Source organism: Sinohyriopsis cumingii, chromosome 19 (assembly GCF_028554795.1).
Source record: "Sinohyriopsis cumingii isolate HCF-2022 chromosome 19, ASM2855479v2, whole genome shotgun sequence".
In the NCBI taxonomy this organism is placed as follows: domain Eukaryota; kingdom Metazoa; phylum Mollusca; class Bivalvia; order Unionida; family Unionidae; genus Sinohyriopsis; species Sinohyriopsis cumingii.
This window is the reverse complement of record NC_142979.1, coordinates 20,670,502-20,809,589: the sequence shown is the minus strand read 5'-3', so window position 1 is coordinate 20,809,589 and position 139,088 is coordinate 20,670,502. Positions and strand designations below refer to the sequence as shown.

The 139,088-nt window shown below is 37.4% G+C and overlaps 2 protein-coding genes across 2 annotated transcripts in view; both read left to right on the top strand.

Annotated features, from left to right (window-relative positions):
* LOC149775249 (uncharacterized) overlaps positions 1–6,395 on the top strand; it is a 10,133-nt gene extending 3,738 nt beyond the window's left edge. The window contains exons 2-3 of the mRNA XM_089943291.1: positions 1,015–1,490; positions 5,888–6,395. Of these exons, the coding sequence (XP_089799417.1) occupies positions 1,055–1,490; positions 5,888–6,345 (894 nt within the window). The 5' untranslated portion in view covers positions 1,015–1,054 and the 3' untranslated portion in view covers positions 6,346–6,395. The remainder of the gene's footprint in view (positions 1–1,014; positions 1,491–5,887) is intronic.
* A 13,817-nt stretch (positions 6,396–20,212) lies between these two features.
* Positions 20,213–85,641, top strand: LOC149775248 (uncharacterized). Its single transcript, XM_089943789.1, has 3 exons — positions 20,213–20,293; positions 83,315–84,238; positions 85,027–85,641. Exons 2-3 carry the CDS (start codon positions 83,341–83,343, stop codon positions 85,485–85,487), a joined length of 1,359 nt encoding a protein of 452 aa, XP_089799915.1. The 5' UTR covers positions 20,213–20,293; positions 83,315–83,340; the 3' UTR covers positions 85,488–85,641.
* The last annotated feature ends 53,447 nt before the right edge of the window (positions 85,642–139,088 follow it).

The window sequence follows — 139,088 nt, the reverse complement described above, 5'->3', positions numbered from 1 at the left end:
CCCTTGGAAAACATTCCCGTTCCACCACTCCCATAGTAGTCAATTCAATCATCAACATGGTAATCATAGCACCTCTCACATTCTTTAACACTGGACAAAAAGGAAAATTCAGAAACGCAAATATATTCTTTAATATCATTTGGCAGCCACCTAATAAAGTTAGCAGCCAATGACAAAGATGAATACTACTAATGGGAACATACATACATACATACATACATACATACATACATACATACATACGTACGTACGTACGTACACACATACATACATACATACATACATACATACATTGACATACATACATAAATACATACATGCAAACATACATATATACAGACAGACAGACAGACATGCAAGCATGCATGCATGCATGCAGACAGACAGACATATATGCATACAGACATATATACAGATAGACACGCACACGTACGTGCATGCGTGCGTGCGTGCGTACTTACATACATACATACATACGTAAATAAATATTTTACATACATGCCATCCCACTCATTTATCTGTACGATACCGCGCAAAACCATAACATGCCTTACATAGCATGAATTATCGAATGGGATAAAATATTATATATACAGTAGGAGTAAGTTTTTAATAAATAATTAAAATTACCCACGTATGCATATTTTACACTGGGTTCACATGTCCCAATTAGCAGAACGTGAACAATTTACAAGAGTGCTAATCTGCTTTTGAACTAGCTTCATATATGGTGCAGATTTACTCATCATGCAAATTTATAAACGGGTGGGATTTCAGTCACATAATGAACTCGAGACATGATCAAAGCTGATAAATTAGGACACGCATGTAAATATTGTTTTTAAGCGGGTATAATACCTGTTTCTGTGTTATTTTACTTTGAGATAATTATTTTCGTGTATATGACGCCATGCTCATTTTCTTTCAAAGAAATATATTTGTTTAAGCTTAATGAATACTAGTATTCCAAACAATGGAACAATAATAATGTATAGCTTTCTATTTCGTGTACAGAATTCCCAAAGCTGCGCCCTCTGGATCCATCACATCTACAATGTATCAAAAGAACAGCTCACGTAGTCTTTGGCTACTAGTCTTTTGCATATGTTTATTGTACCTGCAAATAGTGAGTGCACCGGCTGTGGAAGTCTCCACAATAGATCCTAGGACTACACCTGGTAACGAGACGGTGTATCCTTCGTCAACAATGACAAATTTTTCTGCAGCAAACATTGAACATATCACAACTAAAGCAAACCAAACGGCTACAAGCTTTTATGCACAAACGACATCATCCGTTAGCGAAGCACCATCTACCACATCGATGTCGATAAATGAATCTACTTCGGAGACAACGACAACCCTGGAAACATCATCCAGTACAGGGACAACTTCAACTACAGGGACAACTTCAACTATAGGGACAGCTACATCCACACAGTGCACCACAACAATGACCAAAAAGCTTAAGAAAGACTGCGTGATAGACGGTAAGAAAGTTACGTATCCTCTAAATAACGTATATGATTAGTTTCTGTATTTTGCATTGCTCTGCAGCTGTGAGGTTTAACTTGTATCCCTTTTCAGCTAGAGGTTAAAAGATTAGACAATTTTGAGCAAAATCTTTAATTGGTTCGTTCTTTATTTCATTGTTTTCTTTTTGTTTATATTGGAGTTTGCTTGTTCCATTTAAATTTACGTAGTATCACGTCCAAGGCGATTAAACAAAGTAACAAAAAATTCAATAAACCCAACAAGCCTTCTATAATCTAGTTTATAAATGTATTTCCCTAAGATACAAAGTCAAACGTAGTTAAACAATTAAAATACCTTACAGTATGGTATGAACTCCTAACATTTCCTAAATGTACTATGGAAACTCACCAAACGCTTTCTGAACGAAAGTTCTAATGTGCTTATATGAAAGCACTTCATTAGAATATCACTGTTCTAATATCCAAATGGTTTTAAGGTAAATCCAATGAAAGAAAACGTCAAGAATTTACTTGAACATTTCAGGGTAATGTAATGAAATTAATAAATATCAAAGTCATTAAGTGATTTCCCGGTAACCCAGTACGGTCCTGTATGTTTAGAATAAAGAGTTCGGCTATGCATTTTAAAAGATAAAATTATAAATAAATCTAGTTTCCTCTCTTAGCCCTCTCAAGGCTGGTACAACATTGAATAAGAACGCTGCGAATCTAATTCATTTATATAAACACTACATGCAAAGCAGATAAACAACTCGAAATCAATCGAATTTGATTACAGGGATATTTTTTAATTATTATATATTGCGGTGAGCCTTTTTGGTTTTTTTAAAATACTTTAACCAATCACCAGCTAAGTCAGTCATGACAACTCTACAGTACCAATGCATACCCTAACTCATGTGATGTTTTTCTGACTTCTATTCAACATTTATGGGCTATTTAGACCGAAATATAACGTTGACGTGAACTTGGCAGGTCGACCTGATTTATGAAGGGAATAATTCAACGTATTGTACATGCTCCCAACACACGTTACGTGACCTCACATATGAAGTGGATTCTACACTGTTAGAATGCAAATCATAAGAATAGTGTAATTAACACAAATGACTCAAATACAAAATATATATATATATATATATATATATATATATATATATATATATATATATATATATATATATATATATATATATATATATATATATATATATATATATATATATATATATATATATATATATATATATATATATATATATATATATGTATATCAGTAACATCAGTTTCTTCATTTTTATATATGTAAGTTCATAATAATAATAATAATAAGGACTTTGTATAGCGCCTAATCTTTAGAAGCTCTAAGCGCTTTACAACTTTAGACAACACCTATAAGATAAGAAACATAATAATTTTATTACAAAAACAAACAACATGAAATTAGAAAAACATTTAAAAAAATAAAAAACACGCTGAGAATATTTCAGGTTGGAAACATTATTAGGTCTAAGTTCAGTGGGCAATTCATTCCCCGTTGCTGGGCCCTGGTATGCAAAAGAACGCTGTCATAACAATTCAGGTGCCTATTTTTTCCTATATTTGGAAGACGAATTTTGTAACATTTCAGCTTAAAGGAATACCCGTTTTTAGATATTTACTTGCAAAATAAGTCAACTTTTCAGGCGTAAATTCACAAAGCAGTTCGTTCAGAGAGCAAATGGAGTAAGCTTACAAAAACATAAAACATTATATACAACAATAGTATAAAATACTTATCATATTAAATATATAAAATAAAAAACGTTCTTAAAGGAAGCGTTTCCTATCGCTTTATTTATGTTGTGCCATAGTCAGCGAAATAGACTCCAACATTTTAAAACACTGTTTGAATTATATTCCGCGAAACACGTGTTATATAGCTGTATTTTGTGACATATCGAATGCGATGCCAGAACGCTGTTGCACATATGAGATCAGTCATATCGCTACGATGTCTTCAGTGTGACAGTTTATAGAAATGTCTAGTATTATGGCATCGTGCCGCAGACATGTTGCATGATGTCCCACCCAGTCACATTATCCTGACACCAGGCCAACAAGTCCTAACACTAACCTCGTAATGCTGAGCGCCAAACGAGGCAGGTGTTAGTACCATTTTTAAAAATAGTCTTTGGCATGACTCGGCCGGGGATCGATTCCACGACCTACTGCATCCGATGTTGATGCTCTAACCACTAGGCCACTGGTGCGGTACAGATAGGGGGCGACTTCCGAAGACGGTGAAATATATCATAAGACATGATTAGAAAGTATTTACAGGTTACTGCATTTGTATGGGAAAATATGAACGTGTTTTTCGGATGGAAATAATGCACGACGTTGGGAGTACAGTATATCCATCCGACAAAAACGAGTTCATATTTCCCCATACAAATGCAGTTACCTTTTAATTATATGCTCATTTTCTTATTCAACCCAAGGCTTAATTATATTTTCAAAAATACACTACAAGAAACGAACTAACTAAATGTATTCTATATTCCAAACTAAATATACAAACGCAGATTCTTCAATACACATGAACATTATTCATTACGCATATAACTCCGCCTAGATAAATTTGAACTTAGTCGCACTCTAGCCATAACTTTCGAATGAAAATGCCGTTTCTGTCTACTTAAAATCGCACTTTGGAGTCATATTGTGAATTAATGAGGGTTTTTTTTTGCAACAGCTTTTCCATTTGATCTGGAATGATCAGATTTTGGTATTTTTGTTGATTCTACTGATTATGAACTGGATGTATCTGTGCCAATTCTACATGAAGTACATTTGATTTCAACAGCGTGTTGACATCTGCAGGTGTGTTTCTGTTTTGTCATTGAATGTTTGAAATCATACTGTGGGGAAAATATGAAGTCTTTCAATTGCAAGTATCAAAAGGACGCTATGGAATATCATGTTTATTTATTTTGAGTGCAGTAAGTAGGATGTAATTTCACTTCGAATATAGTCGAAATTACGGTACAATTTCGAAATATGTAATCAAGCTTGAAAACCAATGACATAGCTCATGTAATGCGGATTTGCAGAACTAAGAAAGTACATTTTTAGGAAATTAAGACTGTAAATTGTAAGCATATTTTTTTATTCTTATTACCAGCTAAAGAAGACAGTTCATGCCTTGTGACTTACATGTTGTTTTTTTTTTTGTTTTTTTTTTTAAGCCCCCTCTTTGGCGTCCATAGCTAGCCTAAATGCAAAACATTGTATCAAACAAGTTAACGCGGAATGTGGCAAAGCAGCTCGTATGTAGCAGTCCACGAAACAACTGAGCGTATAATATTTTACAGTTTTACACCTACTTATTCCTATATAGAATCGATAACACTGAAATCATACAAGAACCTAATATTTCTATCACGCTCACAGAATTATTAAGCCACCCGTGTCCAGGATAGTTCAACACTTAAAACAAAGTCTGTTTTCTCTGGAGCTAACACTCGAAGGTATAATTTGACATAAAGATTTGTACCAAGGTCTACCAAACCAGTAAACATTATTTCATAGAAATTGATATTCATTAGTGCAGCTCTACTATCGCGCTCTTTGAAATCTTATTAAGCTAGAGATTATAACATGATTTTACTGCGACACCAAAATTCATCAACCCTCAATGCTTGAACGGAATCATCACTAGCTGCGTAGTTTTGATTTAAGCGCAGCAAAAAGAATACCTAATGTTGAATAGACTACCCAAGTTTCCCAGCTTGTGCGCACACACTTACAAGAGGAATGAATATATATATATATATATATATATATATATATATATATATATATATATATATATATATATATATATATATATATATATATATATATATATATATTCCGTACCACACAAATTATTAATTAAAGATACACACATAAACTGACTGTTGTTGCCGTTTGCGTCATTTACTTATTATTACAGCTTTTCTGCGCACACATACTGCAATCAGTCATATCCCTTGTTTGTGTATATCTGGTGTATGTTTCCTTTATTCAGCTATTAAATGAGTGTTCCCGTGCGTTTGTCATATTTTTCTTCTTCAATAGTTCTCGATTAAATTCGTCGAACGGTTTTAGTTTTTTCCTCGCCAAGGACACCAAGGCTAGCCAAAGATAGAATGTATTCCACGAGTATCATAAATTTCATTTTAAAAGAGGAACTCGTGAAAGATTATATATCGTTTTAAACAATATCCAACCCAATGCGATTGGAACACAAACCTATTAGTCAATATTAAACGGAACAAAACTTTCAATGACCGTGTCTAAATTATGTATAAATATTAAACTGTGATGATGTAATCAATATCTTTTTTGTGTCCTTTGTATTACAGATGCTAATTTTTTGAATCAACTTCGAAAGGAACTTATAAATGATGAAGGATACAAAACGAAAATTTATAAAGACTCCGAAGGAAACCCTACGTTTGGAATTGGCCACAAAATCACGCCAGATGACCCAGAATACGGTAAGCCGTTGGGAACAAAGATCTCCAAGGAGAGGATCGAGAAAGCGTTCAAAGCCGACGTGAAGGCGGCTATAGAGAGTTGCTATCAACTTTTCAAGGATTTCCAGAATCTACCCAAAGAAGTCCAGCTGATCATCTTGAACATGAGGTTCAATCTAGGTCACGAGGGATTGGAGAAATTCAGGAAGTTTCGAGAGGCTGTTAATAATCGAGACTGGGATAAAGCTGCGGATGAAATGGTAGACAGTAAATGGTACAAACAAGAACCTAACAGAGCAAAAAGGCTCGTGGAAAGAATGAGGAAAGTAGAGAAAAAGTGTTGATAAGTGCATTTTCTTTTGAATTTGTTAGGTTTCGTTTTTCACGAGCTGTCAGAATGTAATCAGCTTAACTGTACTAAATATATGGTTGCATATTCAATGCTTATAATTTATATATATATATATATATATATATATATATACTTAAATCATAACTGAAATACAGAACATTACTTTGAAACTTTATAACTGATATAATAAATTATAGTATATATTAAAAAATTCAGTACTTGATTTGCACTTCGATATATTTCAAACATGATTATTTAATCTTTATAATTCCTATTTTGCAATCTTCTGTCTTCAAGTCAACGATTTCGATAATTAACTTAATTTACGCAGAAAACAGATTTCTTTCATCATCCTCTCCACTTGTCGTTAATATATCGTGCCCTATCGATCCACTTCGATCATCGTGGATATAAAACTAAGTGTATCAACGAAGCTTTTGTAGATACGATGATCTAATCCGGGCATGATAACATAACAAGAGTGCATGAGAGTCACAATTATTTTTTACTGAGGAAATATATTCCACATAGTTAACAATAATTGTGCTTGTTTCTACCTATACCAATACTTCAGAAACAAAAGTAATATTGAGATCCGCTGCTCTTTATGATGATGTAATTAAGTAAAAGCTGAATAAAGCATCTTGTCAAGGCGATATGCAATGAATGATAAAAAGAGTGGTCACAAAGCATGCAAAATGTACTTCAGTAACGGACCCGAGTTTCTCATATATGTGGTGCTAAACGTCTCTTTGGGTATCTAGTCTGAATTTGAAACTTTTGATGTTTAGTTATGACAACAGTATGAGCTTTGTCATATAGTGGGACGTTCGTAGGTGTTATTATTTTGTTATGAATAGTTTATGCAGAACAAGCTTCACATAAAGTTCACTTTATATCGACTGATAAATGAAATTTGTCCCCGTCATTTACTAATGTGTGCAAATCTTTTGACAAGTATTAAACGATAGTTGAGAGTCAGTGTCATGGAAGCAAATTATATTATTTTCATAAAACTTGGATGTAATTTGAAATCAATTTTTATATACTCATCGGAACCAAATATTTGCAGATCATCAAGACAGAAAATAATCGTAAACGTTATATAATAATTCCAAAAATTAGTGTGTTCTGAATGAATTCTCGGTCTAGAATGTGTTGATGTGCCACTAGTTTAGAATGTGCTAATGCACCAATAGTCTTGATGCATCACAACTGCATTGTCAAGAACTCCTTTGAATACATTCACAGTAATCCCAGAATAACAGTTTAGTCCAGAATCAATGATCACTTTGAAATTCCAATAAATAATCCAGACCAATGTTTCCTCTCAAAGTGTATCGAAGCACAACATTAAACACATATGGTGACAAATACTAAAACAAGATTATAGCACATAAGAATGAGGCAAATGTCCACGTTGTCGTCCATTTATATGCTATATCTCTATACATCGCAATATTATTTTACTCGATCTATGTCGCAATACTTCATGCGTGACTGGTGTCACGGTAATTCATGTCGCAACAGAACCCACCTGACTGAATTATCTAATGGGAAATCACCCCAAACGTTACACAGTTTCAGCGTTACGGTTAACTTTAAAACTAGTAAACATGTATTATAACTCGTATGCAATATACAGTCATGCACTAAACGTAGAAATACAGTATTGATATACATATGTCAAAAACATTTAGTAAGCAAGGATAAAAGAAAATTCTTCATATCCAAAATCGATGATTATTGCTTTTATTATGTTAGAGCGATGAAAATGGTTTTTTTATGTATGATTTCACTACAATAAACAAATTCATGACGGGGACAGGTGTAGTGTGCATCTGATTATAAACACAAAACTGCCAAGGTGATACGAAGGATGACGTAACGTTGCATGAAACTAGTGGCAGTCTCATGAAAGACGTGCATGATTTATCGCAGATGAATAAGAACTTTCCTTGACGTAACAAACATGGGCTGGCCAAACTCTTTCAATTTAAGACATAAAATGACGTAACGAACTTTGACAATGAAATATAGAAATGCGTTATCGAAGGAATGTACAATCTGAGTTGTTCGGAAATTATGTTTTTGAGGATAAAAACCTTACAAGGAAATGGATCTAATTTTTTAGTTCATACGATCACAATATTTTTAACATCAGAATTAATAATGTAATACTTATTTCGTACTTTGTGAAACGTATTTTATTGGATAACGTAAATGTAATGCTAAGGAATCAGATCCTAGGATGTGAGTTTGGATATCAATCATAAAGTGGGTGCTGGATATGAAGGCCTATCTTTGAACAGTAAAGAAAACATGAGTGCAGGATGAAGGGGGGGGGAATCTAATGCATTGATGTGTGTATTTTATTGCGTGTGTGTGTGTGTGTGTGCGTTGGATTGTAGATGCAAAATTTAACATTATCATTCTAGTTTGACCTCATTACCTTTTTCAACCCTATAAACAGGTTTAACCTTATGAAAATTTTAGACTACATAATACAATCCATAAGTTCAATATATGGACAATTTCATCAAAAGATTTCCCGCATAACTCCAAAGTGCCTTTCTCATGTTAGCCAATTTCGTTAATTTCCATATACCCTTATAAAACTACTGTTACACAATTATAGCAACAGCGCAGGAAAAATGAAACCTAAACAAAATATTTATTTCATGTCAGGGAATCGTAAAATATGATCATATCGACCTACTACTGAAATGCGAGAATATGTTTTTTGAAGCAAAATCAGCAATTGTCAGGATTTGAGATCGGATATCACTTTCATAGCATGATACAAAGTTATGTAGTCATGAACTAAATGCAACAACTTTAAATGTGATTATAGGTCACAGTTACCATTGTTGTATGAGCGGTATGGGTATAGCAATAAGATATATATATATACACTCATCTGGTCTAAGGATTTAAGCATGCATAGCTAAAACATAGACTTCAAAGAAAGTCGGTGAAAGGTGAAAGATGGGTCACAAAAACATATTTGTAAGATGAATTTGTAGCAACACCCCGATGCATCCTCTTGCAGTTTCATGATTGCTGGTTAAAGCGTGTTATAATGAACGATATATATATAAAAGCCAATGTGGTCATGAACTAAATTTAATAATTTACAATTATTCATTATTCATTGAGTTGTATCTTAAATGACCTTATTTTGATTTATAAGGTGGTACAAAGAGAACTCCATACAATCGTCAAATTTGATCATTCTTGCATAAACATGGCAATAGATTCAATCAAAGAGAATGGAGCGTGAAATATGGGTCACGGCGACTAATTTATGACGAAGGTTTCGTTTCATGATGCATCAAGATACATGCCTTCGCTATGTTTAGTCGTTCATAGTATAACAGCATACTGTGAAGCCCACTTCGATGTTCATGGTATAACAACATGGTACGAAGCCCACTCAAAACTGATTCCTATGACTTATAAAGAATATTTGACATTCATTACGGGTGTACATATGTATATGCTTCTATCTGCGTGGATGCTTACAACGACAGGACAACAGTTTACCTCTTGTACGAAGAGGTGAAAGGTCTCACAATATTCAAGGCAGTAGGCTTCTTTGACATATTATGAACATACATTTTGTGACTTTCTGTGGCATGAAACAATCATAATCATAAAATCGTATTCCTGTTGAAAATAACCTCTACTCGCTCTCCCACCTCGATATAGTTTACCTCATCACGTTTCACATGTTAGAAATCTACCAAAGCACCACAAGATATATATCAAAGTATCAAGTGATAAAATGTTATTTTTAAACTATAAATCATTTATTGTTAACTGTCCATGACCTATAACTTGAGACGGGACATTTAATTTTGTATTGGTGGTGGTTGTGTGTGTGTGTGTGTGTGTGTGTGTGTGTCTGTGTGTGAGAGAGAGAGAGAGAGAGAAATTTGCTTTCTTCAAAATATTTTTAGACACCACTTCAATCGAAATTGAAATAGTCGGTCCATTATATATGTACCATTAATTCTGTCACTTTCAGTCAGCTTTGTTTATCATCAATACTTCGATGAGAAGTGACACTTAATGCAGATACAAAAATGTCTACATTAAAGTTCAAATAAAAAAATATTTCCCTGTTCCAACGAAACTATGCTAAATATTGTAATCCGGATACTGCAAGTTGGCAAATATACAGTCAAGGTATGTACAGTTACGGTAAACAATCGACCGCAAAATATAACTAGTAATGATTAGGGAAACCGCATTCGATGCCTAATTGAATTACCTCCCTTAAAATGTATTTTGTAATATTAATACATCAATGTGCAAAACGATGGATGCAAATTGCAATGATACTATTCTAAAGTAATCTCTAATAATCTCTAATAATAATCTAAAGTAACCTCTAAAAACAACAACAAGTATTTATTAATACATTACGACTGAATATATTATGAATAAACTGCAAGAGAAAGATTTTAAGTCACTAGCTTGCTGATTTCAGTATATTTGCGAAGATTTGATTTTGCAAACATATTTTGATTTAATGAGATTTTCCTGTCGTTTTTTTCCTACATCCAAAGGGATATCTTGGTGGGGGGAATTGTTCTTTGGTGTCAAACAGTTTATAATTTATTTTACTAAAAACCCTATACTAATCGAATCAGATGTATTTTTATTGTTTTGGGTTATTGTTTTTGTTGTTGATTTGCTTTTTATCTGAATTTTCAATCACATTGCGCACAAAAATCAACCGTTATACTCCAAACGGTTCGTGGACCAACTGACGATGTAGTTCTCTGCTTGATGTTTTCCCAAACCGTGTAGAAGAGACATTCAGCTTTGCTTTATTTTCTAGGAAATTAGTTTTCAACAATTTCCGTGCAAATAGAATGATTGTCGCCATGTAAGAAATTTCTTTTCATGGCCATGTTCCATGTGCAACGTCTACATCCCCATTACTCACTGTCACTCGTACTTTCCTCTTCAACACATTTATGGCCATTTCTTCTCTTTCCTTCAAAGCCTAATTTTCAATATCGTTAACTCCGCATATCAAAACAGTTTGAGTGATGGAATATTGATCGACCTCTTACAATGTTTCTTTTTTAATATCCGCGTTTGGTTGTTTGCTTGTTGTTCTTGTATCTTCTTCGAGATTTCCTTGTTTTGATTTGCCAGCATTTCCATTTGTTTCCTCATCTTGTCTTTTGCAATTTGTCTTCAAATAATTATCAACTCAGCTGGTTTACTTTTTCATTGTTCAGTTCAATTTCTGAAACGATTCTTTTATTGAAATTTCTTCTTGACTCCTTTCAATGACCGTTTCAGGTCTTCCTTGATCAAGTTATATCTAGTTCTCTAGTCAGATAATGTACTTCCTAATTGAATCTAATCTTACAGATGAAACCATTCCGATCTTTATTTCTCATATATGTTATGTACTTATTCAGATTGTAGCAGTGATCTAAGAATGACGATTTGACATCTGTATACTACTCTCTACGTGATTTTTTTTCAAGATCCCTTTGTCTTCATTCTCTGCAAAGTACATTCCTTAGATATCAAAGTAGCTTACGTAGATATCAAAGTACCTTCCTTGGATATCAAAGTACCTTCCTCAGATATCAAAGTAACTTCCCTGGACATCAAAGTACATTCCTTGGATATCAAAGTACCTTCCTTAGATATCAAATTACCTTCCTTGGATATCAAAGTACCTTCCTAAGATATCAAAGTACCTTCCCTAGACATCAAAGTACCTTCCTTGAATATCAAAGTACCTTCCTTAGATATCAAAGTACCTTCCTTTGATATCAAAGTATCTTAGATATAAAAGTACCTTAGATATAAAAATATCTTCCTTTGATATCAAAGTACCTTCCTTCGATATCAATGTACCTTCCTTGGATATCACAGTACCTTCCTTAGATATCCATGTACCTTCCTTTGATATAAAAGTACCTCCTTAGATATCCAAGTACCTTCCTTGGATATCAAGTACCTTCCTTAGATATCAAAGTACCTTCCATTGATATCAAAGTACCTTCTGTAGATATCAAAGTACCTTCTTTAGATATCAAAGTACCTTCCTTGGATATCACAGTACCTTCCTTGGATATCAAAGTAACTTACTTGGATATCAAAGTACCTTCCTTAGATATCAAAGTACTTTCCTTAGATATCAAAATACCTTCGTTATATATCAAAGTATCTTCTTTGGATATCAAAGTACCTTCCTTGGATATCACAGTACCTTCCTTAGACATGAATATACCTTCCAATGATATCAAAGTACCTTCCTTAGATATCAAAGTACTTTCCTTGGATATCAAAGTAACTTACTTGGATGTCAAAGTAACTTCCTTAGATATCAAAGTATTTTCCTTATATATCAAAGTACCTTCCTTAGATATCAAAGTACCTTCCTTGGATATCAAAGTACCTTTCTTGGATATTAAGGTACCTTCTTTAGATATCAAAGTATCTTCGTTAGATATCAAAATACCTTCCTTAGATATCTAAGTACCTTCCTTAGATATCACAGTATCTTCATTGGATATTATATTAATTGCAATTATAATTATGTGGACCAAAAAAAGTCAAATGTAATCATCTCAAGTAATTATCTAATAAAAGGCCTTTAACATTAATAAATTCCTTACATCTGCAAAAGTAAACAAAATACACACTGTACCTTCACCTCAATGTCCCAGTAAAAATTCATACATGTATATATGTGTGTGTGCGTGAGAGAGAGAGGTATGTTATCTGCAACCGAAAGATGGATTCGGTCGCCCCAAGAGAGAGTTTGAAATGAAATAGAACGATAACGATAATAACTGTTACATTGAAACATAACAAAAATTGTTTTGAATCAGAAAACCACTCGAGCAGATAGGGTCATATCTGAGAAACAAACACAAAATAGATATACAAGTATGGAATCAGTTTGGATACTATTGCGACGATTAGCATGATATACATGTATGGAATCAATTAGGATACTATTGCGAGGATTAGCACATTCTCGCAGAAAATATTAAATATTTGATGCACTGTAAATTCACATAAGTATAATTTGATGAATTTAACAAATTTTAGACGAGTGGAAGAAATATTTAACTTGTTTAATATAAAAGTGGAAATCTAACATTCAGAAGACAATACGTATTAGCTTACAGGTTATCAATAGGATGCAAGTGTAGCCAAAGTTAGTTGTGTTACAAAAGCCCATTCAAGAGAATACAATTATTGATATGTCAAATAGCATCAACATTTCCTGCAATGTTTAAGAAATGATATTGATATGCAGGTTCAATTTAATGATCGTAACATTGAAATAACCGGCATCAACCCTATAAGACACGAGGGCAAAAGCGGGCAGTGTGAAGAATGAATAGATGATAAATGGCCAGTTGCAATGATTTGATGAAAACAAATATGATTAACGAACAATCGAGTTCGATTGAAAAAAGCAAATGTCATTCGGTATATGGAGCAGCTGTATTTGAGTAAAATGTTTATCTTCTTTTAGACCATTCCTATATTATAAAGGATTCAAGAGACCAAATTACTGGAAAAAGAATTTGCTTGAAGTGTTGTTTGGGTTGGCATGTTGATAACGCCTAAAAGTTGTAAAGAATTAGGCACTCTTTAGATGTTTTGATAAGGTTTTAAATGACTTACAGTCGATACGGTGTAGCCTCAAGTAAGTTCGAGTTTCTAGACATTTTAACTTAGACTCAGATTGTCTTGATGCTTGCGCGAATAGCAATCAAAGACTAGGGACACAATTTAACTAAACAAAAAGAACCAAGACACTGAAATTAAAGAATGGTTAAATGCACAGCTTTCGTGCGTGTTACAAACTGAAGCAAGTAAACGGTTCCCTACAGAAGATTGTATGATCTACAGATTATGTTGACATACATGCATTATGACAAATATAGCGATATATAAAATAACGTCTTGGCAGTGATAGACGTTTACTCTAACTAATCCCGAAGGCGAGAATGTACAAACGAAGACACGGAGATGATATGAATGATCCTTTCAGAGAATTCTTCAGACTGTAAAACTTTGGAAATATACATTTTGATTAAGAATATGAGTTTCGCTGATAAAGATAAAATATCTAATACTTTCCAATTTATTCACAAAAGCATATTCAGTGTAAAGGTTTAGCAGAGCCTTAAACCTACAAGTTGGACTTATCCTAAACGCAGCTAAGCCAAACAAGGCATATGATATCACTCATCACAGATCAATATGCATCACTCCAGTTGATGAGACTGAACAGACGTTTTGCATATTTCTTAAGAAACTCTTCATGTGGCGTTCTATAAAATGTACCATAATAAATGTGGCCAGATACTTCATCACCAGAATACGCTGCGCCCGCAAAGCATGTGTACGGTACACTTTTTATTTTGTTATCTACTATTGCAAATAATCTTCCATCGTCTATAGGAGCTACATCCAGAACATTACTATCGTATTAGTCATAGTCTTTGTAGTAATATCATACTTAGCTTCTACAAGTGAGCCAACGTGTCTAAATGGATTATTATGTCACGGTGCTCTTTTCATGCCATTTTCATACAACATCTTTCACAGGTTAGGTCGACACATGTAATATGAACTCCATGTTTGCTCGTTTGCTCTTGCGTGAAAACACATTTATAAGACGAGATGCATGTTTATATATTATGTTTATGATCTGAACATACATACATACATACATACATACATACATACATACATACATACATACTGGCATTGGAAAGGATGGACTGAATCCAAATAAAATATGGTCAAAATAAGTACTACCTGCTATGACATATGGATGCGAATTATGGTCCAACTTGAGCCAGTCACAGGTATATGATCTAGAAGTATGTCAAAGAAACGCTGCAAGAAGAATTATAGATCTTGATTAGCGCTCATCTACAGAAGCAACAATTAGCAGTCTTGGACTTTGATCAGTCGAGGGATATGTAGATAAAATCAAATTAGGTTTCTTCAATAAAATCTGCAGAGCTAATGGTTCACTAGCATAAAAAATTATATTCAACTTAACAATTCTTGACTTCCTGATACACGAGAGCGAGATCGTTGGTTTTGTTAAAGCTATATATCGTGTTCTTTTGAAATACCAGCTTGGCGGGTTTTTTTTTTCTCATTTATACGTGAACAGCCTATATTCTGTCCCGAAACCAATCTGGAGGAGGAATACTGAAACGGCAGTTCACTGCTGCGAAGAATCATTGTGGAGATCTGAGCTTGAAATGAAACCTGAACTTTTACATTATGCAAGTGTCCCTACTAATCTTCAACCACTTGCTGTCTCGAACCTTGGTAAATGCTTTCTAATAAAACTTGGACTTTCGCTAACATTGCCTATTTAACTATGTGTTCAGTTTCAACAGAGAATGAAAATAACTGTAAACTCTGCAATAGATTGACTACAGACAGATTCAAGCATATGCTAATATACTGCCAAGCCCTAAACGACGAACGTAATACTATGTTTGAAAACATAATAGATGCAATAGACATTCTAGGCTTGCACTGGCTTTTATGTCAGGACAATGACTCATTATTTCATATCCTTTTGGGGAAGAGAGTGGACATCTTTGATTCTATGGATGATCAATCATGGCAGGCATTCATGTGTGTGGCGGCGGAAGGAATATACACACCGTACAGAAGAACAAATGAACTTGAAACTGATATCTGATATTATGCTTGTTCAGTAAATTGGGGAAATTTATCTTATAAATTATTTACAGGTGTTCTAAGCGAGAGCCAATGTGATAATCCATTTAAATCCTTCCAGTCGAATGTAGATAATTCCGTTTTTTTTCCTGTCTTAATCTCTGTTCCTTATATATCTCGTTTGCAATGATTTCTCACTCGTGTTAGATATTGCGTTTTTTTCTTCTCTTATAGATTTATATATTACATGTTTAGTGTACTGTAAATCCATTAATGTCAAGCTATGTTCCTATCTCTGTTTTGTACTAATGAAACATTAACTGAATGAAATCTCATCTGAAGAGTAAATAAAGAAAGTCATACATACATACATACATACATACATACATACATACATACATACATACATACATACCAATAAACACATTGACATGCCTTTAGAATGAGGATATAGGACTCATCAAAGTGTGTCATATTAACTAACTTTTGTGAAGAGGACGTAACCTACAACAAGTTGCATCCATTCACTAAGTTTCATCAATCTTGATATAGCAAGATGCATACATTCTGCGAAAGACTTAGATAGACGTTAAAACAAAATTTAATCTTTAATATACAACTCCATGTGTGTTTGGGTTTTAAACGTAGCTTTAACAATTTTAATCATATTTATACAATGTCTGCAGTGTGCTAATTGATAATGATGTCTAGCAATGGCGCATCATTCCGCAGACTTGTAGCTTCGGGTCCCACCTAGTCACATTATCCTGACACCATGCCAACCAGTTCTAACATTAACCTCTTAATGCTGAGAGCCCAACGAGGCGGCTGCTAGTACAATTTTTATGTCTTTGGTACAACTTGGCCTGGGTTCGAACCCACGACCTCTCGGATCCGAGGCAGACGCTCAAACCCCTCAGGCAACCGGAGCAGTAATGTATACATTAATCCCCACAGTCCCACCCACAGGGAGTTGCTCCTTTGAACCTCATTCAAAACTGTTGACAACTACAAAGGAAGCAAATACAGTTTATTCAGTGATGGTTTATAAATGTTTTAAATGTTAGTACAATATCTCCTCGTGGAGGTGATTTAAAAATGAAACGGGTATCATTGTCATTTATTCGGCAATAAAACTGCATATGTGTCGTCTTGTCATACTTTATTTGTGAAAGCATGTTCATATTTAACATTATTCGACCTCTCCGGTGGCCTAGTGGTTAGAGCGTCTGCCATGGATGCCGTAGGTCGCGGGTTCGAACCCCAGCCTCATCAATATTATGATAATGTTACTAAAAGCTGCCTCGCTTTGCACCAAGCATTAAGAGGTTAGTTTTAGGACTACATTCAAATCACAGACACACACACTCAACATTATTCATTTTGTACTAATGCCAGATCACCTACGCAAAACATAACTTCGTCTGAAATTTCGCATCCCTTTCCTAACATGTCTATATTTCGATCACGTTGCATAATTTCAGAACAAACGCATTAAATGTTTTAGAAGTAACAGGAGGGAGAAGGCGAATGGGAACAAGCAAATATCTGGTATAATTTATTTCAATTTTCAATTTCGGCAAAAAGTATTTCTCTGATACATTTATAGCATAGTACAGAAACTGATGGTACTTCGTCAATAACATCCTCTGATATTTATGTCATTTATTTCTGAATTTTAATTTATATTAATAATTCATGTCGTATTAATAATCCCTGAAAATCAAATATCAAAAATCTCTATATATTCATAATGCGGCATGTGTCAGGTATTTGCTTCATCTATAATGCGTGGTACGACCCTATGGTCTTAAAACAAGCAAAAGAAAAGGGTGAGAAGTTAAACATTTTGAAAAATTTAACAAATATTTTATTTCCCTAGAACAAAGTGTACATGTTTAAAAGGTACTTACGGTATTGCGAATTAAATCCAAAATAATCCTTGAATTACAAACATAAAAACCAATGATGAAAAGTCTGAATAAACTTAAAAATGGAAATCCAAATTAAATCTAGTGCTGAATGTGTTGATATGCCTGTAGCGGTTGGTGTAGTGGTAATGTGTTGTCTTTTCTTGAATCACAATAATATAATCCTATAATGTATCCTTATTTGAATTGTCATTATTAATTCAAGTCTCTATTTCCAAGAATGTTATTTGTGATGAGCACCTTCTATTTCCAATGAATAAATAATTTGAAAATAATTTGAATAAATACAAATTCTAACCCAGTGAACTACTCGCCATACACAGCAATAATATAATTGATTCTACCACGATCTTAAAACACGAATGAATATTTTCTAGAAGAAAAAAAACAGATTTTATAGTCCTCTCCTTGAACTCAGGTCACATTGCAACATATATGAAATCTTAGTTATAGCTGGAATTCTGTTACTAAAATGATAATATAAAATGTAGTAAACTACAGGCAGGCCCGATACTTTATGTGGAATTTCCAAAGTTCTAGACCCAAATTGAGATAAGCATGTTTACAAAATCAAAATCAAAGATTCAGGTCAGGCTGAAAATGACCTTCATTTTGAACAAAGTCAAGTCTAACATAAAGCTTTCCATAGTATATAATGGATAAATAAATAAATAGATTAATAAATTAAAATATATATAACAGGTATATGTATTCTTCTTTTGTTTGCGGAAATTCTTTGTGACTGAATGTTCAATGTATCCTTTCGATATGACAAGAGGAAAATATGCTAGTTCATTCTTTGTTTTTAATCCTCTGGTCTTCTAAATATATTCAACTTTGCACGTGTCTTTGGATTTCCGTATGTGAATTTGTGGATGAATGAATGGATATATATATATATATATATATATATATATATATATATATATATATATATATATATATATATATATATATATATATATGTGTGTGTGTGTGTGTGTGTGTGTGTATGTGTGTGTGACTTTGAATGTGTATATGTGTGTGCTTGTGTGTATTTCTACCTCCTATTCTTAAATCATACCCACCCAATGTATTCTTTCTTTGAACCTTACAGATTCTAATCTACTACATTACCTAAAAGTACTTGTCTGATATGTACAACCTCTCCAAAACAGATAAAAGAGCAGGTCCTTATGTGTGTGTATATATATATATATATATATATATATATATATATATATATATATATATATATATATATATATATATATATATATATATATATACATGTGTGTGTGTGTGTGTGTGTGCTTGAGTGTATCTCTACCTCTTGTTCTCAAATCATACCAACCCAGATGTTCTCTCACTTTGAGCCATACAGATTCTAAACTACGATGTTATCTAAAATTACTTGTCTAATATGAAAAACTATCTCCAACACAGGAGAGCAGGTCCTTGTAAAGAGTGGAGGGTGTCTATTTTGAAATTCCAGCGGTCTCGTTTATAGTCATTCTTTATGTACTAGTTGTGACGTAACTAACCAAAATAATGATCCATTATTTTTTATCTGTTTTCTTCATTGTTCACTTTAATATAGATTCATGTGAGCTGTCGTTGTTACCATCATTTAGCTTTGATTAAATGCCGATCTATTTTATGATTTAAATTTGAATGCAATGCACACACAAACGCTCACGCACACACATACAGACATATATGTATGGAGTGTAATGGATTAAATAGTGACTATCTATATAATTACTGGGGTACATATGAATGTACGACTATCGAAACATATTGCACACATAATTATCATTAGGTCGGATTGACAGATGTTCATATAATTGTAAAAATATCTTTATTGCTAAATAGTGTATATTTATTTTTACATTATCTTTTAATTCTACTTTTAATCTCAAACTAAGTTTAAGAGATCATGAAATGTGAACAAAACTAGTTTGAACACGTCGATACAGTTCTTTATCCTGTGCCGGGCTTCGTCGTATCAAGTACAAAAACGAAGAAAGAATAACAAATTTGCGAAAATAGCTGTTCCTTTAATTAAACGTGATAACATCAAATTAAATCTGTTGTTTTAACTTCACTACGCCTTGATTTATGGAGAGTAATAAAATATGATCTTAACAGACAATGACACGGGAACATTGATATTTGTTTACCAACCATATTGCGACTTAACGTATGTGATGACCTTATTCTGTCAAAAATCATAAAACGCCTCGGTCATAAAAACCGGTGTAAGGTTTTATTTTCTGCATACAGAGTTTAGATGTAAAGCAGACTCTTTGGGTTCAGGTAAGGTTTGTTTATTTTCTTCAGTTTTAAATCATGCCCATTGAAAACGAAAATATGATAACAAAACAGATTCGAAGCTAAGTCTAAAACTGATCATTACAATAAATAGGCGAGATACAACTATAGACAAACAGGCAGACCCACAGGTAAACCTGTTTTATTATGATTATTTTATTTTATATGTTTATTTTCCACTTATATATTTCTTTTCTCAAACCGAAACACTCCAAGAAAAGTATATTTATGTCCGCTCGTTCCCGACATATATGTTGTACCTGACACACATCAGATGATTTTAAGACGATGGACCAAGAGGTACTAGAAAGCGCCAGGGAAATGCTCTGTCACAACGATTATTTCACATATCATATTGTGGCTCCGTTCTCATATACAAATGTATACACAATTTATATGTTGTTACATGTGTAAATTAACACAAGCACTTGTAAAAAAAAATTCAATTGGGATACGCAAATGTAACAGTTTTCGGACACAACCCATCATAGCGTAAAATGTTCTTATTATATAAACTTAGTTGGACCATTCTTCTTGGACTGCGTGAACACATTTATATTATTTTAATGGTATATGTCATCAAACCTTCTTTTAAACCAAACATTTATAAACTTCAAAAAAGTAGTTGATCTGAAAATATCATGGAATAAAAGGAAAAAGCATTTGAAAAACTTACAATTGCAATCGATGCTTAAAATGCGTACGTAGACTTCAATTTTGTCTATGGACAAGCCATTTTGAGCTAAACATGGCCCTAGTTTAGAAACAATGTGAAGTGGTTCGCATGAGGTACGCAATTCTAATTTTTTACAGAATATACAAGTATAAATGCTTAATCATGGAATATCATTTTGGTTGCCACGTGTAGACCATGTGGAAAAAAATATATGTTTGTCTGCGTTGATTGGAAGCTTACATCACTATAATGATCAAGCGTTACCTGCATCTAAACTGACGTTTCTGCTACGATGCACACAAAAATGATTCTAATTTAAAACAAAGATATTCCTATGAAATAAACAGTGTTATACATGAAGAATTTGTTATCATGGCATATTTAAAGATTGCATGGATACCACATCTGTTGTGTCGTTTACGTTTATGTCATCAAAATATAAATTTGTATTGACAATTGACTGTATGACAAAAATATAACAGCGAATAAGTATGTCCAAAAAATTTGGAGGGGGACGTTAATTGCACTATTATAAGATTTTCGTATGTCAGAGTCTGCATTGGTGATTGTTTGAATTCAAAAATGTTGTGTTGTGTTGTGTCTCCAGTCTGTCCATCCATTGTCGACTCATCTTCCTACGAAGATGTGCTCAAGATAAGCCAAGTTGAACGAAGCCTATGTGAATTTGCATAGGGTCATGACAAGTCTGATACCGAGACCTGAAGAGATAGACAATATCATAATGTTGAAAGTCACTGAAGACCTGAAAGAAGAGCTCTTCAAGGAGGAATTCAAGAAGGAGAAAGAAGAATGGACGGAGAAGTACAGACTTCATAAACAGCAGAGAGAGCAGCAACAGCAGCAGCAGCATGAACCTGGCAGAGGCTTTGTTAACAGTTTTATCGACACCAAAGAGTTCTTCTTCTCTTTCCGAAGAAGCAGACCTTATCCTGTGAGAAAGCCTGTCGTCACAGGAGGCCGTCATCTTATAACCTAAGCGATCGCCATAGCTTCAACTTCCCAAAAAAAAATTTCAGGGCTACCCCATACTCTCGAAAAGAAATCACATTCCATTGCCTATGATACGTTAGTCAGTTAGAAGAAAAAATACAGAAGTGAGTCTATCAGCACATGATTTCTTTATCTTGGTTAGAAAGTGTGACTCTAAGTTGTTCGTTTCCGTCGCTTATCAAAATTTTAAAAATAGTAATGTTCTGTAAAAAGTGAATGAGTGTTTCTTTTAGGTCTGTGCGTCTTGTTTTCTTTTGTTGCTGATAATATGGATAATGTAAGTTCGGGTACAACGAAATTTAAAGAATTAGGTCCAGAACTCGGTGTGGAGGGAAGAAATATACGCAACAGCAGCGGGAGCAAGAAATGCAGACCTAGCCAGTTAGCACTCCACCCACCTCGAGAATACAAATAACAGCTAGTCAACAGCCGACTATACCTAACAAACAACCCGTCCCGGAAAGAGTGGTGGCAAAACAAAGGTCCAATTATGTTACACAAACGGTATGGCAAACTCAAATATAATTATCGGAGGCACTACGTTCTTTTCTCACTCCGATACTACAGGCAATCTCAGCTGAAAGAACAACCACAACAACAATAACAGCGACAGACACCATAGCAGCGGATTTGAAACTATCTACCTCAACTGAAGAATTAGTATCAGAACCAGAAGAGGAAATTGAGGCGGTTGAGGAGGAGGGGGACGCTGACCCTCGTTGAGAAGTACACCGAAATGGGGCTAGATCAAGCATTGTATGACGTCAACATAGCAGGGCAGTTTATTACAGCCATACAATACGTTGCCTACAAATCTCTAGACACCTTTAAACCAAGACCTTCTCAATGGGGATTAGGGGTCAGAGTTCTTCCCCAATTCTACAGACAAGCCTACACTGGATACCCCCTCAGTCAACTGGTAGAAACCGCTGCTTACATTACCGCCCATCATGGCTACGCATTTCCTGATATCAAGAATCATGAGACTAGGAGTGCGGGAAAGAACGTGAAAGCAAAAGAGAGACGTGTTACCTTCTAACAGAAAAAACAGACTTTTTTTAGGGCTCCAAAAGATTGCTTTTTATTAAATAGGGAACCATATTTGGCTTGGTATCCCTCCTTGACTAAACTATTCTCGAAACAAACTTGACCCATTGGAACACCACAACAAACTTAATTTTTTAAACCTAACAGTGACCAAACTGGTATATGTCGCTTAGACATAATAATTTGAAATAAGATCAGTATGGCTATTTTTATGTACACTAAGTACTAATATTAGACAGATATGTTAGGAAGTAGGAAATTTAACAGACTCGTTAGATTTGAATTAATTGCACAGGTGGTTAACTAATTATTGGTACCTTTTATTGTCCATTAGCAAAAACGGGACTTGATTTGAAATAAGTACGGGCTAGCGTTTTGGTGAGTACTTAACATCCATGGCTGTCTTGCTGAGCACCTTTTTCCTCCTTTACCACGCTCGGACAGAAAAATGAGTGTGTGGTGAGACAATTCCCACTCATGTTTAAAGTCTTTCAGTCAGGTTGTTAAGGACTAGTTAGTCCTACACCTGATTGGCTAAATTTAAAAGTAGTCTGTGAGTACATAAAAGCCTGGGGGGATGAGGCTCTCTTTCCTTCCCCAGGAGTAATTAAAAATCACGCGGTGCGTTATTAAACCAGTGATACATGCTCCATTAGAGCGAAAATCACTTTAATTCAAGTAAGCAGGCAAGCAAGTTCGGGTACCGTCTCTAGCACTCTTGATGACACCAACTGTCTGGGTTATTTTCTTTCTTGCAAGCCCCTATGTTCCACTTCTGTTTGTGATAATAACTTGTGATACTTCACATTTTCTAAAGTAGAAATCTTTACAAGCCGTACAAAATACAAAACTTATATGACTTTGGCTTTTGACACTTGCACAGACTCTTCACTTTATAAGTGTCACGAGAAAATTGTATATCCAATTTTTACCATTTTCAAAAACACGCACACACTTGCAGCTTGACCAGAAATATGTATATCTTGTTTTGTGGATAAGTCACAGACAAGTCCAAGCATATATAGGTGGTTATGAACGTTAGGAATATCCCCTCCTTTTTTCAGAAATATCAAAGCTTGTATGTGCATTTTCCCTTTTCCACTTTATATTAGTGCTTAGATTTGTTCCAAAAAAAAAAAAAAAAAAAGAAAAAAGAAACGAAATAATTTTGAAGAAAAAGAAACAACTGAATTTTGAATTCAGGTTTCTCTCTGTTTATAATTTTTTTCAAGTTGACGGTGCATGACAGAGTACATTCGCCTACCTTTCCAAAGTGAGAGGCATTTCTTCACATGTTATTGCCTTTGTTAAATTCGGTTTCATTGGTTAGTTATCGTTAATCTTTAACTTTTTTCATGCATTTCTTTTTGATAGAAGATTTAAGGCTTTCTATTGTTGTAACGGTATTTATGTTGTTTGGTCTGTTGATGAAATTATCTATAGCAAAGTGCTTAAGATTTTTCAGTTTTTTTATTATTTCAAGCCCTACAAAAGGAGACCAAGTTTGTCTTCAAAGACGATTGAAACTCTAAATTACACGGGCGTGAAGGAAAACATCGTTGTGTTTAATCTAATCATGCTTGCCGTATCTCTTTGTGTTTTAGAGGTCATATTTCTTCTTAAGTAAATACACGCATCAATAGACATACATATTGGGTCATCATCCTTGAGTTTCACTGTACTTTCGGTTCTTTACTTCATACAAACCCCAAATTTATTAGTTTGAAAAAGAAAAGATAACATGCCCCTCAATACTGTAACACGTCTGTTCTGACTCTACCGATGTGAGTGTTTATGTCGAAATGTTTAAATGAGATATAAAAAATGGTCAGCTTGAAAACGCGAACCAATACTGTGACGCTCAGTATTTTGATGTGGTAAGAGGAAATGGTACAACACACACAAAGAGGGCTTGTAAGTTCACATTTCAGTCTGTCTGCACTGTAATGGTAACAACGCAAGAACATAGGGATTATTATGCCACACAGCCCTAGAACAAAACAATGCATCACCCGTTGTAAGCCATTTCATTGGCTATACTTATTTTCTTACCGCGTTCGCTTCGAATTGACTTAAGTAGCTATTCAGACAGTGACGAGAATGGCCATGCTTTACTGGGTCTATCCTATAGGCGATTTATATAAAAAAATATTTTTAAAAATTAAACTAATGCACGAACAATCGTGCCATGGGCGATCCCATGGAAATTGTGTCCGTCTTATTGCAAAATACATCAACATTTAATTTAACCGTGCAGATCGCTAGAACAAACCTCTGATAATATACATTTTGAAAAGTGTTGTGTGACACGGATCGCCATTGTCGCTTGGTGTCTGCTTTCTTGTTCGAAAAGAGATCGTTTCGACTTGACTATAAAAATCTAATTTGACTAAGTTTTACGCACTACTTAAACTCACACATTTACGTTGTAGGTGTAAGCCGTCGTGGTTTTGTGTCATAATTGGAGAGCATTGATTAAAGCTCAGTTATGTCGTCTTCGAAATCGCTGACACGGATTTGAACTAAAACTTCAGGTTTTGTGTGAGGCGATACGGTACATCATTGCTTTTTACTTCCTCAATGAAATCGTTTCATCTTATTGCAAAATTACATTTGACTAGGTTTCATACGCAGCAGGTCCATGTATATAAGGAGAGTGTCTTAGCGTCAGAGTATTCATTCCGCTCTCAAACGATCAAGAAGATGGAAGAGTCAGCACAGATCGACCTGCTGGTCAAATATTTGCTAAAAGTCATACGAAAGCATAATTCACATGCGAAAGTGGCAACAAAACTTACTCTTTTGGTCGTTGATTTGATGAGAGTCATACGAAAGTGTGTAAGTGCTAATGAAGTTTGCTATATCTGCAAAGGTAAATGGGTATTTGTCTCCAGAATACCTGCTTCGTCTAAGAAAGAGAGACAAAAGTCAAGATACCTAATATCGTTGTCAGGAGAAAGGACACTGGAATTCAGAGTGCCCTACGAGAAAAGAGAAGAAACAAAAACAAGACGAAACAGAGAAGAGGGATTCAGAAGAAGAAGAAATTGAAGATGATGAAGAACTTGTGCCAGTAAAAACATGGAAATGAAAAATTGACAATGTGAGCCGATGCGTTGGCCCTGATGTGAAATTTCATACTACCTTCTAAAAGAGAATAGACCAGAAAGAAAACGTAAGTGTCTCTTGGTCTTGACATTGTATAATAAGGATGGCGTGTTTTGTTTTTACTCACACTTTATGAAATTGTGCTCTTTCACCTCTCTCTATCCCTCTGGATCATGTTTTAGTTATAATTGAAATGGAAGGATGTTTTCTTTCACGCACGCTCTTTAGGCATGCAAGTCCGTAAACAATAGTCAGTCTATTCGTCCATCATTTTGTGTCTTGATGTTTCCTAAATCACACACTGATGCCATAAAATAACGGGTTAAATGGGTTTTGTAGTGTTGGGAGTGGGGGTGGGTGGGGTGTAGGTGTTTGGCAGAGTTGGTCATTGCAGGTGAGGGCTTAGGTGCTTTCAAAAAACTTTTTCTTCTTCACTCTGTGTTGATGGAATATAATGGGTTATTTTCTTCACTCTCTGTTGATAGTATATATAAAGGGTTATTTCTTCACTGCGTGTGGATAGTATATAATGGTTTTCTTCTTCTTCCCTCTGTGGTGTGCGTGTGTGTGTGTGTGTGTGTGTGTGTGTGTGTGTGTGTGTGTTCGCGTACGTTGTGTAGATCGCATATTTGGTTGTTTTTCTTCTTCTTCCTCCCGAGTGTGGATAGTATATTTGCGGTTTGTATGCGTTAGCGACGTTGTGTGGATAGTATATTTGGGGTTTGTATGCGTTCGCGTACGTTTGTGTGGATAGTTTATTTGGGGTTTGTATTATCTCCCTTCTGTGTTGATAATATATTTGAGGTTTGTATGCGTTCGCGTACATTTGTGTGGATAGTTTATTTCGGGATTGTATTATCTCCCTTCTGTGTTGATAGTGTATTTGGGGTTTGTATGCGTTCGCGTACGTTTGTGTGGATAGTCTATTTGGGGTTTGTATTATCTCCCTTCTGTGTTGATAGTATATTTGGGGTTTGTTTTTTCCTCTTCCCTCTGTGTGTGTGTGTGTGTGTGTGTGTGTGTGTTCGCGTACGTTGTGTAGATCGTATATTTGGTTGTTTTTTCTTCTTCCTCCCGAGTGTGGATAGCATATTTGGAGTTTGTATGCGTTAGCGACGTTGTGTGGATAGTATATTTTGGGTTTGTATGCGTTCGCGTACGTTTGTGTGGATAGTTTATTTGGGGTTTGTATTATCTCCTTCTGTGTTGATAGTATATTTGGGGTTTGTATGCGTTCGCTTGCGTTTGTGTGGATAGTTTATTTGGGGTTTGCATTATCTCCCTTCTGTGTTGATAGTATATTTGGGGTTTGTATGCGTTCGCGTACGTTTGTGTGGATAGTTTATTTGGGGTTTGTATTATCTCCCTTCTGTGTTGACAGTATATTTGGGGGTTTGTTTTTTCCTCTTCCCTCTGTGTGTGTGTGTGTGTGTATGTGTGTGTGTTCGCGTACGTTGTGTAGATCGTATATTTGTGTTTTTTTTTTTCTTCCTCCCGAGTGTGGATAGTATATTTCGGGTTTGTTTTTTCCTCTTCCCTCTGTGTGTGTGTGTGTGTGTGTGTGTGTGAGTGCGCGCGTATGTTGTGTGTGTGTGTGTGTGTGTGTGTGTATTGGTCTCTGTTTGTCCCTATAAAACTCACTTTATCCCTATCAGATACACTCTACCTACCTACCTACAGTTGCGCGTATTCAGGTCAGCCACTTGCAACACTGTTGACATTTATCCCCTAGTGTTCAGTACAGTGACGTCATTGACGCTGGAAATTTTGAGGAAATAAATATCGACTTGGGGATTTCCACATTTTGTAGCTATACATATATACTAGAATTCATAAACAGGAACGTCACTCAAGCTGAGGCTATAAAAAGATAGTGGGATTTTCCAAAGGAAAAACCCACAAGTTGGAGCTATAAATAGATAGTGGGATTTCATAGGAATTTCAGCTGATTATAGATACATACGTATTTATCCACGATCGTCACATAAGTTGATATTGTAAGTAGTTACTAATTTTATCCATTTTAGTCTAAACCATTGTAACTTAATTTTCGGGGATATGTTTATTTTCCTTTAAATTCTGGGACAATTTCGTCATTTTAGCGTTACTTTTAGTCAGATCCATTTTGTCGTTGAGCATTTCCTTGATTATAGCTATTTATAGCATCATTACAATTATGCAAATTTTTGAACACCCCAACAAGATTTCAGGTCTTGGTAATGCTTTATATATAAATCTCACGCTTGTACTAGTGTATGTATGTTTCTGTCTCTGTTGTGTTTGACCCTCTACCATCATTGTCCCTAGACAATCCCACCATGTTCAATTCCCCTTGACGCTACACAGACCCACCATGTTCAATTTCCATATGTTAAATTCCCCTTGACGCTAGACAGTCCCACGATTTTTCTCCATGTTCAATACGCCTTGACGCTAGACAGTCCCACGATTTATTCCCATGTTAAATTCCCCTTGACGCTAGATTGTCCCACGATTTTTCTCCATGTTAATTTCCCTTGACCCTAATCTGACCCACGATTTTTCTCCATGTTAAATTTCCCTTGACGCTAGAGTTGCCCAAGGGGTCTTGTAATGCTAATTCCCATTGACGGTAAAGTGGCCCACTTAACTACTACTGAGCGCCAAGCGAGGCAGTTGCTAGTACCATTTGTATAAGTCTTAGGTATGACTCGGCCGGGGATTGAACCCACGACCTCCAGCTTCCGAGGCGGTATATCATTCATATAGCGTATATATATATATATATATATATATATATATATATATATATATATATATATATATATGTTTAAGATCAAAATTTAACATTATCATTCCACTTTGATCTCATAAACCATTTTGACCCAAATAAAAATATTTGACCCGATGCAATTTTTCTGACCCCATACTATTTTAATCCTCATTTTAAATATATGGAAAATTTCAACATTACCCATAAAAGTACATATCGGATGCTGGACACAGGCGTTAAATTTCGTACAGCCTCATATAACTAACTGTTACACGATTCTAGCTTGAAGGGTGCATGTAAAATGAAAGATAAATAAAAGGTTTACCCCAAGTCAGTGACTCGTAAAATATGGACCGTAACGACTTACTACTAAAATGAGGGAGTAATGTTCTTATAGCAAAATCAGCCATTTTGAGAACTTAAGATAGGATAGTAATTTCATAGCATACTTAAAATGTTATGTAGTCCTCACCGAAAAAAAAAAACTATATCTAAGTCAGAAAAATGTGCTAATTGATCACACTGACCATATTTGGTAAGAGTGGTATAGTAATAACCGATATATATGCACGTATCTGGTTTAATGATTAAATGGTTAAAGTATGAATAGTCAAAATATAAAATTGAACCAAAATCGGTTGAATGTAAAAAAAATTGTCACATTTACCAGTTTGTAAGATGAAGTTGTAGTACACATCCATCCCGATCCATATTCTCACCAAGTTTCTTGATTCCGGATACATTCCGGATTCCGGATACAAGCGTGTTATAAAGTACAATAGATACAAAACCATTGTGGTCATGAGCTTAACCTAACAACTTACAACGATTCATAATGTGAAATGTATCTGACATGACCTTATTTTATTTGTAATGTTGTGACATAAACAGAGCTCCATAAAAGAGTCCAATTTTATAATTCTAGAATAAAAAGGGCTATAGATTAACACTGAATGCGTGGAGCATGAAATATGGGACACGGTGATTACATCTGAATAAGTGGAGTATGAAATATGGGCCACGATGATTAAATCTGATTGAATGGAGCATGAACTATGGGTTACGATGATTAAAACTGAATGAGTGGAGCATGAATTATGGGTTACGATGATTAAATGTGAATGAGTGGAGCATGAAATATGGGACACGGTGATTGAATGTGAATGAATGGAGTATGAAATATGGGCCACAGTGATTACATCTGAATGAGTGGAACATGAAATATGGGGCACGGTGATTGAATCTGAATGAGCGGAGCATGAAATATGGGACATGGTGATTACATCTGAATGATTGGGGCATGAAATATGGGCCACGGTGATTAAATCTGAATGAGTGGAGCATGAAATATGAGACACGGTGATTAAATCTGAATGAGAGGAGCATGAAATATGGGTTACGATGATTAAATCTGAATGAGTGGAGCATGAAATATGGGCCACGATGATTAAGTCTGTATGAGTGGAGCATGAAATATGGGTTACGATGATTGAATCTGAGTGAGAGGAGCATGAAATATGGGCCACGATGATTAAATCTGAATGAGTAGAGCATGAAATATGGGTTACGATGATTAAAGCTGAATGAGTGGAGCATGAATGATGGGAGACGATGATTAAATCTGAATTAGTGGAGCATGGAATATGGGCCACGATGATTAAATCTGAATGATTTGAGCATGAAATATGGGATATGGTGATTACATCTGAGTGAATGGAGCATAAAATATGGGCCACGGTGATTACATCTCAATGATTGGGGCATGAAATGTGGGTTACGATGATTAAATCTGAATGAGTGGAGCATGAAATATTGGCCACGATGATTAAATCTGAATGATTTGAGCATGAAATATGGGATATGGTGATTACATCTGAGTGAATGGAGCAGGAAATATGGGACACTGTGATTACATCTGAATGATTGGGGCATGAAATATGGACCACGGTGACTAACTTTAATAACAAAGGTGTAGGTTCACGATGCGTCAAGGTGCATGCCCTCACTAAGTTTCGTCGTTCATGGTATAACAGTTTGTTATGACACCCACTAAAAACTGTGTCCGATGACCTATAAAGAATACTTGATATTAATTACGGGTGTACATATTCATATCCTTCTGCCTTTGTGGACGCTTACGCTACGACAGTACAATGGTTTGCCTCTTTTACAAAGAGGTGGAAACACCCATGTGTGACTTTTTGTGACAAAGCACAATCAAAATCGCAAAATCGTATTTCAGTGGAAAATTTCTACCGCCATATTTAACCTCGACACGTTTCACATGTTAGAAATCTAGTTAAACATAACAAGAATCCTATTAAAGTATCAGTACGTAAACACTTTTTTATAAACCAAAAATCATTTATTTCAAAGTGTCCATTACCTATAACGCAATGGCTGGCCATTCATTTAACATTGGGGGAGGGTTGTTGTGTGTGTGCGTGTGTGTGTGTGTGTGTGTGAGAGAGAGAGAGAGAGAGCTGTCAAGCCATCGAGATCACGGAATTTGTTTTCATCACAATATTCTTAGACACACCTCCAATAGAAAATTAAATAGTCGGTCCATTAAAATCGTTTGTGAACTGTACACTTAATTCAGTCACTTTCAGTCAGCTTGTTTATCATCAAAACGGATTGCATCAATGAAAACTTACTTTTTATATTTTGTCTTACTTTAAAATTCAAATTAAAAAATATTTCCCTGTTCCAATGAAACTATGCATCATTGTAATCAGGATATTGCAGGTTAGCAAATATAGTGCCAACGGATGTAATGTTACGGAAAACAATCAAAGATTCGTAATCACTCGGGAATCCGCACACGAAGCCTAATTGAATTACCTCCCTTAAATGTAAGCTATAAAGTAATATTAAGAAATTAACGTACAAAAACGTCAGAAACAAATTTCAATAATAATAATCTACATCGTCATCGCAGTATCTGTATTACAGTACATTCTATCACAAAATTTTACAAAGCACGAAACTTTAGAGAATCTAATGTGAATGGTATATTCATTAAGATGGTTTTCGCAACAACAACAAATATTTATTAATAGATTATGATTGAATACGTTTAGAATAAACTACAAGAGAAAGTTTTTAAGTCCCTAGCTAGCTGATTTCAGTATATTTGCGAAGATTTCATTTTGCAAAAATATTTTGATTGAATGAGATTGTTCTGAATTATTTTTACCTACCTCCAAAGGGTTACCTTGGGGTGGGGGTGGGGGTAGTTACCGTTCTTTAGATCCAAACAGTTCATTCTTGATTTTACCAAAACCCTAAACTGATCGAATCATGTGCAGATTGATTGCTCTGAGTTGCTTTTCTTGTTGTTGTTTTGCTTTTTATTAATGAATTTTCAATCACATGGCGCACAAAAATGAACAGCTATGATACACATGGCAGCTCTGTTCGCTGAGCCACTGGCGATGAATGTATATGTTTGATATTTTCCTCAATTGTTGCAGAAGAGTCCTTCAGCTTTGCCCTGTTTCTTAGGAGCTAAGTTTTCAACAATCTTCCTGCGAATGTATTGAGTATCGGCCTGTACGCTGGTTCTTTTCATGGTCATGTTCCATGTGCAACGTCGTTATCCCCATCACTCACCGTCACTCGTACTTTCCTTTTCAACCAGCTTATGACAATTTATTCTCTTTCCTTCAAAACCTAATTTTCAATGTCGTGAACTCTGCACATCTATACAGTGTTAGTGCTGGAATATTGCGGGACCTATTCCAATGTTTTCTAATATACGCGTTTGGCTGTTTGTTTGTTGTTATTGCATCTTCTTCGAGTTTTCCTTCTTTTGATTTTCCAGCATTTCCATTTGATTCATCATCTTGTCTTGTGCAATTTGTGTCCAAATAAGTATCCCGTCAGCTGGTTTACTTTTTCATTGTTCAGTTCAATTTCTAAAACGATTCTTTTCTTGAACTGTCTTCTTGATTTCTTTCAATGACCGTTTTAGGTCGTCCTTGATCACAATTAGATATAGTTCTTTAGCCAGACAATGTTATTCCTAAATGAATCGAATGGTACAGCTGAAAACATTCCAATCTTTTTATTCTCATGTAGTTTTTCTAGTAATAACTCAGATTTGTGCCGTGATTTAAAAATGGAGACTTGACCTCCGTATACTATTCTATATGAGATTATTATTCGAGATCTCGCTGTCTTCATTCTGCACAAAGTACATTCCTTGGATATTGATTTATTATTGATTGCAATCATGACCATGTGGACCAAAATAAAAGTCAAATTTAATAATTTCAGATAATTATCTATGTCAGGGTATATGTATACATCACGCATATACATCTCGTGGCCTATACAAATAATACATTCCTTACGTCGGCAAAATGTAAACAAAACGCACACTGTACCTTCATCTCACTCTTGCAATGAAGAAAATCATATACTTCTTGCTTGACTTATATTATTCTCGCAGAAAAGTTAAACTTCTGGTAGAATATAAATAATGTCGCATAAGTGTAATTTGGTGAATTCAACAACCTTTAGAGGAGTGAAAGAAATATTTAACTCGTTTAATGTACCAGTGGAAATCTAACATTCAGGAGATGATATGTATTTGCTGAGAGGTTTTGTATAGGATTCAAGTGTGGACAAAGTTATGCATGTTACAAAAGCACATTCACGTAAATGGAACTCTTTACATGTCAAGCGTGATCAAAATATCCTGCAATGTTTAAGAAATGATACTGATATGCAGATTAAATTGAACGATCGTAACACTGAAATAAACAGCATCAACCATATAAGACACGTGGACAAAAGCTGGCAGTATGAATAACGAATAGATGATACATGGTCGGTTGAACCGATTTGATAAAAACAAATATGATTGATGAAAAGTCGAGTTCGATTAAAAACAGCAAATGTGATTCAGTAATTAAAGCAGCTCTGTTTTCGAGTCAAATTTTAAAACGTTGCAGACCATTCCTATATTGTAAAGGATTCAAGAAACCGTAGCAAATTACTGGGAAAAGAATTTTCTTCAAATGTAGTCTAGTTGGCATGTCGATAACGCCTAAGAGTTGTCCAGCATCAGGCACTATCTGGGTGTTTTCATTACGTTTTAAATGCCTTCGTTCGAGACGGTGAAACCTCACGTAAGTTGGACTTGCACAGAAAGACAAACAACAGTATTTCAGAAATCTTAATTAAGACTCAGATTGAGTTGATGCTTGTACAAATAACAATCAAAGTCTAGGAACACAATTTAACTAAACAAAAAGAAAAACGACACTGAAGTTAAAGAACGGTTTAATGCAGTTTTCATACTTGTTACAAATTGAAGCAAGTACGCTATTCCTATACAGAAGATTGGATAATGCGCGACAGACAGATTATACTGACATGCAAGCATTATCACACATACAACGATGGATACAAATACATTTTGGCAGTGATAGCCGTTTACTCTAATTAATCCTTAAGGCGAAAATGTACAAACGAAGAAACGAAGGTGATATGAATGATGCTTTCAGAGAATTCGTCAGACTGAAAAACTTTGATGAAAATATGTATTTTGATGAAGAGTGTGAGTTTTGCTGATAAAGATAAAACATCTAATACTTTACAATTTACTCACAAAAGCATATTTAGTGTAAAGGTTAGCAAAGCCTTAAACCTACAATGTGGAATTATCCCACGCACAACTAAGCCAAACAAGGCATACGATGATACTCATCACAGATCAATGTGCAGGACTCCAGTTGATGAGACTGAATAGACGTTTTGCATATTTCTTAAGAAACTCTTCACTTTGTGTCATATAAACTGAACCATGATAAATGTGCCCAGATATTTCAGCACCAGAATACGCTGCGCCTGCAAAGCATCTGTACGGTACACTTTTTTATTTTGTTATCGACTATTACAAACGCTAATTTGATCTCTACTAATAATTTTCCATCGTGTTCAGGAGCTACATCCAGAACATTGCTATCGTATTAGTCATAGTCTTTGTATTAATATCATACTTAGCTTCTACAAGGAAGTCAACGTGTCTAACTGGAATTTTAAGTCATGATGATCTTTTCTTCGTTATATTTCATGCCATTTTCATACAACATTTCAAACAGGTTAGGTCGACATCTGTAATATGAACGCCATGTTTGCTCCTTTGCTATTGCGTGAACACGCATTTATAAGGCGACATGCATGTTTATACATTATGGTTATGACCTAGACTGGTGCCTCTCTCTATACATTAACATTCTTAGTTGGAAACATGTCTCCTGCTACACGTTAACGTTTTTACCTTGTACCATATCTCTGGCTATATATTTACACTCGGATCCGAAACAACTTTTCAAGCCATATATTTACACTCTGATTTCTGTGTTTCACGCTGTACATTAACACTTTGATTCGGAACTATGTTTCACGCTATATATTAACACTTTGATCTGGAACTAGGTCTCACACTATATATTAATATTTTGATCTTTATATATGTCCCACACTATGCATTAACACGCTATTCTCCCTGGTCTATTAGTCCAATATCACCATATCCTGTTCGAGCAACAACAATATACTCTTTAACAACTATCAAAAGGTTAATACTAATGCTATTCTAAAAGTGTTTACGTATATCAAATTTGAGCATCCCCCTTACAGTGTCGATTATATGACATGTATTTTGAACGTTATTGACAATGAGGTTTTTCAGCTTCAGTCACGTATTCTACAACTCAGGATGAGGTTTGCGTATTAAACAATGTTAGCTTTAACATTCTGTCTGTACATTTTTTTCGCCAGTCCTTTGTTAACATAGTTTAGCAAACCAACTGACCAGACATCTACAAACTCAATATTTCCAAAGCGTGTGTGGCAAATATTTATGGCACACGTGTCCAAAGATTCAGATTTATCAAAGTCGATAATATGGCTTTTGTATATAAGCTGTATCGTACTAAATTACTTAATGTAAAACACATTTGTATTGTACTTAATTCCGTAGTGTAAGACAGTTGTTTTATACGTAATTAATGTAAGACACGATTGTATAATACTATATTACTGAACTTAAGACACATTTGTATTGTACTTAATTACTTAGTGTAAGATTCAGTTGTGTCATACTTAATTACCTAATGTGACACAGCTGTATCGTACTATATTCCTTAACTTGAAACACATTTGTATTGTACTTAATTACTTAATGTAAGACTCACTTATACTTGATTACCTAATGTAAGACTGTTGTATCGTACTATATTGCTTAACTTAAGACACAGTTTTATCGTACTAAATTATTTAATGTAAAACACTTATATTGTACTTAATTAATTAGTGTAAGACTCAGTTGTGTCATACTTAATTACCTAATGTAAGATATAGTTGTATCGTACTGTATTACTTAATGTAAAACACATTTGTATTGTACTTAATTACTTAGTGTAAACCACAGTTGTGTCATACTAAATTACTTAATGTAAGACACAGTTGTATCAAACTGAATTACTTAATGTAAGATACTTGTATTGTACTAATAACAACTTAATGTAAGAAACAGTTGCGACATACTTAATTACTTAATGTAAGACAACGTTGAATCGTTCCAAATTAATACAACTTAAGACACAATTGATTTAATCTTATTGTTCTACGTAATTATAAAATGCTGAACAACGCTGCTTTCTAGTTTTATCTGAGAGTTGACTTGAGGCAGGCTGTTTCGACATTATCTTCACGTGGACTTCAGTTCCAATTGTCAGAAATTTATTGTCAATTATATATTGTTGTTGTTGTTGTTCTAGGGTTTGACGCCATTTTTCAGCACAAGATAGGCTATACATGGCGGCCAGTATAACTGGTGGAGGAAGAACCCTAGAAAACCCAGGGAAGAACCACCGACCCACGAGAAGCTACTGGTTGGCTTTCCCATGTACCCACGCTAGCTGATTATATATAGTAAGCACCAACGCAAGAAATCATGCGGCATAAGTTCAAATGCCCCTGAGCATTCCATGGCTTCATAGTTCGAGCGTTGTGTGCTTACAATATAAAAGATATTCTATATGCTTCAGTACTTTGTCGATTAGAAGGTTATTTCGACCTGATTTACATATTGTATATGTTTAATGTCATACACAATAAGCATTAAAACTAACTGCTTTTCGGTGTCTTCCAGACGTATTTTACCTTATCCCATCTGTGTCTATGAAAGTGACATATTATTGAAATAGGTTCCGTTTCCTTGCAGAGTAAATCCAATCCCCGTGTATAAACTCCAAACAAGCAAACCAGTGTAATTCAAATAAATGAAGAGTCTTAATTGCTCATATAATATGTTTTTCGTTAGCTCTACATGACATGAAAATTATATTCCCCTTCGTAAGTACAAAAACGGACCATCGAATTTAATAGCTGGGTCATAGGATCATCACTGCAATATTTCTCCTGACTTATTATATTCTTCTTGTGAAAATTCGTGTGGAAGAAAATAAAATTACGAATAGAAGCGTTACTAAAGTAGGGTAAAACGAATACAATCACCAGATAGCGCTCTTTATTTTGATTTACAAGGATTCATTGGCACAGTATGTATATTCAGTAATATCGTTGTATATTCTACCAAATATTTTGCCTTCAGGAAATTTGGGAATAAATAGAATAATAATATTGGGTAGTCTGAGATAATAATTACTGTAAGTAGTTTCGCTCTGAGGAAATTTCGTGACGAAAATATAAGCAATACATTTTCGAATATTAAAATTGAACCATGAAAATAAAGTAAAATAACGTCATCAAATAAATATTACTCAGATGTCGGCCCCACGGCTTAAGGTTCATTCTTGACTAACATCAAGCAATTTGCCCGATGGTAACTTTTTTAAAGACTGAAAATGATTCTAGCACCTTTATTTAGTCTTTCTTCAAAGATCAAAGTTTGAGTGACGGTAGTATGTAATGGCATCCCTCCAGCAATAATCTTTGATAAAAATGCTACGAATTATTAAAACCTGTATGCACTTTACTCTCGCCTGTTGAAGACAATCATTAATAAGTTCTCAAGAATCGTGTATTGCGCCAAACGTTCAAGTGAATACCGAGCATATTGTGTTTAAAAAACAAAAGCTTGTTCCTTACTAATGAAGCAAATGCTTATTTTTAGATACACTGAACTACGGTTTCTTCCTCCCAAACAGAGAGTGCAGTCAACGATTACATATCTGCCTTTTCTAGTCTCCTGAAGCCATAGTAAACTTTATCATCCAGAAAATAAATTCAGACTAAAGCGATCTACACGAAGAAATTTTAGACCTTTCCTAACTAATTTATGGAGGCTATTTTTTTCATTACATTTGAACTTTAATTCTTTCTACAATGCAACACTTTGACTTTAAACGGGCTCAATATATTTAGTATTGTGCTGACATACTGTTAAATCATCTACCATCCTACCTAACTAACCATCTGTGCAACGACCTACTCACCCATGTACCAACTTACTGCCTCTTATGATAGACAGAAAAAAATACATAATACAATTATAAATTCATATTCTTTTATATGCAGTCGAAGTAGAGATAATATCAACAGTTGATACATAAACGAGATGAATGTTTTGGTATTTAATTTCTTCAACGTCTGTTTCAGTAGCTAGTATCATTCCCACCCCTAGAAACCAGAATATACTGGGTGAAGTCATGGACTTTGAGTAACTTTGAAGTGAAACATTGAAGTACAAGCATAGTGCATGCATCAATAATGACCTTCCGTCGCCACAACTGGAGCGGATTCACATGAAAAGCCTGCTGCATGCAATCCACTCCTCTAATTTCTGTACTCGGTCACATGAACAATTAACAATTAACCTGTTGCTGGTAACCTATAATACTTTACATTGTATGGCGATTCATATGAAAAGTATATCACTGAATAACCTCGTCCTGCCTTAGTCAGAAAGGGCCTTATAAGTAGGCTCCGATATATCAATGTATAACACGGACACATAATCACAAAAAATTAACCCTGTTAGTATAACATGCAAAGAAGCCCACAGCGACATATTTCGGTTGTGCAGGACACACGGTACTAATTATACGGAAGAACTGTGAACCAGTCTAGAAATGGGTGAAGAAATAATAGAGTATTTACAGGTTTGGTGGTCCATAATTGGTTAATAATGAAAATTAAAATTTTATGAAAAATATCTTTTAAGAGCTTATCCTATATGTAATGTAAAAAAAATATTGACAAATTTCTACTATGCAATTTTAGCATTTTTACAGGCTTGACTCAGGAGTACTCAATACTGAAAGTAGCACCTGATTCATTTGGTGCAGAATCAATAACACGTGTTTCATGCACATGCATGTAAACAAATTGCCGCGGGTCATATGGTGTTCTCCACACATTAGCTTGCACCAAGGTTAGATGTGCACGAAAAATTATAGGTGTCATTATCAGCACCCATAAATTTTAAGTTACTGAATTTTGAATATGATAGTGTTTCCATATGTTTACCATTGGAGTGGAATTAGTACCGTGAGTCCTATATGCGACCTATACCATAATAGGAGTTTGTTGTTTCCATGGTTACCACGTGCATACAGGGTATCAATTTGGTGGTTTTTACATATGACAATCATAATGGAGTCTTTTTATCATGGTTTGAATGTGGTTTTGGAGAAAAATTCTATACAAAAGACAGATGGGGATGGTTTTATACACTGGAGAGTAGAAGTAGATAGCTCAGGCCATAGGGAAAAGAGCATAGTATGGCCTGATGGCAGAATTTCATATGATGGTACCCATAGATTGGCCTATATGGTTAAATACCATTTAACACATGCAACAATTCCTCAAAAGGGTGTGGGGGTGGGGGAGATTTTATATGTAAGCCACTTATGTCACAATCACTTATGTATCAGTACTGATCATTTAACTTTAGAGACACACTCAGCAGATCAAAGCAGAGAACATTGTAAAAATAAGGACTGTGCACAAAACTGCACATGCTGTATTGCCTCAACCTGTAAATTGAATTATTATATGTCGAGTCACATTGAATATCAATTATACCGGTCTTATTTCTTATCCTAGAATTAAACTCCTTGACACCTATTCTATGTTCAGCATGTTTCTCATATTGGTACATTACATTGTTGGGTAAACAGTATTGGAACTTTTCTGCATTCCTTTTGTTGAGGGAGCAGGGAGGGATATTTTCACTTAAAATAATAGTTTTCAGGCCTTCATTCCAAATATAACTCTGCAAAAGTCCTATCTGTATTGCATTCTTTACACAGGCAGTTTTTCTTCCCCAACCTCTCTTCATACAGTTGAAACATTCTTGACGTATAACTGCATGGTGAATATACTGCTCTCTCCCACCAAACCAGATCTCTTTTTTCTTCATGTACCAAGTCTCATGATAGAAAACCTTCATACTCAGGGTGTTGCAACTTGTGGTCTCAGAACACATTATTCCAAATCTCAGCATTTGATTACTGCGTGCACTAAGCGATATGTGTTTTGTTCACCATATATGTTGTTGTGAATAAATGAAAACAAGCTTCATGTCAGAAATATGGTTTCATATTTGAAACAAAAGCTATTTATAAAACCTACATTGCTCTGTTCTTACCATCAAGTAATAGTAAGGAATCATTTAGCTGTAAATTAGAGCTTGCTATTTGGTTTGCCATCAAGTAATAGTAAGGAATCATTTAGCTGTAAATTAGAGCTTGCTATTTGGTTTGCCAAATCAAGGTGTATTACCTCCCCTTTGACTGTAATTGAGTGATTGCAATGTTTGCTTTGTTTCTCTTTTGTTCAATAATGTATGTATTTTTTCAGCTTTATATTAAAAAGTAAGTAATTTAACACTGCTTATAGTGGAAAGCAGCCACAGTAATGATTTTTAGACTTTTTCTTAACTTTTTATGAGCTTTGGGTAAATGTAGGTATATGTTTATGTATTAGACAACTTCAATATGCAATTCAATTCTATTACTTAAATTTAACAAGTAGTGTATTCAGTGACTATTTTTATCAGTGTCTGCATATTGCATAGAGACATGAACTTGTCTTGGCATAGCAAAGTTTTTCACACATTTCTCCACCTCCAGCATACTTAACAGCTTGAGTCATAACAGTTTGTGCATACACTTTCTGTCTCCAACATCAATGTCAGCATTATAGGAACTTTGGATAGCTTTTTCAAATTTGTCTCTTGATGTCCTTATGTAACATACCTCATGCTGATGTGTTATTTGGGTTGATACACATTCCCCCCCACCCCCTTTGTTGTGGGGAACATTACCAGGCTTGAAGAAATTACTCTGTCTATTCTTTGCTTATTCACCCTTCCCCATAGTTTTATACTAAAAAGTAGCACTATGTTATTTAATTATTCAGTATAATACAGCTTATGGAACTCTTCCTTGGCTTTTATACCTTTTTATTAACATTTGGGGGTCATGAATCACATGTGATGATAGTTTAAATAAGTTTGGAATATCAGCATCTCTTGATGCTTCATGGGTGTGTGTATTTGTTTTAGTCACAAAAGGGCAATGGCCTCGTATCATTTTGACCTGTCATGTGGCACACTTATTTGTTTTGTTTGATTTATGTGAATAGGGATGCACTGTATGTTATTTCTGTGGAGTCAGCAAGAAAAGAAATGCAATTTTGAAATTTAAAACATTTAAAACTTGTCTTATAGCCAGTGAGAGATGAAAATACAATGCGTCATGTAATTTGATACCCTGTGATGTCATACTTGCTGATGTCAGCATGCTTGTGTTTCTTTTGTGTAGCATGCATGCCATAGAAAGATAACATGAAGATACAAAGGCAGAAAACAATTATTTTAATAACAAGAATAAGCCATTAATAAGTACAATACAACACAGCAACATGTAATGCGGATGCAATTTAACTACAGATATTGGTATCACATAAAATGCTATTGCACTATTATCCATGCACAAGCATGGCCAATTCTTTCTTACAATTATGCTCTAATATCAAGGAGTAAAATACAACTTTTTCAAAAAAAATAAAATCTGGTTATAGGACACACGGTACTAATTATACGGAAGAACTGTGAACCAGTCTAGAAATGGGTGAAGAAATAATAGAGTATTTACAGGTTTGGTGGTCCATAATTGGTTAATAATGAAAATTAAAATTTTATGAAAAATATCTTTTGAGAGCTTATCCTATATGTAATGTAAAAAAAGTATTGACAAATTTCTACTATGCAATTTTAGCATTTTTACAGGCTTGACTCAGGAGTACTCAATACTGAAAGTAGCACCTGATTCATTTGGTGCAGAATCAATAACACGTGTTTCATGCACATGTATGTAAACAAATTGCCGCGGGTCATATGGTGTTCTCCACACATAAGCTTGCACCAAGGTTAGATGTGCACGAAAAATTATAGGTGTCATTATCAGCACCCAAAAATTTTAAGTTATTGAATTTTGAATATGATAGTGTTTCCATATGTTTACCATTGGAGTGGAATTAGTACAGTGAGTCCTGCAGGTGTAGTAGCAACTTAGAAGCATTCTGTTATTAAGTCTTGTGAATGGAGCATGATCGACACCTATTAAATGAATTTGTGCACAAAATTCCAGCAAAGTCAACGAAGCATGAAACATATTACAAAGCCTAATTTTGCACAAATATTGTAGTATTTAACAATAATGCATCCACGCACCACATTTTTTTATACTAATTACGACAGTATGAATTTAACATAAAATCACGAGCGGTTATGAGGTAAATGTAACAACTGATATCAAAGCCAATAAAAAATGAATAATTAGTCGGCATAAGCTTCTTTTGTTGTATGGGTAGCAAAGATTTTCAACAACCATTAATGAAGTTTAAACACGAAATTTTAACATCACTGAAGCATCAAACGTAGATTCCATGGACTCATTTCGCAAACATATTGTAGTACTTATCATGATGCATCGGTTCACCAGGTCTTGTGTTTCTAATTAGGACAGTATGCTTACAACATTCAAAATACCCGTGGTCGAGGGCTAAATGCAAAAACTTATTTAAGGTAGTAAATGATGAATAATAAGTTGTAATTAGCTTATTTTTCTGTAAATGTGTGGTAGTACAAGAAACTATAAAACATCATCACGTTCATGAATATAGCATAAACAGTTTATGAGAAGTTATTGAACAAAAAATTGAATATGGGCCATAATGATATTACAACTGAAACTAGACAGTAGTGCTTATGAAGATACATACACTCTACAATTTTCATAAGTCTAGTTATATCATTGATACAGGGTACATACTACACACACACACGCACACGCACACGCACACACACACACACACACCTGTATTCGGCATCATGTTCCAGTGCTAGACATCACTATAAACTTCCACACAGCAACCATCGTAGCAATATGACTGAACATTTTTTAAAGCTAAGTTAAAGATCCAAATCACACTAATACACACACACACACACACACACACACACACTCTTATTAATGAGAGGGGAGGGAGGAATGAAAAGCAGAAAAGATTGCGATGAAATTGTGCACCACATTAAATGTATCTACAATACGGGGATGATTGATACTTGTTATCGTTTTTTCATAAGGCATTAATAATTAATTAGTGGAAATTCATCACTGCGTCATGGGCTGATCTCAATTTGATATACTAATAGCATTGGTATATCCAATTGCTTGATACCATGTTATTTGTATACACAATACACAATACTAATTTTACTTCACGACCATACCATTTCTATACAAGATAAGCCAAACAAGAGTATTTTATAATACACAAGTTTTCTTGAATACCTTAAGAAACAACAATTTTAGCATAATTTATTTATAAACTAAATTTTATATAATGAATATGTTTAATACATCAAAGTATAATTCTATTGGTGATGAATTGTACTAACCCTGTTTATAGAAGCTCTATAAAATAAAACCTTCAAATGAAAATCTGGGCAATTCCGAATATTTAGACAAATCCGAAATTGGTATAAATCAAAATCTGGGCAAATCTGAATTTTGGACAAATCCTAAATTCGGATAACATAAAGTATGGACAAGTCCGAGTTTTGTATAAATCAAAATCCAGACAAATCCGAATTTTGGTATTGTAATAGCATAACAATTTCAGATATGGCTTTACCTGAATAAAATTAGTCATGACTGATACAACTATGGATTTAGAATTTTGAAAGTTGGATTCGAAACAGACGGTTCCGACTTCAATGCTGTCAGTCTCTCGCCTGCAATGTTGTTGGTCTCACGTCAGCAATGACTGGGCCTTATTTATGCTCTCTATACACTTGGAGAACCTCGGATGTTTACACAAACATAAACAACGGGGACACTCGAGGACCTCCGATTCGGGTTAGAAACGGGAACGCTACCACCACGCGCTCAGCAACACAGAGGGGGCAGAAACCAGTTTTTATGTACAAATTCAATACCGGAATCAGCTACCTAGTATAAAAAATCATAAAAAATCAAACACAAAACTAACGTCAAAAAGGTCCATATTTTTAGATACCTACATTAAAACAAAGCATAAGAATATTATTCACTTGACCATAGAAGTCAATGGCAGTTTATAGCAGAAGAAGTTTATGCACCCCAACTCCTATTTTATACATGCATTTTTCACATCATAAAGCCATTTTTGACAGCATGTGGTGCTCACAGTGCAAACGCAAGCTCCTTCCCTGGATGCAAATTTTGAAAAACATTGTCTACTAAATAGTTTGATGCAGTTCAAAATAGCTGTCATCCAAGCCGTTTTTTAGATACTCTAGTTGCCTTGAACCCACGTGTCTACTATGGGAGGCTAGCTCTTCTTCCTAGCCGACTATTGGTATTTCACTATCAACATTCTGCAGAGAAACTATGGAAGGTGTATATGCCTGATATCAATTTCACGAACAACACAAGCCCGAAACACCTAGTTCACAAATATATCCATATCTATAAACAGTAAACAATAATAGCTGAAAAAGTCACACCATAGCCTTAAGTTAAGAAATTTGCCAGGGGCCAATTAACGAAACGGGACCCTGCCACCTTAGAATGCCGAGAACACTGGCGACATTACCAACTTAGCGGAACACGTTCTGGGAGGCAATATTTGAATAAAATACACTGTAAACAAGCAAAGCAACATAAAAAAATCATCATCTAGTAATACAAAAGTATCTAACAGTTACTCGAAATATAATAACGAGTTGCAACAATCATCATAATGGATAAAATGACTGTCGGTCGCTCTCATGCAAAGACGACATGTACTTTCAACGAGGGACCGTCTCAAGGCAACGTAATGTAAAACATTAAAAGAAATTATGGCTAGGAACTCAAAAGTGTATATAGCATCATATCCCACCCAATCATATTATATTGACACCTGGTCTACCAGTCGTAACTGTAACTTCTTAATGCTAAGCGCAAAACGATGCAGCTGCTAATATCGTTTTTTATGTCTTTGGTGTGACTCAGCCGGGATTGGAACCGACGACCTCCCTCATTCGCGGCGGATGATCTCATCACTTAAGTCACCGGGGAAATATTTTAAAAATTAGTCCCAACAGTCCCACCCCCAGGGAGTGGGTCATATGAACCTATTTCAAAACTGTTGCCAAGGACAAAGTAGGCAAATACGGTTGATATGCTGTAATGGTTTACAAATGTTGTAACTTCGTTGGTAAAATGTTTCTTCGTGGAGGTGGGTTAAAATGAAAGTTTATGTATCATCACCAGTTATTCTGCAATAAAACTGCATATGCGTCGTTGTGTCATAGTTTAAGTTCACACGCATGTTTTTATTTAAAATTAATCGACCGCTCCGGTGGCTTAATGGTTAGAGCGTCAACCTCGGACGGGGGTGGTCGTGGGTTCGAACCTCGTCCTAGTCATACCAAAGACTTCTTAAAATTGTACTAACAGCTGACTCGTTAAAATCGCACACAAACACACACACACACACACACACACACACACCCACACATTTAACATTAATCATGCTGAACTAAGGCCAGATCACCAATGCAGAACCTAACTTCATCTGAAATAACGCAGCCCGATCTAGTTTCAAAAGAAAAGTAAATTGGTTCCATAATTTCATAACACACGCATCAAATATTTTAGTAGTACCAAGAGGGAGAAGGTGAATGGAAACAAATAACATCTGAATATGTGCTATTTTTTTATTTCGATGTTTCATTTCGGCAAAAGGTATTTCTCTGATACATTTATAGCATCGCGCAGCTACTGATTGTACTTCGTCACTGTTTTTTTCTTTAAAGTGCCATTTTTTTCTTTAAAGTGCCCATTATTCTCCTTCCGTTTTGTATTTTCAATCACACTGCTCGCAACATTCTACAGTCATCCTACACATTGCTGCTCTGTTCGCTGATCCACTGGCATGTATTTCAAATTATATTTTCCTCTCTTTCCTTTAAAACCTCATTTTCATATTTGCACTTATGCATATCAAAACAATATTAGCGCTGGAATATTGCTCGACGTCTCCCACTCTTGTTAATATCTAATTTTGGTATGTTTTGCTTCTTGTGTCTTCTCCTAGTTTTCCGTCTTTGATTTTCCAGCATTTCCCTTTGTTTCCTCGTCTTGTCTTTTGCAGTTTGTAGTTCAAATGATTATCTCCTCAGCTGCTTTACTTCTTTATTGTTCTGTTGCATTTGCAGCAAGATTCTTCTAATTAAACCTTTTCTTGAATTCTTTCAATGAGCTTTCCAGGTCTTCCTTGATGAGATTTAGATTTAGTTCTTTAGGCAGATACTATGCTTTCTAACTGAATCTAATCGAACAACCGAAACCATTCCGATCGTTTCTTTGCTCTTGTATTTTGTATTATTATCTAGTACTAATTCACATTGTAGCGGTGGGCTCAGAAGTGGCGAGTTGTCGTCTGTATACTCTCCTCCCCAGGATTAAAGTTCTCGTTGTCTTCATCTACTCAAATTACTTTACTCAAAATAAGTATTTATGTCAGAGGATATGAAAACATCACGCACGTGCAGGACAAGGGGATGCTTTTAACATTTGTAAACTCCTAACATCTGGCTAAATGTAAGCAGAATGAACACTACGCCTTGATCTAAATCTCTCAAGAAAATCATTTGACTTTTGTTTGATTTTATTAAGAATAGAGAACATGTAATAAAGTCTTACTATATTCAGGCGCTGAGTTGAAGTCTGATGCAAATATACATACATTAGGGAAGGTTCGGCCTCACTAAAGCCATTAAAATATCTCATATTTCAAGTGACTATGGAAGTCAATACTTAGCCAAAGAACTGAAATATATATATATATATATATATATATATATATATATATATATATATATATATATATATATATATATATATATATATATATATAAAGAAAATCGTTTTCAATTAGGAAACCAGTCCAGCAGATATGGTCATTTCTGAGAAAAATACATAAAATATTTGTCCATTTATGTGAACAGTTGTACAGCAGGATACTATGGCAACGATTACCACATTATAAATATGAAGTTCTTTGTCCTGAAAATGTTCTTTCTTTCATTATATTTCATGTCTTTTGCATACAAAAAGCCCAAACAGGTTAGGTCTACGCATGTAATTCGAACTTCACGTTAGGAGTGAAGGGGGGTAGTTTACGGACAATGGGAATTAGCATTAAAAACACCCTTGGGTCAGATTACGGACAATGGAAATTTAACATGGCGAAAAATCGTGGGTCAGATTACGGACAAGGGGAATTAACATGGCTAAAAATCGTGGGTCACTTTACGGACAAGGGGAATTTAACATGGCGATAAATCGTGGGTCACTCTACGGACAAGGGGAATTTAACATGGGATTTTTTTTTTTTAAATTTTTTTTTTAAAAAAGGGGTAGGCAATTCAAAGACTATCTCTTTTCGAGAAATATGGCTGGCCCTGAAAAGGGCCTTTGGTTTATGTTAATATACCCTTAACATAGAGGGCATTTGCGACATCTTCTTTTCCTCAAACTTCGTCTTACAGCAGGGCCATACATCAGAGTCCTCTTGAGGCAACCTTGTCTCTCTATATAGACTCTTCTTATCCACAGGCTGCTGTTGGTCCTGTGGACAACGGTCCACTTGGATCGGACATACATGAGCATGTCCGTCCTGAACATCATTGTTGACACAAGGGTTGAAGATTCAACGTCTGTCCACATGTTGAGGCTCCGAGAATAGGTGAATCAATGCAGTGAACGGCGCTTATTTATAGGGACAGGAAGGATTGAAACGGATTGAGTTCATTCACCAATCCAAACACGCGTTACAAAATTCAGTCAGCCCGCATCCAATCGTAAGAGTGCAGTCTGTGACGTCACGTAGTCTATATAGATTCGCTAGCGCTTGTGTGCAGTCAATCTATGCGACAGTGATTCAACATGACGGAAACTCAGAAAACGATCCATTGGGGTGCACCAGCAGGAGAGACTGCCCAAGGGAACTCGGACTTACTTTCAGAAGAGGTGAATTGGGATTTTGTGGATTTTCTCTCCTCGCAAGAATTTGTTCCGGAACCTTCGTTACCTTCTTCATTACCGCAAGTGGAGAATTTTAGACAGAGACAGAAAGAAGAATTGGAGAAATTTATACAACGACAAAAGGAAGCCGAACAAGTTTTTCTCCTACAGCAACAGCAGCAAGAAGAAGAGGTAAGAAAAAAACAACAGCAGCAACAGCAAGAAGAAGTAGTAGCAGCAAAGAAACAAGAGGGTGAAAATCAAACGGTCACGGTACTGTTGGACATTTTAGCGGAGTTAAGAAGTCTGAAACAAATGTATCAGACTTCTTTATCACGACCGAAGAGAATACGACCTTCCCGAGCCAAACATGTCAACCCTGTGACTAAGCCTACCGTACCACCCTTAGTGATTTCAACCCAATCATTATCATCATTACGCAGTCCAGAAGTAGGCCTTGGCCGTGGCAAAGGCTTAAGGCAGTTAAAATTGATTGCTTAAACTCACCCCTGCACCATAAAGAAAAAGGCCCTTTTCAGGGCCACCCACATTTCTCGAAAAGAAATACAATTTCAATTTGCCAATAACTCAAAAAAACTCACCCATGTTACCCTTATAGTACGTGTCTGTGTATGAGTGCGTGAGTGTAGCTTCTTATTTTAAAATCAAAACTCAAAGACTCTTACCTTATATCATTCATTTATTCTTTTCTCCATTTTTTACAATCCAATTCACAATTCACAACACAACACTTTAATAAAAAGTTCATTGATTTCTTCTTTTCTCCTTGTTTAGTCTCTCTGTTTTTTGAATTTCTTCACCGTCACACTCTTTTCCTCTTCTTCTTCCTCCTCGCTTTCTTCCCTTCTTCTTTTTTTCTCCTGTTTCTTTTTCTTCACCTGTCTTCTTTCTTCCTCAGAAGAATCCCTCTCTTCCTCTGAAGAATCCCTCTCTTCTTCTGAAGAATTCCTCTTTTCTTCTGACTCCTCTTGTTTCTTTTTTGGGCAATCTGGAGACCAATGTCCTTTTTCTTTACAATAATAACAGGTATCTTGACTTTTGTCTTTTTTATCCCCTGTTTTTTTTCTTTTTTGACGGTCTGGACACTCTGAAGACCAATGCCCTTTCTTCTGACAGATATAGCAAGTATCTTGACTTTTATCTCGAAAGGAAGGAGAGTAGTCCGTAGGCTGGTCTGAAGAGAATTTTCTAATGACCCCTCGCAAAGCTCTGACGAAACGTTCCATCTGGTCAGTCTCTTCCATCGTTGTGCTCGGCTTGAGAGTGAAATGAATAGTGAAAGGACAAGACACACACCCTTTTATATACGCTGGTCTGCTATGACTATAAAGTAGTTTATGGTGTTTGAACTTGAGTCATTTGACTTTTTGCTTTCAAGATGAAACGATCCCATTCATTCGAGAAGAAAGAAGAAGAAGAAAGAAGTAAGAGGCAGAAACGTGATCTATCGCCTCGTACCAGGGCTGAAATCTTGGCACAAATTCATGCCAGTGATTTTGAAGAGGACATGAGTGAACCAGAATCCAAACCCTCTAAACCAAGTCCACCACCCTTTGTCAACCCTGAAAAGTACTATTCCATTCGAGAGACGGAAAAGCGCTCCTCTAGAAAATTTAGAACCACGGCTTACAAATACACGGTGAAGTTTAAAGATTTCAAGGCTGAAGTACCGTTAGAGAAAGCAGAAGTGTTCATCACCGAGGTGTGGGATTCTTTGCTCACCTCACTCAAGCGACAATGTCAACCCAAAGAAGACGATCGCTTGAGACTTTCCATACAACACGACGGTTTGAAATCCCCTGTTTGGATCGAGTTTTGCACCCCTGCAGAATTGACTGCTTCCAAAGTCATGGACAAGATTCAACACGTACAACAATCTAATGATCAGTTTGACATCACCGATGGTAAAGCCACACTGGACATGACCCACGTCTCTCCTCCTCAAGGGACAGGACACAAAAAGATGTTATTGGTGGACGACCTTCGCAACACCAAAAAGAGTCTCGTCCGAATTGACAACCCTCATGACCAGATGTGCTTAGCCCGTGCCATCGTGGTGGGACGAACCTATGCCAACAAGAACGACACGGTAGAATGGAAAAGAACCTGGGACACTATTCAACGTTCCGACCGAGCCAAACAACGAAATGAAGCAGAACTCCTGTTACAACAAGCCGGACTGTCCAAAGACACACCCTGTGGCATTCCTGAGATGCAAAAATTGCAAGATGTCCTAGCTCCACGATACACCTTGAAAGTGCACCCTCAAGAAGTGCGCGGACCTCTATCGTTTCGAGGGCAAGACTTTAAGGATGGAAAATACATTCATGTCTATTATCACGATGACCATTTCGATACGATTACCACTATCACTGGATTCCTGGGATACAGTTATTACTGTGAGAAATGTGACCATGGTTATAACAATCGAGAGCAACACAAGCATTGCGGATCGAAATGCACAGGATGTTTGGCCTCTTCACCCTGTCTGAGCGAAGAACCAGTGCCTTGTTCAACTTGTCTGCGCACGTTTGTCAGCCCTACCTGTTACCAACAACATTTGAAGACGCAAGGTTCACAGAAGAAATGCGCTTGTCAACTGCTGAGGTTGTGCTCTACGTGTGAACAAGTCATACGTACCAATAATACCAAAGCACACGTATGTTCAGGAAAGAAAAAATGTCACATTTGTCACCACATCGTGGACTTGGAACACCAATGTTACGTGCAAAAATACCAACCCCCACCAGAGAAAGAGGACGGTCACAAGAAGAAAGGCAATTTCATCTTTTTCGATTTCGAATGCATGCAAGAGACCGGCATTCACATTCTTAATTTCTGCGTGGCTCATCGAGCGTGCGAGAAGTGCATTCAAGAACCTATCTTCAGTCATTGCCCTCACTGCAGCAAGATTCCCGGAGGGCGTGAAAAAATCTTTCGGGGGCCAAACACGTTAGCCGATTTTGCCCAATGGGTCTTAGACCCCGTCGACAAGACGTGGAGCCAAGAGGACATCGAACGTTACGGAGATTGTCATCGTCATGCCACGGTGATGGCTCACAATTTCTCCGGATACGATGGACAGTTTCTTCTCAGATACTATACGGAACAAGGCACCGAGCGTCCTAAAGTGACTTTGAACGGAGCCAAAATCATTTTCATGCAAGTGGGACAAGTACAGTTTAAAGATTCGATGAGCTATTTGGCCATGCCTTTGAGTCGAATGCCTAAAACGTTTGGAATGACAGAAATGGCTAAAGGGTACTTTCCACACTTTTTCAATACGGAAGCCAATCAACATGCCGTTCTACCCCATTTACCTGAGGCTCACTATTACGACCCCGACAACATGCGTACCGAACAACGAGAAGCTTTCTACGCTTGGTACCAGGCTCACGCCTCGGACCCTTTCGACTTTCAGGAAGAAATGTTAAAGTATTGTCGTTCCGACGTGGACATTTTACGGCGTTGCTGTGGAAAATTTCGAGAACTGTTCATGGAACACGGAGGGGTCGATCCTTTGAAAGAAGCTTGCACCATTGCCAAAGCGTGTTCCTTAGTGTATCGACAACGATTCATGCCTGAAAACACCGTGGCTGTCATTAGTCCTCAAACGACCCACTTTGTCAAACGTCAATACTCGGTCAAAGCCCTACGTTGGTTACATTACTTGTGCGACAAGGAAGACAAGTGGATTCAGCATGCCCGCAACGGAGGAGGCGAAAAGACCATCGGAACGTATTCGGTCGATGGCTGGGACTTAGAAAACCCCAAGATCGTGTACGAGTTTAACGGTTGCTTATTTCACGGATGTCCCGTCTGTTACCCTGACCGTGGCACTAAAAATCAGTTTTTGCAACGAACCATGGAAGACTTGTACCAGGACACTTGTCAGCGACGCCTAAGTTGGAACAGGAAGGATACCAAGTGGTGGAAATGTGGGAACACGAGTACGATCACCGTATGAAAACCGATCCCGAGTTTAAACGCCTCGTGGAAAGTTACCAGTTCATGGACCCGCTGAACCCGAGGGATAGTTTGTACGGAGGAAGGACCAATGCCACCTGTTTGCTGTACCAAGCCGACGAAGAGATAGGAGAAGAAATCAAATACTTGGACGTGTGTTCGCTGTATCCCTACGTGTGCAAATATTGTCGCTTTCCTGTAGGGCACCCGCAATTGTTAACGGAACACATCGACCTGAAAAACATTCGACAATACGAAGGCTTGATCAAGTGTAAAGTTTTGCCTCCCACGAACCTATACCATCCCGTCTTACCTCACCATTGTCAAGGCAAATTGATGTTTCCCTTGTGCCGTACTTGTGCCGAAACGTGCAACCAAGATCAACCTTGTCAGCACAGCCAGGAAGAACGGGCCTTGACGGGAACCTGGGTCAGCGTAGAATTGTTCAAAGCTCTGGACATGGGATACCAACTGTTAGAAGTGTACGAAATTTGCCACTTTCCCAAGACACAACAGTATTGCAAGGGTGATCCCAGTCAGAAAGGCATTTTCGCAGACTACGTGGATGCCTTTTTGAAACTGAAGCAAGAAGCCAGCGGCTATCCTTCCTGGTGTCACACTCCCGAAGACCAAATACAATTCAAAGAGAAATACTACGAACAAGAAGGCATCACTTTAGACCACATCGAGAAAAACGAAGGCAGGCGATCGTTTGCCAAAGTGATGTTAAATTGCTTGTGGGGTAAAATGGCACAACGACCGTGTTTACCCAAGACGGAATATTTGACAGAACCTTCCCGCTACTTCCAGATGATTCACGACAAAACCAAATACATGAAACACGTGGACGTCGTTCGAGAGAATTTGATCTTGGTCAATTACGAAGAAGATCTGGACTTTGTGCAAGACGACCCTTTTGGAAATGTCATCATTGCGGCTTACGTGACAGCCCATGCTCGCTTAAAATTGTACGAAGCTTTAGAACTGTTAGAAGAACGCGTCCTGTACTTTGACACGGACAGTTGCATTTACATCCATCACCCGATTCAACATCACCCTAACATCGAAGGAGACCGTTTAGGAGCCTGGACAGACGAGCATCCCGACGACAAGATTCTAAGTTTCGTCAGTGGCGGTCCCAAAAATTACGGCTACGAATACCGGGACAAACAAGGAGAAGTGCACACGACGTGCAAAGTGAAAGGACTGACTCTGAATTATCGTACCAGTCGAGTGGTCAACTTTGGGGTATTGAAAGAAGCCTTGCAATCGGGAGAGGATGGAAACTTTAAAGTGACCACTCACCAACCGAACAAGATTGTACGTTTACCCACTCACCACATCGTCAGTCGACCTTTGGAAAAAGTCTATCAAATCGTGTACCAGAAGCGAGTTCGACTTCCCAATCATTTCACCTTACCGTATGGACACGTTGGTATAAAACATTGGTTGTAAGGGGATAGCCACCCACCAGAAAGATGACTTCGCCACAGCAAGAATCGAGTGAGAAACCCGATGAGAACTCCAAGTTCAAACCCTACCATTTTCCAGTCTTCTTACCTGACTATTGTGATTGTGCCCGTCGATTGGACACGTTTCAGAAATGGCCTACGGATAGGGAAGGATTACCTTCTTCGCATGTTTTAGCTAGAACAGGATTTGTCTACTTGGGACCTGAGTCAGGATTGGGATACGAGGTACAGTGTTTCGCTTGCGGACTGAAGTTACGAATGGATCTATGTATCTATAAAGATTCAGCTATTCTGGAACATACTCGATGGTCTCCGCACTGCCCTTACCTTTCTATGGCCTTTCCACCCATTACACTACGGTACAATGTTGACGGTACCTTAGAGACGGTACCTTCCGAAACAAGACATAAAAAACGTAAAAAAGGAAAGATGTACAAGCTGGAGACTGCATTGCGACTAGTATAAAAAGGGGGCTATGGTCAAGATCGATAGTTCATTGTGACTACCAAGACCGAGCGAACAAGATGAATACTTTGAAAAAGACATCGTTTCAGTTTGGGATTGTAAAAAAGTTGTATCTTCCTCTAGTGTGACTAATATTGGATGGATAAGACCCAGGCATTGCGACGGAAAATGTCCGGAAGGAAACTGCGATTGTCCATGTGGTTACCATTGTAATTGCGTAACGGAGTTTGCAGACGAGTGCGATTGTGAGCCTTGCGATGGGACCGATGCTGTACGTTGTGACCTGAGCGATGCCGTAAAGCATCATGGGAACTTTGTTCTCACTGCCCCTGTCATGGAAAGTGATGCTGTGCGTGTCAAACCTGAGGGATGCGAAAGCGATGCTGCTCGTCCTCTTGGACATTTTACTGGGTTTCGTTTTAAAGGGGAATGTCGACCTTCACGTTTACCTCCCTACGGATGTCATCCAGCCCTGACCAAACTCCTGCCCATTTCACTCAACCCTCATCGAAACGAACCTGTGAAAAACGAATATTCGTTTCCTGTGCGTTTGTCGGAATACTGCGACTTTGAAAATCGTCTTCAATCGTTCAAAGGAAAATGGCCAAAGTATCTGGGAGGACCGACCCCCGAAGAATTAGCCAGAGCCGGATTTTTCTACTTGGGCGAAGGAGATAAAGTCAAGTGCTTCAGTTGCGGTGTGTCACTTCACCACTGGGAACCGCAAGATTCGGACTACGTTGAACATGCTCGATGGTCACCGAATTGTCATTACTTACCTTTAGTGGGACCGAGACATTGAAGTAATTTCTTACCATAATAATCTGTTCATGGATACTTTACAAGAGAACATTCGTGCTTTGCCTGTGGAGTTGAGAGAACGCATTTACCGAGAGCTGGTCAAAATACAAGTGAAACGTAAAGAACAATTGCATCCGTTACGTCACCGGTGTTTGAACCACTGGTACCTGAAGGCTATACAAGGACTGATTGAGTTGAAAGTGTTCCATTGGACAGACATTGATCAACGACCTCCTGGTTATAAAAAGGAATGGTTTGGTATTGACGATTCTATCTACTACATTGTAAACGTACTGCATCGAATTCCAGAGGAAGAGTTAACGAATTACCAACATCTTGAACACAATGTCAACTTGGTGAAAGAGGAAACTTCTGAACGAATTGTAATGTGTAGATTAGTGACTCAACGATTTAAATTCGACACTGAAGTGAAACCATGTTTGTGCAAAGAGTACATTTCTTGTGTCAGACCAAAGAGGATTTAGTATGACCTATTCATGGATACTTTACAAGAGAACATTCGTGCTTTGCCTGTGGAGTTGAGAGAACGCATTTACCGAGAGCTGGTGAAAATACAAGTGAAACGTAAAGAACACTTGCATCCGTTACGTCACCAGATCTTTAACCACTGGTACCTGAAGGGTATAAGAGAACTGATTCGTCAGAAATTGTTTCAGTGGTCAGACCTTGTTCAATACTTCCAGGCCCCCGATGATTCACGTGTTGATCATTTTGGTTACTTCGAGATTCACCTAGAGCAACCCATTGAGGAAGACGAGGTAAAGGATTACCAACATTTGTTACGTGGAATCTACTTAGCGGAAGAGGAAACTTCTAATCGAACTCTGACGTTTCGGTTACAGTATGCAAGATTTACATTCCCAACTGGAGAACGAAGATCACTGGCTAGAAAGTACGTGTATTCTTTTCGAAACAAAGAGACTATAAAAACAGGCAGTTATGCCACGACTTATGTCGTATGTCATCCAACAGATTCCGTGGAAGGAACTCAATGACCATATTCAAACCGTGGATCATTACCATCGGTTATTACAAGAACTGTATCCATTCAATTTGGGACGACAAGTGGTGTGTGTCTTAGTGACTTGTTTTCTGGGATTTCGTTTACCAGCCGATTTTTTGTGGACTCTTTACGATCAGTACTTACCACCTCCATGGCCTTAAATGGTCACGAAAAACTCCTTTTGCTCAAAGCCTTGCGTTTTCATCTGGATACTTCTCGACCTCTACGGGAAAAAAAGATTCGTCAACTTTTAGCTACCCAAGACGTGTATGACGATGTGTGTGTAGCTTGTGACTTACATCCCCACTGGACTGATGTCCGTGCCTGGAAAGAATGGGATTTTGAGGCTTGGACCCAAGAAGTGGCCCAGTATGCACGAGAGTTGTTCAAGGAAAAAAGTTACTTTTCAACCCGTGTTAGTGACGGTGCCAGAAGAAACCGTCACCCAGGACAGGACTGTCGTGGACAGACCTGAAAGACCCTTTCGGGAGGACACTTGTGTGACCTTACCCCCTGTTGAACTGGTTAGAACATTACCCAAAAGATGTGATTGTTGTACAGACACTTGTGTTTATTCCACGTTCATCGTTATCATGTGCCTTTTATCCTTGTACTTAAGCCTTTGGCTTTTATGTATTTTTGTCTTTCGTATTCATGTTTGAAAAAAAAAAACATTCAATAAACGTGTTCTGAAAAAGTATATAAACTCTTGTCTTGTTTGTTTTTTCGTGTCACAAGTGACATTTCTCACACCATGGCTACCTCTGCTGTCTCTGCTCCCTCTTCCTCTACTGTCAAAGTCATCGACGAACACTTAGATCGTGCCAGTTGGGAGGCTTTGTATCTTCGCCATCCCTTTAACATGCTCATTGCTGGACCTAGCGGTTCAGGCAAAACCGAATTCGTCAAACGTTTGATCGAACATAAACATCATTTGATCGATCGGCCCCCTCAACGGATCGTGTGGTGTTACAAAGAGTGGCAATCGGCGTACAGCCTCTTGCGAGAAAGTCAAGGCGATTCCATCGTGTTTGTGGAAGGCATTCCTAAAGAAGACGACGGCATCGTCTCTGACTCCCGTCTAACCCATTTGGTCATTTTCGACGACATGTTAGGAGAAGACGAAGAAGAAATTAAATTGTGGTTCACGCGCAAAGGGCATCACCGTAATGCCAGTGTCATTTACATCACCCAAAATTTGTTTCAACAAAGTAAAGCCCATCGCACCATCAGTCTCAATGCGCATTACGTGGTCTTGTTTAAAAGCCCTCGAGATAAATCGCAAGTGCAAGTCTTAGCCAAACAGTTAGGAACGCCTTGGCTGACTCAGGCGTACGACGATGCCACTCAAACGCCACACGCTTATTTACTCGTCGATTTGAAACCTACGACCCCCGAGGATTTGCGATTTCGTACCCACTTGTTTCACCACTGGTGCCAAGACGGAGGGCCTGTCCTGTACACGTCTCCGTCCTCGACTTCATTTCACTCCTCCCATGAAAAAAATCTATAAAAACCTCAGACCCTTTTTCGTCTGTCTCACACAGTGTGAACATGACGTCCCTTCAGTCGCATCTTCCCGTCAAATTGATTCGTGCCTTGTATGGCATCAGTCGAGAAAAAGATCCACAAACACGAGCCCGTGTCTTAGAAGCTAGTCTCAAAGAAGTCTTACGATGGTTCACGGTGACGGCACGTCAAATACTCCAAGGAATCATTCAGATTCCTCATCAAACCCAACGCTTTTTCGATCGAAACAAAGTCGCTTTGGTCCAACTGGCCGATCCCCGCATCGACACTCAAACCAAAAAACAAATCATTTTGAAACCTGGAGGGAGCGGTACTCTAGGAGGGGTCATCATTCGCTCACTCTTAAGATGGGATCCTAATGCCCCCAAAGTTATCCCCAAGACAAAGTTCAACGAAGCCCCAAGAAGAAAAAGAAAAAGACCAGGTCCCCAAGAAGAATAACTTCTCCAGTGGCAGGGCCCTCCTCTTACCAGACACCACCACCCCGGAAAAAGAAAAGAAGCCCCCAGAAAAAGAAACAGAGAAAAAGTCCTCAGAAAAAGAAAAGTCCACAGAAGAAAACTAGTCGCAAGAGAGGCACTTCGGCCAGGACGCAACCTTACACTCGCAAACCACGACCTGCCACAGCGGTGACTGCGTCTCCGGCAGCCTCACGTTTGTCCACTTCTCCGTTGATGTCACCAGGAACTGAAGAGTACTTGGAGACGTTGATTACACCAAGAACTTCTCCGTTGATGACCCCCAAAAGAACTTCCCCAGTGGCAGGACCTTCCAATTTAGCGGTAGTGGCTGCTGCTCACAAAGTACCTTCTCCCAAAATCAAAGTCCATGAAAGATCGGGCATGTTACAAAGTTTACTGGATTTGTCCAAGCAAGAACTGGCTCGATTTAGTCCGTTACGTACCCCTGCACGACGTGTCATGCCTGTCCTCAAACTGATACGCCATAAAGACAATCAGTGGCGACGCGTTCCAGTATAAAAAAGGCTTGTGACCGAGTAGAGTATCAGTGTTTTTAGGTGCTCCTAAAGACTCAAAGATGTCACCCTCCAGAAAACCCCAAGGAAAGAAAAGGAAAGGACTGCCACCACGTTTAGCCAAACATGGGGACCTGTTATCTGTCCTGTCCAAAGCTTCTCCACCCCTACGAAAAAAACTCATTCAAACGGCCTCCAAAGAGGTCATCGATACCGTGTGCGAATGTTGTTTGAACGTTTTGAAAGGCACGATCCCTTTGTCCAAACACCAGAAACAATGCTTAAGCAAACATCGTCACGTTCTTCGCCAAATGGTTCGAAAGAAAATTCCCATTCGTCAAAAAAAGAAGATGTTAGTGCAACGTGGAGGCATTTTGCCCCTCTTGTTAGGCCCCATACTGAAAGGAGTCTTGGGAACCATGTTGGGAGGAATGATGGGAGCAAGATAAAAAGGCCCTCGGAAGTCCCAAAATCTCAGAATTGACCCCTGACAACCCCATGGAAGGACGAAAACTAGCTTTAGTGCCTTACAAACGATGGATGGAATACCATCGTTGGCACGAACAACGCACCCCGCATTTACCTCCCAATCCCAATTTGAGCGAGATGTCCCAGTTACAACACGAACTGCAGTCCTTGATGGATCGCCAAGATTTGTCCGAAACAGAAAAATCGCAAAAGTACGGTCAACTCTTGCAACGACTGCAACTCTTTCACCAGAAAGCTTTAGACGAAACAGCTCTACCCACTTTGAAAGATTTTAAGACCTTGATGAAAAGTCCAGCACCATCACCAGTACCAGTACCGGTACCAGTGGTCAAGACAGAAAAAGGAAAAGAAGAAGAAGAGGAAGGGTTTCAAACTCCACCAGAAAAAGTACGCAAGTTAACAACACCACCTACCTCCAGAATTGGATGGATTAAAAAGATGATGGCCACCCCTTCTTCCTCACAAGAGAAAAAGAAAGTGAAGACAGAAGTGAAGACAGAAGTGAAACAAGAACCGATATCCCCCGCTCAGACATCCTCCTCCTCTTCGACACCTATTGCCGGTCGCACAGGCAAAGCCTTGCAATCCAAGAAAATACCCCAAGAGAAAAAGAGTAGCCTCTTCCAAGAGTGGGTGCCTTATTAACACACAAACACAAAAAATGGAAAAAGTCTTAGCCAGCATTTACTACGATCCCTCCCATCCTGCAGGTTACGCAGGAGTTCAAAAATTGTATCGTGCTGCCAAAACTCGACTGAAAAGTCTCCGTTTACCTCAAGTGCAACGATGGTTACAAGAACAAGCTACCTACACTTTACACAAACCCATTCGACGTAAGTTTGCCAGAAGTCGCACCCAAGTGGAAGGCATCGATCATCAATGGCAAGCCGATTTAGCCGATGTCTCTCATTTGGCCAGCTACAATCGCGGCTACAAATATTTGTTTTGTGTCATCGACGTCTTTTCCAAATTTGCCTGGGTTGTGCCCTTGACTTCCAAATCGAGCAGCGAGTTAGTGCGAGCCCTGCAACGGGTGCTGAAACAAAGCGGTCGTCACCCTCTTCGATGGCAAACGGACAAAGGCACCGAATTTCTGAACCAAGCTTTCCAAAAAGAATTAAAGAAACGTGACATTCATTTTTTTACCACCGAGAATCCCGAAACCAAAGCCAGCATCGTGGAACGTTTTCAACGCACTTTGAAAGAACGCATGTGGAAATATTTTACGCATCACCACACTCTGAAGTACATCGACATCTTACCGCACCTGGTGCAAGCGTACAACCAATCTTACCATCGAAGCATCGGACGTGCCCCGCAAGACGTGACTCCCGACAACGAAGTGCTGGTGTTTGAGCGCCTGTTCGGTACGTCCCCGACGAGGGCTGTCCCCAAGAAAAGTGAAGAGTTGGCCGTAGGAGATTGGGTGCGCATTGGCAAAACCAAACGCACTTTCGACAAAGGTTACTTACCTAACTGGACGACCGAACTGTTTCGCGTTACTGGACGAGTGCATGGCCGTCATCCTACCGTCTATAAATTGGAAGACATGAACGGAGAAGTACTCAAAGGAACGTTTTATTTGCCCGAGTTACAACGTGTCACCAAAAAAGAAGACGACGTGTACGACATCGAAAGCATTCTCGAACGCAGAACCCGTAAAGTGGGCAAACGACGTGTCAAAGAAGTCAAAGTACGTTGGAAAGGATATCCACCCAGTTTCGATTCTTGGATCGACGCTTCGCAAGTCATCGACTATAAAAAGAAGAAGTGACCATCATGCCCTTTCACACATCAGACGCAGCTACGTCGACCACTCCTTCTTCCCCTAGTTCTTCTGTGCAAGATTTACAAAAACAACCCTTGTGGGTGTGGTATGGAGAACGTGTGCCTGAAACGCAAATCGTCTTTTTCTGCCAAATCTTCGTGGTGTATTGTGTCATCGGGGCAGCCATCGCCAATTTGAGTTTGCAACAAGGAGACAAACAATTGTGGACCATTTTATTGAGCAGTTGCATCGGTTACCTGCTTCCCAATCCCTCCCTGAAATTCTCCTCGAACGGGAACGTTGTGTCCAGTGCCAGTGCCAGTCACCACTCCAACAACCACAACCAGAACCCCATTTTGGGCGGAGACACGTCTCTGACGTCCATTAATAACCCCTCGGACAGCCACAGAACTCTGGAATTATGAGTCACCAAAACCAATTTTACTTAACCTTACCCAGTGACAGTTCCATGGAGGTGTTTCCCCACAACACGTTGTGCTGTTACACGGCCAAATTACCTCAGGCCATCCCCTTAGATCACGAAGCCCATTGGGAAGTGGCTTTAGTGGAAATCATTCACCCGACCCAAGTCCTCAATGTCCTTCCCAATCAAAATTTTTTTCATGTGGAAGTTCATGACGAGTCATTGCAACAGGAGTTGAATAAGAAAGTCATATATGACAATAAAACCTATAATGAGAAAACTCAAAAGTGGACCTACCACTTTTTCATTCCCCCAGGTTATTATTTCAGTGGTCAACATTTGGTCAACATCATAGCTGCCAAGTTTAATGGCGTGTTTGGGAAAGCTTTGGAGCATATCAACAAAAGTGTCACCATGGAGTACCACAAAGTAGCTCGTCGCTTCTCGATGAAATTTGAGCGGAGTAAAATCATGTCCATTTTATTTTGTCCTGAATTGTTTGACATGTTGGGCGGAGACATGAATCTGAGAATGAGCATACTCAAGAACAACGAATTACCCATCGTTTACGACAACGAGTCTTTTAGCAAGTTATTTCGTACCCCAGTAGAACTGAACCAAGGACTGAATTTGATGTTCGTGTACTCCGATGTGGTGGAGTATAACGTGGTGGGACACACCTCCGTACCGTTACTGCGTGTCATTCCTTTCAAAGTGGATTCTGCCGCGAACGCTGACGAGGAAGGTGGAAACACTTACCACGTCCACCGCGAATTTGTCCATCCTCACTATTTGCCAGTCAACAAGTCGTATTTGGACACGGTCAACATTACTATAAAAGGAGATCTGGGACAAAATATTCCATTTACCAAAGGAAAAGTCACGGTGAAACTCCATTTTCGAAAACGGTTCTCTCACGATTCGTAAGTAAGTCATGTATCCAGTGTACCAAGGGGTTGCACGACAGCGAGGACACGGTTTAGGAGACATGTTAAAATCGGCCTTTCGTTCGGTGGCCCCGGTGTTGAAACCGATGGTGACACGCGGATTGCACGCCTTGAAAGATGCGGCACTGACGCAAGGCAAAGAATTTCTCCAAAATGTCATCATCGACAAACAAAACCCTAAAGAAGCCTTCATGAGGGCAGGCAAAAATGTCCTGCTGCAAACGGGTAAAGACATTTTAGGCCGACGAGACACACCTATAAATGCCCTGCACGCTACCGAGTCAGGCATTCAGCAAGGACAAGGCAGAAAGAGACGACGAAGAAAACACCCTTTCACCAGACTTCAAGCTAGAAAAGCCAAGAAAAGAAGAACCGTTCGAGACTTAGACGTTTTCGATTATTGAGACACAGAAAAAATGATGCACCGAGAGTCATGTGCTTGTTCCAAGACGGAACTGGATATGTTTGCCATGCCCCCCACCATGATGACGATGCAAGAATCCCAGTGGGTGGAATTTCATCCCGTCTCCTCTTTGACGGATTCCGCTCCCATCGAGTTCGAAATCAAAGGACAACCCGAAGATTACATCGATCTGAATAGCAGTTACCTGTATTTGAAAGTCAAAGTGATCAAAACTGACAACACCAATCCTGGAGCCAATGATAGGGTAGCGCCCGTCAACAATTTCATGCATTCCTTGTTCAGCGAAGTGGACTTGTACTTGAATAACAAACTGGTCAGCAGCAGCATGGATACTTACCCATATCGTGCCTACTTGGAAAATCTCTTGACGTACGGAAAAGAAGCCAAGAATACTCATCTGGATGCTTGCGTGGTATGGAAACCTGACACGGCAGGTGCAGGCACGTTTAGCGACACAGCCCTGACAGAAGATGACAATCCTCACAATGTGGGGTTTAACACACGTAGAACTAAAATTCTGCAAGGACGTAGTTTAGAACTGATGGATCGTTTGCATTTGGACATGTGGTTACAAGAAAAGTATTTACTGAACGGAGTTGATATTCGCCTGAGACTGAATCGTAGCACTGCCGCTTTCCATTTGATGGCCCATGCCAACGAATACAAAACTGTTATCCAAGAAGCCAGACTTTACGTACGCCGTGTGGAAGTGTTACCTAAAGTGGGAAACGACATCAGTCAGACGTTGAGCAGAACGACCGCCAAGTATCCCATACGACGTGTGGAAGTGAAAACGTTCACCATTCCTGTTGGACAGCGATCCATGATCGAAGATCATCTGTTCCAAGGACAGTTACCCAAGCGTTTGATCGTTGGTATCGTCAGGAATTCAGCTTTCAATGGACTTCACAACGAAAATCCTTTTGAGTTTCGACACTCTAGCGTGTCCAAAATCGAAATCAGTCGCGACGGCAAGACCTTGTGTACACGACCCTTTGAGCCTAACTTTGCCCAGAACAATTACTTGAGATCGTACTTGTCCCTGTACGAAGCCACCGGACAGTTAGGACCCAATACCAGTCACGGTATTACGTACGAGGATTATGCAGGAGGCTACGCTTTGTGGGCTTTCGATTTCACTCCAGACCAAGGCAGCGACGAGGGACATTTCCACCCTATAAAATCTGGCCAGATTCGTGTGGAAATTCAGTTTGCAAATCGAGACCCTGCTGATCCAACGTTGAACGTCATCCTGTATGCAGAATTTGACAATACGATAGAAATCAACAGTTTGAGAGAAGTCATTCTAGATTACTAGAAGCCATGGAAGACTGTTATCCCTCTTTACCTAGTGAAGAAACTTTGGACATGGAATGTGAGGAGACCGTGGAAGGAGAATCCCAAGACAAAGACGAAGAAATTGTCATGATGAAGTCGAGATGGCCAGAACAAGAAGCCCATTTAGTCTCCTGTTTTGCCAAACACTTGGTAGACAAAATGACGGAATTGATCAAGAAAAATTGTTATGGATGTCAAAACGATCATCCCAGTCAAATTCAACACGATAAATGCCTGATGTTGAGTCAAGAAGAAAAATTGGACGAGTATCTGGACGAAGCTTGGAGTCTCATCTCAAACAAAGACGTGTTGCACCAGTGGTATATAGACTTGCGTGAACATTCTTGTCCACCATTAACCACTCAAGAGATCCATCGTATCGAAGCTCTCCTGAATCAGAGTGAGGAAACAGAACAAATAACCGTTTATTCGTCAGACATTTTCAAGCAAAAAGTCAGGATCGAATTGACGACTTATTATTACCTGTGAAGAAAAAAAACACACAAATCAATGGATACCTGGGAACTTTATTACCTTTTGAACCACAGTTCGTATACGGCTTCTTGGAATCCTGTCGTCTGTGCTAAAGATGAACTCCCTCATCGCAAACCTAAAGACCATCAAGCTTACGTGATCAACACGGACGACAGTCATCTCCCAGGAACCCACTGGGTAGCCGTTTACTTTCCTCAAGAAGGATGTGTGGAATATTTCGATTCGTACGGATTGCCCCCTTTGGAAGACGATATCATCGACTTTATGAGAAGAAATGCTCAGACTACCCGATTCAATAACGTGAAATTACAAGGCACAGATTCCTTGGTGTGTGGACAGTACTGTGTGTATTTTCTGCATCATCGCAGCCTGGGCTATTCCTTAGAACATTTAGTGACTCATTTTGATCCTCGTTCTTCTGCTAGAAACGATGTGAAAGTAGATCGATGGTTTTGTGACCATTATGCTTATCTTTTGTCTCAAGCTAGGAAACGTAGTGTCCATCAATGGCCTAATGATTTCCAACAGTGGAAATCACGATTTCATTCACAACGTTGTCAGCCCTGTTTAAAGTAGATTGTCAATTGAGAAAAAAATGTTTGTGATTTGAAAAAAATGGTTTGATGTTATAGTGTTGGATTATTGTTAAAAATGTTAGAGTTGTTGTTTAGTGTTAAGTGATTTTTGAATAAAAAATGTTGTGTTTTGAAAAAATGCTTTTGTCTTTTGTTTAGCTATAAGAATGTTGAATTGATGTTCTTTCATTTCTTACTATCCCTCTCATGAACGTTGCGGCTCGAAAACCGTGTGGGGGATGTTTTCCTTCACGTCCGCGCTTTCACTATAATAACCGGGGTTGTTTCCAGTCTAACCATCCATTGTCGACTCATCCTCCTACGAAGATGTGCTCCAAACTAGCTAAGCTCAACGAAGCCTACGTGAATTTGCATAGGGTCAGACACAGTCTGATACCAAAGCCAGAAGAAATAGAGAACGTTAGAATGTTAAAAATCACTGAAGACCTAATAGAAGAGCTCTTCAGAGAAGAAGTGAACAGGGAAAAAGAAGAATGGACAGAGAAGTACAGACTTCAGAGACAGCAGCAACAGCAGCAACAACAGCAACAACAACAAGAGCAGCAGCAACCTGAAGCTGACAGAGGCTTTGTCGATTGCCGTATCGACACCAAAGAGTTCTTCTTCTCTTTCCGAAGAAGCAGACCTATCGCCAGAAAGTCTATCCTCAGAGGACATCGCATTCTTAGAAACTAAAAAAGAATGCCATAGCAAACAAAAAAACAGCCCTTTTCAGGGCTACCCAATACTCTAGAAAAGAAATAACTATTAATTTGCCAATGTGTGTAAGTAGAGTAGTGTGAAAATAAACACTAACTCTTGCTATTATTAAAAAAGTGAGGGTATGTGTTAGTGTGTTTGTGTTTGTAAGAGCTAACCTAAGTTGGTGAGGATAATAGATTAAAATTATGTCTTTTTTGGTGTTTGAGGTGTATATTTGGGGTTAGATTGGATTGCTTTGCTTATGTGGATAGTCTATTAAAGTGATTTATAAAAAATTTTACAATAGTGATGGGTAGCATAAAAAAGTGAGTGAGTGTTTCTTTTAGGTCCGCGCGTTGTTGTTGTTGTTTTTTGGTCATGATCTAGGTAAGATCAATTTTATGTTATTAGGGGGATGTTTTCCATCACGTCCGCGCTTTCACTATAAATTGAAACTCGTTCGGCAGTCCAGCTACCCTTGTTGATTGATCAACACAGCCAGAAGAATGAATAGCAGAATAGTGAAACTGTTAGAACTCCAGATGCACCTGGAATATGCCAGGCGCATAGTAAACGAACTATCAGCGGAGGCTATAGTAGAAGAAGCAAGAGTAAAGAAGGAAGAGGAGGAGAGAAGAGAGAGGGAAGAAGAGGAAAAGAAAAGAGAAGAGAGGATGTCGTTCAATATTCCCGAGACAGAGGATTGGGGTGTTGAAGCGAATCATCCTCCCTCTGCGCTCCCCAGAAGAAAGGTGAAAGAAGACTGGGGAAGAAGATGCGTGTGTGGCGCCAGGCCAGGACGGTGCAACCATTAGATAGGTGCATCAGGAGTTCAAAAAACAGCCCTTTTCAGGGCTACCCAATACTCTAGAAAAGAAATAACGATCAATTTGCCAGTGTGTGTAGGTAGAGTAGTGTGTATATAAACACTAACTCTTTTTTAAGATAGTGTGAGGGTATGCGTTTGTGTGTTTGTGTGTTTGTGTTTGTAAGAGGTAAGGTATGTTTGTGTGAATAGTAGATTATGGGTTTCTTAGCGTATCTGAAGATTATAGTTAGGGTTTGATTATATGAAATGAGAAAAGTGGGGATGTTTTCCTTTACGTCCGCGCGTTGTTGGGTCATGATCTAGGTAAGATCAATTTTATGTTCTAGGGGGATGTTTTCCTTCACGTCTGCGCTTTTCGTATAAGAACCCACAGTATTCTTCGTTCAAACCATTCTACGGAATAACAGATACAAGATGGAAGTGTCGGCGTTGTTCAATGACTTAAGAAATGTTTATTTTTGGATGATGGATGGAGAGTACACTATTGAAAGGATAGAAAGAGAATGGAGGTTGAGAAAAAGTCTTGACTATGTCAATGAACTACAATTAGCGAGGAAGATGATAGAGGAGATGATAGAGGAAGAAGTTAAGAGATTGAGAGGATTGATTAAACCAGAGTATGTAAGAGTGGGGACTATAAAAGAGTCTATGGACAAAGTAAAAGCAGTGAGATGCTATTTAGAAGAACTAGAGAAATGGTCAGAGTGGAAGTTCGTGAAAAGGGGCATTGAACAACTAAAGAAAGCGGAAGAAAAGATGAAAAAGATAATAGAGGAAGAAGTGCAGAAAATTAAGGACAGGTGGGCAAAAGATAGAAAAGAACAAGAGAATAGAAAGAAAAAAGAAGAATATGAGAGACTGAACAATAACTGGATAAAAATCCAACAGAAGTTCCGAGCCATGGGTCACCCGGACTGGATACCGGAAAATGAAAAGAAGAAGAAAAAAGGAATTTGGGGAAAGATTAGGGGCTGGATGAGAAGATGGAGGAAATAAAAGAAGAAAGCCAAAGGCCCTTTTCAGGGCCAGTCATATTTCTCGAAAAGAGATAGCCTTTCTATTGCCTACCCCTTTTTTTAAAAAAAATTTTAAAAAAAATCCCATGTTAAATTCCCCTTGTCCGTAGAGTGACCCACGATTTATCGCCATGTTAAATTCCCCTTGTCCGTAAAGTGACCCACGATTTTTTGCCATGTTAATTCCCCTTGTCCGTAATCTGACCCACGAGTTTTCGCCATGTTAAATTTCCATTGTCCGTAATCTGACCCAAGGGTGTTTTTAATGCTAATTCCCATTGTCCGTAAACTACCCCCCTTCACTACTCACGTTTGTTCGTTTGCTCCTATGTGAAATCGAACACCTTTAGAAGGCGAAATGCGCGTTCAACTCTCTGACCTTGACATATGCCTTACGCTGTATTTTAATATTCTTAATTGGAACAAAATATTAAGCTATACATTTACACTCTGGTCCCGAACCAGGTCCCACGCTAAAAATTTACACTTATTTTGATCCATGTTTCACGCTTTACATTCTCATCGACTTGGAACTAAGTTAAATTTTATAAATTAGCATTCTGATGCTAACACACGCATCCTACGGTCAGATGGTCGTAAAAGTGTTCACTTTCACGCAAGAGCAAACGAACAAACTAGGCGTTAGAATTACATGCGTAGACCTAAGATGCTGTATGAAAATGTTATGAAATATAATGAAACAAATAACATCGTCACTTTGTAATCCCATAAAGCACAGCCTACGACCTGGTTTTGTTAGTTATTTTATATCCCTCAGCAAGGCTTTAAAAAGGCACTCTCCAGCCCACGCCTCCAGCCCACGCCTTGTAGGACGTTACACATGCCTGTCGAGTTAACACTGATATGGAACTACGTATCGCTCTATGTATTGATACTCTGATAGATAACTACATATCACTATATATTTCAACATTCTGATCCAGAAATATGTTTCACACTATAAACGAAAACTCTTGATTTGCAACTACGTATTCCACTATATATTAACAATAACATGGAACCAGATCCCATGCTATGATTTGCATATTTGACATGGAACCACGTCTCACACTATACATTAGTATTTTAATTTGTAATCACGTCTCAACATATACCTTTGCCCCTTCTGTTTGGAAACATATCTAACACTGTACATGAACACTTTCATTTGGACCGTTCCGGTGGTTAGAGGGTTCGTCTCAGATGCGGGAGATTGCGTGGTCGAACCACGACTGAGATATACCAGAGACTTATACAAATCGTACAAACAGCTGCCTCGTTGGCACCCAGCATTAAGAGGTTTATTGTTATAGTGTTTAGTGTTAGGACTAGTCGGCTTGTTGTCAGGATAATGTGCCTCAGTCGGACATGATGCTACATGTTTGCGGCATGATGCCTTCACTAACTGGTGTTATTAATACCTCTCTCTCATCTGGGGAATTCCCATCATTTTTCAAAACTGCCATTGTAAAGCTTCTGCTGAAGAAACCAAGACTCGACCATAACGAATTAAAGAACAAAAATCTTAGAAAAGGTTGTTCTATCACAGCTTGTATCTCATATACATTCAAATAGTCCTTTTAGCAATGTACAATCTGCATATCGCCCTTGTCACAGTACTGAAACAACTCTTCTAAAAGTAGTTAATGACATTCTCTCTGCGTTGGATAGCGGAAAGATTACAGTCCTCACCCTCCTTGATTTGTCTGCAGCATTTGACACAATAGACCATGATATATTACTTCACCGTCTCCAGCATGTATTTGGCATTCATGATACAGCCGTACTGTGGTTCAAGTCCTACTTGGTCAACAGGACACAATATGTATCTGCAAATGGAATACACTCCAGCCCAATTGATCTATGTTGTGGTGTTCCACAGGGGTCTGTTCGTGGACCTGTTCTCCTCATTCTGTACACTCATTCGCTCTCAAGTGTCATAGATCATCATCCAGTGTCTCACCAATTGTACGCTGATGATGCAAGAGTTAGATGCAATAAAACCTCCTTTTAGCACAATAATTGATACATTTTCTGAAACGACGCTGATCTGAAAAATGCATGTCAGGAAAGGAATCAGGTTTCGAAAAAATAAACTTGCAAAAGAAGGTTAAAAAGATTTAAATATGACGTCATTGTCACCTGATCAGTGCTTCATATGTGTCATTGGAATAGCCATTTTGTGACAACATTGACCATATTTTAAACGTTTAAAGTGATGAAACAACCAATGCAGCTTTTTACTGAATATATATTATGCATGAACAACTTACTATTAAGATCTCGGTTGATTTGTCGAATGTAGAACATGTGAAAACAAAACAAAAAAAGTTCGTTAGCGCTCATCAGTAGCCTGCATCTCTATAAACTGACGTTTCTGCTATAATAAAAACGAACATCATTCTGATTTGTAATCCCAGTATATGTTAGGATTGCATGGATTCCACAGTTGTTGCATCGGTTGCATTGATGTCATCAAAGTAAATATATTTTATTGAGAATTGACTGCAGGACTTAAATATAACCTCGAATACGTATTTCTTTGGGGCTATAATTAGGTTATTATTAGATAGGCATTTAAAAAAGTTTCCATTGGTGACTGTACATGTATTAATGGTGAGGAAATCTGCTTCTGAAATACCTTCAGTTGTCGTGCAAACTTACAATTTACATCCGGGTAGGAGTTTATTCACAGAACGAAATTGAAACTCTTCCGTAAATTTAAATACTTTGGAACATGTGGAATCTCATGTAAACAATGTATTTAAGCGGGCTATAATACGTCAGTGACCGCCATTTTTATTCCTGAAGAATTTGAGGCAATTCTTTTCCTTAATATCTCGCCACAATCTTTTACTTTCAAAGAGATCTACTTGTGTAAACGTTGAGAACAATTATACTGCAAATAGCAGAACAAGAATAATATATTTCTTTCTATTTGGTTCAAAGGATTTACAAACCTGCGCCAACTGGCTGTATCGCATTAAAGCTTTGTATCTTAAGCTGATCTAGTTCCTGACCTTAATTCATGATTTTAAATAAACAACTTTTCTTTATAAAATATTTCTTAGTGTGAGATTCATATAGTCGAATCGAGGCTGTACGGGGATCACATGACATTGGACATGTAAATAGTTTCTGTATTGTTCTAGGAACATGTAGCAATTATTTCGAAGTTCTGGTTTTACCGGAAGGTTTTGCGCAGTAGCCACATTTAATAGTGATGTTATGGGAAAGAGCATCATTTGGGCTTTCAACACTTAGACTTTAAGGTGTTTTTGTTTATGTTGTGACCAGTTGGAGTTTAATTTTAAATTTTTCTTCAAATTATTTGGATTCTAAGAGATTATTTTTCCCTGGAAATACCTGTGCTCGGAATTAATTATTGGACAAAGATAGTGAAAAATTATGGAATTCAAACACCGGAAAAGTATTTTCTGTGGTTCAACAAAGAACTGTTGAAACTTCAGTACTATGCTGAATACAGTATACGTCATCGCCTTCCATTTTGGATTTTCGTCGGGACCCGAACTCAAATTCATTAGAAAATTTTGTTACGAGGACTTCTAACCTTTAATTACTGGATTATTTTTGGATTTGATTCTTATTGTTGTTGCTGTTGTTGGGTTCAACGCCATTTTTGAACACACGATAGGCTATACATGATGGCCATTATTAATGGTGGAGAAAGAACCTGGGTGAACCCAGGAAAAAACACTGATTCACGAGATTTTATTCTTAAAATCGTAAGTTGTTTTCCTCATTGTTACCTTGTTTTTTTAAGGAAAATAAATTATTTGTTAAATTTTTATAAAACTTGTTGTTTTCACTTTTTTATTGTTACTGTTTATGAGAGCCTAAACACGTAATAGTAGATACCATGATCTTACCTGTACGTAATCACAGCATAAGAGTGGATGAGAGTAACAACGATTTTTAATTAGGAAATATATTCCAAATATTTATTAATCTCAGCAAATCTTTTGAAAATTATCCCACGACAGTTGAGAGTCAGTGACATGGAAGCAAACATTTTTGGTTCTATAACATTTTTGGAATTACTTTGAAATAAATTTGTATATACTCCTCGAAATCAAATATTTGGATGTCATCAAAATAGAAAGTTATTGTAAACGTTATCTGACAAGTCCAAAAGAATAGAGTGTTCAAAATTAAGTCCTTGTCTCGTATCTGATGATGTGACACTGGTCTAGAACGTCATCATATGCCAACAGACTTGATGTATCACAACTGCATTGTCCAGAACTCCTTTGAATACGTTCACTATAATCCCAGAATAACAGTTTAGTCCAGAGTCACTGATTACTTTGAAATTCCAGCAAATAATCCAGACCAATGTTTCATCTCAAAGTGTATCGAAGCATAATATTAAACACATCTGCTGACAGATACTAAAACAAGATCATAGTACACAAGAATGAGGCAAACGTCCACGTCGTCGTGCATTTATATGCCATACCTCTATACATCGCAACATTAGTTTATTCGATCTATGTCGCAATACTTCATACCTGACTTATGTCACGATACCCACGTCGCAACAGAACCCATCTGACTGAATTATCCAATGGGAAATAATCCCAAAACTTGTACACAGCTTCGCCATTACGGTTAACTTTAAAACTTGTAAATATATATTTATAACCCTTATACAATATACAGTCATTCACTAAATGCAGAAACACAATATTGATATGCATATGTAAAAACAAAATATTTAGTAATCATGGATAAGAAGAAATTCATGTACAAAATCGACGATTATTGCTTTTATTATGTCAGAGCGATTGAAATATTTGACGAGTGAGTTCACTACAAGATAATTCATGACGGATACAAGTTTAGTTTGCATATAATTATAAACAAAAAACTGCCAAAGCGATATGAAGGATTTCGTAATGTTACATGAAACTAGTGACATTCTCGTGAAAGACGTGAATTGTTTATCGCAGATGAGTAAGAACTTTCCTTGAGTAACAACCATGAGCTGGTCAAACTCTTTCTATTTAAGACGTACAATGGCGAAACGATCTTTTATAATGGCATAAGGAAATTCTTTATCGAAGGAATGTACAATTTGAGCTATTCAACAATGGTATTTTTGAGAACAAATAAACACAAGGAAATGAATTTAAAAAATTGGTCACAATGACATATTTGTAAGATGAATTTGTAATATACCACCCCGACGCATCCTCTTGCGGAGTTTCATGATTTCTGGTAAAAGCGTAAACAATAAACAGTAGATATAAAACCCCATCTATTCATGAACTAAATTTAACAATGTACAACTTATTCATATGCATGTTAAATGACCTTATTTTATTTGTAAGGTGGTACAAACAGAGCTCCATACAATCATCAAATTTGTCATTCTGGCTTGAACAGGGCTGTATATTAAATCAAAGAGACTGGATCATGAAATATGGGTCACGGTGACTAATGTTTATTACGAAGGTTTAGTTTCATGATGTATCAAGCTGCAATGCTTACGTTTCGTCGTTCATGGTATAACATCATAATGTGAAGTCCACTTCGTCGTTCATGGTATAACAGTATGCTATGAAGCCCACTTCGATGTTCATGGTATAACAATATGTCACGAACTGATTTCTATAACCTATAAAGAATATCTGACATTCATTACGGACGTACATATGTATATGCTTCCCTCTATCTTGCTACTTACAACGACAAGACATTAGTTTATTTCTTGTACACAAAGGTGAAAGCTCCCACATTATTTAAGGCAATAGACGTCTTGAAAATTTAATAAACATAACTTTTGTGACCTTCTGTTGCAAGAAACAATCGAAATAAAAAATCGTGTTGTGGTTGAATATAACTCTACTCCCTGCCCCACCTCGATATATTTTACCTCATCACGATTTACATGTTAGAAATCTAGGAAAGCCCCACAAGAAATATATCAAGTCTCACGATATACAATGTTATTTTTAACTGTAAAACATTTATTCTTAACTATCCATCAGCTATAACTTAAGAACGGATTATTTTCTTTTTTATTGATAGTAGTTATGTGTGTGTGTGTGTGTGTGAGAGAGAGAGAGAGAGAGAGAGAGAGAGAGGGAGAGGGAGGGGAAGAGAGAGAGACCTATCATGAGGACGGCATTTGCTTTCTTTAAAACATTTTCAAAAACCACTTCAATCGAAAATTAAATAGTCGGTCCATTATATCTGTGAACTGTACAATTAATTCAGTCACTTTCAGTTAGCTTTGCTGATCATCAATACAGGCTGCTTCACTGAAAAGTGATACTTAATGCGAATAAAAAATATCTACATTAAAGTTCAAATTAAAAAATATTTCCCTGTTACAACGAAATTTATGCCAAATATCATTGTAATCCGGATATAGCAAGTTAGCAGATATAAATAAGGTCATGGTATGTACAGTTACGGTAAACAATCGACGGCAAAAAGATAATTAGTAATGTCTCGGGAATCCGCATACGATGCCTAACTGAATTACCGCCCTTAAAATGTATTTTGTAATTGAATACATTAATGTGCAAGACGGCGGATGCAAATTGCAATAATAATAATCTAAAGTAATCTCTCATAATCTCTAATAATAATCTAAAGTAATCTCTCATAATCTCTAATGATAATCTAAAGTAATCTCTCATAATCTCTAATAATAATCTAAAGTAATCTCCCATAATCTCTAATAATAATCTAAAGTAATCTCTCATAATCTCTAATAATAATCTAAAGTAATCTCTCATAATCACTAATAATAATCTAAAGTAATATCTCATAATCTCTAATAATAATCTAAAGTAATCTCTCATAATCTCTAATAATAACCTAAAGTAATCTCTCATAATCTCTAATAATAATCTAAAGTAATCTCTATTAGTATATAATAATGATCTAATGTACTCTCAATTGACTTCTAGTAATAATCTAAAGTGATCTCTAATAAACTCTAGTAATAATCTAAAGTAATCTCTAATAATCTCTAATGATAATTTAAAGTAATCTCTATTAATTTCTAATAACAACCTAACGTAATCTCTATATTACAGTGTATGGTGCATCACAAAATTTCATGAAGCTCAAAACCATAGCGAATCTAATGTGAATGGTATATTCATTAAGCTGGTTTTCGCAACAACAACAAATATTTATTAATAGATTATGAATCAATGTATTTTTTTAAAAACTTCAAGAGAAAGAGCTTGTCACTAAATTGCTGATTTCAGTACATTTCCAAAGATTTAATTACGCAAAAATATTTTGATTTAATAAGATTTTCCAGTCGTATTTTTGCTGCTACATCTAAAGATATATCTTGTGGGTGGAATAGTTATTTGGTCTCACAGTTTATACTTTATTTTACTTAAAACCCTATACTAATCGAATCATATGCATTTTTATTGGTTTGGATTGTTGTTCCATTTAACAAGTGCAAACTATGTATCTTTAGTGTGTGTGTGTGTGTGTGTGTGTGTGTGTGTGTGTGTGTATACTTGTATGTATCTCTACCCCTTGTTCTTAAATCATACCCACCCAAATAAGACTTTCTTCTTGAGCCCTACAGATTCTTAACTACTACTTTACCTAAAAATACCTCTCCAAAACAGATAGGAGAGCAGGTCATTGTAGACAGTGGTGTGTGTTTATTTTAGAATTCCAGCTTTCTCATTTACAGGCACTTCTTACGTAGTAGTTGTGACGTAATTAACCAATATACTGATCCATAATATTTTATCTGTTTTCTTCATTGTTCACTTTAATACAGATTGATGTGAGCTGTCGTTGTTACCATCATTCACCTTTGATTAAATGCCAGTCCATTTTATGATTTAAATTTGAGTGCAATGCACACACACATACGTTCAATAACACACATACACACATATATTGGTGGGGCGTACTAGAGTAAAAAATGACTGTATAATTACTGGTGTACAATCGTTTGTGCGACCATCGCAACATATTGGACACATAATTTGCATTTTGTCAGATCGAAACATGTTCATATAATTACATCCTTGCTGCTAAATAGTGTATATTTATTTTTACATTATATGTTCATTCTGCTTTTTATCTGAAATTACATTTTAGAAATCAAGAATTGTCAATAAAACTAGTTTGAACACGTCGATACAGTTGTTTATTCTGTGCAGAGCTTCGTCGCATCAAGTACAAAAAAAGAAGAAAGAAACAACAAGTTGAGACCACATTTAATTCAACGTGATAACATCCAATTAAATCAGTTGCTTTAACTTCACTACGCCTTGATTTATGGAGAGTAATAAAACTCTAAAATCTTGATAGACCATGACACGAAAACTTTGATATTTGCTTACCAACCATATTACGACTTAACGTAAGTGATGACCTTATTTTTTCAAAAATCATAAATCGCCTCAGTCATAAAAACTGGTGTAAGGTTTTATTTTCTACATACAGAGTTTAGATGTAAAGCAGGTTCTTTGGGTTCAGGTAAGGTATTTTTTTTTTTCAGTTTTGAATCGTGTCCGTTGAAAACATAAATTTGATATATAAAAACAGATTTGAATATAATTCTCAAACTATTAATTATAATTAATAGGCGAGATACATGTATAGACAGACAGACCCACCGGCAGCCCTGTTATATTGTGATTTTTATTTTATTTCTTTATTTTCCACTTATATAATCCTCTTTTTAACCTGAGACTCTCTAAAAAAAGCGTATTTCTGTCCGCTCTTTCCCGACATATGTGCTGTACCTGACACACGTCAAATGATTTAACATGATGGAACAAGAGATAACATAAAGCTCCAGGGAAGGCTTTGTTCTCATACACAAATGTGTACACAATGTGTATGTTGATACAAGTGAAAATGAACAGAAGCATTTATTAACAATTTTTTAAAATCATACACATATATATTTGTTGGGTGTACTGGAGTAAAAAGTGACTGTATAATTACTGGTGTACAATTGTCTGTGCGACCATAGCAACATATTAGACACATAATTTGCATTTTGTCGGATCAAAAAATGTTCATATAATTGTAAATACATCTTTGGTGCTAAATAGTGTATATTTATTTTTACATTTTCTTTTAATTCTACTTTTGATCTGAAATTAAGTTTAAGAGATCAAGAAGTGTGGACAAAACTAGTTTGAACACGTCGATACAGTTCTTTATCGTGTGCCTGGCTTCGTCGCATCAAGTACAAAAACGAGGAAAGAAACAACAATTTGAGACCACATTTAATTCAACGTGATAACATCCAATCAAATCAGTTGCTTTAACTTCACTACGCCTTGATTTATGGAGAGTAATAAAACTCTAAAATCTTGATAGACCATGACACGAAAACTTTGATATTTGCTTACCAACCATATTACGACTTAACGTATGTGATGACCTTATTTTTTCAAAAATCATAAATCGCCTCAGTTATAAAAACTGGTGTAAGGTTTTATTTTCTGCATATAGAGTTTAGATGTAAAGCAGGCTCTTTGGGTTCAGGTAAGGTATTTTATTTTATTTTTTTCTTTAATTTTGAATCTTATCCGTTGAAAACATAAATTTGATATAATATAAAACAAATTTGAAGATAATTCTGAAACAGATAATTACAATTAATAGGCGAGATACATGTATAGAGAGACAGACAGATCCACATTAACCCTGTTATATTGTGATTTTTATTTTATTTCTTTATTTTCCACTTATATATTCCTTTTTCTAACCTTAGACTCTTTAAGAAAAGCATCTTTCTGTCTGCTCTTCCCCGACATATGTATTGTACCTGACACACGTCAGATGATTTTAGCATGATGGAACAAGAGATACCATAAAGCGCCATGGAAATGCTGTCTCAAAACGATTATTTGACATTTTATGTCGTGCCTCTGTTCTCGTACACAAATGTGTTCACAATGTGTATGTTGATACATGTGAAAATTAACAGAAGCATTTATTAACAATTTTAAAAAAAAATTATAGTTCGGTAATGCAAATGTGGCATTTTTCGGACATCTTTTTGGGGGATAAAATAATCTTATTATAAAAACTTAGTTGGACCATTCTTGTATTGAGTGGAATAATTTATATTATTTTTAAGGGTATATACTATAAAACCGTCTTTTAACCGAAACATTTATAAACTTTAAAAAAAGTAGTTGATCCGAACATACCATGGACATAATGGATAAATAAGCATTTGAAAAACTTAAAATTGCAGTCGATGTTTAAAATGCGCACGTGTTCATGACTTTCATTTTGTCGACAGAAGAGCCATTTTATGCTAAAATTGGCCCTGTTTTAAAAAGTCTACGGGTATAAATGCTTAATCAGGAAATATCGTTTTGGTTGCCACATGTTGACCAGGTGAAGAAAATATAAGTTCATTTGTATTCCTTGGACGCTTTCCTCTCTATAATGATAAAGCGTTACTTGCATCTAAACTAACGTTACTGCTAAAATGAACACAAAAATGATTCTGATGTAAAGCAGATATATTCCTATGAAATAAACAGTGTTATACATGAAGAATTTGTTATCCCGGCATATGTAAAGATTGCATGGATACCATATTTGTTGCATCATTCACGTTTATGTCATCAATACATACATTTGTATTGACAATTGATTGTAGGACCAAAATATAGCATCGAGTAAGTATATCAACAGATTTTGGAGGGGGACTTTAATTGCACTATTATAAGATTTGCGTATATCAGAGTTTGCATTAGTGACTGTATGACGGAAATGACTTTAAAATTCAATTCCAAAACTGCTGGAAAATCACCTAAGAAAGCAATTTGGGTGATAAATAAATATTTATTTACATCTGTCTTGACATATCAAAAGAGGATGTATTTATTTTATCAATTCAATTAAGACAGACGCATTGCAATTCGACATTAATAAATGTCAAATCAGTCGTCCGCAGTCTTTCTTATTATGTTTTATGCACCGTCTTCAGAATGTATCTGAGTGTTTCATATAATCTGGTTGCCAGATATCATGGAACATATAAAAATCTATCAATGGAATGATTCGTGTGTATTGGTTGCCAGATATGATAAATATGACAATTTATCAATGGAACTAACTCTATATAAAAAATAGTTGAAATAAAACAAATTATTGCTGTATCATAGTTGTACGTTGACTATGGATAAGTAAGAAAGCAACAGAGTTATAGTGTTGTTCTGCTGTTAACGCCATTTTTTAGTACACGGTAGGCTAAACATATTTGGATTTTGGTAGAAACCGGAAAATCCAGAGAAGAACCACCTGCCCACGGGAACCTACTGGCAAATTTTCTCACATACCTACGTTGGTCTAGCCTGAGACTTGAACCCACGCGGACAGTGGTGCAATGTCTGTAATCTGTAAACGCGAGCGCCTTAGACCACTCGGCTACTAGTGACCCTATGCTATATTATCGGTGGTCGTGAGTGTAGAGATGTTTTATCGCACGGTGTGTGTTCGAGTCACATCCCCGCCTTTGTCATTTTCGTTTCCGCAAATATATTGTTTTCTTATTAAATGTCATTATTTGTTAAAACAATATCTCCAATAAAACATGCTTCGTGGTTTTTCTTTTATCCTCATTCGAAGGAAATGATCATCCTGCTTTTAAATGTTTAAATTGCTATTTTTCATTCCTTCTTTGAACGTGCGTGTGCATTTGTCATGGTGCACCTGATTTGTCTGCAATTAAGTAAGTAGACAACCTATACGGACGAAGAATATTTTGTCATACCAATATGAAAATTGATATTACTTCTAACTCAAGGATGAGATAAAGAGAGCAGGCGAATATTGATATTGTTCATCGCATGTTGGCATTCTCCTGTATAATATTAAAGTTCCAATGAAAATGTCCAATTTAGTTTACATTATCAATTTTTTAATGCGTGTACTTTATTACGTAATCATATTATTTACTAAAATTGAGTTTGCCCATAAATTACAGCTAGTTAGCAATTTAACTAATCTTCCAAAGGGCGTGAACCACAGACTAATGCAACTCAATCTGCAAGCTCTATATCTGGATTCAGCCTAGCAGACGACAACAAGGCAACACTGTTCCCTAAAGACTTATTGTTGTCAAAGTGAAAAAGGATAATATGAAACAGGCATTTCTTGAAGAACTGGGGAGGCAACTGGATACAATCGAAATAAACTTTGAGTGGAAACCTGTACATCCCTCAGAGACTATATGTACTCAACTGCACCTACGTGTTAACATTAAGATTAGTTTGATCATAATGATGCTGCCATATATAGACTTATGAAGGAGAACTATCGGCTACAGAAGCCCTGCTTAGAACACAACACTTTATCATCTACGAAGGTAGCCTTCAACAATATCAAGAGTAATGTCTCATGTAAGCTCATAGATTTGCAAGACTTCTTAATAAATAATAATAATAATAATAATTAATAATAATAATAATAATAATAATAATAACAATAATAAAATAATAATAATAATAATAATGTGGACTTAGTACAACGCCTAATCGTCAGAATCTCCATCACTTTACAATAGTAGATAACACATAAAACATGCAACAACAAGGTTATATAAACAAACAGCATGAATTATAAAACAACATGCTGACAACAATTAAGAAAATCCACATTTAGTCTTTTTGTACATTCTTGTAGTTGAAACGGTCGAGTTTTAAGAGTACATATGAATGAGATCACAGTGTCAATGTATATAAGATGATCGGGCAGTTTGCTTCACGTCACTGAGACGCTGGTACGCAAAAGAATGATATCTGTATGAATTCGTTTTAGCAGTTGGAACAATCAGAATACGCGTGTCTGAAGTTGATAGGTATATTGAATTGGAGCCATTCAACGAAATTTATAATAGGAAACATATTCTGGAACGAAAGCGGAACCAGTGCAGGCTAAAGACAGGTATAAAGTAGACAGGAATGACATGAAGAACTTCTGTGTCCTTGGATGACAATCTACTGATCACTGTCATCCGAAACATCTAAAATACTGTGTGCTGTCGTATGAACCATCCCCAGTCACCAATGGAGTCAAGCAGGACTGAAAGTTGGCCCCACCACTCTTCAGTGAAATGTTCTCTGTCGTGCTTACTGGTGCCTTCCGTGATCATGATACCGGGATTGACATTAGCCTGATGGCAAGCTCGTCAGTGTGAAATTACAGGTTAATTCAAAGTGACTGTACATTATTGCTCGTGATCTGCTATTTGCTGACGTCTGTTCCATGACTGCCAAATCTGAGTCTGACATTCAATACAGTACAGACCATTTCGTTTCAGCTTGCAATTTTTTTGGTATCATAATCAATATGAAGAAAACAGATGCACCAACCTGCACCATGAAAGCCTTACGTAGAGCCTACTGTCACTGTGAATAGCCAAGCCCTCGTAGCAGTGGACAAGCTCACATATCTCGGGAACGCACTGTCACGTACAGTCCACATCGACGATAAAAAGCCAACGCACATAATTGCTCAAGCAATTGATCTTTGGCAGATTATGTGCAAATGTGTGGGAGAGCAGATGGATGAGACTATAAACAAAACCTACCTAGTGTCAACAACGCCATTGTACCTCCGACTCTGCTGTATGCGTGCTAAACCTGGCCCGTGTGCAGCCGATATGCAAAGGAAATGACTAATTATCACATGGGCTGCCCTAGAAAACTGATTTAGAGAGGATGGTAGCTAGCTCAGGGTCTCAGACACTGCGATTCGTACACGGCTCAGCATTTAAAGCATACACAATCTACTACAGACATCACAGTTGAGATGGGCAGGCCACGTCATCAGGATGTCAGACGAGTGACTACCAAAGAAGATTTTCTACGGCAAGCTGCAGGAAGAAAGCAGTCTCAGGGTGGTCAATATAGACGCTTCAAAGATTCCCTAAAATCATCACTGAAACACTTTAACATTGACCCTGCGCCATGGAAAGATGGTACACAGGATCTCTCTACCTGGCGAAGTCTCATCCATACTGGTGCTGTACACTTTGCACGGAAAATAATTGTAGACGCAATATTCTGTTCATCACAATATGGTAAATACTGGTTCAAAGCTGTATTCAATTTATTTAATGTCATATTAGTACTGTAAATATTGTAGAGTATATTTCACTGCGGTGCATGTAATCGTGTGTATTAAAATAGTACCTTCTAATATACAATCTATTATCCGTACAGATAATGGACTTATTCTATATGTGTTATACGTGCGTACGGCTGAGTTCTGTCACAGACAATGGGCTAGGATCATTAAGCGTAATTGTATCGAAACCTGAACTCGGAATATTCTTATTCCCGGTGATGGTATAAGGTCTGTCGGTATTCAGCGAAGCAGTGACAGGTCGGCTTTCTTAGTTGTCATGCCAGTGTACGGTTTAACATTCTCTGATTATTGCTAGCGGAACACGCGGGGTATTTGATTTAGCGTCACTATGTCGTTTATGATGTGTCAGCATGTTAGCGGTGCCTTTAAAAGACTTGAGTCCATGCGTGATAGGACCACACTCCTTATTTGCATTGTAATCTTGTTATTATGAACCAATACACCCTAGAATCCCGGTAGGAAACATTCAATTAACTTTAATTCTCAGCATCATTCCATTGCCGCTCAACATACTTAGGATTCTTTGAACAACGTGGTGACCCATGCCTACCGTCGATCATATTTAGGACCCCGAATTCCGTTGAATATTCTCATTGTAGTCCAATTATGTCTATTATCAGAATTGTGATGGTAATCATAGGTCAACGTTCTTTCTTTCACACTAAACAAAATGAAAAGAAAACACAAAAACACAAATAGATTATTTAAGTTTATTTGGCAGCCACCTGATAAAGTTAGCAGCCAATGACTAAGCTGAATACTACTAATGTGAACATGCAGACATACAGACTTACGTGCATACATACATGCATACAAACATACAGCCATATAGACAGACACACAAACATACATACATACATACATACCATCCCAACCAGCTATCTGTACGATATTATACAACACTGTAACATACCTTACATACCATACACACTGGAACAATATCATCAACTGGCTGAATAGAGTCATACTGAATACCGAAAAGAAGTGAAATGTCACAAAGCAACTTGCATATGCATTAGCGATAGGTTTTACATGAATAATTAATAATATCTACTTGTGCATATCCTAAACTGCACTCACATGTCGAAATAATCACAGTGTGAAAAACGTTTCATGTATGCTAGTATGTTTTTGAACTACCTTCAAATATGATGCAAGCTTACATGCCATGCATATTTACACCCGATTGGGAATTCCTTCACATTACAAACTTCAAACTCTCCGGTAATTTTGAAAAAGTTGGTAAACTTGGACACATGTAAACAGTGCATGTTAGTGTGGTATAATACGTTAGTGACCAACGTGTTTTCGTTGTTCTTTTGCTTTAAGGTTAGCCTTTTCCTTGATATATCACCATGATTCTTTTCTTTCAAAGAGATATTCTTGTATTAAATTAAATGATACTGGTGTTCCAAACACTAGCAAAAAATAATATATTTGTTTCTATTTCGTACACAGAATTTACTGGATATATTACGTCTACAATGTATCAAAGGAACAACTCATATCTTTTGAGGCTACTAGTCTATTTCATGGGTGTAACACAGCTGCCAATAGTGAGTACATCACCTGTGAATGTCTCCACAACAGGTCCTACGACTATACCAGGAAACGAAACGGTCTATTCTTCGTCAACATTGACGAGTTCCGCTACAGAAAATACAGTTCTATTTGCATCCATATCGGCTTCTAATACAACGACGCAATTTGTAACTGCATATACAACAGATGTTCCGACTGTTTCTCAAGGAAATAATTCGTCCATGACAGGGATCTTCCACACATCTAGGTATGTACCTACATCGGCTGAAAATGCAACAGCACATATTGTGACTGCATACACAACCAAAGCTCCAACGACTTTACAAGGAAAAGAGACAGTGGATATTTCGTTCACAGTTGCAAGTTCCATCACTGAGAACACAACTCTGGACATCGCTAGATCGGCTTCTAATACAACACAGTTTGTGACTGCATATACAACCGCAACTCCGACGACTTCGCTGCAACGAGAGACTCTTTATGTTTCCTCTACTACTGCAAATTCTTCTGAGAGAATCTCAACATCAGCTCCCAACACTGCGTTGCTTACCATTGCTGACCATACCACAAGTACTGCAAGCGAAACGGCTACAAGCTTTGATGCAGAAAAGACATCATCCGTTAGCAAAACACCCTCTACCACATCAATATCGATAAATGAATCTCCCTCTGAGACAAAGACACTCCTGGAAGCATCATCCACTAGTTCAACTACAGGGAAAATGCCAACAGCAGAGGTAACTTCAGCTACAGGGACAACTTCAACTACAGGGACAGCTTCAACTACCCAGTGCTCCACAACAACGACCAAACAGCCAAATAACGAATGCGAGATAGTCGGTAAGAAAGCTATTCTTCAGCTCTGAGCTCTAACTTTTATCCCTTGTTTTGCAGCCATATGTTTAAAGATCAGATAATTTTATGGTATATCTTTAAATGACTCATCATTTTGTTTGATTTTTTCTTTTCTTTTTCTTTTTTTTTTGTTTTAATTTTGTTTTTATATTTACTTAGTGTCGTCTTTTTATATATGAAATTTCATAAAACACGCAAGACCCTAGTTCTTTATAAATTTGGAAGAAATATTTTTAACCTTCTAGCTGAATAAATACTCGTGTAGATATTTAGTTGGAAAGTACGTGAGACCTTCCATTATTTCAAGCGACCATCCACAAAGCAGATCAGAGATAAAAATGGTTTTAGCTTACAAAATACAAATATCGTATAAATTACATATATTAATTACATATTCTGGGAAATGTCTTAAGACAAACGTATTGTGTTGTTTCATAGTCAGTGAGATACATTTCAAATTCTAAAGCAGAATTTGGACTATATTCCACGAAATATGGGTAATATATTTGTTTTGTGGTCAAATCGATCTCGGAACAGTGATGCAGATAGGGAATGACCTAACAGGATGGTGGCATATCTCATGTAAGATACCAGTTACGCACTGTTCGTTGCCAGTTATTGGATTTATCCTAATCAATCCCTGACACGCGTGATCCTTGCTGGATCCAGAGCACGTCAAGGGATTGTTATTCGCCATATGATTGTATTCTTTATATATACAGGTTTCAAACCTAAACCGTGTAATCGAGATTTCTCTGTCTTTTGTGTTACAGATGCTGACCTTTTGAGACAGCTTCAAGAAGAACTTAGAAAACATGAAGGATACAGAGATGAAATCTACAAGGACAGTCGAAACTATTCTACCTTTGGAATTGGCCACAAAATCACGCCAGATGACCCAGAATACGGTAAGCCGTTGGGAACAAAGATCTCCGAGGAGAGGATCAAGGAAGCGTTCGAAGCCGACGTGAAGGCGGCTATAGAGAGTTGCTGTAAACTTTTCGATGATTTCCAGAATCTACCTAAAGAGGTCAAGCTGATTACACTGAACATGAGGTTTAATCTGGGTCATACAGGATTGTGGAAATTCAAGAAGTTTCGAGAGGCTGTTAATAATGGAGACTGGGATAAGGCGGCGGATGAAATGGTAGACAGTGAATGGTACACGCAAGTAAAGGACAGAGCGAAAGAGCTCGAGGAAAGAATGAGGAAAGTAGAGAAAAATTGTTCATAAGTGTACTTTCTTTACACGCTTTTTATGTTTAGTTTTCACGACTTGTTAAATGGATTCAGCTTATCTCTACTAAACATATGGTTGCATATTCAATGTTTCCACGTTTTGTTATATGTGTAACTATTGTATTAATAAATGAAAATTTGGCGTTGAATGAAGTATTTTAACGTGAGTAATATTGAGTTTTTTCCATAACAACTAACAGATTATAAAATAAATCATCGCTGGCAATATCTGAAACTTTGGTCGTGCACAATGTCATCTTAACATAACGACGAAGACAGGAACAGACCCAACAAAGATGTTGAGACTGTTGAACAAGGAGAATTGTATCCAATTGATACATAATAGCACAATGAACAGAGAAAAATAGATTATGCCCTTGAACATTTATTTGACATTTTGCATTCCAAAATAAGTGTACAAAGTACAAAAAACATGTTCGACAGGATTGAAAATTTAACACTGGACATACATAACTACCAGTCACTCAGGGCAAACTCGTGCATATATTTGCCTGAACAGGTTAGGAACAAGCTAATCCGTTTTAAACAATGCACAACTTAAAGAGTAGGTGTTTCTTTTTAACATTAAAATTAAACTATCATTGTTGGATACTCATCGAGGTATACATTTTGACACAATCACCGAATGTTTTTAAATACTCATGAAGACGATATCTTACACTTGTGAATGGTTAATGAAATGCACACTTCCGTAAATAATAACCATATTAATTTAATCTTTCTAATTAAATTGTTCCTATTTTATATCGTCATATCAGAGAATTCCATAATAAATTTGACTTTGGCCAGAGTAAATTTCTTTTGTTTTCCTTTTCACATGTTGATCTAAGGTCAATTCACCTCGATCATCGTTCATATCAAACTAACTGTATCTACTATACTTTCGTAGGTAAGATGACCTAACCTGTATACAATCACATCACAAAGGTTGCCGAATGTCATAACTATTTTTTCTTAGCAAATATTTTGTACATATTTTACATTTATTTAGCTGTCGTCTACGCATTTCAATACATGTTCTTCCAACAAAAATCGTGTCTATTTTTAGATGCATCTAAAGTATATGAATATGGCCTTAAATAACGCCTGATTAAAAGACCTGTACGAAGCGATATGCCGTGAAAGTAGCGTTGTTATTGAGCGCGAGGAACTATTCTGCTGCAATAAAGAAGGTGAGATCCTAAATCACATATTTCGTGCTGAACTTCCCGTTGGATATTTTGTACGGGGTCACAACTTTTCCTCGGAAGTTACGGCAGCAGTGGGAGCGGTGTGGCATCTTGGCGATTCTTGCGGCTGTAATTATTTTATGCTCTAAAAGGTTTAATATAAACAATACATGACCTAGAATACATTTGACACAGATTGACGAATGAAATTATATCAGGTATTGAAGCTGAAATCCATATCTCTATGTATGAACATTGCAGGTATAGACGTTGCAGCCAAGCGCCATTATTTGTACAAAGGACAATGACTTTCATGCTAATAGAAACTACATTAAACCAGTTTGCGGAACTGATAATGAGAAATTAAAACACATGGACATGCTGTGATATTCACTTGAACCAATATTTATAACAGATATAGCGATGGAAGATATAATTCGTGTCGTGCCTAATAAAAAAGGAAAACATTATGAAAGATATAGCTGAAAGCATGCTTATATTTTTCTATACACTGCATAAATTATGAAAACACAAAATTTCGCTACAGTGTAGAAAATTCAGTATATATAATGGCTAAAATGGGATCAGTTTGCACGAATCCTTTTAAAACACTCTCAACTTCACAGAAAAGTTATATACCTTGTTTATTGTGATTTAGAAAGTTTCATTGTACCACATTTTGCTATGTAGGTCAGATCCTCGGTGACACCAGTAAGGTGTTCCAGAGCAATGACAAAGCTTGCTGATCGAAATAACTAAGAACGTTCCATCAGTGATCTGTTAGTATCTAAAATGAAACGCATATATTTTAGAAATCAGTCTTTGAGAGCGTTACTAATTTCATTAAATTTCTACTACTCCTTTAGCTAGATCGGAAAAATAGCGTTGCAACAATTTTGGTATTCTCAGAGGATGGGGAAAACAAATTTACCTCAACATTTGTTTCGAAACAATAGAAGCTATCAAAGTTTCCGATCATGATCGTATAACTGGAATATTTAGAGGTCCTGCTCATAATAACTGTAACTTAATGTGTGTGTGTGTGTGTGTGTGTGTGTGTGTGTGTGTAGATAGTTATGATCAGAACTCGCATTATGATATAAAATTCCCATAATTTCCTGTTTGTATCTCCTGATCGGATAATGAGAGTAATGTTTTGAAACCATGCTAATATAGTTATGAGCCCCATTTGAATATCTTTTTATCCACGGGCCTGAGAGTGATTCCACACCGGTTTCACAATTCAGCGTTTCGAACTTTAAGGAACCGCTGCACTCACTAAAATGTAATATTTAATCTGGTTACATGAAAAGAGTCATTTGCAATAATTCATTAAAACTTATTTCATGGCGTGAAACGATAATTATTTATTTAATACTGAGCAAGTTTGGTTAACTGGGTTTCATATTTATGATGCTTCTTTTATTATCTCATGCATGTCTGTCAACTGTTCTGAGTTGGGGAACGCATTTGATACTGGATTTGTGACATTTTGTTCTGTGACATTTGATCCATTTTCAAAATAACATACTCATGTGATAGCGATAATTATATGGTGATTCCAAAAATATAATTAATTCTAATAACATAGTCTCACAAAAGTATGTTATAAAATGAATAAAGTCCCTCACTCCTCCTGTTGTAATGGACATGGGCCTTACAAATCCCTTTCACGTTCTCAAACAAATGCCCGTGATGATGTCAACACAATCCTGCATCAGGTCTCGACGCTGGTCAATCTCAATTGTCCGTATACCGAACTTTATAGCAGTTATTAGGATCTCACCTTGGTCCCAGGCTATCTTCACAAAGACTAAACTCGGTGAGTCAGCAACTACCTTGACACAATGTTGTCCTCTGTACACACACACACACACACATACACAGAGGGTACAAATGTTGTTGTCATAGGGTTCAACGGCATTTTCAGCTCAAGATAGACTATACATGGCGTCAGTATATGTAGTGGAGGAAGAACCCGGGAAAACGCCAGAAAGAACCACCGACCCAAGAGAAGCTACTGGTAAGCTTTTTCACATACCCTCATTGGCTGAATCCGAGACTCGAACCCACGTAGACAGAGGTGAGATGGCAGTGATCCGTAACGGTGTGCGCTTTAGATCACTCGATCAGTCGGGGGTTATCGTGAGTAATAATTTCACAGCTCTTATTTACTTATTTTCCTCAATCGTTCAGAAAAATGAAACCAATAAAATCGAAAGCAAAATAATGTAAATTTATGTTCTATAAAATAACACTCTTTGCACTAAATAACTCCTCTTCCCACTTTACATTATTTTGCGGAAATAAACTTATGGCCAGGTTTAGTTCTCTCCAAAGGTCACATAAAGTATAAGGTTTGAAAAAAAGCGTTTCATATTGTACAAATGACTAAATATATACGTCTCCACATACACGCGGTAAGTTCTAAAAGTATTTATTTAGGCAAAAATTATTCTTAAACCTCTCGTTTGGATAGCATTTGTGATTCAAATATTGAAATTTATTCAATTGATATATCATAAGTGAATGTATTTTGTTTGAACAGACAGTTGTCATCTGTCCCGCCTGACCGACAGCTGTCATGAAAAGATTGGAAAGTATTTATCAACACCGTGCAGGTGACAAAAGACCACAAACAAGTGAGGCTAAGAACATGGTGATCCCCAGTCAAATTCACCGTCACACAGGTCAAGTGGGATGCAATGTTACAGTGCTACTCCTCTAGCTGACATGGGCACAGGGGCCCCCAGGAAAATCCTCAAACTGATTTCAGGTCACAATCCAGAAGCAGATGTCTACAAAACAGCAGTATCCGAAGGCATTTGTAAAGGACACTTCTCCAGGAATCAGTCCTAACGGTTTCCACAGAAACTTCTTACAGAAGTTGACGTGAGACAAGATGAGACATTGTTTCTCCATGAAACAGTTAACAAACAATCAAGGTTTGGGGAAGGGATTCAGAAAATGCAACTGTGGAACAAACAAGCGCCATACCAATCGGTGCAAAAGATTGCAAGCAAAGTCAAAGTGTAACAGCGGCTGCTATGTTTTGCTGCCATGCCCTAAACAAGTCCAATAATTGGAATTTTGAAGTTGGATGCGCAAGTTGGTGTCATTAGTTTTCAATAAATAAATTCATAGTTCGAAACAATTGTCGTCATTAATTTGCACTATATTGCCAAGTTTGTTGAGCAAGTTCAAAAACCAATTCTTTATCATACACACAAATGTGCTTAACTCTAGCTGACATTCCTATTGGTAGAAAGTTGGTATGAGCGTCATTGATTTGATGAAATAAGTGGACTATGTGTTTAAGTAGTGATATTTCATGGACTCGTGAGTAAATCAGTGATTTCGCGAACTTATACGGAATTTCAGGAATTTCGCGAAACCACTGATTTCACATTTGGACTGTAATATATATATATATATATATATATATATATATATATATATATATATATATATATATATATATATATATATATGTGTGTGTGTGTGTGTGTGTGTGTGTGTGTGTGTGTGTGTGTATATATATATATATATATATATATAGATAGATAGATAGATAGATAGATACGCACGTTTCTAAACGTTTCTAACGTTTCTAAACGCATGTTTCTAAACATATGTATATATATATATATATATATATATATATATATATATATATATATATATATATATATATATATATATATATATACGCACGTTTCTAAACATGTTATATTTTGATAGTGTCGCTAGATTTGATAAAATATCTATACCATACATGGATGATGTACTTATCACTTACAAGTATAAAAATGATATGAAATTTCACTTCAGCATTCACACTTTAGGTGTACTGCACGACTATTACGCACAAACTATACAATAATGCTTTCACCTACGAATGTCCTTATGAAACTCTATAAACTTCACCCCGCTGACTATTATGGTTCACAAGAATTAGTACAGGATACCAACGTAAAGAAATCCGGTATTCAGTGGCAATTGTTTACGATTATGACATTTTGCAGATGATAGAATTATGAATATTGGGGGGGTTACTAAAATTTGATTTGGTAGACTAACATATACACACATATTTCTTTGTTTTCATTGGTAGAGGAACACATAAAAATATTTCTCTTTTTTGTATCATTTGGTAGAGGTACACATACAAACATAATTCTCTGTTTGATTTGGTAGAAGAACACATATACATATTTCTCTGTTTTATTTCGTAGAGGAACACATACACATATTTCTCTGTTTCATTTGGTAGAGGAATACATACACACATATTTCTATGTTTGTTTTAATTGGTAGAGGAACATATACACAAATATTTCTATTTGTTTTATTTGGTAGAGGAACACATACACACATTTCTCTCTTTCTTTGATTTGTGCGATGTACACACACACATATTTCTGTGTTTGTTTGAAGGCAGATGAACACATACACACATATTTCTCTGTTTGATTTGGTAGAGGAACACATACATATATTTCTCTGTTTCTTTGATTAGGTAGAGAAACACGCACACATATTTCTCTGTTTTATTTGGTAGAGGAACACTAACACATATTTCTGCACTGCACTGACTACACTGTAATCTAGCGATACATTATACAAATTGATGAATAAAATGCAAGGAATAAATGGATGGTATGAAAGATTTTGTCATCGTATTTGATGATATACAAATTGATGAATAAAATCAAGGAATAAATAAATGACATGAAAGATTATGGCATAATATTTGATAATATACAAATTGATGAATAAAATCAAGGAATAATTTTCACTGTCACGAAACAAGCACTGCAATGTAATATACTTAGAGCAGCCGTATTACGATCTTCCAAAATATATTTGACGCAACACGGGCTGCATTACTGCACGAGTGTATTGTCATAACCTAGACTGCTGAATTTAAAGAATGCTATTACAATATTAAAACGAGACAAGACTCATACGTTTCTAGTATTCAACTGAGATGTAGTAGAGGTTGCTCAAATATATCATTGTGGCTTGGACAAATTGTATTTGCCAGAATAAATCTTGTGACAAAGATCAGCGTGTGGGTCAGTGAAATTTATTAAAACATGCAGCACGATGTCATTTGTCTGCGTAGATCAGTAAAAAGAAAAGACTGAAGATATGAGAAAATACGTGGATAGAACGCAACAATTGCACATTTATGTTCTAGCAGTCAAACATTTGCGAGCGAGAATTTTTGCTCAAACGTTATGTTATCCAGTAACAACAGCAATAACTAAGGCAGCGTGTGTACACAAGATAATACAGGACAAACACATTAAGAACCAAAATGTTTCTGATTTGGCTTAGCAAAGCTGTTTCTTGTGCTAAATACCAAACAGAAAATCACGAACATGTATCAGAGCAACATCTTCAAAAACTACAAACATTAATAGAACAGACGTCACAAACGTAGGCACCGCATATGAATCAATTTTTTAGGTGGACATATCTAAGGCAGCATGTGATCATCATGATATTCCCTGGCTTGATGATCATACCGAAAAGAGATGCAAAGAAATGTATTTTCCTACATGATCTTTTGTTATGCTGGGAAATGGCCTTTAAAGAACCCAAGTGTGAACTCATGTAACTTAAGCGTATTTTGTCCAGACAGACCACAGGGAACGTTAAGCTCTTTGACGAGTCTCCTTTTGATGAACGTACTACATAAGATGAGTACATGGAGTACGTGTGTTTCGTTTCGCATTAAAATAATAAAGCTGGAACAATAATTATTGATACTAGAAATGAGTATGTCTGCTTCCTTGCTAAGCGTTTCTTGAAGGCAGACGATATTTACAAAGTACAGCTGCTTGAAGTCAGACGATATTTACAAAGTACAGTTGATCCTATTTGCTAATTTTGTTAACGCTGCAAATGTAGCTTTTACAGACAATGCTTGGAGCTCCATCAAGACTGCACTATGTCAGCTTATTAGAAGACATAAGCTGTATTATAGGACACGGAGAGTATCGGCTTACTCGTCTTTATCACTATGAGCAATACAGAGTGAAAAAAGCAGCCGTTATCATTGTCCTCAAGATATTGTTTTATCTCACCATGAGCTCAGGTTATGGACAAATCAAGTATATATCGTCTATATGTTTCCTCTGTAACATGTGAGTGAAACGTTGATTTGCCCTATCTGCATCTTGATACCAACGATGGTCATTATATCTGGATTTTAAAAAATTATGTTCTAATGAACCGCCAACTCAATAAAACAAAAGTGCATAGCGGAACGTTTCTACCCGGTTTTCGATGTTACGAATCTGGTCTTATAATAAGTAACAGAAAGTGTGATACACAACAAGCTTTGTAAAACTCAACCAGTAATTTATTTATCTGCGATACAAAGTTAAAATATTTATTAAAACGTTAAAGGAACTTCCGGTATTACGAATTTATTCCCACATAACCCTAGAATTACAGACACAAGTCATAATGATTAAAGTTCTGAATAAGATTTAGTGGAAACTCAAATTAAATCCAACGCTGGAAGTGTTTATTTGCCTGTGGTGAACCGTGTAGTGATGACGTACCAACAGTCTTTTGTTGAATCACAATAATATAATCGAAGAATACGGGAGGTCACGGGTTATAACCCCGGCCGAGTCATACGAAAGACTAAAATGGTACTACGTGTTGCCTCGCAAGGCGCTCAGCATTAAGAGGTTAGTGTTAGGACTGGTCGGCATGGTGTCAGAATAATGTGAATGGGTGGGGCATACTAATACATGTTTGCGGCATGATGCCCCAATGCCCCAGTGCTGGACACACATCACTTTAAACTGCCACACTGCAGACATCCTAACGATATGACTAAAATTGTTAAAACTAATATAAAACTCCAAATCACACACACTAACATAACTTGGAAGTATAAAGATTTTACCAAAGTAAAACTTTTCTCATGCATGTTTTGTTTTACTCCTGGCCCGTTTGACTCTAAACTTTCAAAGCGAAATACACAAATACGTTAGACGCCGAGAGACAATTATATGTTTCTTGTTTGTGCATGTTTGTGCTTATAGCTACGTAACTTCACACACACACACACACACACACACACAAACACTCAGATATATATATATATATATATATATATATATATATATATATATATATATATATATATATATATTCATTTATGTCAGTGGATAACTCCTCATTTTGTACACTTATTAATTTGCATTGAAATCAACGTCCATTTATACAGGTATAATGCATCATTGTTTTAAGCCAGGAAATTATTGTACATTCATCGGAAATTAAAGTTAACGGATCTACACGTATGAACAAAATAATTTAAAGCCATGGATACTATGATTTCTACTGTGCGTGGGTGGGATATGGTGGCTACTAAACTAAACAAAATACATATTGCGACTTTTTTAAATGTGATATTATCCAGTAATGCGGTTTATTTAAATTACGTTATTGGTTATTTATGGAGAGTAATAAAACATTATGATGCTTGTTGAGACGATCTTGATAAATCCTGAGGCGCAGTTTCAAAGTTTATTTAAGACGCATATTGCACGGTTGACAGACTTTAAAGCTTAATCTATCAAAAGATCTTAACCATTTGTGAACTTTATTAGCATCAGATAGGCTGTACTTTATAAAGACAGAGCTTAGGAAGAAAGAAGACTTCGGATTCTGCTAATGTATTTCATTACTTCTTCAGTTTTAATTATATAGATAAAATACAAAAAGGATTATGGAATTAATTTTGAAGACAAAGTCTGAAATAAAGAAAATTATTGATAGAGAATTGATGACAGACATAAAGACGATATGAAATCCCATCTTATGATTATTTGCAATTTCTTATCTACGTGTTAGATCCTAGTTTTCTTATTTTAATTTTAAAAAACTATCGCAAATATATGTTGTATAAATAGCATATGTAAGATGCTATTAACAGAAACAACCAAGATTAGCCAAAAAGCGCCACCATAATGTTACCACGAAATAATACTTTGAAAATTTTATCGTGACTCTGTTTCTAGTGTAGACACTTGCGCACGGTCAGTATTGTAAATGTGGAAATCAAGTCATGCATGTACTAACGCAATGTCGTGTTCAAATTTCTTAGTGGAATCATGAATGTGGTGCTTTGGGTAAAACTCTTTCTGACAGTCAGAAAGGGTTTCTATTGTGCAATCTCTTGTGTAACCTAGTATATCTGATCGTTTTGCAACAACTTAAAACTTGCGATGCAGAAAACAACAATAACAACAACAATAACAACATTACTAATGATCATTACCTCGTCGTCGGTATGATATTTCTATTTATTAAGTTATTTTAAGTCAGTCATGGATATATCTGAAAACATCTTCTATTTATGAAATATGTACAAGTTTTAAATTGCAATAGTGATGCACGAAATGACTCTAATTTAAATAAGATTCAACAGAATTCTCTCACTTACATATACACACATACACGGATACGCTCTCTGCGAAGGTATTAAATTGTACAAAAGGAAATATATTTATTGAAGCAATATGCTACTTCAATAGTTGTGCTGAATTTAAAACGAATATATTGACGATTAATTAGCTCCTAAATAAATCTTTCAGATACTTTATATTAAGAAGAATATGTTTGTGAAAGCACCACGATCATCATCATCATCGCTGTTTTTGTTGTTGTTGCTGCTGTTGTTATTCTTGTTGTTGATTGTCACATTCCAGTACAGCTAGTTATTACTGTTTTTATACACAGAATGCCAATCTGAGAAAAGTGAATAACCTCTTATGCATAACTTTTCCCAACATTACGGAAAATAAAATCTCACTTTTATCTCATAATATTTTTGCTGAGATATAATCCTGAAGTGGTCGCTAAAAGCGATACACATGAGCATTTTTGGATGAAGCTTGTAAATAACAAATACATTAAAATACATACATTGATTGTTGTGTGTGATGACTCTTAGGGACCCTGTTGTAGCATTCCGTATAGAGTACGTTTAATTTAGCTTTCCTGAATATATATATATATATATATATATATATATATATATATATATATATATATATATATATATATATATGAAGCCCAACATTCATAGCAAACGGTAACAAATGCATGGTTGTAATGTATAATTATTTATAAAGAATATGAGATGCATTCGAGAAGCCACATTTTACATAAATATTTTGAACTAATAATTAAAACTTAGGACCTGATAAGAACTGACTGAAACATGAAAACTGTAGACAGTGGGATATTGCCTTCAATATGGAATTACGTTATCCTTCACAATGACCTGAAGACAATGTTAGACATTGTTATGAACGGTTCGGACTCTTACACACACACACACACACACACACACACACACACACACACACATATATATATATATATATATATATATATATATATATATATATATATATATATATATATATATATATATATATATATATATATATATGTTTCTTCAGTCGGGACAGATGGTTCAACCCGTGTCAGTTATTAAGTGTTACGTTTTACATCATGGTGGCAGAAGATGGTTTCCGTACGTATACATTGAAGAACACGGAATTCTTAAATGATAGCATATTTTAAAACACATATTGTACTGTTTTTCACTTTAATAAAACTAAATCATACATGGAATTTGTCTAGCTAAAATATTATATACGATAACGTCTGTACGGTGTTTATTTACAGAGCATATGAGTAATGAAAACCATACTCATTGCTCATCACGTCCTCAAGCGGATATAACAAACTGATGCGCAAAAACTTCAACAACACAATGGATGTAGGAGTGTAATATCGTTCCAAAACGAAACGATCAAAGCATTGAAGTTGAACAAATAAACACGTACTGTTAAGTCGTATATGGGGTCGTCCATACACATCGATTCGACGGCGTTAGATCCAACCACATACGTAAGGATTTCCACCTAAGCATTTAGTCATCTGTAATGATACTCAGCTTTACTACGACGCCGTGTTATGTTTATTTAATTTTATCATTTGTTACTATTTTTATATCTACACAACGAATGACTGTGTAGATAGATGATAATTAATTACTAGGTCGCCAATAGAGCGTGTCTGCTAGGCACGAGTGCATATCCCAGCGACTATGTTGCATCATTTTTGCTGTCGTGTACTTAGTGGTGACGAAGTATGAACTGGTGTATTGCGCACAACGCAATGGGTGGGTGTACTGTACCCATAAAAATTATATAATATGTATGATCGCATTATTTCTATTTAATATTAATTCTGCCTAGTATTATCAAGCATTCTACGGTACAAACCAGGGATAGCACTTTCCGTTCTGTTCGGTGTATATTTGTAATTCTCGATAACTTATCCTGTATACCTTGATTTCTCTCGTAAGAATCAGGAATGACTTTACTCGTAAATAAGAATTAATTAGGTCGCCATACGAGCGTGTGTGCTAGGCACGAGTGCATATCCTAACGAATTCGTGACATCATTTATTGAAGATGGTTAGTCGTGATGGAATATAAACTGGTGAATACATGCAATGCGATGGGTGCCGTTTACCTGCGGTCCTATGATCGAATTTGCGTAGAGTACAAATTCGAAGCTCTGTAACCTGCATCATAGTATTATTTGTTTTAAATATTAATTCTAACTAGCAATACCAAGCATTCTTCTGTATAATCCAGGGATAGCACTGGTGTATATTTGTAACTCTCTCTGTCTCTCTCTCTCTCTCTCTCTCTCTCTCTCTCTGTATATATATATATATATATATATATATATATATATATATATATATATGGCTACGTTGTTTTGATTTAAGCGCAGCAAAAAAAAATACCTAATGTTGAATAGAAACCTAAGTTTCCCCGCTTGTGTGCACACACTTAAAGGAGGAATGAATGAATATATAAGTGATACCTGAAAAACTTTAGTTCCTTAGCGAGGACTTACTAAAGAATACTAGCTTATATATTCATTCATTCCTCATCTAAGTGTGTGCACGCAAGCGGGGAAACTTTAGGTATTCTTAACTAAAGCAGACGTTTCGTGGACTGCTACATAGGAGCTGCTTTGCCACATTCCGCGTTAACTTTTTTGATAGAATGTTTCGGATTTAGGCTAGCTATAGACGCTAAAGAGGGTCCTTAAAGAAACATGCAAGTGACAAGGCATGAACTGTCTTCTTTAGCTGGTAATAAGAATGGCAAAAATATGCTTTGAAGTTTACAGTCTGAATTTCCTAAAAATGCACTTTCTTGTTCTGCAAATCCGCATTACATGAGCCATGTCATTATCTTTCAAGTATGATTATATATTTCGAAATTGTACTGTAATTTCGCTATATTCAAAGTGAAATTGCATCCTCCTTAATGCACTCAAAATGAAATAAACATAATATTCCATAGCGCCCTTTTGATACTTGCAATTGAAAGACTTCACATTTTCCCCACAGTATGATTTCAAACATTCAATGACAAAACAGAAACACACCTTCAGATGTCAACACGCTGTTGAAATCAAATGTACTTCATGTAGAATATGGCACAGATACGTCCAGTCCATAATCAGTAGAATCGATAAAAATACCAAAATCTAATTATTCCAGATCAAATGGAAAAGTTGTTGCAATGCGCATTCTTTCGCACTATGACTCCAAATTGCAATTTTTAGTGGACCAAAACGCCATTTCCATTCGAACGTTATGGCTATTGTGCGACTAACTTCAAATTTATCTGGGCGGAGTTATGTGCGCATTAAGAATGTTGATGTGTATTGATGAATCTGCGCTTGTATATTTATTTTGGAATACGGCATACATTCAGTTACTTCGTTTTTTGTACTTGCATTATTTAAAAATATAATTAAGCCTTAGGCAGAATAAGAAAATGAACATATCTAAAAAGGTAACTGCATTTGTATGGGAAAACATGAACTCGTTTAGTCGGATTAATATACTGTACTCCCAATGTCGTGCAATATTTCCATCCGTAAAACACGTTCATATTTTCCCATACAAATGCAGTAACCTGTAAATACTTTCTAATCATGTCTTATGATATATGTCACCGTCTTCGGCAATCGTACCCTATCTGTACCGCTCCAGTGGCCTAGTGGTTAGAGCATTCGCCTCGGATGCAGTAGGTCGTGGATTCGATCGCCGGCCGAGTCATGCCAAAGGCTTTTAAAAAATGGTACTAATACCTGCCTCGCTTGGCGCTCAGTATTAAGAGGTTAGTGTTAGGACTTGTCGGCCTAGTGTCAAAATAATGTGACTGGGTGGGACATGATGCCACATGTCTGCAGCACGATGCCACAGTGCTAGACATCACGATAAACTGTCACACTGAAGAGATCGTAGCGATATGAATGCAATTTTTTTTAAAGCTACGTTAAAATTCCAGATCGCTCATCTTGTATGTGCAACAGCGTTCTGACATGACATTCATATGCCATAAAAGTTGAATGGAAGTCAGGAAAACATCACGTGAGCTAGGGTGTACATTGGTACTGTAGAGTTGCCATGACTGACTTAGAGGGTGATTGGTTAAAGTAATTTTTAAAAAAACTAAAATGCTGACCGCAATATATAATAATTAAAAAATATATCTGGAATCAAATTCGAGTGATTTCGAGCTGTTTATCTGCTTTGCATGTGGTGGTTATATAAATGAATTAGATTCGCAGCGTTCTTATCCAATGTTGTACCAGCCTTGAGAGGGTTATGACAGGAAACTAGATTGATTTATAATTTTATCTTTTAAAATGCATAGCTGAAATATCTATTCTAAACATACAGGACCGTACTGGGTTACCGGGAAATTAATTAATGACTTTGATATTTATTAATTTCGTTAGATTACCCTGAAACATTCCAGTAAATTGGTGAAGTTTTCTTTCATTGGATTTACCTTAAAAGGTAAAACCATTTGGATATTAGAACAGTAATATTCTACTGAAGTGCTATCACATAGGCACAGTAGAAATTTCGTTCAGAATGCGTTTGGTGCGTTTCCTTAGTACATTTAGGAAATGTTAGGAGTTCATACCATACTGTAAGGTATTTTAATTGTTTCACTACGTTTGACTTTGTATCTTAGGGAAATACATTTTTATTCTAGATAATAGAAGGCTTGATGGGTTTATTACATTTGTTTGTTACTAAGTTTAAGCGCCTTATACATAATACTACGTAAATTTAAATGGAACAAGCAAACTCCAATATGAACAAAACGAAAAAAGAAAACAATAAAGTAAAGAACGAACCAATTAAAGATTTTGCTCAAAATTGTCTAATCTTTTAACTTCTAGCTGAAAAGGGGTACATGTTAGACCTCAGAGCTGCAGAGTAATGCAAAATACAAATACTAATCATACACGTTATTTAGAGGATACGTAACTTTCTTTTCGTCTATCACGCAATATTTCTCAGGCTTTTTGGTCGTTGTTGTGGCGCACTGTGTGGTTGAAGCTGTCCCTATAGTTAAAGTTGTCCCTGTAGTTGAAGTTGTCAGTGTATTTGAAGTTATCTCTGTAGTTGAAGTTATCTCTGTAGTTGAAGTTGTCCCTGTAGTTGAAGCTGTCCCTATAGTTGAAGCTGTCCCTATATTTGAAGTTGTCCCTGTAGTTGAAGTTGTCAGTGTATTTGAAGTTATCTCTGTTGTTGAAGTTGTCCCTGTAGTTGAAGTTATCTCTGTAGTTGAAGTTGTCAGTGTATTTGAAGTTATCTCTGTAGTTGAAGTTATCTCTGTAGTTGAAGTTGTCCCTGTACTGGAAGATGTTTCCAGGGTTGTCTTTGTCTCTGAAGTAGATTCATTTATCGACATCCATGTGGCAGATGGTGTCTCGCTAACGGATGTTGTCGTTTCTGCATAAAAGCTTGTAGCCGTTTCGTTTGCATTAGTTGTGATATTTTCATTGTTTGCTGCAGAAGAACTCGTCAGTGTTGACGAAGGATACACCGTTTCGTTACCAGGTGCAGTACTAGGATCTATTGTGGAGACTTCCACAGCCGGTACACTCACTATTTGCGATAAACATATGCCAAAGACTAGTAGCCAAAGACCACGTGAGCTGTTATTTTGATATATTGTAGATCTGATGGATCCAGAGGGCGCAGCTTTGTGAATTCTGTACACGAAATAGAAAGCTATACATTATTATTGTTCCATTGTTTGGATACCAGTATCCTTTAAGCTTAAACAAATATATTTCTTAGAAAGAAATGACCATGGCGTCATATACACGAAAATAATTACCTCAAAGTAAAAGAACACAGAGAAACGTGTTATACCCGCTTAAAAGCATTATTTGCATACGTGTCCTAATTTACCAGCTTTAATCATGTTTCGAGTTCATTATGTGACTGAAATTCCACCCGTTTGTAAATTTGCATGATGTGTAAATCTGCCCATTATCTGAAGCTAGTTCAAAAGCAGATTAGCGCCCTTGTAAATTGTTCACGTTGTACTAATTTTGACATGTGAACCCATTGTAAAATATGCATACGTGGGTATTTTTAATTATTTATTAAAAACTTACTCCTATTGTATATATAATTTTTTATCCCATGCGATAGTTCATGCTATGTAAGGCATGTTATAGTTTTGCGTGATATCGTACAGATAAATGAGTGGGATGTTATGTATGTAAATATGTATGTATGCATGTATGTATGTATGCATGCATACATGGATGTATGTATGTATGTAGGTAGGTAGGTAGGTATGTTCCCATTAGTAGCAGTCATCTTAGTCATTGGCTGCTAGCTTTATCATGTGGCTGCCAAATGATATTAAATAATCTATTTACGTTTCTGAATTTTCCTTTTTGTCCAATGTTAAAGAATGTGAGAGGGGCTATGATTACCATTACACTTTCGATGATTGAATTGACCACTATGGGAGTGGTTGTACGGGAATGTGTTACAACGGAATCTAAGTCCTAAATACGCTAGAAGGCAGCCGCGAGCCAGAACTTTGCCCAGAAAAAGTGATAGAACATACAGTCATAAATTAATTTTTAAATGAAGGTTATGGTATTTTTTAAAAATATTTTTATATATAATAAAAGTTATACAAGTTATGCTTTATGGTACGCAAGATTGCAAGTACTGTGCTTTCTGCCTGCCGCGTCAACAATTACAGCACTTCAGTGTCAACGACATAGATGAATGGAACATTTTATACCTCGGTTTTTGCAATGTAACAATATCTCGAAATCTCATAAAAGGCCTATACCTGCAATAGTATGGGTTTAAAAGAAATTCGGTTCTTTTCTTTACGATGAAAAGCCCATAACGTCAATAAACCCTTTTGATTGATTGCTTAACAAGTTACTTAAACTAAGAAGAACACAGACGACAATTCTTATTGGTTACATATTAATGCTTACAAAGTAAAGTCATGCCTTCTATAACATTATTTTAATTGAAATTTGCTCAAAACACATATTCATTTACTTGGCTGTTCTCATAACTGTCAGAGAGCTGAGCTTATCAATATGGTATGAATTTTCTTGATATAACTCGAACAGAAATATTTTTTCTCCGCTGATACTATACACATAATGTCCACAATGTATTGCAACCATAACAGAGAGTAAGCAAGTTATGCCTCGTTGAAAAGGACTTTTCAGACGTGCCTCGTTCCCATATACATTTTTTGGCCATATGTGGGTCAATTGTCGTACTTGAAGACTGAATGTGTCTATTTATCTGGTAACATAGTCCATTTTCTTAAACTTCAAACTGAAATAAATATGTTCTGAACTTGGTCTATTTACCTGAGTTTGTGCTGTTCATAAATAGCTTTCATATATCGCTATGACCGATTTAAATTAGTGTAATAAAAATATAGCACGCTTATGCCTATGCTTATTATTATTATTATTATTATTATTATCATTATTATTATCATTATTATTATTATTATCATTATTATTATTATTATTATTATTATTATTATTATTATCATTATTATTATTATTATTATTATTAATTTCTTCATTATTGTATAAAAAGTTGGTTCCGAAAATGTCACATTTGCTAACCCAATCCCCCCCAAAAAAAATTGCTAAAGCATGCCTATGTAAATATGCATATGTACAAATATACAAACTGTGTACAAATTTGTACGTGAGAACGGTGTCACGGTAACATATGTACTTTATGGTATCTCTTTGCTAATCATGTCAAAATCATCCTATGTAAGTTACGTTGGTCACGTGTTTAATACATCAGGACATAGCGGATATAAATACACCTTTCTTCGAGTAACAAAAGGCAAATAAATGTACGTAGATAACAAAGAAACAAGATAACCATAACAATATTACAGGGTTTCCTCTGTTTCTGTCTCGTCTATACCTTAATCTCGCCTATTTATTGTACTTATCAGCTTAAGATTAATCATCGAATCTGAATTTTAATGATATATATGTTTTCACAATATATCACTGAAAGAAAGACAAAATAAAACACCTTACCTGAACTCAAAGATTCTGCTTTGCATTTCAACCTTGTCTCTTTAAAATACAACGTTACACAGGTTTGTAAGACCAAAGCGTTTTAAGGAACTTAACAGAATAAGATCATGACATGAGTTAAGTCGAATTATGATTGGTTAAACAGACATCAAAAGTTCCGTATCTTGGTCTATCATGATCATCTGTTCCATTTGTATTACTCTCCATAAATCAAGGCGAAGTGGATTTAAAACAACTGATTTCATTCGATCTTATCGCGCAGAAATAAAATTAACAGGTGTGATCGCAAAATGTTGTTTTTTGTATTGGGCGCGACGAATCCCGACACAGGAGTAATACCAGTATTAATGTTTTCAAACTGTATTTGTTCACACATTTCGATCTATTAAATTTAATGTCGGATTAAAAGTAGAATTAGAAGATAATGTAAAAATGGAAAGGATATAATGAATCTATTAACAGTTTCTAACGAGCAATACAAAATATTTCCTCTCTACTGCAGATGGCTGAAGAAGTGTGCAACAAATAGAACATTACAGCCCAGGAAAACTTTGAGTTTCGTGAATGTGACGTATGAGGAAAAGCAGGGCATGAGATAAGAAAAAGAAAAAAAGATTTAAATCATGCACGACAGACAAATTTGCACTGATGTTGAACCCAAATAGAAAAAGTAGCTAAATCTACAGCATCACAAATAAACAACAAAATAATATTAAAAAGGAGAAGAAACAAAGCGAATTCAATATGGCTATGTAATGGCCTGGTATTTAATAGCATCACATAATAATAAGAAAAAAGCGATAACAATGATAACAGTTGATTTATAAAAACTGCAGATGAAATACAGTCTAAAAAGTTACATGCTGGAAAACAAGGTTTTAAACAATATGAAGTGTAATGAAAATCACATACATGTTTATGAAATCAAGACGACAGTTAACTGTCTTTCATTTTAACATATAACCACACTTCACAAATATATTTACGACTGTATCTTTTACCTAGATAAAATTTCTACCATGTACAATTTTGACGCACACATAAAACGTTCAGTAGCAAAGAATACCCCACCCACCCCCCAAAAATACAAGAAAAATAAATAAGCAGAATTACTTGCAAAATCTAGATAAATGAAAGCCAGTACACCTTTAACAGTTTGTATATAGATATATATTTTGAATATTAAATTTTCTGGAATTATTAATTTCACATACTACTAACTGGAATGAAAATACTGAAATAGCACATCTATCACTAGATGTTTCTGAAGAAGCACACCTGTAGCTGTACTATCCTATAAATGCATGAGAAAAAATGAATGGATGGAAATGGAAAATCCAAATACAAAATCACAGATGCAAGTATTGAGTATACAAAACACGATTACGCTGGTAAAATGACAAAGGAAATAAACAGATTAAAACGAAAAATTAAAAGTGAAGTACACGTGAGTATATATAAATAGTAACGATTCAACGTAATTACATATGAAAAATCAATTTCACGCAATATTGTTCTTGGCAAAAGCATAAATGTTATCGTAGATAAATGTACTAAACGATGTTTTCTCTTTGCTCCTGTCATTATACTATATTTGTAGACCTTATGGAAGGTAATGTTCAGGAAAGTTTAAATTCCACTGCACCATAATATACTTCAAGAGAAACGTAAATACCATATGGACAATAGGCCAGAAGAATATCTACGTGTACACCAAGGATTTGGAGATGATACAACTGCTGTTGTGTAGAAAGTCTATCACAGTTCTTGAGCTGGTATTGTCGGCTGTGTGAGTCGGTAAAAACAAGATTCCATCTGCACCAAGTGAATAGTCTAATTTAAATGCACAGGATAAACAGGTGATCATCGATGTCAATAATTAATTTTACTTCGTGCAGAAAGTAGATTTTTTTCATTAGCGCTTCAAGTGGCGTTAATATGTCTTACACAATCTTCGTTAGTCAAGAGTGGTCAGTCCGCCTCGATCATCGTTGATATAAAACTAAGTGTATTAACGATGATTTGGCTGGTGTATGGCAACGATTTTTTCACAAAGGGAGAGCGATGTTAATGTTGATAGAAACTACAATAAACATGATTGTGAAACTAGGAGTGAGAAATTAGGATACGTCGACATGATGGTCATAGAACTTAGGAGAACACATAATTCGGTTACGTTGTAAATGAATCAGTACTTTTAATGCCTAAAATTGGACCAGTTAACCGATCTGTTTAAAACAATATCAGCATCAGGTAAAAGTTCTCTATTTTGCTTTTTGTGATTTTCAAATAGTATCGTGTTGCGTGATCTTAATAGATCTACGGAGGCCGAAGTCTCGCTGCCAAAGGTAAGGTGTTGCTCAGCAATTCCAATGACTACATAACATTTTAGTGTGCTATGAGGTTACTATCCTATCTCAAGTCCTCAAAATGGGTGATTTTGCTTAAAGAACATTACTCCCTCATCTTAGTAGTAAGTCGTTATGGTCCATATTTTACGAGTCACTGACTTGGGAGAAATCTTTTATTTATCTTTCATTTTACATGCACCGTTCGTGCTAGAATCGTGTAACAGTAGTTATATGAAGCTCTACGAAATTTAACGCTTGTGTCCAACATCCGATATGTACTTTTAGGGGTTATGCGGGGAATCCTCTGTTGAAATTCTCCATATATTTAAAACGAGGGTTAAAATAGTATTATGGGGTCAAAAAAAATTGAATTGGGTCAAATATGTTTATTTGGGTCAAAATGGTTTATGAGGTCAAAGGGGAACGATAATGTTAAATTTTGCATCTACAATCCAGCACACACACACACACACAAACACACACACAGAGAGTACAATACAGCACCCACGTTTTATTGCAATCCACCAAACCGTTAACATTCCTCCACCCAAGTTTTATTTACTATCAAAACACACACCTTTCTATCCAGGACCCATGTTTGGATCGCTATACAAACACCGAGCCTACAATAAGATTTCTTAGTATTACATTTACATTATCCAATAAACTATGTTACCACAGTACGGTATAAGTACTACTTTGCTAATTTTAATCTTAAACATCTTGTGAGTGCATGATCTAAGTAAATTCATTTCCTTGTTATTTCTTTATCATCAAAAAAAATTTCTGAACATCTCAAATTGTACTTTTCTTTTGATAACACAGTTCTTTTTTCCATTACAAAAATTTGTTTCGTCTTTGTACGTCTGAAAATAAAAAGAGTTTTGCCAGCTCATCATTGATACGTCAAGGATCCTTCTTATGCACATATTGTAAACCATAAACGTCATTCATGAGAATACAGCTCGTTTCGTGTAACATGATGGAGCATGAATTATGGGGCACGGTGACTAACTTTAATAACAAAGGTGTAGGTTCACGATGCGTCAATTTGCATCCCCTCACTAAGTTTCATCGTTCATGGTATAACAGTTTGTTATGACACCCACTACAAACTGTGTCCGATGACCTATAAAAAATATTTGATATTAATTACGGGTGTACATATTCATATCCTTCTACCTTTGTGGACGCTTACGCTACGACAGTACAATGGCTTGCTTCTTTTACGAAGAGGTGAAAACACCCATGTGTGACTTTTTGTGGCAAGGAAATATCAAAATCACAAAATCGTATTTCAGTGAAAAATAACCTCTACCCCATTAGCACCTCCATATTTACCCTCGACACGTTTCACATGTTATAAATGTAGTTAAACCCAACAAGAAACCGAGTAAAGTATCAGGGCATAAAAACTTTTTTTTAAAACCACAAATCATTTATTTCTAAGTGTTCATTACTTATAACGCAAGGACTGGCCATTCATTTGCATTGGTGGTGTGCATGTGTGTATGTGTGTGTGCGTGCGTGCGTGTGTGTGTGTGTGTGTGTGTGTGAGAGAGAGAGAGAGAGAGAGAGAGAGAGAGAGAGAGAAACCTGTCAAGCCATCGAGATGACGGAATTTGCTTTCTTCACCCCTCCCAAAGAAAATTAAATAGCCGGTCCATTATAATCGTTTGTGAACTGTACACTTAATTCAGTCACTTTCGGTCAGCTTTGTTTATCATCAAAACGGATTGCATCAATGAAAAGTGATACTTCATGCAAATATAAAAATGTTAACATTGTTTGGTGACTTACCTTTTATATTTTGTCTTACTTTAAAGTTCAAATTAAAAAATATTTCCCTGTTCCAATGAAACTCTGTTCAGTATCATTGTAATAAGGATATTGCAAGTTAGCAAATATAGTGCCAACGGATGTAATGGTACGGAAAGCAATCAAAGATTCGTAATACCCCAGGAATCCTCACACGAAGCCTAAATGAATTACCTCCCTTATAATGTAATGTATAAAGTAATATTAAGAAAATAATGTGCAAAACGTCAGAAACAAATTCCAATAATAATAATCTACATCGTCATCGCAGTATCTGTATTACAGTACATTCTAAATCACAAAATATTACAAAGCACGAAACCTTAGAGAATCGAATGTGAATGGTATATTCATTAAGCTGGTTTTCGCAGCAACAACAAATATTTATTAATAGATTTTGAATAAACTACAAGAGAAAGTTTTTACGTCCCTAGCTAGCTGATTTCAGTATATTTGCGAAGATTTCATTTTGCAAACATTATTTAGATATAATGAGATTTTTCTGAATTTTTTTACCTACTTCCAAAGGGTTAGCTGGGGGGGGGGGCACTGTTCTTTAGTGCCAAACGGTTTATTGTTGATTTTACCAAAACCCTGTACTGATCGAATCATGTGCAGATTGAATGCTTTGGGTTGCTTTTCTTGTTGTCGTTTTGCTTTTTTTAAACATATTTTCAATCACATGGCGCACAAAAATGAACAGCTATGCTATACATGGCAGCTCTGTTCGCTGATCCACTGGCGATGAATGTATCTGTTTGATATTTTCCTCATTTGTTGCAGAAGAGTCCTTCAACTTTGCTTTGTTTCTTAGGAGCTAAGTTTTCAACAATCTTCCTGCGAATGTACTGAGCATCGGCCTGTACGCTGATTCTTTTCATGGTCATGTTCCATGTGCAACGTTGTTATCCCCATCACTCACCGTCACTCGTATTTTCTTTTTCAACCAGCTTATGACCACTTCTTCTCTTTCCTTCAAAACTTAATTTTTAATGTCGTGAACTCTGCATATCCATACAGTGTTAGTGCTGGAATATTGCGGGACCTCTTCCAATGTTTTTTAATATCCGCGTTTGGTTGTTTGCTTGTTGTTCTTGCCTCTTCTTCGAGTTTTACTTGTTTTGATTTTCCAGCATTTCCATTTGATTCCTTATCTTGTCTTCTGCTATTTGTGTCTAAATAAGTATCCCCTCAGCTGGTTTGCTTTTTCGTTGTTCAGTTCAAGTTCTAACACGATTCTTTTCTTGTACTGTCTTCTTTAATTCTTTCAGTGACCGTTTCAGGTCTTCCTTGATCACATTTAGATATAGTTCTTTAGTCAGATAATGTAATTCCTAAATGAATCGAATAGTACAGCTGAAAACATTCCAATCTTCTCTTCTCATGTAGTTGTTTCTAGTAATAACTGAAAATTGTGCCTTGATCTAAAAATGGCGACATGACCTCTGTATACTACTCTCTACGAGATTTTTATTCAAGATCTCGTTTTCTTCACTCTCCGCAAAGTACTTTCCTTGGATATTGATTTATTATGGATTGCAATCATGACTATATGGACCAAAATAAAAGTCAAATGTAATCATTTCAAATAATTATCTATGTCAGGATATATGTATATACATCACGCATATACAGATCGAGGCCTATACAAATAATAAATTGCTTACGTCTGCAAAATGTAAACAAAATGCACACTGTACCTTCACCTCACTCTCCCAGTGAAGAAAATCATATACTTCTTGCTTGACTTATATTATTCTCGCAGAAAAAATAAACTTTTGGAAGAATGTAAATAATGTTGCATAAGTATAATTTGGTGAATGCAACAACTTTCAGAGGAATGAAAGAAATATTTATCTTGTTTCATATAAAAGTGGATATATTGCATTCAGGAGATGATATGTATTTGCTGACAGGTTTTGTACAGGATTCAAGTGTGGCCAAATGTATGCGTGCTACAAAAGCACATTTAAGGGAATGACCTCTTTACATGTCAAGCGTGATCAAAATATCCTCCAATGTTTAAGAAATTATGCTGATATGCAGGTTAAATTCGATGTTCGTAACATTGAAGTAAACAGCATCAACCCTATAAGACACATGGACAAAAGCGGGCAGCATGAATACTGAATAGATGATATATGGTCTGTTGCAACGATATGATAAAAACAAAAATGATTTATAAAAAGTCGAGCTCGATTAGAAACAGCAAATGTGATTCAGTAAATGAAGCAGCTCTGTTTTTTAGTCAAATTTTAAAACGTTTGAGACCATTTCTATATTGTTGTCGGGTTGGCATGTCAGTAGTAAATAGGGATACCCTAGCCTCAATGGGAATTAGCATTACAGGACCCCCTGGGACAATCTAGCCTCAATGGAAATTTAACATGGAGAAAAATCGTGGGACAATCTAGCCTCAAGGGGAATTTAACATGGGAAAAAGTCTTGGGTCACTCTAGCCTTTAAATTTAACAAAGGGGTAGGCAATTGAAAAGTCATTCTCTTTTCGAGAAATATGGCTGGCCCTGAAAAGGGCCTTTGGGTTTATGTTAATGTATCCATTAACATAAAGGGCACCGCATTGGTCTTCTTCTTGTCCTTAGGCTGCGTCTCACTGTTGGCCCGTAAATCAGCACTCTTTTGAGGCATCCTTGTCTTTCGACGTAGATCCTACGTATCCACAGACTGGTGTTTGTCCTGTGGACAACGGTCCACTTGGATCGGACATACATGAGCATGTCCGTCCTAAACATCATGGAAGACACAAGCGTAGAAGATTTCACATCGGTCCACATCTTGAAGCGACGAGAACAGGTGAATCAATGCAGTGAACTGCGCTTATTTATAGCTAGAGGTAGGATTGAAACGGATTGAGTTCATTCACCAATCCAAACACGCGTTACAAAATTCAGTCAGCCCGCATCCAATTCGAAGAGAGCAGTCTGTGACGTCACGTAGTCTATATAGATTCGCTAGCGCTTGTGTGCAGTCAATCTATGCGACAGTGATTCAACATGACGGAAACTCAGAAAACGATCCATTGGGGTGCACCAACAGGGGAGACTGCCCAAGGGAACCCGGACTTACTTTCAGAAGAGGTGAATTGGGATTTTGTGGATTTTCTCTCCTCGCAAGAATTTGTTCCGGAACCTTCGTTACCTTCTTCATTACCGCAAGTGGAGAATTTTAGACAGAGACAGAAAGAAGAATTGGAGAAATTTATACAACGACAAAAGGAAGCGGAACAAGTTTTTCTCCTACAGCAACAGCAGCAAGAAGAAGAGGTAAGAAAAAAACAACAGCAAGAAGAAGTAGCAGCAAAGAAACAAGAGGGTGAAAATCAAACGGTCACGGTACTGTTGGACATTTTAGCGGAGTTAAGAAGTCTGAAACAAATGTATCAGACTTCTTTATTACGACCGAAGAGAATACGACCTTCCCGAGCTAAACACGTCAACCCTGTGACTAAGCCTACCGTACCACCCTTAGTGATTTCAACCCAATCATCATCAACATTACGAGGTCCAGAAGTAGGCCTTGGCCGCGGCAAAGGCTTAAGGCAGTTAAAGTTGATTGCTTAAACTCACCCCTACACCGAAATAAAAAGGCCCTTTTCAGGGCCACCCACATTTCTCGAAAAGAGATAGCCCTTCAATTTTGCCAATAACTCAAAAAAAATAACCCACCCATTTTACCCTTATAGTACGTGTCTTTTTGTATGAGTGCGTGAGTGTACGTTCTTATTTTAAAATCAGAACTCAAAGACACTTACCTTATATCATTAATTTATTCTTTTCTCCATTTTTTACAATCCAATTCACAATTTACAACTCAACACTTTAATAAAAAGTTCATTGACTTCTTCTTTCTCCTTGTTTAGTCTCTCTGTTTTTTAAATTTCTTCACCGTCTTTTCCTCATTTTCTTCCCTTCATCTTTTCTTCTCCTGTTTCTTTGCCTCTTGTAAATAGAATTGTCTTCTTTCTTCCTCTTCTTTCTCTGAAGAATCCCTCTCTTCTTCCTCTGAAGAATCCCTCTCTTCTTCTGAATAATCCTTCTTTTCTTCTGACTCCTCTTGTTTCTTTTTTGGGCAATCTGGAGACCAATGTCCTTTTTCTTTACAATAATAACAGGTATCTTGACTTTTGTCTTTTTTAGCCCCTGTTTTTTTTTGTTTTTTTTTGACGGTCTGGACACTCTGAAGACCAATGCCCTTTCTTCTGACAGATATAGCAAGTATCTTGACTTTTATCTCGAAAGGAAGGAGAGTAGTCCGTCGGCTGGTCTGAAGAGAATTTTCTAATGACCCCTCGCAAAGCTCTGACGTTTCGATTTGGTTAGTCTCTTCCATCGTTGTGCTCTGCTTGAGAGTGAAATGAATAGTGAAAGGACAAGACACGCACCCTTTTTATATACGCCGGTCTGCCATGACTATAAATTAGTCTATGGTGTTTAAACTTGAGTCATTTGACGTTTTCACTCCAGATGAAACGATCCTATTCATTCGAGAAGAAAGAAGAAGAAGAAAGTAAGAGGCAGAAACGTGATCTATCGCCTCGAACCAGGGCTGAAATCCTGGCACAAATTCATGCCAGTGATTTTGAAGAGGACATGAGTGAACCAGAATTTGAAACCTCTAAACCAAGTTCACCACCCTTAGTCAACCCTGAAAAGTACTATTCCATTCGAGAGACGGAAAAGCGCTCCTCTAGAAAATTTAGAACCACGGCTTACACCTACACGGTGAAGTTTAAAGATTTCAAGGCCGACGTACCATTGGAGAAAGCAGAAGGGTTTATCACCGAGATGTGGGATTCTTTGCTCACCGCACTCAAGCGACAATGTCAACCCAAAGAAGACGATCGCTTGACACTATCCATAGATCACGACGGTTTGAAATCCCCTGTTTGGATCGAGTTTAGCAGACCCGCAGAACTAACCCCTTCCAAAGTCATGGACAAGATTCAACACGTACAACAATCTAATGACCAGTTTGACATCATCGATGGTAAAGCCACACTGAAAATGGCCCACGTCTCTCCTCCTCAAGGGACTGGACGCAAAAAGATGTTATTGGTGGACGACCTTCGCAACACCAAAACAAGTCTCGTCCGAATTAACAACCCTCAAGACCAGATGTGTTTAGCTCGAGCCATCGTGGTGGGACGAACCTATGCCAACAAGAACGACACGACAGAATGGAAAAGAGCCTGGAAAACTATTCGACAATCGGACCGAGCCAAACAACGAAACGAAGCAGAACTCCTGTTGCAACAAGCTGGTCTGTCCAAAGACACACACTGTGGCATTCCTGAGATGCAGAAATTGCAAGATGCCCTAGCTCCACGCTACACCTTGAAAGTGCACCCTCAAGAAATGCGTGGGTCTCTGTTGTTTCGAGGCCAAGATTTTAAGGACGGAAAATACATTCACCTTTATCATCACGATGACCATTTCGATACCATTACCAGTATCACTGCATTCCTGTGATACGGTTATTATTGTGAGAAATGTGATTATGGTTATAACAATCGAGAGCAACACAAGTCTTGTGGATCGAAATCCCCAGGATGTTTGGCCTCTCCACCCTGTCTGAGCGAAGAACCAGTGCCTTGTTCAACTTGTTTGAACACGTTTGTCAGGCCTACCTGTTACCAACAACATTTGAAGACGCAAGGTTCACAGAAGAAATGTGCTTGTCAACTCCTGAGATTGTGCCCTACCTGTGGACAAGGCCTATGTACCAATACTACCAAGGCACACGTATGTCGAGGAAAGAAAAAATGTCACATTTGTCACCACATCGTGGACTTGGAACACGAATGCAACGTGCAAAAATACCAACCCCCACCAGAGAAAGAGGACGGTCACAAGAAGAAAGGCAATTTCATCTTTTTCGATTTCGAATGCATGCAAGAGACCGGCATTCACATTCCTAATTTCTGCGTGGCTCATCGAGCGTGCGAGAAGTGCATTCAAGAACCTATCTTCAGTCATTACCCTCACTGCAGCAAAATTCCCGGAGGGCGTGAAAAAATCTTTCGAGGACCGAACACGTTAGCCGATTTTGCCCAATGGGTCTTAGATCCCATCGACAAGACGTGGAGCCAAGAGGACATCGAACGTTACGGAGATTGTCATCGTCATGCCACGGTGATGGCTCACAATTTCTCCTGATACGATGGACAGTTTCTTTTGAGATACTATACGGAACAAGGCACCGAACGTCCTAAAGTGACTTTGAACGGAGCCAAAATCATTTTCATGCAAGTGGGACAAGTACAGTTTAAAGATTCGATGAGCTATTTGGCCATGCCTTTGAGTCGAATGCCTAAAACGTTTGGAATGACAGAAATGGCTAAAGGGTACTTTCCTCACTTTTTCAATACGGAAGCCAATCAACAAGCCGTTCTACCCCATTTGCCTGAGGCTCACTATTACGACCCCGACAACATGCGTACCGAACAACGAGAAGATTTCTACGATTGGTACCAGGCTCATGCCTCTGACCCTTTCGACGTTCAGGAAGAAATGTTAAAGTATTGTCGTTCCGACGTGGACATTTTACGACGTTGCTGTGGAAAATTTCGAGAACTGTTCATGGAACACGGAGGGGTCGATCCTTTGAAAGAAGCTTGCACCATTGCCAAAGCGTGTTCCTTAGTGTACCGCCAACGATTTATGCCTGAAAACACCGTGGCTGTCATCAGTCCTCAAACGACAAACTATGTCAAGCGTCAATACTCGGTCAAAGCCCTACGTTGGTTACATTACTTGTGCGACAAGGAAGATAAATGGATTCAGCATGCCCGCAACGGAGGAGGCGAAAAGACCATTGGAACGTATTCGGTCGATGGCTGGGACTTAGAAAACCCCAAGATCGTGTACGAGTTTAACGGTTGCTTATTTCACGGATGTCCCGTCTGTTACCCTGACCGTGGCACTAAAAATCAGTTTTTGCAACGAACCATGGAAGACTTGTACCAGGACACTTGTCAGCGACGCCTAAAGTTGGAACAGGAAGGATACCAAGTGGTGGAAATGTGGGAACACGAGTACGATCACCGTATGAAAAACGATCCCGAGTTTAAACGCCTCGTGGAAAGTTACCAGTTCATGGACCCACTGAACCCCGAGGGATAGTTTGTACGGAGGAAGAACCAATGCCACCTGTTTGCTGTACCAAGCCGACGAAGAAAAAGGAGAAGAAATCAAATACTTGGACGTGTGTTCGCTGTATCCCTACGTGTGCAAATATTGTCGCTTTCCTGTAGGGCACCCACAATTGCTGACGGAACACATCGACCTGAAAAACATTCGACAATACGAAGGCTTAATCAAGTGCAAAGTTTTGCCTCCCACGAACCTATACCATCCCGTCTTACCTCACCATTGTCAAGGCAAACTGATGTTTCCCTTGTGCCGTACTTGTGCCGAAACGTGCAACCAAGATCAGCCTTGTCAGCACACCCAGGAAGAACGTGCCTTGACGGGAACCTGGGTCAGCGTAGAATTGTTCAAAGCTCTGGACATGGGATACCAACTGTTAGAAGTGTACGAAATTTGCCACTTTCCTAAGACACAACAATACCACAAGGGTGATCCCAGTCAGAAACGCATTTTCGCCGACTACGTGGATGCCTTTTTGAAACTGAAACAAGAAGCTAGCGGCTATCCTTCCTGGTGTCACACTCCCGAAGACCAAATACAATTCAAAGAGAAATACTACGAACAAGAAGGCATCTCTTTAGACCACATCGAGAAAAACGAAGGCAGGCGATCGTTTGCCAAAGTGATGTTAAATTGCTTGTGGGGTAAAATGGCACAACGCCCGTGTTTACCCAAGACGGAATATTTGACAGAACCTTCCCGCTACTTCCAGATGATTCACGACAAAACCAAATACATGAAACACGTGGACGTCGTTCGAGAGGATTTGATCTTGGTCAATTACGAAGAAGATCTGGACTTTGTACAAGACGACCCTTTTGGAAATGTCATCATTGCGGCTTACGTGACAGCCCATGCTCGCTTAAAATTGTACGAAGCTTTAGAACTGTTAGAAGAACGCGCCCTGTACTTTGACACGGACAGTTGCATTTACATCCATCACCCGATTCAACATCACCCTGACATCGAAGGAGACCGTTTAGGAGCCTGGACAGACGAGCATCCCGACGACAAGATTCTAAGTTTCGTCAGTGGCGGCCCCAAAAATTACGGCTACGAATACCGGGACAAACAAGGAGAAGTGCACACGACGTGCAAAGTGAAAGGACTGACTCTGAACCATCGTACCAGTCGAGTGGTCAACTTTGGGGTATTGAAAGAAGCCTTGCAATCGGGAGAGGATGGAAACTTTAAAGTGACCACCTATCAACCGAACAAGATTGTACGTTTACCCACTCACCACATCGTCAGTCGGCCCTTGGAAAAAGTCTATCAAATCGTGTACCAGAAGCGAGTGCGACTTCCCAATCATTTCACCTTACCGTATGGACACGTCGGTATTGGTCTGTATATAAAAAGGAACCCTAGGCAAGATCGATAGTTCATTGGGACTACCAAGACCGAGCGAACAAGATGAATACTTTGAAAGAGACATCGTTCCAGTTTGGGGATTGTAAAAAAGTTGTATCTTCCTCTAGTGTGACTAATACTGGATGGATAAGACCCAGGCATTGCGACGGAAAATGTCCGGAAGGAAACTGCGATTGTCCATGTGGTTACCATTGTAATTGCGTAACGGAGTTTGAGGACGAGTGCGATTGTGAGCCTTGCGATGGGTACGATGCTGTACGTTGTGACCTGAGCGATGCCGTAAAGCATCATGGGAACTTTAGTGTCACTATCCCTATCATGGAAAGGGATGCTGTGCGTGTCAAACCTGAGGGATGCGAAAGTGATGCCGCTCGTCCTCTTGGACATTTTACTGGGTTTCGTTTTAAAGGGGAATGTTCACCTTCACGTCTACCCCCCTACGGATGTCATCCAGCCCTGAGCAAACTCCTGCCCATGTCACTCAACCCTCATCGAAACGAACCTGTGAAAGACGAATATTCGTTTCCTGTGCGTTTGTCGGAATACTGCGACTTTGAAAATCGTCTTCAGTCGTTCAAAGGAAAATGGCCTAAGTATCTGGGAGGACCGACCCCCGAAGAATTAGCCAGAGCCGGATTTTTCTACTTGGGCGAAGGAGATAAAGTCAAGTGCTTCAGTTGCGGTGTGTCACTTCACCACTGGGAACCGCAAGATTCGGCCTACGTTGAACATGCTCGATGGTCACCGAATTGTCATTACTTACCCTTAGTGGGACCGAGACATTGAAGTAACTTCTTACCATAATCTGTTCATGGATACTTTACAAGAGAACATTCGTGCTTTGCCTGTGGAGTTGAGAGAACGCATTTACCGAGAGCTGGTCAAAATACAAGTGAAACGTAAAGAACAATTGCATCCGTTACGTCACCGGTGTTTGAACCACTGGTACCTGAAGGCTATACAAGGACTGATTCAATTGAAAGTGTTCCATCGGACAGACATTGATGAACGATCCTCTAGTTTTAAAAAGGATTGGTTTGGTATGGACGATTCTACCTACATCATTGTAAACTTACTGCATCGAATTCCAGAGGAAGAGTTAACGAATTACCAACATCTTGAAAACAATGTCAACTTGGTGAAAGAGGAAACTTCTGAACGAATTGTAATGTGTAGATTAGTGACTGAACGATTTAAATTCGACACTGAAGTAAAACCATGTTTGTGCAAACAGTACATTTCTTGTGTCAGACCAAAGAGGATTTAGTATGACCTATTCATGGATACTTTGCTAGAGAACATTCGTGCTTTGCCTGTGGAGTTGAGAGAACGCATTTACCGAGAACTGATCAAAATACAAGTGAAACGCAAACTCAAAGTGATTCGTCCGTTTTTAAATTATGCTCTGTTCCAAAGTACAAGAAGACTGATTATGAGTGGATATTACATTAGGCACAAAGTTAAACGAGGCTATTGGCCACCACCCAACGATTCCAAAAACAATGTATATACTTATGGATACTTTACAAGAGAACATTTTGGGCTTGCCTGAGGAGTTGAGAGAAAGGATTTACCGAGAGCTGGTGAAAATACAAGTGAAACGTAAAGAACAATTGCATCCGTTACGTCACCAGATCTTTAACCACTGGTACCTGAATGGTATAAGAGGATTGATTCGTCAGAAATTTTTTCAGTGGTCAGACCTTGTTGAACACTTTCAGTTTGGGGATGATGATGGACCAGACGTTCGTAATTTTGGTTACTTCGAGATTCACTTACTGCAACGTATTGAGGAAGACGAGTTAAAGGATTACCAACATTTGTTACGTGGAATCTGCTTAGAAAAAGACGAAACATCTAGACAAACTCTGACGTTTCAGTTACAGTATGTAACATTTAAATTCCCTACTGGAGAACGAACATGTTTGGTTAGAAATTACCTTTATTGCTTCCGAAACAAAGACACTATAAAATCAAGTTGCCATGCCACGGATTATGTCACATATCATTGAACAGATTCCGTGGAAGGTACTCAATGACCATATTCAAACCGTGGATCATTACCATCAATTATTACAAGAACTGTATCCATTCAATTTGGGACGACAAGTGGTGTGTGTCTTAGTGACTTGTTTTCTGGGATTTCGTTTACCAGCCGATTCTTTGTGGACTCTTTACGATCAGTACTTACCACCTCAATGGCCTTAAATGGTCACGAAAAACTCCTTTTGCTCAAAGCCTTGCGGTTTCATCTGGATACTTCTCGACCTCAACAGGAAAAAAAGATTCGTCAACTTTTAGCTACCCAAGACGTGTATGACGATGTGTGTGTAGCTTGTGACTTACATCCCCATTGGACAGATGTCCGTGCCTGGAAAGAATGGGGTTTTGAGGCTTGGACCCAAGAAGTGGCCCAGTATGCACGAGAGTTGTTCAAGGAAAAAAGTTACTTTTCAACCCGTGTTAGTGACGGTGCCAGAAGAACCCGTCACCCATGACAGGACTGTCGTGGACAGACCTGAAAGACCCTTTCGGGAGGACACTTGTGTGACCTTACCCCCTACTATAGAACTGGTTAGAACATTACCCAAAACATTTTGTACAGACACTTGTTTTTATTCCACGTTAATGGTTATCATGTGCCTTTTATCCTTGTACTTAAGCCTTTGGCTTTTATGTATTTTTCTCCTTCGTATTCATGTTTGAAAAAAAAACATTCAATAAACGTGTTCTGAAAAAGTATATAAACTCTTGTCTTGTTTGTTTTCGTGTCACAAGTGACATTTCTCACACAATGGCTACCTCTCTTGTCTCTGCTCCCTCTTCCTTCACTGTCAAAGTCATCGACGAACACTTAGATCGTGCCAGATGGGAGGCTTTGTATCTTCGCCATCCCTTTAACATGCTCATTGCTGGACCTAGCGGTTCAGGCAAAACCGAATTCGTCAAACGTTTGATCGAACATAAACATCATTTGATCGATCGGCCCCCTCAACGGATCGTGTGGTGTTACAAAGAGTGGCAATCGGCGTACAACCTCTTGCGAGAAAGTCAAGGCGATTCCATCGTGTTTGTGGAAGGCATTCCTAAAGAAGACGACAGCATCGTCTCTGACTCCCGTCAAACCCATTTGGTCATTTTCGACGACATGTTAGGAGAAGACGAAGAAGAAATTAAATTGTGGTTCACGCGCAAAGGGCATAACCGTAATGCCAGTGTCGTTTACATCACCCAAAATTTGTTTCAGCAAAGTAAAGCCCATCGCACCATCAGTCTCAATGCGCATTACGTGGTCTTGTTTAAAAGCCCTCGAGATAAATCGCAAGTGCAAGTCTTAGCCAAACAGTTAGGAACGCCTTGGCTGACTCAGGCGTACGACGATGCCACTCAAACTCCACACGCCTATTTACTCGTCGATTTGAAACCTACGACCCCCGAGGATTTGCGATTTCGTACCCACTTGTTTCACCACTGGTGCCAAGACGGAGGGCCTGTCCTGTACACGTCTCCGTCCTCGACTTCATTTCACTCCACATAAAAAAAATCTATAAAAACCTCAGACCCTTTTTCGTCTGTCTCACACAGTGTGAACATGACGTCCCTTCAGTCGCATCTTCCCGTCAAATTGATTCGTGCCTTGTATGGCATCAGTCGAGAAAAAAATCCACAAACACGAGCCCGTGTCTTAGAAGCTAGTCTCAAAGAAGTCTTACGATGGTTCACGGTGACGGCACGTCAATTACTCCAAGGAATCATTCAGATTCCTCATCAAACCAAACGCTTTTTCGATCGAAACAAAGTCGCTTTGGTCCAACTGGCCGATCCCCGCATCGACACTCAAATCAAAAAACAAATCATTTTGAAACCTGGAGGGAGCGGTACTCTAGGAGGGGTCATCATTCGCTCTCTCTTAAGATGGGATCCTAATGCCCCAAAAGTTATACCCAAGAAAAAAGTCCAACGAAGCTCCAAGAAGAAGAAAAAGACCAGGTCCCCAAGGAGAACTTCTCCAGTGGCAGGACCCTCCTCTTACCAGTCACCACCCCGGAAAAAGAAAAGAAGCCCCCAGAAAAAGAAACAGAAAAAAAGTCCCCAGAAAAAGAAAAGCCCACAGAAGAAAACTAGTCGCAAGAGAGGCACTTCGGCCAGGACGCAACCTTACACTCGCAAACCACGACCTGCCACAGCGGTGACTGCGTCTCCGACAGCCTCACGTTTATCCACTTCTCCGTTAATGACACCCAGAACTGAAGAGTACTTGGAGACGTTGATCACACCAAGAACTTCTCCGTTGATGACCCTAAAAAGAACTTCCCCAGTGGCAGGACCCTCCAATTTAGCGGCAGTGGCTCTTGCTCACAAAGTACCTTCTCCCAAAATCAAAGTCCATGAAAGATCGGGCATGTTACAAAGTTTACTGGATTTGTCCAAGCAAGAACTGGCTCGATTTAGTCCGTTACGTACCCCTGCACGACGTGTCATGCCTGTCCTGAAGTTGATACGACGTAAAGACAATCAGTGGCGACGCGTTCCAGTATAAAAAAGGCCTGTGACCAAGTAGGGTATCAGTGTTTTTTGGTGCTCCTGAAGACTCAAAGATGTCACCCTCCAGAAAACCCCAAGGAAAGAAAAGGAAAGGACTGCCACCACGTTTAGCCAAACATGGGGACATGTTACCTGTCCTGTCCAAAGCTTCTCCACCTCTACGAAAAAAACTCATTCAAACGGCCTCCAAAGAGGTCATCGATACCGTGTGCGAATGTTGTTTGAACGTATTGAAAGGCACGATCCCTTTGTCCAAACACCAGAAACAATGCTTAGGCAAACATCGTCACGTTCTTCGCCAAATGGTTCAAAAGAAAATTCCCATTCGTCAAAAAAAGAAGATGTTAGTGCAACGTGGAGGCATTTTACCTCTCTTGTTAGGCCCCATACTGAAAGGAGTCTTGGGAACCATGTTGGGAGGACTGGTGGGAGCAAGATAAAAAGGCCCTCGGAAGTCCCAAGATCTCAGAATCGACCCCTGACAACCCCATGGAAGGACGAAAACTAGCTTTAGTGCCTTACAAACGATGGATGGAATACCATCGGTGGCAAGAACAACGCACCCCGCATTTACCTCCCAATCCCAATTTGAGCGAGATGTCCCAGTTACAACACGAATTGCAGTCCTTGATGGATCGCCAAGATTTGTCCGAAACAGAAAAATCGCAAAAGTACGGTCAACTCTTGCAACGACTGCAACTCTTTCACCAGAAAGCTTTAGACGAAACAGTTCTACCCACTTTGAAAGATTTTAAGACCTTGATGAAAAGTCCAACACCATCACCAGTACCAATACCAGTACCAGTACCATCACTACCCGTGACCAAGACAGAAAAAGGAGAAGAAGAAGAAGGGTTTCAAACTCAACCAGAAAAAGTACGCAAGTTAACAACACCACCTACCTCCAGAATTGGATGGATTAAAAAGATGATGGCCACCCCTTCTTCATCACAAGAGAAAAAGAAAGTGAAGACAGAAGTGAAGACAGAAGTGAAACAAGAACCGATATCCCCCGCTCAGACATCCTCCTCTTCAACACCTATTGCCGGTCGCACACGCAAAGCATTGCAATCCAAGAAAATACCCCAAGAGAAAAAGAGTAGCATCCTCCAAGAGTGGGTGCCTTATTAACACATCAACCAACACAAAAAATGGAAAAAGTCTTAGCCAGCATTTACTACGATCCCTCGCATCCTGCAGGTTACGCAGGAGTTCAAAAATTGTATCGTGCTGCCAAAAGTCGACTGAAAAGTCTCCGTTTACCTCACGTACAACGATGGTTACAAGAACAAGCTACCTACACTTTACACAAACCCATTCGACGCAAGTTTGCCACAAGTCGCACCCGAGTGGAAAGCATCGATCATCAATGGCAAGCCGATTTAGCCGATGTCTCTCATTTGGCCAGCTACAATCGTGGCTACAAATATTTGTTTTGTGTCATCGACGTCTTTTCCAAATTTGCCTGGGTCGTGCCCTTGACTTCCAAATCGAGCAGCGAGTTAGTGCGAGCCCTGCAACGGGTGTTGAAACAAAGCGGTCGTCACCCTCTTCGATGGCAAACGGACAAAGGTACCGAATTTCTGAACCAAGCTTTCCAAAAAGAATTAAAGAAACGTGACATTCATTTTTTTACCACCGAGAATCCCGAAACCAAAGCCAGCATCGTGGAACGTTTTCAACGCACTTTGAAAGAACGCATGTGGAAATATTTTACGCATCACCACACTCTGAGGTACATCGACATCTTACCGCACCTGGTGCAAGCGTACAACCAATCTTACCATCGAAGCATCGGACGTGCCCCGTAAGACGTGACTCCCGAGAACGAAGTGTTGGTGTTTGAGCGCCTGTTCGGTACGTCCCCGACGAGGGCTGTCCCCAAGAAAAGTGGAGAGTTGGCCGTAGGAGATTGGGTGCGCATTGGCAAAACCAAACGCACTTTCGACAAAGGTTACTTACCTAACTGGACGACCGAACTGTTTCGTGTCACTGGACGAGTGCATGGCCGTCATCCTGCTGTCTATAATTTGGAAGACATGAACGGAGAAGTGCTCAAAGGAACGTTTTATTTGCCATAGTTACAACGTGTCACCAAAAAAGAAGACGACGTGTACGACATCGAAAGCATTCTCGAACGCAGAACCCGTAAAGTGGGCAAACGACGTGTCAAAGAAGTCAAAGTACGTTGGAAAGGATATCCACCCAGTTTTGATTCTTGGATCGACGCTTCGCAAGTCATCGACTATAAAAAGAAGTGACCATCATGCCCTTTCACACAGACGCAGCTACGTCGACCACTCCTCCTTCACCTAGTTCTTCTCTGCAAGATTTACAAAAACAACCCTTGTGGGTGTGGTGTGGAGAACGTATGCCTAAAACGCAAATCGTCTTTTTCTGCCAAATCGTCGTGGTTTATTGTGTCATCGGGGCAGCCATCGCCAATTTGAGTTTGCCACAAGGAGACAAACAATTGTGGGCCATTTTATTGAGCAGTTGCATCGGTTACCTGCTTCCCAATCCCTCCCTGAAATTCTCTTCCAACGGGAACCTTGTGTCCAGTGCCAGTGTCAGTCACCACTCCAACAACAACAACCAGAACCCCATTTTGGGCGGAGACACGCCTCTGACGTCCAGTAACCCCTCGGACAGCCACAGAACTCTGGAATTATGAGTCACCAAAACCAATTTTACTTAACCTTACCCAGTGACAGTTCCATGGAGGTGTTTCCCCACAACACGTTGTGCTGTTACACGGCCAAATTACCTCAGGCCATCCCCTTAGATCACGAAGCCCATTGGGAAGTGGCTTTAGTAGAAATCATTCACCCGACCCAAGTCCTCAATGTCCTTCGCAATCAAAATTTTTTTGATGTGGAAGTTCATGACGAACAATTGCAACAGTGGATGGATAGCAATGTCAAATATGACAAGAAAACCCGTACACAAAATCAAAAGTACACCACCTATCACTTGTTCATTCCCCCAGGCTATTATTTTAGTGGTCAACATTTGGTCAGCACCATAGCCACCAGGTTTAATGGCGTGTTTCTGAAAGCTTTGGAGAACGTCAACAAAAGTGTCATCATGGAGTACCACAAAGCAGCTCGTCGCTTCTCGATGAAATTTGAACGAAGTAAAATCATGTCCATTTTATTTTGTCCTGAATTATATGACATGTTGGGCGGAGACATGAACATGAGAATGGCCATGATGAAGAAAAACGAATTACCCATCGTTTACGACAACGAGTCTTTTAGCAAGTTATTTCGTACCCCAGTAGAACTGAATCAAGGACTGAATTTGATGTTCGTGTATTCCGATGTGGTGGAGTACAACGTGGTGGGACACACCTCCGTACCGTTACTGCGTGTCATTCCTTTCAAAGTGGATTCTGCCACGAACGCTGACGAGGAAGGTGGAAACACTTACCACGTTCACCGCGAATTTGTCCATCCTCACTATTTGCCTGTCAGTAAGTCGTATTTGGACACGGTCAACATTACTATAAAAGGAGATTTGGGACAAAATATTCCATTCACCAAAGGAAAAGTCACGGTGAAACTCCATTTTCGAAAACGGTTCTCTCACGATTCGTAAGTCATGTATCCAGTGTACCGAGGGGTTGCTCGACAGCGAGGACACGGTTTAGGAGATATGTTAAAATCAACCTTTCGTTCGGTGGCCCCGGTGTTGAAACCGATGGTGACACGCGGATTGCACGCCTTGAAAGATGCGGCACTGACGCAAGGCAAAGAATTTCTCCAAAATGTCATCATCGACAAACAAAACCCTAAAGAAGCCTTCATGAGGGCAGGCAAAAATGTCTTGCTGCAAACGGGCAAAGACATTTTGGGTCGCCGAGACACACCTATAAATGCCCTGCACGCTACCGAGTCAGGCATTCAGCAAGGACAAGGCAGAAAGAGACGACGCAGAAAACACCCTTTCACCAGACTTCAAGCTAGAAAGGCCAAGAAAAGAAGAACCGTTCGAGACTTAGACGTTTTCGATTATTGAGAAAGAACAAAAAAAATGATGCACCGAGAGTCTTGCGCTTGTTCCAAGTCGGAACTGGATCTGTTTGCCATGCCCCCCACCATGATGACCATGCAATAATCCCAGTGGGTGGAATTTCACCCCGTCTCCTCTTTGACGGATTCCGCTCCCATCGAGTTTGAAATCAAAGGACAGCCCGAAGATTACATCGATCTGAATAGCAGTTACTTGTACCTGAAAGTCAAAATTCTAGATAAGACTGGAGGTGCTATAGACGATGAAGCAGTAGCTCCCGTCAACAATTTCATGCATTCCTTGTTCAGTGGAGTGGACTTGTACTTGAATAACAAACTGGTCAGTAGCAGCATGGATACTTACCCTTATCGTGCCTACCTGGAAAATCTCTTGACGTACGGAATAGATGCCAAGAACACTCATCTCAATGCCTGTGTGGTATGGGAAGCTGACGAACCTACCAAGTTTGAAATATTGGAAACTGATGAAAAGAAAGACAACAATGATGGATTTCTAGAACGAAGAAAGAGAATCACGGGAGTCGACACAAGTTTAGAACTGATGGATCGTTTGCATTTGGACATGTGGTTGCAACAAAAGTATTTGCTGAACGGGGTGGATGTCCGCCTGAGACTGAATCGTAGCAGTACCGCTTTCCATTTATTGGCTGATAGTGACGGTTACAAAACCAAAATCCAAGAACCCAGACTCTACGTACGCCGTGTGGAAGTGTTACCTAAAGTGGGAAACGACATCAGTCAGACGTTGAGCAGAACGACCGCCAAGTATCCCATACGACGCGTGGAAGTGAAAACCTTCACCATTCCCAAGGGACAGCGATCCATGATCGAAGATCATCTGTTCCAAGGACAGTTACCCAAACGTTTGATCGTTGGTATCGTCGAGAATACAGCCTTCAACGGAGCTGCCGAAAAAAATCCTTTCTACTTTCAACACTTTGGCGTGTCCAAAATCGAAGTCAGTCGCGATAGCAAAACCTTGTGTACCCGACCTTTTGAACCTGACTTTACCAAGAAGAATTACTTGAGATCGTACTTGTCCCTGTACGAAGCCACCGGACAGTTAGGAACCAATACCAGTCACGGTATTACGTACGAGGATTATGCAGGAGGCTACGCTTTGTGGGCTTTTGATTTCACTCCAGACCAAGGCAGCGACGAGGGACATTTCCACCCTATAAAATCCGGCCAGATTCGTGTGGAAATTCAGTTTAAAGACCGAGACCCTGATGAAACGGTGGACGTCATCCTGTATGCAGATTTCGATAATACCATAGAAATCAACAGTTTGAGAGAAGTTATTCTAGATTACTAGAAGCCATGGAAGACTGTTATCCCTCTTTACCTAGTGGAGAAACTTTGGACATGAAATGTGAGGAGACCTTGGAAAAAGAAGAAGTGTTCATGATGAAGTCAAGATGGCCAGAACAAGAAGCCCATTTAGTCTCCTGTTTTGCCAAACACTTGGTCGAAAAAATGACGGAATTGATCAAGAAAAATTGTTATGGATGTCAAAACTATCATCCCAGTCAAATTCAACACGATAAATGCCTAATGTTAAGTCAAGAAGAAAAATTGGACGAGTATTTGGACGAAGCTTGGAGTCTCATCTCGAACAAAGACGTGTTGCACCAGTGGTATAAAGACTTGCGTGAACATTCTTGTCCACCATTAACCACTCAAGAGATCCATCGTATCGAAGCTCTCCTGAATCAGAGTGAGGAAACAGAACGAATAACCGTTTATTCGTCAGACATTTTCAAGAAAAATGTCAGGATCGAATTGACGACTTATTATTACCTGTGAAGAAGAAGAAAAAAGCACACACAAATCAATGGATACCTGGGAACTTTATTACCTTTTGAACCACAGTTCGTATACGGCTTCTTGGAATCCTGTCGTCTGTGCTAAAGATGAACTCCCTCATCGCAAACCTAAAGACCATCAAGCTTACGTGATCAACACGGACGACAGTCATCTCCCAGGAACCCACTGGGTAGCCGTCTACTTTTCTCAAGAAGGATGTGTGGAATATTTCGATTCGTATGGGTTGCCCCCTTTGGAAGACGATATCATTGACTTTATGAGAAGAAATGCTCAAACCACCCGATTCAATAATGTGAAATTACAAGGCACAGATTCCTTGGTGTGTGGACAGTACTGTGTGTATTTTCTGCATCATCGCAGCCTGGGCTATTCCTTAGAACATTTAGTGACTCATTTTGATCCTCGTTCTTCTTCTAGAAACGATGTGAAAGTAGATCGATGGTTTTGTGACCATTATGCTTATCTTTTGTCTCAAGCTAGGAAACGTAGTGTCCATCAATGGCCTAATGATTTCCAACAGTGGAAATCACAATTTCATTCACAACGTTGTCAGCCCTGTTTAAAGTAGATTGTCAATTGAGAAAAAAATGTTTGTGATTTGAAAAAAATTGTTTGATGTTATAGTGGTGGATTATTGTTAAAAATGTTAGAGTTGTTGTTTAGTGTTAAGTGATTTTTGAATAAAAAATGTTGTGTTTTGAAAAAAAATGCCTTTGTCTTTTGTTTAGCTAGAAGAATGTTGGATTGATGCTCTTTCATTTCTTACTATCCCTCTCATGACACTCACTGAACGTTGCGGCTCGAAAACCGTGTGGGGGGATGTTTTCCTTCACGTCCGCACTTTGACTTTAAGAACCGGGGGTTGTTTCCAGTCTAACCATCCATTGTCGACTCATCCTCCTAAGAAGATGTGTTCCAAACTAGCTAAGCTCAACGAAGCCTACGTGAATTTGCATAGGGTCAGACACAGTCTGATACCGAAGCCAGAAGAAATAGAGAATGTGAGAATGCTAAAAGTCACTGAAAACCTGATAGAAGAGCTTTTCAGAGAAGAAATGAACAGGGAAAAAGAAGAATGGACAGACAAGTACAGACTTCAGAGACAGCAGCAACAGCAGCAACAGCAGCAGCAGCAGCAGCAGCAACCTGAAGCTGACAGAGGCTTTGTCGATTGTCGTATCGACACCAAAGAGTTCTTCTTCTCTTTCCGAAGAAGCAGACCTATCGCCAAAAAGTCTATCCTCAGATGACATCGCATTCTTAGAAACTAAAAAAGATTGCCATAGCAAACAAAAAAACAGCCCTTTTCAGGGCTACCCCAATACTCTAGAAAAGAAATAACCATCCATTTGCCAATAGGTGTAGGTAGAGTAGTGTGAATATAAACACTAACTATTTCTTAAAAAATGTGAGGGTATGTGTTTGTGAGTTTGTGTGTTTGTGTTTGTAAGTGATCACGTAAGTTGGTGTGGATAGTAGATTAAAATCATGGTTTTTTTTTGGTGTTTGAGGTGTAGATTTGGGGGTTAGATTGGATTGATTTGCGAATGTAAATAGTCTATTGAAGTGATTTATAAAAAATTTTAAAATAGTGATGGGTAGCATAAAAAGTGAGTGAGTGTTTCTTTTAGGTCCGCGCGTTGTTGTTTTTTGGTCATGATCTAGGTAAGATCAATTTTATGTTTTTTAGGGGGATGTTTTCCATCACGTCCGCGCTTTCAGTATAAATTGAAACTCGCTCGGCAGTCTAGCTACCCTTGTTGATTGATCAACACCGCCAGAAGAATGACCACCAGAATTGTGAAACTGTTAGAACTCCAGATGCACCTGGAATATGCCAGGCGCATACTAAATGAACTGGCCGCGGAGGCCATTGTCGAAGAAGCAAGAATGAAAGAGGAGGACGAGGAAAGAAGAAAAGAAGAGGAGGAGAGAAGAAACAAAGAAGAGGAGGAGGAAAAGGAGAGAAGAAGAAATTTCAGAATCCCAGAAACCGAAAATTGGGATTCTGAAGCCACATATCCTGCCTCTGCACTCCCAAGAAGAAAGGTGAAAGAAGACTGGGGAAGAAGATGCGTGTGTGGCGCCAGGCCAGGAAGGTGCAACCATTAGATAGGTGCATCTGGAGTTCAAAAAAAACCAACAGCCCTTTTCAGGGCTACCCAATACTCTAGAAAAGAAATAACTATTAATTTGCCAATGTGTGTAGGTAGAGTAGTGTGAATATAAACAGTAACTCTTTTTTTTAAAAATGTGAGGGTATGTGTTTGTGTGTTAGTGTTTGTAAGAGCTCAGGTATGTTTGTGTGAATAGTAGATTATGGGTTTATTTATTGTTTCTTAGCGTATGTGGAGAGTATAGTTTTGGTTTTATTATATGAAATGAGAAAGTAGGGGATGTTTCCTTCACGTCCGCGCGTTGTTGGGTCATGATCTAGGTAAGATCAATTTTATGTTTTAGGGGGATGTTTTCCTTCACGTACGCGCTTTCACTATAAGAACCCACAGTATTCGTCGTTCACACCATTCTACAAAGAAGATGGCTTCTAACCAAATTGACAAAATGCAAACATTGCAAGACGTTTTGGACAATTTAGGAATGATGGAGCAGATGTTAATAAGACTCGTTGAAGACCACTATTCCTATCGTCCCCATCGTGTAAAGATGGAAATTAATAACTTAAGAAAGGTAAAGGACGTGATAAGTGGTGTCATGAAAGAGATAAAGGAGAAGGAGGATGAAGAGGAAAGGATAAGAATACGCAAATGGAACGAAAAAATTGAAAAAGAAGAAGAAAATGAGAAGAGGAAGAAAGAAGAGGAGGAAGAGAAGAAGAAAGAAGAGGAGGAGAAAAAAAGAAAGAAAAGAAGAGAAAGAGTGTAGGAGATAAAATAAGAAGTTGGTGGAGAAAAAGAAGAAATTAGAAGCAGAAGAAGAAGAAGAAGAAGAAAAACCAAAGGCCCTTTTCAGGGCCACCCATATTTCTCGAAAAGAGATAGCCTTTTCAATTGCCTACCCCTTTTTTAAATTTAAATTTAAATTTAAAAAAAATTTTAAAAAAAAATCCCATGTTCAATTCCCCTTGAGGCTAGAGTGACCCAAGACTTTTTCCCATGTTAAATTCCCCTTGAGGCTAGATTGTCCCACGATTTTTCTCCATGTTAAATTTCCATTGAGGCTAGATTGTCCCAGGGGGTCATGTAATGCTAATTCCCATTGAGGCTAGGGTATCCCTATTTACTACTCATGTCGATAACGCCTAAACGTTGTCAAGCATCAGACACTCACTGGGTGTTTTCATTACGTTTTAAATGCCTTACGTTGTAGACGGTGAAACCTCACGTAAGTTGGACTTTGCATAGAAAGACAAATAACAGTATTTCAGAAATGTTGACTAAGACTCAGATTGTCTTTATGCTTGTACAAATAACAATCAAAGTCTAGGAACACAATTTAACTAAACAAAAAAATGCACAGTTTTCATACGTGTTACAAATTGAAGCAATTACACTATTCCTATATAGAAGATTGGATGATCCGCGGCAGACAGATTATATTGAAATGCAAGCATTATCACATATACAACGATGGATAAAAATAAATTTGGCATTGATAGCCGTTGACTCCAATTAATCCTTAAGTCGATAATGTACAAACGATGAAACGGAGCAGATATGAATCATGCTTTCAGAGAATTCTTAAGACTGAAGAACTTTGATGAAACTATGCATTTTGATGAAGAATGTGAATTTTGCTGATAAAGATAAAACATCTAATACTTTACAATTTACTCACAAAAGCATATTTAGTGTAAAGGTTAGCAGAGCCTTAAACCTACAATGTGGAATTATCCCACGCACAACTAAACCAAACAATGCATACGGTATCACTCATCACATATCAATATGCAGGACTCCAGTTGATGAGACTGAATAGACGTCTTGCATATTTCTTAAGAAACTCTTCATGAGACTGAATAGACGTCTTGCATATTTCTTAAGAAACTCTTCATGAGACTGAATAGACGTCTTGCATATTTCTTAAGAAACTCTTCATGAGGCATTCTAAAAAATGTACCATAGTAAATGTGGCTAGATACTTCAGCACCAGAATGAGCTGCGCCTGCAAAGTTTCTGTACAGCACACTTTTTATTTTGTTATCGACTATTGCAAATACTAATTTGACCTCTACTAATAATTTTCCATCGTGTTCAGGAGCTACATCCAGAACATTGCTATTGTATTAGTCATAGTCTTTGTATAAATATCATACTAAGTTTCAACAAATGAGTCAGCGTGTCTAACTGGATTATTAAGTCACGATACTCTTTTCTTCGTTATATTTCATGCCATTTTCATACATCTCAAACAGGTTAGATCGACATATGTAATATGAACTCCATGTTTGCTCGTTTGCATGTCTCCTGCTACACATTAACATTCTTAACTTGTACCACATCTCTGGCTGCACTCAGATCCGAAACATCTTTTCCAGCCATATATTTACACTCTGATTTCTAACTATGTTTCGCGCTATATATTAACACTTCGATCTGGAACTAGGTCTCACACTATATATTAATATTTTGATCTTTAACTATGTCCCACCCTATGCATTAACACGCTATTCTCCCTGGTATATTAGCCCAGTATCACTATTCCTGTTCCTGCAACAACAACATACTCTTTCACAACCCTCAAGAGAGTAATACTAATGATATTCTAAACGTGTTTGCTTATGTAAATTATGAGCATTCCACTTACAGTGTCGATTATTTGACATGTATTTTGAACGTTATCGACAATGAGGCTTTTCAGCTTCGATCACTTCTTCTACCACTGACGATGAGTTTTGAGTATTGAACAAAGTTACCTTTAACATTATGTCTGTACTGTTTATTTTCGCCACTTCTTTGTTAACATAGTTCAACAATGATATTTGGAGGCAAATAATTCAAAGAGATTTCACTGACATGCAGCATTGTAGCACTAGATAGGTCTTATATACTATCATTGATAAACAAAAAAAAAATATCAATTGTACTTATTCTTTGCTACACGGTATATATGAGACACTAGAGAAATTTAGCCCTCTTTGTGGCTTCATAAAGTTAAGTAGTAACCAAACCAACTGACCAGACATCTACAAACTCAATATTCTCAAAGCGTGTGTGGCAAACATTTATGGCAGACATGTCCAAAGATTCAGATGTATCAAATTCGGTAATATGGCTTTTGTATATCAGCTGTATCATACTAAATTACTTAATGTAAAACACATCTGTATTGTACTTAATTACTTAGTATAAAACACAGTTGTGTCATACTTAATTACTTAATGTAAGACACAGTTGTATTGTACTATATTACTAAACTTAAGACAGTTGTATCGTACTAAATTACTTAATGTAAAACACATTTGTATTGTACTTAATTACTTAGTGTAAACACAGTTGTGTCATACTTAATTACTTAATGTAAGACACAGTTGTATCGTACTATATTACTTAACTTAAGACACCGTTGTATCGTACTAAATTACTTAATGTAAGACACTTATATTGTACTTAATTACTTAATGTAAGACATCGCTAAATCGCTTCAAATTAACAAAACTTAAGACACAATTAATTTAATCTTATATACGGAATTTGAAAATGTTAAATCACGTTGCATTTAAGCTTTATCTGAGAGCTGAATTGAGGTCAGGCTGTTTCGACATTAGCTTCACGTGGACTTCAGTTCCAATTGTCAGAAATTTATTGTCAGTTATATATAGTAAGTATCAACGCAAGAAATCATGCGGCATAAGTTCAAATGCCCCTGAGCATCATACGGCTGTATAGTTCGAGCGTTGTGTGCCTACAATATAAAATATATTCTATATGCTTCAGTACTTTGTCGATTAGAAGGTTATTTCGACCAGATTTACATATTGTATATGTTTAATATCATACACAATAATCATTAAAACTAAATGCTTTTCGGTGTCTTCCAAACGTATTTTACTTTATCCCATCTTTGTCTATGAAAGTGATATAGTAATGAAATCGGTTGTTTTTCCTTGCAGAACAATTCCAATCACCGTGTATAGACTCCAAACAAACAAACCAATGGAATTTAAATAAATGAAGAGTCGTAATTGCTCATATAATATTCTGTTCATTAGGTCTACATAACATTAAAATTATATTCCACTTCGTAGGTACAAAAACGGACCATCGAATTTAGTAGCTGGGCCATAGGATGACCACTTCAATATTGATTCTGACTTATTATATTCTTCTTGTGAAAATTCATTTGGAAGAAAATAAAATTACGAGTATAAACATTACTAAAATAGGTTAAAAGGAATACACTCACCAGATGGCGTTCATTGTTTTGATTTACAAGGATCCATTGGTACATTATGTATACTCAGTAATATCGTTGTATATTCTACCAAATAGTTTGCCTTCAGCAAATTTTGGAATAAATAGAGTAATAATATAGGGTGGTCTGAGATAATAATTGTTAAGTATTTTCGCTCTGAGGAAACTTCATGACGAAAACATAAGCTATACATTTTCGAATATTAAAATGGAACCATGAAAACAAGGTAAAATAATGTCATAAAATAAATATTACTCAGATGTCGGCCCCACGGCTTAAGGTTCATTATCGACTAACAGCAAGCAATTTGCCCTATGGTAACTTTTAAAAGACTGAAAATCATTTTAGCACCTTTATTCAGTCTTTCTTTAAAGATCAAAGTTTGAGTGACAGTAGTATGTAATGGCATCCCTCCAGCAATAATCTTTGATAAAATGCTACGAATGATTAAAAACAATATGTACTTTACTTTCGCCTATTGAAGACAATCATTATTAAGTTATCAAGAATCGTTTATTGTGCCAAACGTTCAAGTCAATACTGAGCATACTGTGATTAAAAATCAAAAGCTTGTTTCTTAATAATGAGGCAAATGCTTATTTTCGATACATTGAACTATTTTTAGATACATTGAACTTCCCCCTCATACAGAGAATGAACGATTACATATCTGCCTTTTCTAGTCTCCTGAAGCCATAGTAAACTTTATCATCCAGAAAATAAATTCAGACTAAAGCGATCTACAAGACGAAATGTTAGACATTTCCATACTAATTTATGGAGGCTATTTTTGTTATTACATTTGAACTTTTATTCTTTCTACAATGAAACAATTTCACTTTAAACGTGCTCTGTATATTTAGTATTGTGCGGGCATACTGTTAAATCATCTACTATCGTACCTAACTACCCATCTGTGCAATGACCCACCCACCCACCTACCAACTTACTGCCTCTTATGATAGACATAACAAATGCATAATACAATTATAAATTCATATTCTTTTATATGCAGTCGAAGTAGAGATACTATCATCAGTTGATACATAAACGAGATGAATGTTTTGGTATTTAATTTCTTCAACATATGTTTCAGTAGCTAGTATCATTCCTACCCCTAGAAACCAGAATATACTGGGTGAAGTCATGGACTTTGAGTAACTTTGAAGTGAAATATTGCAGTATAAGCATAGTTCATGCATCACTACCTTCCTTAGCCACAACTGGAGCGGATTCACATGAAAGGCCTGCAGCATGCAATCCACTCATCTAATTTCTGTACTCGGTGACATGATCAATTAACAGTTAACCTGTTGCTGGTAACCTATAATACTTTACATTGTATGGCGATTCATATGAAAAGTATACCACTGAATAACCTTGTCCTGCATTAGTCAGAAAGGGCCTTATAAGTAGGCTCGGATATATCAATGTATAACATGGACACATAACCACAAATAATTAACCCTGTTAGTATAACATGCAAAGAAGGCCACAGCGACATATTTCGGTTGTGAAGGTGTAGTAGCAACTTAGAAGCATTCCGTTATTAAGTCTTGTGAATGGAGCATGCTCGACACCTATTAAATGATTTTTTGCACAAAATTCCAGCAAAGTCAACGAAGCATGAAACATATTACATAGACTAATTTTGCACAAATATTGTAGTATTTAGCATAATGCATCCACTCACCAAATTTCTTGACACAATTAGGACAGTATGCATCTAAGATAAAAAATCACGAGCGGTTATGAGTTAAATGTAACAACTTGTATCGAAGCCAATAAATGATGAACTATTAGTCGGCATAACCTTCTTTGGCTTTATATAACGCCTGAAAGTTTTCAAACATCTGGCACGCTATGGATGATTTCATAACGTTTTTAATCCCTTCCATTAGATATTATGTAGCCTCATTAAAGATGGACTTTGTAGCGAAAGAAAAAATAACACTAGTTCAGACTGCAAATCAAAGATGTATATTCTCTTGTTGCTTGCTCAAATAGCAGTCAAAGTCTGTGAACAAGTTTTTGGCAAAACAAAAAGAAAATAATGTGCTGAAATTAAAGAATTCTTAATTGCACAGTTTTCATGCGCGTTACAACTTGTAGCATATAAATAATATAGCCTAGATGATCTATGGCAGACCCATTAGGTTGACATGCAAGAATTATATGAAATTCAACGATGGTTACAAATACCTCTTCGAAGTGATGGACGATTACTCTAACTAATCTTCAAGGCCAGAATGTAGAAACAAAAACAACGGAGATATTACGAATGACCCTTTCAAAGAATTCTTTGGACTGCACAATTATGAAAATGTACATTTTGAAGAAGGATGCTAGTTTTACTGCAAAATATAAAATATCTAATACTTCACAACTACTCAACTCAGCACATATAGTGTAAAGGTTTAGCAGATACGTAAACCTACAATGTGGAATTATTTCACCTAGAAGTAAACTGACGAGGGGTTTACGTTATACCCAGTTAATTGAGGCATACAGTGGCACTCATAACATATAAATATTCATGACTCCAGGTGATGAACTTGAACGTTTTGTATTTTTCTTAAGAAACTCTTCATGTGGTGTCATATATAATATACCATAATAAACGTGGCCAGATATTTCAACACACAAGAATCTGCTTAGTACACTTTTTAAATTTTGTTATCCAGTACTGCAAGCGCTATTTTGGCCTCTACTAATAATTTTGCATTGTGTTCAAGAGTTGCATAAAGAACATTGCTCTCGTGTTACTGATAGTCTTTGAACTTCATAATAAGACATTTTATGTGGTATAAAGAAGATGTCCAACAACCAATAAAGAAATTAAAACATAAAATTTTAACAACGTCACTGAAGCATCAAACGTAGATTCCATTGACTCCTTTTGCAAACATATTGTAGTACTTATCATGATGCATCGGCTTACCATGTTTTGTGTTTCTAATTAGGACAGTATGCTTATAACATACAAAATACCCGTGGTCATGGGCTAAATGCAAACACTTATTTAAGGTACTAAATGATGAATAATAAGTTGAGATGAACTTTTTTTTTTGTAAATATTTGGTAGTACAAAAGCCCAAACAGGTTAGGTGTACTCATGTAATTTGAGCTCCACGTTGGTTCGTTTGCTCCTGTGTGAAATCGAACACTTTTATGAGGCGAGATGCACGTTCAACTCTCTGACCTCGACCTATGCCTTACGCTGAATTTTAACATTCTTAACTGGAACCATATCTTAAGCTATATATTTACACTCTGGTCCCGAACGACGTACCAGGCTATAAATTTACACTCTGATTTTGATCTATGTTTCACGCTATACATTCTCATCCACTTGGAACTAAGTTTAATTATATATGTTAGCACTCTGATGTGAGGCGTGTGCAACCTATGGTCAGCGTGTCGTAAAAGTGTTCGATTTCAAGCAGGAGCAAACGAACAAACTAGGAGTTAGAATTACCTGCGTAGACTAAAGATGCTGTATGAAAATGATATGAAATATAATGAAAGAAAGAGCATCGTCACTTTGTAATCCCGTTAGGCACGGCCTACGACCTGGTTTTTCTAGTTATTTTATATCACTCAGCGAGACTTTAAAACGTCAACTCTCCAGCCTACGCCATGGAGGACGTTACCCATGCCTGTCTAGTTAACACTGATATGGAACTACGACTCGCTCTATGTATTGATACTCTGATTGAATACTACATATCACTCTATATTTCAACATTCTGATCCAGAAATATGTTTCACACTATAAATGAAAACTCTTTATTTGCAACTACTTCTTGCGCTATATATTAACACTAATATGGAACCAGATCTCATGCTATGCATTGATATTTTGATATGAAACCACGTCTCACACAATGCATTAGCATTTTAATTTGTAACGTCTCGACATATACATTTGCACTTTCGTTTGGAACCATGTCTTATACTGTACATTGACACTTTCATTTTTGGAAAGGATGCTTAGATGCTGCAGGTTGCCAGTCGAACCCCGGCCGAGCCATAGCAGAGATATAAAAATCGTACAAACAGATGCCTCGTTGGCACCCAGCATTAAGAGGTTTAGTGTTTTAGTGTTTAGTGTTATGACTAGTCGGCCTGCTGTCAGGATAATGTGACTGGGTCGGACATGATGCTAGATGTTTGCGGCTTGATGCACCAGTACGATACATCACTATTAAGTGCCACACTGCAGACATCATAGCGATATGACTGAAAATTCGAAAAGCTTCGTTAAACATCTAAATCACAGACACACACACACACTAATTTAGAAATACGTATCACGGTATATATTAACACTTCAATTTGGAACGTCGTCTTACGCTATACATTAACATTTTGATGATTTCTCACCACGTCTCACTTTACACATTTGTACTTTCATTTGGAACTACGTCTCGCGCTACATACTAACACTGTTGTTTAACACTTTCATTTTGGTGCACGTCTCACGCTGTACATTGGCACCTTGATCTGGAACAAATTCTCACGTTATACATTACCACTGTTATTTAGAACTCCCTCTCACGCTAAATATTAAAACTTTGATTTGGATCTGTCTCACGTTATTCTCATTGACTTAATAGCCAAATGTCACTAATGCAACTCAAGCATCAACATCCTCTTGAATAATACTCACGAGAATAATATGCATCCTATAGTAAACATGTTTTCTTATTTAAAATATCATCATCCCCCCTTCCAACGTCAATTATTTGACTTGCGTTTTGAAATACGTCGACAATGATGATCCCCATCTTATATCACCTTTCTGTATCACTAAGGATCAGTTTTGCGTGTAGAAAGATACTTTAACATTTTGTCTCTTGATTTATTTTACGCCAGTCCTTTGTTAGCAGAGTTTCTCCATGATCTTTGGAGAGAAATAACTCAGAGATTTCACTGACATATACCATTTTAGTACTAGATGAATTTTCTTCAGCATCAATGAAAACTATATAAAAAATCCAATTGTGTCAATTGAGCGACGAGTGCTTTTGCTGCACGGTAGGCATGAAACACTAGAGAAATTTAGTCCTCATTGTGGTTTCATAAAGTCAAGTAGTTACCAAAACCAATTCACCAGACATCTAAAAACCCCATGTTGCCAATGCGTGAGTAGCAAACATTTGTGCCACACATGTCCAGAGCTTCAGCTATATCAAACTCAGTGATATTAGCGGTATCATACTTACTTACTTACTTTTACTTACTTACTTACTTACTTACTTACCTATTTACTTACTATAAGACACAGCTGTATCGTACTTAATCAGTGTTTCCATTACCCTCATTAATGCTTCATGGATCGCGACAGTGTTTTATTCGACCCCGAGTGTTGATACTAAAGTCCACTTTTGACACAGTCTGACCTCCAGTTTTGCCACCAAGGGCAACTTTGACACCAGTCTTTCATCAATAGGGGATACAATGATAATTACTTAATGTATCATCTCATATCTTATAACTTAATGTAAGACACAGCTGAATCGTACACATTAATTAACTTAAGACACAACTGATTTAATCTTATTACCTGACAGACAATTGGAGGGCAGGATGTTTCGACACTAGTTTGTTATGGGATTTTATTCCCTATTGCCGGAAATTATATATATATATATATATATATATATATATATATATATATATATATATATATAATCATCAACGCAAGAAATCATGCGGCATAAGTTTAAATTCCCCTTGAGCATCCCAAGCCTAGAGAGCGCGGCTTTACAGTATAAAAGATATTTTATATGCTTTTGTACATTACCTATTAGAAGGTTAGTTCGATCACATTTATATCTCGTGTATTTTTTCAGAGCGTGCGCAATAGCCATTAACAATAAATGTTTTTAAATGTCTTCAAACCTAGTTTCTTTATTTTTAACTTTGTGTATCAAAGGGATATGTCACTGAAATGAATTCCTTTACCTAACAGAGGAAATCAAATCACTGTATATATACCTCAAAGAAATAAACCGATGCCTTTCAAATAAGCGAAGATTAGTAATATCCCAAATCATTTTCTTTTCATTCTTCTACATAAAACTAAACGTATCATCCAGCTCATAGGTACAAAAAGGAGACCGCTCCGGTGGCCTAGTGGTTAGAGCGTCCGCCTCGGACGCGGGAGGTCGCGGGTTCGATCCCCAGGCCGAATCATACCAAAGACTTACAAAAATGGTACTAACAGCTGCCTCGCTTGGCGCTCAGCATTAAGATGTTAGTGTTAGGACTGGTAGGCCTGGTGCTAGGATAATGTGACTGGGTGGGACATCATGCTACATGTCTGCGACATGATGCCCCAGGGCAAGACATCACTATAAATTGCCACAATGCAGACATCGTAGCGATATGACTGAAAAATTGTT

What these genes read in the sequence shown, in the direction of transcription:
- LOC149775248 (XM_089943789.1), top strand. Translation starts at nt 83,341, where the DNA reads ATGTATCAAAGGAACAACTCATATCTTTTGAGGCTACTAGTCTATTTC. An exon ending in TAACGAATGCGAGATAGTCG is followed by an intron (nt 84,239 to 85,026) that starts GTAAGAAAGCTA and finishes TTTGTGTTACAG; the next exon opens with ATGCTGACCTTTTGAGACAG.